The following is a 143172-nucleotide window of genomic DNA, read 5'->3' on the forward strand; positions in this document are numbered from 1 at the left end:
GACCCTAAAGCTATTTGGTCCTTTAGGGGCTGCTGTATATAAAAGCCCAAAGAAAATTAGAGGCTGTAAATAAGGAATCTCTGTTAGTCACAGACACAGATCATCTTAAAACTATATAGTTAGACAATTTTTAGAATTGATGGACATTGCTGCACTCTGAGGTGGGGAACCAGGCAAGGATGCTCCCTCTCTCCTCTGCTGTTTGCTATATTCATCGAACCTTTGGTATCAGCAAAACGTCAGAACGCCAATATCAAAGATATCTGAACAAATTCTATTTATATGCTCAAGATTGTTACAGGAAGCACATAACTGTAACTCAAACCGCTCAGCCCTCTCTGACTACTTCATTAACCAGTCAAAATCAACAATATTACCAATAACGGAGAATGTTTGGAATCCTGCAGACCAAAATCTCCAACTTTCCTTCTCCACAAGCAATATTAAAGATAAATTATCAGAGCTAGTCCCCCTGAACTTTGATCCACTGCTGGAGAAAAACTGTGATGACCTGGGGTGTTGGAACAATCTTCCCATCTCTCTCATGGGGTGATAAGTTACAGTTAAAATGAAATAAAACTATTTATTCTCCATGATCCCATTCAAACCCACAGCAAAGTTTTTCCAAAATTTTGATCCTGGCACAACCCAGACTTTGAAAGTAACAAAGTCCCTCTTCATCTTAGCAGCTGAAAGCAGAAAGGACTCGCCCTCCTCCATCACCTCTTCCAGGACAACAAATTTTTGAAACACACAGATTTATTTGAGACTTGTGGAATAAGAAATGGAAACTTTTTCCAATACCTACAGGTGATCAAGACAATCAAGAAGAAAATTCCACTACTCCAGAATACCGTAACAACCTCCAGTATTTGTCATTAACATCACAAAGGTCTCTCTGAAAAAGAAGAAAAAACTCCCTAAAATATATAAATTACTCTCAAGCACCCATTCTAAGCATCTACCAAATTCGAAATAGGAAGCAAATCTGACTCTGTCCGCTGACTTCAACTTTGAATTAAAATGACAAAAAACTCTAATTTACAGCTGATCCAGTTCAAAGTACTTCACAGATCACACACAACTCAATACAGGATGCATAGAATGGGTTTCTCTCACTTCAATATATGCACAAAATGCACTCAGAACACGTCAGACACCTATTTCAACACTTGCTGGCTCTCTCCACCTGTGCAGAACTTCTGGTCAATGGTAACACAGAAACTCTCCTCCATTTTGGACTGCAAAATCCCATTAACCCTTAACTTTTGCCTAATCTGTGACCAACCAACTTACCTAACCATCTATCCCAATCTGTTCTCGTAGCTCTAGCCATTGAAAAGAAAACTTTCCTAGTTAACTGGAAAAATAAACAGTCTCTTAATCTCTCCTGATTGAACCTTCTTGCAGAATATATATCATTGGAGAAAATATCTGCTACTCATTTGGGACAGAGACGGGACCTCCACAGAGACTAGTCCAGACCAGAAATCGGACCCCTGCAGAGAGTAGAGAGTGGACCAGATCAGCCCAGACTAGATGAGACACCAGACCCCCTCTCCAGAGTCAGCCCCCCCATGCCACCCCTCTTTTTTTGGGAAAATTCTCAGAGGGGGTCACTAATAATGCACGTCCCCCACCAGTGAAGCGGACGCCTGAGTGCTAAGTGCTAAGTTACTCACTGAGCTCAACACAAAGAGGTTGACTATCATGTACAATGAAGATGCCAGTAATCAGCATGGGGATAGAAGAAAAAAGTTTCCACTGGATTTGGTATTTCCACCAAAGCTGTGGGACGTATTTTTCATTGTTTCATTGTTATGTTTTTGCTTAAAGTTTTCAGTTATAACTGAAGAAATTGTCTGTATTTCATTACTTAAAATACTGTCTCTATTTTAAATTTGTGTAAAATGCTGAAAACATAATTCTCAAAAATTAAAAATAAAAAAAAAAACAAATATGGGAAAAATTAGAATGGAATTTGTGGGGGGGGGGGGGGAAACAGATTTTATAGGGCTCTAGGTAAAAACCAAAATGAGTCCTCATCTTTGCTTTCAATGAGGGTGGGGCCGGTTGAATCTCTTTCCTCCATTATTGTAGTTTCCTCCTTGTTTTGGCGCTTACCGCACATGCGTATGTTTCAGAATCAGCTTTGTGGTGATGCCAGGACGTCCTGCATACAAAATGAATCATAGTGAATGAGAATCGCGATTCTATTATCAATTGATTTTTTTGGCACACCCCAAGTTTCTATGTACCCCATCTTTGACTTGGTTCCCCTGTTGGGACACCTTCACCTATCTGGATTCTCATCTCTCCTCAGATCTACACAGAAACCCTCTGGACTCTGTGAGGTGACAGGAAAAGCACAGGAATCTTCGCTCCACTAGTTCCTACCAGCACCACCTGCTTCCCTTCCCCTGTCCATCCTTCTGCATCTTCTCTGTCCCTTGTCCTAACCCTAACCCCTTGTCCCCCCCCCCCCCCCCCCAACCCTAACCCTAACCCAACCTTGTGGTGCTAAACTATGAGGACAAATGCAGACCAAAAACAAAAAAAGAATTGATGAACAGAAGAATACAGAATGGCAAGCAAGCAGTGAGAACATGACAGGACACTTCATCATAGAACAGCAAATGAGTAGCTAATATGCACATAAAAACGTTTTAAGGGAATTTTCGATTGAACCCATAAAATATTACTACACTAACACTGACACACATGCACTTATGTCTACAATGACACAATATTGTAAATATAAATTGCAAGTTGTGTGGATTTATATGAAGAGTAAAATTTAACTGATGGTTTTGACTAGAACAACAACTCACACAATGTAAAATTGAGCAAATTGCTGCTTTTTTTGCAAAACAAGCCAAAGAGGTTTTATGGGAACTGCCCACACTTTTTGTCTTCAGCCATACAATTTTGTAAGTCCTGGGTAATTGTATGAGTCCTGCAAAATAAGGTGCTGTAGCATCACAAGCAATGGGAAACCCAGGACACACATTTCTAAGTGTGTAAGGTAGCACATCTCTTTAAAAGGAGCATAGACAAAAAAAAATTAGTTGGGAAAACAGGCCCATAATATGTCAAGACACAATCCCAATTAGGCAGGCAATCCTCAAATTCAGTCTGCCCTGTTTTACGTCACAAGACACCCAGATAATCTGTCGTGTGTTGTAATCGCAGCTTTAATAACAAGTTCTCTGTCCCTTCATTGTTTCTCAGAAACTAGATCAAAGACGATATCATGGAAAAAAAAATACAGCCTTTCCACCACATTAGTGACATCTTTAGCAGTGCTGTGGAGGGGAGACCATTATTAGAGGCATGAGTGGCTGCTGAGCCAGCAGATGCTTAGAGGGCACCTCTGGCCCTTCTCTCCTCATAAGCCTCCTTACAACCTACACAGAAACATACTTCTCTGTCTCACCTGCAGCTATCAGTTTGATGTGCCAAACACAAATTCACTCCCCTTTATTTGGAAGAAAGGTTGTAGCAGTGCTTTACGATGCAAATTCCCCTGTGTCCCTTTTATGTTGAACCTTGCTAACATGCCTGTCATGTCATGCTTTCCAACAGGGTCTGCTTTAAATGCTGCACTTTCAAAGCCGTGGTCAGGATCAATAGTTCTGCTTGCTCTCAACCTGAAGTTAATATTTCATAAGTGGAGATACTCTGAGTCAAACTGTGTGCTCCCTCAGCAACCTGTTCTCGCTCAGGTGAACTCTTGATAGAGAATTATTTAAATGTGAATAGAAAGGAATGTCAGTGATCCTGTAAAGCAGGGAGAAACTGAGATGGTACCGCTGGTCCTTCTTGATACTATCGCCAAGCTATATTCAGATATTGCATAATGTATTTTCTTTGGAGCATAATCTTTTTACAAAAGCTGGTGTTAGTGGAAGAAAGTTAAGCTTTTGGCCTATTTTGTCACACATGTTTCTCCATCCTGTTTTTCCCCCAGCAACGGAAAGCAGACCAGGTCATGGACAATCAGGCCCCTTTCTAATTATTTATGATGAGACAAGCAGCTTGTTTTGGTAGATGGTGGAAATTTCGCAACTACTTCACTCTGTTAGAAAGAAGCACGGCGGGATGATAAGGCTTGCAAGAGTAAGCTGATGTCCTCTGATGTCCTCCATGTTCCTCCAGCTCTCCCAGAGCACAAGCACATCCCCTTATCACATGCAATTAGCACACAGCCCCAATGTAAGCACAGGAACATTAGCTCATACTCACACACTCTCGCAGACACAAACACAGAGACACATGCATACCAAACACTGTTCCCATATCAGATCAGCATGCCCGTCAAATGATGATTAACAGCACATTTCTGCCTGGTTGGTTATTTTTACTCTGTTTTTATGTTACTTTCTTGTCAACACAGGCCTCACTCATTTTCATGAAAAGTCCTTTCTGCTTGCCATATGCTGTTCGGATTTGCAGATGTATGAGTATCATATTGAGGATGTCACCTCAGGAGAAATGTGAGCTGTCCAGCATAATGAATTGAGAATTTGTTTCAGCTTTCAAGTCTCATCTGCTTTGTGGTTTCAGAGATGCATATGAATATGATTCTAAGCTATTTGCATTTTAGATATTTTTCCATGCTGACAGGAATGAGATAATTTTTTCAATCTCTCTCTCACAGGAACCTCAGTTAGCCTACACTGTAACATCATAACCTTGTTTTTACATATATATATCAAACCAGGTACACATGTAGGAACAGAATATTGAAAATTTATTGTGTCTATGACATGAGAGATGAAAGGATATGTAAAAACCCTGTGTGAAGTTGTTTTATTATGGTTTGGGGCTGCCAGCAATGAGTTATGGCAATCCAAAACAGTATTTGCCCTCTTATGATATTTTTGAGTTTTACTTATCACATCTAGTCAGGTTTGGAGTATTCTGGTTATATTCTGGGACTATCAGCAACATATACTTATCATATACATATATTTAACAGTTAGCTCAGGGAAGTCATGAGGAACAACCAATCCTAAGCGAAGTGTGTCCTCCAGGCATGACGTTTAAGATTGAGGCCAAGCACTGCAATTCTGGTTTCATCAGACCAAAGAATCTTGTTTCACTCTTGTTCACAGTCTGAGAGTCCTTTAGGGGCTTTTTTGCAAACTTTCACTGAGGAGAGGTTTCCGTCTGAGCACTGTAGCAAATAATCATAATGAATCAAGATCATGGAGCTTTATGGCACTTGGCTGTGATGTTGCTGTCTCACAGGTATCAAAACAAAAAACACAAATCATCAGTCTTTAGGGAGATCATTTTTGATGAATTTGCACAAATGCAAAAATGTGCACAATTCATGACAAGCAAACACTTTTTTACCAAAACGTTTCTCGTGTCAACCAGTCTCTCTTCTATCCACGCCATGTGGACAGAACAGTAAAATCTAAGTGAAAACATCTCACTGTATTATTTTAATATTGCGTATAACTTTGATACACGCTGAATTAAGCCACTCAATGCTTCAAACTACTGTCCAGCATCAAGTACACAGCCACAAGGTATTTTTGTTTTATATGGATCATTACGTGGAAAAATAATTTGTGTTAGAATATCTGACTTTTTTTTTTTCTTTTTGTAGTAGTAGTAAAAAGACTGATAGAGAGAAAAAGGAATGAAATATTGGCTAGTCTGTATCTTATTTCACCATAGACATTAGGTTAAGATGGCAATTTCTACCACTCAAGACTAACCACCTTCTTTTGAGAAAAACACTCACACACTGACATCCTTTCCTTTTCCTCATCCCTCTTTTTAAAAACCTACTTTTTTTAACCGTAGACAGTAGGATGATTATAGCCTACTTCTCTCAGCGCACCTTGGTGCAACTACTAATAAGTGAGCGCAACAGGACTGAACCATTTCATGCAGATGGGGTAGTCAATGTGGATGACTACTTGTCTACTTTTTGGTCAGTGGGGGTATTTAACTTCTACTGCTAAAACTATTTAAGTCAAACAGATAATTCATTTCATTAATTTGTTTTATTTGGATAAATATTGATGACATTCAGGGGCCCTTGATAATAAGTAATTGTCATAACTTATCTGCCCCAAATGGCGTTGCTAATGTTATAATGAATTGTATAGTAAATTCAACTCAAGGTTGTTTTTCTCGGCAGGGTGCTGGAATATTTTAAGCCCTGCAGTTTATTTTGTCACAACACTTTTTCTCAATTATTAGACTGAAATATTTAACTGGACCATCATTCTCCCCCTCAGCCCTTCTTAGGGAACATGGGTTCCCATGTTCCCTAAGTTGAGTTAGTCAATTTTAACTTCAACCTTTTAACCAAATTTCCAAAACCATAGAGGACAAACTTCAGCATTGAACAAATTTAGCAGTATTTGTCGTAGGCCACATTTTCACATTGAAAATGACCACATTCCATATTGTGTTTTGCGTGTGTGTACGTACGGAGTGACATGTTTTCATGCAACTGTGTTAACTTGAGAATACTCCGTCTTCCCTTTTTCCTGAAGTATGTAGTAGAACAGAATGTGAAATAAATCTTTAATTTTTAGCTCCAGTAGTTTGTCTTGTCATGCCACTGTGAGAGATAATGAATCAGAGACAAACTGATCAGATATTCATTAATTTCGTGTCCTTGAGTCCTCTGCAGATGGTAAATGGCACACAAATTTTCCTTGCAGTGTGTGTCACTGATTCCTTGCAAGAGCTGATAGGTACCCGGATTCTACTCCCAGCTAATACATTTAGCCAAAGCAGACCTGTAGAAGTTTTCCTTGACAGAGGTGTTGCTAAAATAAGTAGCTGTACTGATCATTTTGATTGTGAAAAATGAGAGCTGTGCCAAAAAGATTTTCATATTTATGATAATTCAAATAACTGTGCAATGTGAAAGGGATGTTGGCCTTCAGTATTTAGCCATAAATGGAAAGATTACTAAAATATGTTCCATTTTATTTTAACCCTCTCGGGTGAGAATAGCTACTTACGTAGGTCAGTTTACAAAAATGTAAACTCTATTATCTTTTTAAATAAGGTAGCAAATTAATAAAACAATCAAATAATACAATATGCATTATGTCAACATAATTACCTGTGGAAAAATCCACAAATCACCCCATCATTGTGTGTAACTTGCGACAATAAGCCATAATGTGTAACAATAAATTACTTCTAATGATCTAGCAAGAAAATACAAATAATTATCGGCTACAAAAAAGAAATAAAACTTAGACAATTAAATAGGAATGATGAACATTAATTATGGGCTCCACAGTACAAGTAATATTAGTCTACATAATTTAAATGATCTGCCACTTTAACAGCAGCCGGAGCCTACAAACACTCGTTAAAACTCAATGTTGTCAATACTGCTACGCTCTCTTCTGAAGAAAGTGTTACATTAATCAGTGAATTTTGTTGAACTGACCTGTCTAACCGTCATCCTGACATCCTTGTGTGAAAATGCTTCTCAGATTGAAAAGCTCATTCATTCTCTATGTACAACAGATCGTGGTCCCCTCTCCCATTAAGCATGACCATCCTTGCTTCCACCTCTGTGTTTTAGTCCATTGTTTTGTTTCCTCTCTCAGACTGAACAGTTGAGTTTCCCAGTGCTCAGAAGCAATGTTTTATGACCTGTCACAGAAGAATTCAGTTTAAAGCAGGATTTCAGACATAGCCTGACCAGCCTTTAAGAGAAAGAATACTTTCCTGCTGTAACGTTAGCTTGATTGATGTGCACCTTAGAGTAACCTGGATGTGCCAGTCTCAGTCTGCCTTAAAAGGACCAGTATCAGTCCTCCTAACAACGTCAATGAACTGATTCATCAGTTTGAGCAATATGTTGGCATTTATTTAGTAATGCAGGCTAACCATAACAGCTCAGTAATACAAATATGTGGCTGGTCTGGTTATCACAGTTCCCTTTGGGTTTTTTTCCCCCCATCAGATCAGTTAATGTAGGCTTATTAAGAATTTTAAGCAATCAAAAAAACTGAATAGCAGTACTATCAAACCCTCACCCTGCAATTCCTTGCTGAGAATATGTAAAAGATGCTACCTTGCTATCTTGTTAAGGTTTTTGGTTTTTTTTGTTTTTTTTGCTTCAAAGTATAATTTAAATCTATGCTTGTTCCTTGGTCGAACTCAATTATTTCAGTCAGATAGAGATAGAGAAATCCTTTGTAAAAGTTTTTCAATAAAAGTTTTATGATGAAAGATGAGTCCAATAAAAAGTAATAAGACCAGCACACCCTCATTAAAAAGTGCTTTGTCATATTTCAACTCCAAAGGCAACATAGGACCAGGAGATTTTTATTAACTCATTAGCATGCTACTTACGCCATACGAAAAAACAACACTTTGAAAGATGGGTGCTCAACCCCACAAGGTAGTTTTTGTGGCCAATAATGTCTTTCAAATAGTTGAGATGTGTTTTCATGGTGCATTTCTCATTTAGACTAATTGTGAGAAAAGTGTTCAAGTTGCTGCTGAAAAATTGTGTTGTCAGTGTAATGAGAGAGCCACATTAAGCAATCCTGCCTTAATGTTTGCAAACAAGCATCATTCATGATCAATATCCAAAGCTATGAAAGGTGATCCTCTGAGCTTTTCTTAGAAGCACAATTGATTTTGACTTTTATTTTTGTCTGAGGTTTATGAGTTTGAGCTGCAGACTGCAAAGAACTCAATCTTAAAAACGTTTCATTGTGTTTAGCTTGGTTTTTTTAAACACATCCTTGGCAGGTTTGTTTGATTTGACCTACAATAGCCTCAAATAGCTGGAGGCCGTTCCTTTTTGTGCTGCATTATTGGATACGGTTTAAATAAATTGTTTGTTGGGGTGCTTATGAGAAAGAAAAATGGGCTGCGGAAAGAGCAATAAGGATAAATTCTATTTCATCCAGATAATAGGCATGGCTTTTGGTCATGTACAAAAAGAGTCCCGCATGGACTTGTATGTGTGTTTGTTTAAGCTAGAGAGACAGAAAGACAAAGAGGGGGAGTTTAATGAAGTGTCCCAGGGCAAGGCTCCGTTGTTCCCCCTGATCAAGCACGCCGGCAGTGCTTTAGCCCCATAATGGCTACCGGGTGCCCTGAGCCACTACATGCTCCACAGTTTCCTCTCACTCATTGCTCATTCTTATAGGCCAGGTGCATACTGGGGGCAGGAGGTTGAGAGGATGCACTACATTAAGGAGGGAAGAGGCAAATGGGTGTTGTGATAGGCTCTAGAAAAGAGATGATGGGGACCAAAAGGGACAGAAAGAGGAGGAGGTGAGGAGTGGAATTGTTCATGAAGAGATTGTGGAAGTAATCACATAACAGCACAATCTAATAAGGGGTATAAACTGCTTGCAGTATCTGAGATAGTAATGCTTAGTCTTAAAATATCCCACATGGATCAAGTCAGATGCTCTGTCAAGCAGGCATGCAGTGATCCACAGTCTATTATGTGTGCACAGTCATTGTAAACACTCTGCAGAACATATCTGACAGCAGTCATTTAGTGAAGAAGGGTAATTTTTGGCCCAATTGAAGAACAGGCTGGGGAAGCCGAATATGTCCTTCATAAATCACCAGCAGAAACCATTACAGGCAGTTATAACCTGTCACTCAATGCACAAGATGAGGGCATAAGACCAAATCTGAATGGGCAGCAATGCTGTTTTGTTTCTGTACACTGTTTCATTTTCTCCATTTTGTGCTCTGCATAACTATTCTAACAAGTTAAGCTCAGTGGTGGAGTGAAACACTAAATGCTGTTATTACCTCTGCTGATGATTAAATGCTCTTCAGAAATACCAAGTAATAGAATTATTAGTCAGCCTTACAATGGCACTTCCTCTAACTGACACATAAGCCTTTTTTCCTGGTCTCTACTACCACCTAATGTTGCAAAGGGATATACTTTGTGTACATGCAATATGAAAGCTAAACACAGAACGGGATATTATTTATTTACATTTCCAGTTTTAAAAGTAAGTTGAAGATAATAATGCCATTGATAATGTCACGTATACATGTGACAAACCTGAGTCATCCAGATGACAACACATCCACCACTGAGTGCCCTGATTTCATATGAGCCCCTCTCAGAGAGAATGATGTGATTACGCATCATGTTTTCAACTGATCAGTCAACAAATACCAAAGTGCCATGAAAACGTAATAGAAAGATAACGAGGGATGACAGAACTTTTTTTAGCCAATATTATTTTCTGTAATGTCTGGTATTTATAAGTCCTGCAAGTTACACTCAAAATGTTATCAATACTCATCCACATATTGTTCAATTTGCATTACTAAGATGCATTTTCATTATTAAAGGAATACATATATTAGCAAAACATCAGTGATTTCACGGTCTTATGAGCCAGCTCTGGTGTGTGTGTCTATGTGTAAGTGAAATTCAAATGAGGACATGACTTTTCAAGCTTTTTTTGGTGATGGATGTTTGCTATTGCAAATGAATATTTGACATCAATGTCCCACTGGCAGGAAAGATATTTGGAGCTTGTAACTCAAGAAAATTATGAATAAACTCATAATTAAATAAAAAATATGAACACAAGAAACATTTTAAAAAGGTAAAAATAAATCTCTGTATCTCTCGCTGTGTTTGTGAGTGAATCTCATCACACCAGGTTTTTCTCCTCTCCCTGCCGGTGCCTATTATTGGCTCTTCTTTGAACAGGTATGGAATCACCGTCATCAGTTCCCACCTGGCTGATCCTTTCTCTTTGTTTTGTTCCCCTGCTTGAAAGGCTTCATTGTCTCCTCAGGTCAGATAAGAAGTGTATTATGACCTTCCTTTAAAATTTTGCGAGTAATGCAGCGTAACCATCATCAAACTCAAAGTCTTAAAAAGTGCTATGGCTTCACACACTTTGTTTCTCTCTCTTGCACACTCATCAGTCTGAGAGTGATCCTCCTGTAACGTCTCTCCTAACCTCTTATCAGCCCCGATAGTTCAGATTAATGATCAGCCAGAGTAAAAAGAGACACACAGACAGAATCATTTACAACAGCTCACTTTTAAATAAGGCACTATTCAAAAGCACCATTTATTATTGAAGGCCTTTTTCTCTCATATCTAATCTCCATTAGAAAGAACTCCTTTACAAATCAGGACACATTTCCTTACTCTAAAGCAGTTCCAATTTCACACTGTCTTTCACTCAATGCAAGCTTTTATACAACAGCTATTAAAGGACCCAATCAGTGTCTTCTTGCCAACTATTGGACCTGGATGTTTGGATCTATGAAGCAGTAATTACTCAGCCATCTCTGGCGATTCCAGAGAAAATAACATAGCTCAAGTGTATTTATGACCTTTCTTGATATTACACTACAGCTTACAGCCAGTGAGAGAACATGTCTCTTTGCAGAGTTGCTTTCCTAATCGTATTGTCTGTCTGTCTGTTCATCATACTGCCTTGTGCCATGATATAATCCTGATAATCCTGCTGTAGGCTGTGGAGCCAATAGAACCGTGTGTGAACTGGGGGAAGTAGGGGGGGGTTCAGGCTGCCCAGAAGCAGTAGCAACTCTGTGTGGTATAATCATTTCTTCCTGCTCTGCTACATTCCCGGGATTCACCCGTCTGCCAAAGCCAGACACACAGAAGGAGGCACATACATAGAGCATCATGCAGTTAGCATGTGTCGTGCACACAAGCAGACGTGACAGACACTAACACCTACAGTACATACACTTGTACACAACACAGGTAGCACAGTATACTTTTGCACTAATTGGACACGTCAGAATGCACACACAAATCTGTCTGATTTATTATTGTAGATATGAAATATTGCCAGAACTTATAAACCAAACTACTGATATTCTCCACGTTGATTGTTCAGACATGAAAACAACACAAAGGAAGTCACTGAACGACCACAACTGCATTTTATTTTCCTGGCATCAGTGCTAAATAAGGCCTGTAAATCCCAGTCCCACTGGTCAACAGCACCCTCCTCTGGTGATTATGTTCAATTATCACCAGACCATTTTCTGTTGATGACTCGTAACACACTTTGTATATTCATAGAAATCAGATAGCCGGAATCTCAATGATTTGTTGATCATTTTGAAATAATGTATGATGGTTATCTGTGAAATATATAGTCCATTTTAAAAATAAAGAGCTGATGAAGATATTCCTGTCTAGATTTTGTGGGCCTAGAGTAAATAATCCATATTTGCTTGACTTGAGTAAACAGCAGGGAAGCAAAATTACTGCAAATGAGATGATGTTAGACATGACGCGATACATCCATCCATCCTGTAAACCAACACAATCCTCTGCAAGTGCTCCAAAGGGTAAAAAATGGACAAAGGTCCCCAGTCCAAATGGGAATACTGCAGCTGATTTTTACCTTAGACCTTCTGGCTACAACAAGTTGCCCCACGGGAGACGTTTTGAGTCCCAGAAACAAAGAGGATAGTCTTTGTAGTCTAGAGACGTTTTGATAGTCTAGAGACGTTTTGAGTCCCAGAAACAAAGAGGATAGTCTTTGCAGTGTAAAAAGTAAATGTGGAAAAGTTAGAAGAAAGCATGATCCCAGTTTATGAACACTGTGTGACTGACCCCTTCCATCTGACGCTCCTCTGACCTCTGGCGGTTATTTGCAGAACAGCTCCATTGCCTCAAAAAAGAACTGTGATTCAGCCAAAACAAAGCCAATCTCTCTTGCAAAAATACAGTCAATATTGATTAAGAGGATTTCCACAGGAGTGGTTTCCTGATCTTTCCTGATCGTTTTGATGGTGTATTCATGCAGTACGTGTTCTGTGGCGTCTCTAGCCTGACTCCACCTACCCCAGCCTTTGACCCTACTATGCAAACTCAGTAGCAATGACTGATCTCACAGTCACCTTTCTGCATGTCCACTTCTTGCAAAACACAAAGGAGCAGCTCAAAATATAGCTTAACCACCAAGCTTTGAGCAAAGTATATAATACTAATACAGTAATCCCACTGGTAGTCTTCACTGGAGAATGTGGGCTAAGAACAACGCAGTGAGAAACTGCTTAAGCTTTGTGATGCAGACTTAAATATCAGATGTTTAAAACTGAAATGTCTTAAAAACCTGAAACGGTAGAGAAGATTTTATCACATTTTTATACATCTATACAAATATAATGACAAATAGCTTTTTGTGTTTTTCAGAAGCCCATCACTTTCTGCTACAATGATTCAGTAGCCTGTTGCCACTTAGCTGTGATTATAAGCTTTGGTAGTGTCTCTCTCTGTTAATGAGCATGAAGGTGTGTGTGTGCACATACGCATGAGTGGACACATGAGTGTTTAAATGCTAAGCCCTTGATCTTCTCTTTACACCTCAGAAATCTGCCCACACACACCATCTGGTCATGTAGTGCAAATTGTGTAGAAGATTCTCATATTTGTATTTGGCAAATCATGCACCGCAGTATATCTGTCATGTGCACAGGTACTCGACAGTAGATGCACACATGCACACACATCGTGAACAGAGGTATTGGTTTAAAATGGAATGGATTGGCAGCAGGTCCATATGTGAATGAAAAAGAATATATATATATATATATAGATAATAACAAAGATGAATAAAGATGAAGGAAAAAGCAGCAATACTCTTAGGTCACAAAAGGGACAGAGGAAAGTTCACTACACAAATATGAATTCACTCATGTGGGTTCATCCACCAAACATGCACAAAATTAAATTCCATTATTGAGCACAGACCTGAATAAGGTTTCTGAACCCTGAATAGGAAATGAAATAATTCATACCCTCCCTCTGTTGCACTCACACACAAACAATGGCAGTTAATCATTAGGAAAGAACCACATGTGTGAGATATTTATCAGTTAGCCCAAGGCTGGCTGGACAGGGAAGAAGAAGAGACAGATGGTGTAGTTTAACCACAGTAAGAGAGGCTGACCTTCTTCAGTGAGTGAGGAGCAGGGGTAAGCGACAAGAGTGTAGAGAGAGGGAAAAGAAGGAACGGTGTCACAGACAGAGATGATACTGTGGAATAGCTGTCATTAATCTTCGGTATCTCCGCAGACACAGAAATCCCTGAGATTCTGAGCAGGGCTGCAGTGTGCATGAGACAAAGAGAAGGAAGAGGAAATAGTAAGTGAGAACTGATGAGATTTACTGTAAAGCAGGTGTCAAAGAAAATCCAGAACGAAAATCAAATAATCAGGTGGAAGATACTCCTGGGGCGGATAGGGAAGGAGTGATATTTAAAAACTGCAAGAAAACACACTGATTCCAAAAAAAAAAAAACAAAAACAAAACGAAAACTAATCAACATATTGTGAAAATTGCAGAATTTCAAGTCATCATCCTTCCAGAGGCCTTGGCTGCCTATTTATAGCAGTTACTTGTTGCCAAATACCAGAGGAAGATGATACAAACAGGCTTTTCAACCTGTATTAAGTTTTAAATAACTGTGACCATTACAACTAAAATAAAAAGTAGATGTTACACTACCAGGCAGTTCTGATAAAAGGGGGGCAGCATTAGTTGCAGCACTTATGAGAAGATCTTCCACATTTGCTGAATTTTTTTCCTTCAACAAAGGCAACGAAGGTCCCTTGAGCCATTGATGTTATTCATATATGGTGCAATATGACAGCAACCCAGGCCCATATTTAAATGTCAATTAAAAAAAAAAAAAAGCTGCTCAGAGGATGCTAATCATAACTAAACCAAACTCCACCCTTGCAGTGCTGTACTGTAGATTTGAACTTCTTTTTTTTTTTTCCCCCAAATCTGTTCTCAGTGGGTAAGCAATGGAAGGTGGCAACCTCCGGAGCTTAGTGTATCATATACGATGCTTCAGTTAAATATTTTTACAGCATTTTCCTAGGGAGAGATTGAATTTTATTTTTATGTTTGCTGGTGTCTCTTTTTGCAGTTAGAACTTAGACTTTTTAACATTTTTGAAGGAATTATTTGCAATCAATTCATGACTGAAGTACCTAACATTACCACAATTTGTAATTCTTGTGTACAATCAGCTAGAGAATGTTAGCCTTTATGCAGCATGTTTGAAACCAGAGACATGTACCACACATCTGCTCAGGAAAAGGCCGGATGGATGAACACTTGAGAGGCCTGATCTGAGCCTCCTTCTAAAATCCCTCACAGCTTCTGTAACTCAACATAACACAAGCGTCTGGATGCGGATCACTGCCAACCTATCTCAATCACCCCCCCCCAGTGTTTTATTCTCCACATATTCTTTCTTTCTTCCTTTTCTTTTGTCCTTGGGTCTCTGCTCATCATGGGTTGTTTCTTTTGAATCAGTAACAAGGAAATGTAATAAATAAAGCTATAATCACTGAAACTAGGACATGCAGAAAGCCAGGCTGTCCTTTGCACTTACGAGTGAACCCAGCTTCTTGAGAAAGCCAGTTTCATAAGGGCTTAATTACTGTCATGCAGTCTGTCATATAAGCCTGTAAGTCATACTCAGAGTCATATAGGACTGAACTCAGTCTTTTAGCTATGATAGTATAATCTTAGTTACATGATACATATCATTTATATTTTGCATCAGTAATAGTAATAATTATAGCTAGTGGTTACATGACCTCAGAAAATTAGAAACTGTATGTAAACATACCATCCTCACTGTTAACTACATGTGGCCTGTCAGAACAAATAAAAGTTCACCTCGCATTTTCAGTTCACAAAATGAAGCACGGCCGAATGAAAGCAACCACTGCACAACAAACAGAAAACAATCCAAACTCGTCCACCATTGGTCCGTGCTGGCATCGCCCTTTAGTATGGCACAGCGCCACTGGAAAGAAGTTAACTAAAGATAGCAACATTTGCTGAACGTATTCATGAAGTAACACAACATTTGCGAAAGTTGGCAGACACAAAAATTTAAAAATACACATGTAATGAGACTTGGAGGAGAGGAAGAGCAGTTGGACAGCTTCAGCTGCTACCAGGGTCTATGTTGGTGGGTCAGGATGGAATTTGCTGCTGATCTGTGATCACTGTGAACAGGTAAAAACAACAACTGGGAGCTCAACTGTTAGTCCCTTCGTCCTCCAGTCTTATCTCCTCATCTGTCTGAGGCCTTTTCACCTGAAAATGTTATTTCTTCCCTGGAGGTGATTTTTACCTAAATCATAAAGCTCATGCCTCATGTGGGTGCTCAGTGTTTGTTTCATTGTTTGTTTTATTTGGTCGTGGGGCCTCTCTGTGCAGAGTTTGCATGTTCTCCCCGTGTCTGTGTGGGTTTCCTCCCACCACCAAAAAGACATCATGTTTGGGTTAACTGGTGGCTGTAAGTTGTCTGTAGGTGTTAGTGTGAGTGGTTGTTGGCCCGGTGATGGACTGCTGACCTGTCCAGGGTGTACCCTGCCTTCACCCAGTGTGAGCTGGGATTGACCTCAGCAGCCTCAGCAGCTCGGAAACGGATAAGTGGTTGAATATGAATGAATGAATGAATAAATATGTATATATATGAAGACAACCAACAGTGACAGGGGCAGATACACTAATGAATGGATTAATATTCACATACCAAAAATAAAGTTTAGATCAAAAGTTTATTCGCTGCTCAGAATTTAATTATTTTATCATATCTTCACATAGGAAGTAATGGTTTGCAGCCATAGTTTCTTTAAAATCAAAAACATTTTCCTCAGGCTTTTATTTCTGCTATTGTGTTAATTTTGACCCAGAAATAAAGTCTCAATTACTGAAAATATTGTCGTCATGATCCATGTATTTCAGCAATACGTAGTGATTTATTCACTTAGAATTGTGAGGATGGCTCCATCATATCTTTGTCGTGGGCTGAGGAATGTTTTGCACCTCAGGGTTACACTGAGTTTCCTCCAGCTAGCAGCCATCCATGAAATGAAAAAATCTATAATGCATTTAATTCTGTTCTCTGTAGATCGTGGCACCCTCTCCCAATGGAGCTTCTACAACAACCACACATACAGCATTATATACAGTGCCCAGGACTTCTCTCTCTTACACACACACCTGCAGTGCTAACACTTGCATTTTTCTCTCTGTAATTACAGCATTGTCTCTATTGGTTTGGAATACAAAAGCATTGAAGTAGCCTTACAGTATACTTTATTGGCTGGTCAGTTGTACATTGCCAAAAAATGTGGACATCTCTTTTCTTAATTAAAAAAAAAAGAATCTAAGTATGCATGATTGAATCTGCATGAACATCTCCTTCTGTTTAACTTTGGGTTGATGAAAGGGATCACCAGCAGTACAGTCCTGAAAATATTGCTATACACTCAGGTTGTCTTCCACAAATCAGTCTGCCCTTTAAAATTAACCAAAGAGAAAAGGAGCTGAAAGAGACAGATTTCTGGCATGATGTTACTGACTTTCAGTTTTCTGGATGGTTATCTTAGTCACACTGTGTTGCATCTTCATTCACAGCTCATTTATAATGGTTACAATGGGCTGTCAATTACTGGTTGCGCTTTGTTTTATTTTTTTTTAATCATTCGGTGTGGCCAGTCTATGATTTCAGAGCTGCTGTAAACTCAAACACTCCCAGAAACAGTTGTCAGTAAATGCTAAATGGACAGACACAATATTAAACATGCTACATGATGGGCCATTGTTGTTGGCACTCTTTGTGACTATGTGTCACATTGTCTCTGGGCTGCTGCCTCACAATTTTCTTTTCTGTTATCTTGTGTCATGTTGGCCTGCAGGCAGGCCTGGCCTGATCATGATGTGAGTGTGCCTTAAATAACTAGGCCAATGCCATGATGGTTGGTTGGTATCACCACCATGGATCCCCAATCAGACTTCTCATCAATTATCTCGAAACAATGGAGGAGGGAGTGTGAGTCGTTGTGTAAGCCGGGGTATGAAAGGGAAAAAGGGCTCAACATTATTTTGGTGATTTACTCTGTTAAATCTCATCAGTGAGATGAATAAGAATAGATAAGGAGATGAGAGGGTCACAATGAACCTTGGTCTGGTTTTTCTGCACTCACTCACCATTCCATACCATGCCACAACAGTAATGGGCAGTTCTATATCAGTATATCACATTTTATTGTATCTCATCATCCCATGAGGCGTACGCAACAGGACACAATGACTCATGCCCACTGACATTTTAAAAGATTAATAATTTATTTTAAAAAGCTCTTCTGAAATGACATTGCCCAATTGATAGTTTAAAAAATATATCAAAACAGACAAAAACAGTTAAATTTTTTTATACCATTCATTTTTATTCATTGTCGAAATATTACTCCTTGCAATATTAAGCCCCAACCAGTGCTTCATAAATAAATGAAAAAAAAAAAAAAAACATTCGGGCTGCAACTAATAAGTGTTATGAATGATTTAACCTGCTATTACTTCTGTTTTGGTTTTCACAGACTACAAAACAGAAGAACAAACTGCAAAGGTGCTAAGTATTGTTTGCCGTTTGCTTTTTCCCCATTCAAAGCTAAAAATAATCAATTTACTGAAATGTCGCATCAGGGAATACTTGCAGTTTTCACATTTGACAGATACAACATTTGCTTACATTCTGAGCAGACAACTCTTATTGAATTTGAAACGTGCAAAGGGGGGTGGGGGGGGTTCACTGCTGCAACACTATGAACCAACACTATAAACCACTGTAAAAGACTGTTTTACTGCTATTTAATGAAATGCTTTCTTTGTACAGCTTTCTCTCCTCAGTTTGATACAAGTTTTGGCTCACCATGTCTGCTTCTACTTCTGACCCAACAGTGTGATCAATGAACTCCATTCGTCCACAGAGGGGTGCTGGCTTTACAAGCTGGCGCGCCTCAAACACAGAAAAGCACAACTAGATCTGCTACACAGTGTCCCTGAAAGCAGCGCGGCCAGTCACTCACATTGACTTTGAATTACCTTTTACCTTTTATAACAGATGATCTGAAGTCCTTTCAATCGTGATTCAGCCCACTTAAGGACCGCGTGAGTTGGAGGAATTGGCATCTGTCCGATCTAGATCACTAAAATCTGCAACGATTCGGTCGTGCCTGGGCAACGTCGTGAACGCGCATGTCAGGTTCGCTGCAGAGATCCTGCTTCCTCGGCTTTCACGATTAATCGTGGGGATGGTGCTGACAGTGAGAGGCGACGGATGGCCAGTTTTACATGTCTAAGTAGATGACAGGGCCGGCAGTAATCACACTCAGACCGGGGTCGAGCACAAATCTCCGCAGCCCCTCCGTCCGTGGAAGAAGAGGACGCTGGCAGGCCGAGGACGACGTTAATGTTCCTGATGGAATCCCCGGTCGTTGCTAAACGGAGAAACCGAAAGGGTGGACTCGTTATAAATAATTAAAAAGAAAGAAAGAAACACACAAACACACACGCACACTTCTGCGGCTACAATATAAGGAAAATGCATCTGCACCAGGTGCTGACGGGAGCTGTGAACCCTGGAGATTGCTGCTATTCGGTGGGAAGCGTGAATGACATTCCCTTCACGGTGAGATTTTATTTAGATTTTATTTAACTCAAGATGACACCCATTGCAGCTAATGTCTGACTAGCTAGCCGCGCGGCTATCTAGCTAGCTTAACCCTACATTGGCAGTAATCGGGCTAGCTGCGGAGCTACAGCACGGACTAGCCGGGTAGTGTGCTAGCTGAAACTGCCGCACAGACACATTCACAAAACAGCGAGTCCAGACTACTCAGGGCATCCTTACCCCCACCACCACCACCCCCCCCCCCCCCCTCACCCCCTCACCCCCTCATCCCACAGTTTCGTTTACTATGACAGTCAGCATGACATCGAGCAGAGAGTAGATGCTCAGCTGTAATGTCTGCATCTTCTCTGTTACGGCAGCGTTACATTATGCATTCCCAACAGTGATCGCTAGCCGCTCAAATGACCTTTAGCTGCATCTTGGTAAAGTTAGGATTACTGCAAGGGAATCCCTCTGCGCAGCCACAACATAATCGCCTGATATTTCCAAGAGGACACGCTCTGACTATTTTATTAGTATTTTATTTTTATTTTTTATTTTTGCAGAGCACGCTGCGTTTGGTAGTGTGCATTGTAAATATGGGACAAGCGGTGCGTTTTTTGTTGTTGTTGTTGTTTGTTTGTTTTTTGCGATTGTTCAACTAGCTAAGCTTGCTACCGTTTGTCGTTAAATCCTTCGCATGGAAATTTAACTCGCTGTCATCCCAGCATCAGCTGCGCCAGCCATGACGTACAGGGCCATATATGGATACATGAGCTAGAGGGCTGGATGTTTGTGTGTGTGTGCGCGCGCGCGTGTATGTGTGTGTGGGTGTGTGCAATATAGGGTAAAGTTAGATTTTTGTCCATCACGCATGTGGATTGCATGTATTTGTACACATTCTGACATATTATCAGACATTTGAAGCAAATTCTCTATCTGTTATATGCTTTGTCTGCTGGTGTCTGGTTTGGCATCTTCCCAACATTTTCTGTGTTTCCACTGTGCCTCTAATTCACAGTACGCACAGTCCCAGTCAATATTCCATTAAGTGCAGCGAGACATGAGAAGAACCTGTAATATTTCATCATCTGTTGTGTTGGCAAGTAGGAAAAAGTGCTCAGTATTTTTAACCCCAGCTCATGGTACAGCTCTTTGTGTAAAACAGATAGGTGTGAATTAGCTCTTTTGTTAAGAACAGATGGCCAATGATGAGGATGACTGTGTGTGGAGTGTAATCTTTCACAACAACCTGAGTCATTTAACATTGACTTCACTTGCTGTTGATAAAAACACAGTTCCTCTACGGTGACCTTTGATGGAAGTCAGAGGGAGTGGTCTTTAACCTAGTTCACAACAAAAGCAATTCCACAACATTACTTAGGCCTCTTGGCAGCCAACCTTGTGCAATTTCTGAAATTCATCTTCTGTTTTGTCATCATGCAGCATTGAAGGTAATTGGATGAGGGGAAAACTGAAATGACACATCCTCCTTTTTAAATAGGAGGGTATGTCACCCACTCCCCGGCCACTGACCCCAGATCTGGGTTTGATCAGTGGTTTCAATGTAAATAGGGAGGCTTTTTCACCATGGTCATATCTGTTAGCAGATATGACAATATAGGGCAGAGCTAGTTGTGAAGCTAAAGGCATGCATGTTGCCAGAGGGTTTTAGTTTTTGTGCCTGGTGTTTTCTTTCTGTGTCTGAGAGGGTATTTGAAGAACACTAGTCATCATGTCCCAAGCAGTTACATTCACACTGACACCTAGGGCTCAGAGGCCAAACACTGACACACAAACATGCAGACACACACTTAGTACACAGCTAACTCACAGCACCCACGAGTGCACCAGTTCAAATGAGCAAGCATCAAGCAACAGCTGCATTGGTTATGGAATCATTCCTCTGCACATTTATTACATTTACAACCTTATGTGAAAAGATCATTTATATAATTTTTTCCTAAAATTATTTTTGTACCAATATAATTGGTCATGACGCTACAGTGTGTTGCTTCCCTTCAAAATCTATCAGGCATTTTCAGTTCCCACCACTAATATTTAGTTGAGTTCAACTTAGGGCAGTGATCAGGCCACACAAAAACACTCACCTCTCCAGACAGGTGTCAGTAGATTTACCGTATGTACACTCTCATTAAGGTGTAGCATCTCATGAGAAGTGGGAGCTGCCAAAGCTAAATTCTCTTTTTTCATAACAAGGTTTATCAACCTACACTATTTTGACAATTTTGACAAATCACTTTTGGGATCTTATTGATTGGATTCACAAGGTAAACCCTTTTTAAATATCAGAAGGCAAAGGTCTCACAGCTGACAATGCATAGCTGAGATAACAAGAGTAGCCTAAGAACAGCTCTGTGCAATTTCTAAAATTTTGTTCTCACTTTGACATTATGGGGTATTGAGTGATTTTGGGATAAGGCTCCGATGTTTTTTTTTTTTTTTTTTAAAGGTAACGGGTGTTCATTGTCCTCTCAAACAACCTCATTTTATGTGCAAAACTGCAGATGTGTGCTCTGCTAATAATAGAACACATGTGTCAACTTGAAAGCACAAAGAGAGTGAGTACATGCACACCCATTCCCGAGGCTGCAGCTTAGTACTTTAAATTTAGTTTATTTAACGTTTTTTTAACGGTTTTAATTCATCTGAATATTCTGATTGTTGTTAGAATACTCATAATGTCATACAGTGATGCCAACTGGGCTGAGGAAGGATATGAGAATATGGGAAGACTTTAACCATCTCAGACTCGTGATCGTTCAGTCATACTGTCGACCGCATACTGTCAGATTTTGTGAGATTGCTAAAAGCAAGTATTTGCCATGGGACAGTGGACAGAGTTGCAAAACACATTGACTTATGGAGCCATGGCAGTACACATCATAAGGCCACACACAGGAATTTGGCCACCAGATACCAAACAATATTGTGGCATATGAAAACACATATAACCAACCTTGTTCATGCTTATTTATTATGTCAGACCACTGTAAGAACTTGAAGGCATTGGTGCAGTCTACACTAATCTAAACAACTGAGAAAAAGTGAATTGCTTGTATGTGTTAGATGTCAGGAATTAATGTCAAAATTATTTTATATATGATGGTATCATCATTTGCTCCAGATTAATGCAAAAACCGTGAAGTAATTTTTATTTATTTGCAAACAGAAAATGAAGTAGTACAGGCCAATCAGCCTCCTTTATTTATGTTTCAAGCTCCATTAAGTTACTTCAAATGCAGCCAGTCTAACTGACTTCACTGATTAAGTTGGATGCATTATGACCAACAGACAAATGGAGACATCGAAGCAGAACCTGGTGTAATTCAAATGTTATTGCCTGCTGTTTCGCTGCAGTCATGCTGCAGAGAATAACAAGATTCGTATATTATAACTACCGACTCTGGAATCAAAGTACATGTCTGTGCTATAGACTTTTCCAAGGATACATTTTTACTGGTTGACATTAAAACCAGTTTACTACAGATCACAACTCATCAATTCACATTTTAAGATATTTGCAGCTAAGCTGTTATGCGACAGCTCGAAGCCAGCTAACTAGGATTTACGTGAAAGTGTTGTTGTACCATCTTTGAATGTGGAACACGGTTTACGTGATAGGCATGATAAGAAAGAGGCTTCTAATGGAGGGAATGCAGAAGTGATCTTTCCCTCCTTCTCTTTCACTTCTGATTCTGCTTTCATTACCACAACATCTGACCACAGTCAATCCTTCCTACTGAAATATACTTATCCAGAAAGGCTACACCTCTGCCCCATAGACAACACCATTAGGCAAATAGCACTTCAGATGCTCAGCAATCGGTGAGTTGGTTTATGTAACTCCCATTAGATTATTCTAGGAATGGAGGTTGTCGCCTGACCGTTTTGAAGAAAGACAGAGTGTTTCCACAGTTGGGTAATAATAGTCATATCCCCTTTCACACACACGCAATGCTGGAGTAGAAAGTAATTTCAACAAAATTCAAAGCATGTCTCCAGGAGACAGTACTTCAATAGATATGGTTCACTTTTTACATAACAATGCATTTACAATGCTGTGCTAACTTTAAGTGCAGCTCTGTAGTTATGTTATTGTTATATGTTACTGTTAATCTGTTACAGAGGAGGTCATATTTGTTCAAAGACAGCATAATAATTAATGTAAGCAGCTTGCATGTCTAACAGGAGGGAAACCTTAAATCAGCAAATTTATAAGATATGCTTTGGTATATATCCAAGTGCATTTATGGAAAGAATCACTGGATTCTTATTGATATATTTAGCTGAAACAAATGAACAGCCTCAGAGCAAGCTGAACAGTAAAGCTAAATAGTAAAGATAGTCATAAGGTGTGTGATGTCTTGAATTATTTGAAAGATCTGTACTCCACCCAAATTGTAGCTTTTCAATAATTTCCAATAATTTGACCATTAGTGACATGCAGTAGAGTAAATTATGTATTTTTCTAGTGATGAAAGGAAGAAAATCGAACTGAAAACCAAAAAGAAGGCAACATAAACACTGATTACTTTATTTTTCCAGCTCTCTGTATCTTCAGTGTGTGTGTGTGTGATTGTGTGTGTGTGTACGTACTGGATACACACACACATAATGTGTGTATGGATAATGAAAGAAATGCATGACACTGGCAAACTGAATATAGAGGGACTAAACAATAATGATCATTCAGTGTAAGGCATATATACTCAAGCTTATCGACATGGCTCAAGTTCCGATCCAGCACAAATGACAAAGAGATGAGAGAGGGAGAGAGATGCAGTCCTAGATGGTGCATGATGGTGACTGCTTTTAATTCCAGCCGTAGTGTGCTGGAGCAAACGTCGTAGTAAAGCACAGACTGAATCTTCTACCCCGATTCTCCTCATACTCTGCATTTCCCAACACAGTCTTCACTACGTCACCTGTCACTTTACGTAGTACAACTGGCTGCACTGTCGTCCTGTTGTGTGACTCAGTGGTTCCCAACCTCACCTCCTATTCTCCTGAATAATGAAAGACACGAGGCTTCATCCTGACTGTGCTGTTGCTTTGAGGCCAGCTTGCCTGTCTCCCAGGTGCTGCTGCTTACTGCTGCTACTCTGCACTTGGTTGCCAAATGCCAGCAACCACCAATGTATCAACTTACTTTCATTGACTTTATCCAAATCTTACCGCCTGCCTGTTAAGTGTGGAAAGTAAACACATGCTGTGTATTTTTTCTTATTGCACGTGTAGGTTTATTTATTTTTTTCTTCATGCAATGGAGCTGTAAAACAGCATTTGAATTAGAGCTGTTGTATGCTATTTTTAGTGCCACAAGCTTCCTGCGCTTGTCCTGTTGTATTATCTCACCCGGCTAATGCAATATTCATATCACTGCCATTTAGTGATATGATGGACTGCTTTCAGTCAGTTTTATGGCATTGCATTTTGTAACCAGTTTAAATCTATCCATGTGGCATAGGGATGTGCAATTCTGAAAATGCTGTTCGATTGCCGGAAATCATTTTACTTTTGATAACTGATCGAAGAAGGCCTAATAAAACTCTATTCCAAAAACAGCAGTGAACACAAAGTTTAAAAAAGAATATGTGAAAGTAAGGCACAGATATGGAAAATTAAAGCTTTATTTCTCACCTTAAGTAAGAACATGAAATTTCCAGGTGTCACTGAGGGCAAGGGAAATAACAAGAGATGACTTTGTAAAAACAAAACGATTGTCCCATGAACTATTATTATTATTGAAAAATCATTGCCTAGCCCTAGTATGGGAATTCAAACACATAGGAAGCACACTGAACAGGTTTTTAAAGCCGCAAGTAATATATAAAATCTGAAGTTATGGGGACTTGAAATGTATTGATTTAATTTGTTGATTTGCTTTCTCCTTATGTGTTCATTGTATTTACTTATTTTTACTCTCTCTTTTTTAGGCATATGGCTCTGGTTGTGATGTGGTGATCTTGGCCAGTGATTTTGAGTGTGTGCAGATTATCCCTGGAGCTCAGAATGGGAACATACAAGTGGGATGTGTGGAGTGCTCCCACCAGCTTGGCAGGGTGAGTCCCTCCCCTCCAATCATGTTCATTTTCCTGAGTGACTGCACAACATTATCAATTACACTTCACCCTAAAGAAGAACATTTAGGCCTATGTTTGCTCCTATCATGTACAGTCATGCTCTCCTCTTGGTGTCCCCCTTTCCTAAACCTTATGCTCCCCACCATGGGGACGACTGTGCAGATGCATTGATGGACTGAGTAGTGTTGTGATGATGACCACAGCTATTTATTTTTAGATCGCTGCATCTTATGGAAACACTGTCTGCATCTTTGAACCTCTTTCCACCAACCCAAACAAACGCCATAAGGTGAGCATGAAACTCAGTGTCTTAGACATGCTGTATGAAGTGTTTTGTATCACTGTCCAGGGACTGTAATCATACTTACTTGACATTCCATGGTTTGTGTTGCCACTGTGCCACCAACAGCAGCTTAACTATCAGTGGCAAAAGACGGGACAGTTCTTTCTTGATGCCATCACCTACAACCTGGCCTGGGACCCACAAGGTACCTGCCTGCCTTTTCCATGTTTAACTGATCCGCTCACTAAATGAATCACACTACGCTACAGCTCCTACTCACAGCCTTTTGGTTTGTCTGAATTGACGTGCGTTATTCAAGCCACTTTGTGCATTTGGCTCCCTGCACTGTAGTAGTCAATGTGGGATGTGAGGTGTGTAACATCATGCTTGTGTGTCCTCAGGGAACCGTATCCTTGCAGCGACTGAGCGGCTCCAGCTGTGGGCACCTCCACTGGCAGATGCCTTGATAGAGGAGGAGGATGGGCAGATGAGTGAGGACAAGCCCCACCCTGTCCTCAACGACTGGAACTGCATATGGCAGTGCAAGTATGTTGATGCCTTTGTGAAAACTGTAGAAAAATAAAAAAAAAATTAGGCAGTGTTATCTATTATTGAAGACAATATCCTGGCAACTGGCTAGATAACGCTTGTTCTATTGTCTTTTTTTTCTTTCAATCTTAGTAACTAGAAGCAGAATAGGAGCAAAATGTTCTTTTCTCTTTTTTTCCAGGACACACAACAAAAAACTACTACTACATACTCTTTGGTGTATGTAGTGTATGCTTTAAGCTGTGTAAACAGACGTAGTCATACAATATCCTATAACTAATTGTCAACTGATGAAACGTAATGCGAAAGCAAGCCACTAGAACAGGGAAGTGCGATTTCTAAAATGAAAGGTTTACACAAAGGATCCATACAAACATCTGACAGGAGCGGCATGTTTGTGATTTTTCCCGTGTAGAGTTTCCCAGGGGAGATGAATATAGCTGATATGGTTGTTTATGCTTGTGTTTATCTCAGGACAGCTGCATCTGTTCACATTGCCAAGTGGTCTCCTGATGGGGAGTACTTTGCAACAGTTGGGAAGGTAAATGAGTCAACATGTTGCAAAACAACAAATTCTTTGAGGTTTTTCCTCTTTTTCTCTCATGATAAGGCCAGTGACAATGTATATGATTTAAGTTTGTGTATGTGTCTATCAATGCAGGATGACTGTTTACTTAAAGTATGGTATCCCACCACGGGCTGGCGTTCGGCAGTGGTGGTTCAGGACCCCTCAGATAAAAAGCCCCTCCCTGTTCACTTCTCCTTTGTTTACCTGGCTCATCCTCGCTCGGTCACTGGTATGTCCTGGAGGAAGACCAGCAAGTTCATGCCCAAGTAAGTAAGCACATGCACACTCAAATGTTTGGACAGGCAGTAAGAAATTCATTTTATATCTTTTAGCGTGTGCTTGGTATTCAATGACGCATGACAGATTTATTAAATCTTTTTACTTATATCAGCCTTTTCTTTTTTCAACACATCCCCAGTTTGTATTCAGTGAAATATGTAGGACTGTATGTATCAGTCCATCTTGCTATATCCTGTCATGCAGTTAAATTTTATCCCTTCCACTAATAATAATGCTTCTTCCCTTTTCTCTCTATGCATTTTAACAAAATGTTTTTAGAGCAAACACGCTGATGAGATGAATGGTAAATGAAATTAATGTGTCTGTAAGATTATTCCTACCACCTGCTGTTTTTCAGGGGTTCCGTGTGCAATGTGTTGCTGACATCCTGTGAGGATGGTGTGTGTAGGTTGTGGTCAGAGACCTTGCTGCCAGAAGACAGCCTGCTTGGGGGGCAGATCTCTGAGAACACACACTCCTTCAGCTCCAGCCTGCCAGGCCTGGCAGGCAATAAGGACAAGATCCAGCATGCTTTGGAGGTACACATTCTTATTTGACCAGAAATAAATCATAAAAGAAAATGCATCATAAACCAGCGATTTCTCATAAGAAATAACAAAAACCTGTTCTCTGATTTATTCTTGTGCTTTACTTGATTAGTCAATCCACCACCTGAAGCATCTGCGTCGGGGCCGGCGGCGGTCCTCTGCTTTGGTGGCCCACAGTGAGCTGCTTCCCTCTCAGCTTGGCGCACAGGACACACACACTCACCGCCACATTGCTCATCATGCTAATGCCCTGTGTCACTTCCATATCTCAGCCAGTATTAACCCCAACACAGGTAGGATGTGTTCATCATCGACTCATATATGGTTGGCATATTGACTATAAAAGGGTTTTTCAATTACTTGCAAAGATCATGTAATTTGGTCATTACAAGCTTTACATGATGATGACTTATCATCATCATTTAATATTTTTGAGTTAAATTTTCTGATATGTAATTAATTTCAAAATATGCAGAATTTGTCAATGAAATGGCTTCTGTTACATGAGCGACTCATGAGCTTGAAACACATTCAGTCTAACTGTGAAACTAGTCTAAGCTTGATTATCACCTTTTTAACCCATTTCTTATTACTGTCACCCTTTTGCTTCTCCTCCATGCCTCATCTTTCCATCCCTCAGATATCCCATCGGTACTGGCTGATTCGGCCATTTTTAACCCAGACGATGGCACTGGTGGTGGAGGCTTTGTGGTTCATTGGCTCAACAATAAGGACCTTAGCTTCACTTCCTCCATGGACCTATTTATGCTGCAGCTCCGTAAGCTCACTGAACAGCAGTTGGACCACACTACTGAGGACCTCGTGGATCCAGAGGGTTCCCCAATGAAGTTTGACTTTGGTATGACCCACAACCAGGCCAATACTCAATAATTAAAGCACATTACCTTAAGACGACATTTGGTTGTAAAAACACATTATTTCCTGTCTTTCTAGATCTGGATGACATATCTGACAAAGCCTCCTCAGAGCATGGTGAAGAGGGTGAATTAGGGGAGCAGGGAAGCACTAAGGCATCCTCCCCAGGATCAAGCTCCAGCATGCCTTTGCCCTCCATGTTGTTGGAGAGGAAGATGGAGACTCTAACAACTGAGTGGAACAAGAGCCCAGACATGCTGTTTACGATTCACCCAACTGATGGTTCTTTCCTGGTGTGGCACCTGAAGTATTTGGACGAATTCAACCAGGGCATCTTCAGACAGGTTCAGGTAAGCGCAGAAATTAAAGGTCTGAAAAAAAAAAAAAAAAAAAAAACCCACACAAATCCTGCTTGTAATTTCCACAAGCAAGAAAGTACTTCCTACTTCTTATGTAAGACTAATAGAAAAGTTTAACTGGTGCCGAAGTTCATTTGATGCAATCAGCTTTAAATGTTGACAGTTTTTGGAATAATAATATTTTGATTTATTATTTAATAAGTCTGTGTATATACTCACTCATCCAGGTCATAGTCATATCCAGCTCTTATCCAAGGGGCTTCATTAGTTCTCAAAGCAAAGTCCTCACTAGTCTTAGACAAATCTAAGACGGGTTGTTTTCAATTCAATTTTTGGCCAGATATGATATTTTCAAAGGCACTAATGATTAATCATGATTTATAACTTGCCTCCAAAAGGCACTATATTTAACCTGAACATCATCCTTAAATTGCAATTGCAAGAAAAGCTATGTGAAACTTCCAACAGCTTCACAGAGAAAGGGTCCTTGTTCCCCTAATGGTTTTTATTTCCCTTCAACTGTCCCTCCAGGTTTCCTTCTCTTCCCGTATTCCAGTGGCATTTCCTACAGGTGATGCCAACTCATTGAGTAAAAATATCCTGATGTATGCCTGCACTTTGAATGAAGGTGAGAGTACCGGGGCAGCGGATCAGGCGAGAATGGTCCAACATGTCTCCCACTCTGCTTCAGCCTCAGTCAGCCTTGGTTCTCCCGCTCTGGCTCCTTCTTCCAACTCTCGCCCCGGTACCAGCCCTGCTGTCATGATGGTCTCAAAGCATGTTGATGGATCCCTTAACCAGGTAAAACATTGTAAAAATGTGGGATCAGCATTCATCAACACTATAATTTCACATCATCACCAGAGTAATGAATTGTGTTCTAATTGCATGTTTGTGAAACTGCTCTATTTTTGGTTCCCTCTGTCTGCAGTGGGCTGTGACATTTGCCGAGTGCTCTGCCTTCTCCAACGTACTGACCGTATCTCACAAGTTCCGGTACTGTGGCCACCGCTTCCATCTGAATGACCAAGCCTGCCACACAGTGCTGCCGCTGCTGCTGACCTCCTCTCACCATAATGCCCTGCTCACCCCTCCCTCAGCGCCTAGCAGCCTAGAAGGAGAGCAGCCTCCTACCGTTCCCCTCCCAAAAGGACTTCCCAGGTATATAACCGAGGGGGACAGTGACAAACATGCTGCTCACACATATTGGCACCGTCATAGGTTGTGTAAAAATAAACGTTTCTGTCATGATGTTTGTACATTTGTATCTGTTATCCGCTGAAACTGCAGAGGTTATGCTGAACTTCATGCAAATGCAAATGTCTTCTGACACAATGTGAATGGCAGCTAGGAAAGAGCCAGTCATTCTCATTTTAGTTCCCACAAAAACACCCGATTGTTAACTACTTTCTTCCTGTAGAGATACAGGAATGTAATACTAATCTGTCGTGCCAATGTCCCTTCCTTTTTTACTTAAACAACTTTAACCTTTAAAAAAATAGTATAATAAAGCTCTTATGTGCTTAGAGGAAATGAACTTCACAACAAGAGATTAAGTGCATCCTCATATTCAGAACATCAGCTGTGTCAGAAGCCAGTTGGTGAAATTACACGCTCTAATAAAACACAGACACAAACACATAGCTTCAGCTCTATGAGTGGACGTAGACTGTCTGCTACTTGGTTAAGATCTGTATGTGTTAATGCCACGTAGGAAAGAGATGAGAGGAGGAACAAATAGGCTAAGAGCATATGGATGATGGCACAGATGTGTTATGACTGTGTGTGACTTGTGCATCAGCAGAAAGCAGCTTCGTAATGCAGCTACCAGGACCTTCCATGACCCCAACGCCATCTACAGTGAGCTGATATTGTGGAGGGTGGATCACATTGGACCCCTGTCCTGCACTGGAGGGGTCTCTGAACTGGCCCGTATCAACTCTCTGCACACTTCTGCTTTCAGCAATGTCGCTTGGCTGCCTACACTAGTACCCAGCTCTGTACTTGGTAAACACACCATGAATTTTAATATGGAAGGGAATTTTATCAATGACTGACAGTGGAGAAATTTTTTTCTAATGAGTGACTGATCATTTTTGCCGAGTTACCTGGGTCTCTGCAATATGCAATATGATATGTGGTGCATTTCTTTCAAAGTCCTGCATTATTGCAGTGCAATTATTGCATTGAGGCTACTAGAGCACACACTGTGTAGCCACAAGTGTTGCACATGTCAGTTTTACCCTAAAAAAAAGTTGTTTATTGTATGCCTTGTTATTGCCTACTAAAATCTATACGCATTTCAAGAATGCTCCCCAAAAGCAACAATATAACTTTTCCATCTAAGTACCAGCCTGGACCTAATGATTCTCTGGGGTCTCAGAAAGCACCATCATGATTTAAGTTACTCTTTTTGAGTTGTAAAATGTCTCTAATGAGCACGGTAAATTCAAGGATTATTCAAGTATATGCTGAAACTATCACATTTTTCAATGACATTTTTTAAAATAATTTCCTTTGAATCAATTTATGTTGTAGCCCATTAAAAGTAATGAATATATTCTTTTGCACAGCATGACTCTCCAAACATTATGTTGTGGCCCTCAGGAACTTACTGTAACAGCGCCAGTGCCTGCTTTGTAGCATCAGATGGTAAAAACCTGCGTCTCTATCAAGCTGTGGTGGATGCCAGAAAACTACTGGATGAGCTGTCAGATCCTGAAACGTCTGTGGGTGGACACTCACTCTTGCCACACACACACGCACACAACAAGATTTTATCGCTCACTGGGAGGTGTCTGTTTTGAGTGTGTTTACTGAATTTTATGTATGACTCAGGAGATGCTGCATTTTCCAGTGAGTACACATCAATGTCTGTAACATCACAGATCCAACATAATCACATCTCCTGTGACATTTAATATTTTTATTTAGGTTGGTTTTACATCTGTGAGATCTTTAATAATTTTCTTTTTTTGCCACTTTTTTTGCCACTTTTATCTATTGATGTTACCAGTACACAAAAACACACTGTTGTACATGATGTCACAAATTTACTTATTCGATGTGGTGATTATCTTCATAGAGCTATTCTTCACCAGTCACTACATTTATTTATTTTCACTGGACTGGTGGTTTGAAGTACAGAATGCCACATTGATATGTTGCTATGTCTATTCTCTGTTTAGAAACTGGTGGGTGAAGTGTTCAACATTGTCAGCCAGCAGTCCACTGCCAGACCTGGATGTATCATAGAGTTGGACATCATCACAAGCCAGGTTAGTACTGCTCTGTTGTTTTTGTTTATTTCTTTTTACACTCATGGAATTTTGAAAGCCTCTTAATAATAGGTAGTAATCTGCTCGATGTTATGTTCATGTGCATTCAGTGTGGCGCCAACACACAGCTGCTGCATGTCTTCCAAGAAGACTTCATTCTAGGTTACAAACCTCAGAAAGAACCAGAAACACACACAGCCATCTTTCCATCTGGTGAAGGTAAAGCACACTGTTAATTTTCAACCTTGCTTTTTCCAAATACATTTTAAAACCAGACTGTCTGAGAAGAAAAAAAGGCAATAATTACATTTTTGTATGTCCAGATTATCAACCTGCCCCATTCTCTGAGAAGTTCTTCCTGGTGGTCATAGAAAAGGATCTCAACAAGAACTCAGTCTTGCAGATGTGGCACCTGCACCTCAAGTCTGTCCAGGCCTGTGTTGGTAAGTGTAGGGTACCTATAACTGAGCACCTGTTGTTTGAATATAATTGTATAATTGAGTATAACAGCCATGTGTTCTGTGGTAAAGCAGATATAATAATCCTGTGTCTCGTTGTCCAGATGAGCCAAGCCCAGATTATAGCTTCCACAGCCAGCTGATTGTACCCAATCAAGTTGTGAATCCCGACTCATCTCCCGAGACCTCTCCTATCAGACCCCTGCCACGTTCAGCCTCGACTGCCAACTTGCAATCAGCCAGCAAGCTCATCCTCAGCTCAAAGTTGGTGTACAGCAAGCGGCTTGATCTGCCTCATGGGGTGGAGGTGACCAGGGCCACCCCCTCAGCAGGTTAGCATGGATATACAGTCATTGCACATATGACTTGTATGTCATATTCAACCTGCCAATCTTGTCATTGGCAGGTTGAAAGGAATGTATAATACCCCCTTTTTCCATGATCACAAAAGATCTATGTGTATTTTAGAGGACAGATATGTGGTTTAGCAGTGAAATAATAATCATGACACTGAACATTTTTTTTGGTTTGCATGCTTAAATTTAGTCAGACAGATTAAAAGAAATACTTCAATCATAAATTGGCCACACGTTCAGTCGCTACCAAGAAATCAGGTTAATGAAATGAAGCATAGAAGTTGACATTTTGGTTTTTTGTTGTGTCCTCTTCCTGCTAGGTCATCTAAGTTCCTCCTCTATCTACCCTGTGTGCCTGGCTCCGTATCTGATTGTTACTACCTGCTCTGACTCACGTGTACGGTTCTGGCGCTGCACTGTGGAAGGTGACGAGGGGTATAGTGAGAATGAACATGATAACCGGACATACCGTTGGGAGAACTGGGCACTGATGAATGAAGAGGAAGACAACAACAGTGCTTTGAGTGTGCCGGGCCGGCCTGTCGCTGTGTCCTGCTCTTACATCGGAAGACTGGCCGTAGCCTTTAAACAGCCACGACAGGGACAGGTAGGGTATTGGTTTTGAGATACCATTTTCTGAAACTTCTGGAAATGGTCTTTTTTTTTTTTTTTTGATCTTGGAATTGTCTGCCAGTCACATTGAAGAGGGGGATGGCAATGAAAATGTCAATGCAGTGAATTAATACTATTTAGCTGTAGAGCCTTGACCCCTGGAAGTAGGTAACAATTCCACATATCTGTATGTTAATGGATATTTATGTAAAGAGAGAGTAGTTAGGGAAAAACCTGGATTACATAAACCTATGCATGATGCACATTGCTGTGTGTTTGGAAATGTCATTAGCTATTAGTGAAAAGGAAGTAATGAAACTTGACCATTTGAGGATATAATTCCATTTGATGTAGTTATTCTATATTTGTATCAGGTGGAGCTGGATATCTTTGGACTGTGCAGAGATTTATATATATGCTTTTTAAGTAAGCAGCCCTCTTGTCTTCAGCTGCAGGGTTCAGGAGAGGACTTCTCTATGCATGTGTCCATCTATGAGTGCGAGTCTACCGGGGGCTCTGAGTGGGTTTTAGAGCAAACTCTCCATCTGGATGATTTTGCCAGACCCTCATCAACCCTGGATCCAAGAGTCAGTGTTGACTCCAACCTCTTTGTCTATAGCAGGTCAGGCTGCTGCTTTAAGACACTATGTTTGCATCTTATTCTGTCTACCATTTTCACTGCTCAGGGAGTCTCATAAGTTAATATAACTTTTCTTGTCAGGTCTGACCTGTACATGACCAGAGACCACTGCTCTCCCAACATTAAACACTATGTGCATCTTGACTGGCTGTCAAAGGAGGATGGATCCCACATCCTCACTGTGGGGGTTGGATCCAACATTCTCATGTATGGCCGTATCTCGGGTATGGTCAATGAGCAGACTAGCAGCAAAGAGGGGGTGGCTGTCATCACCCTTCCACTAGGGGGCAGTATCAAACAGGGCACCCGCTCACGCTGGATCCTGCTTCGGTATGTGGACCTCGTGTCATCTGTGGACGGCACACCATCACTGCCCGTCTCCCTGTCCTGGGTGAGGGATGGCATCCTGGTGGTGGGCATGGACTGTGAAATGCATGTGTATGCCCAGTGGCATCAGGACAAGAAACTCTGTGAGGGGGAAGAGGGCAACTTGTCATCTACAGACATTGCTGCAGGTCTAATCACAGGTGCCCCCTCAGTCTTTGAAGGGAGAGCCCGATCTAAGAGTGTGTTTGAAGGGAGTCCTGCAGTGGATGAGGCCCTTCGTGCCCCAGCAGGACTCCAAGAAGGGGGATTGTTTGAGGCAGCTCACTCCCTGTCCCCAACTCTACCCCAGTACCATCCAACTCAGCTGCTGGAACTCATGGACCTGGGCAAGGTCCGCCGTGCCAAGGTGGGTTTAAGTCTACCATATGTAGTGATTCCAAAATAAAAAGAATGGTTATTCTTTATTTAGTAAATTATTAATGCTAGTGGAAACAAACAATGCCTGTTCTGGAATGGACAAATAATTAAAGACAGTCAAGTAAATCTATTGGGACATAGTGATCTGGCTCATATAATCCACACAATTGTATCCATTATATAACCTGTTGCTTTTCTATATATCAGGCCATCCTTGCTCATCTGGTAAAGTGTATTGCCGGAGAAGTTGCTGTGGTGAGGGATGTTGAGGCAGGTGAGGGGGGAGCCAGGAGGCATCTGTCTCGAACCATCAGTGTGACCGGCAGCACAGCAAAAGACACCATTGTGGCCGGTCGTGATGGGGGCAGGGACTACACAGAAATCAATTCCATCCCTCCCCTGCCTCTTTACGCACTGATGTTGGCCGACCTGGACACCTCGTACAAAGCAGCAGAAGAGACTGCCAAGGGAACCAAGGTGGCAGATGGTGAGGGAACACAGAAGTCCACAGAGGACCAGTATGCTGACCTTTTCCAGGTAGGTAGTTAAAGAGATGATGTTAAAGTTATAGTCCACCATTACCTATTAACTCGTTTGCTCTTTTTTTTTTTCTTTCTATTTAACAGGTTCCGACAGTAACCACAGATGACTTTGTGAACTTTGCCACTGACAAACCAGAGAAGAAGTCTCGAGTTATCAACCTCTCTCAATATGGACCTACTTACTTTGGACCAGAGCATGCACAGGTATATAGTCCCATTTTACATTTATCAAAGGAAAAACTGCACTGTCAACTTGGGCTACTTATAAACATTTCTTCTTCCTCGCTTATATTGGAATGAAATGGTTATTAAAGATAAGTTAATTTTATGACAGTAACATGGCAATAATAAAGTAATAAATAGTACTTACGACACATTTATAACTATGTAGTATCTATTTAACAACAACAACAATACTTAATTGGTTGTGGCTATAGCATTTTTGGAAGGGTAATAACATATTGGAAAAATATTCTCCAATATAATTATACAATATATGTAATATAATGTATTAAATCAAGGTAATATTAGGTTAATATTGCCGTACAACACTGAGAAAATATACAGCAATGGGTCACATTCTGAAAATCCTTTAGTGCATCATCACTGCATTTCAGTCTGTTTCTCATAGATTGTTGTTTCTCTTCTGTATTCTCTGTATTCTGTATGCTCAGGTATTATCCAGTCACCTCATGCACTCCAGCCTGCCTGGGCTGACCAGGCTAGAGCAAATGTTTTTGGTGGCTTTGGCTGATACCGTTGCGACCACCAGCGCTGAGGTCACCAGTTCCACTGACCAGCAGTACACAGGTCAGTGTGTATGTGTCAATCAGATTTGAAATCTGTACAGCAGATGATGTAATATAGAGCAAATCTAAGATATTGCACCATGTAATAAAATCTTACTTCAAACCACAGTCAACACCGAAATAAGCTTAATGATCCACATCCGCTTTCGGCTACATCTGATTCTCCCCACAGTTCTATCCATACTATGCACCTACCAATGTATCCCTGCATATTTTATTTGATGACCAAAGAAGGATTTTTCTCTGGCTTCTTCTCCCACACAGTACTGGGAGAATGGTGGGTTTCATTTCAACATTTAAACTTTAGCTGTTTTGCTATTTTTAAGCGTTAATTTTTATGTACACTCAAAGCTGTTTTAAATTTATTCCTTGATTTATTCAAGTTTTTCAATTAACTTGAATCCTTCAAAGTATACCCTTTTAGCCTGACACTTCTATTGTGCAGATGGTCATAGAGATATTTAATAGGTAAAATACATCATACAACCCTATGTGCAGAATTACCTTTTGTTTGCATGTTTACCCGCCCTAATGTCTGCCATTAACTGGTACCCTTGGTAAAACTTGACTAAAGGTTATAGACATTAAATTAATTGTGTGCTCTAGGATATATTTCATCTCCAGCCATCTAATCTTTATTAAGATAAACAACAGCGCTGATGCTGTACTTTTCATTTGTATATAAACACAGCAGTTTTCTACTATCTTTGTCTTTTTTCTCCAATTTTCCATCTTATTTATTTAGTCTTTTGAGAGGAAGACATCAGCAGGTTGTTCCAGGGCTAAGTAAGCACAGAGAGGGTTAGTTTCAGGGACAGTCTGAGAGGGTTTCCATGAACTTAAGTGATATCAAAGCCTAAGAGTTGGTGTGTGTTCTGGCTGTGGTCTGCGGAGTAACAGCGAAAAAGCTGACAACTCCCTGGTGTTATGTTTTTATAGGAGGAGAGGCTCTCGATGAATGTGGGCTGAGGTACCTGCTGGCCATGCGTCTTCATACCTGCCTCCTCACCTCTCTCCCCCCCCTCTACCGCATGCAACTGGTCCATCAGGGTAAAATGCATTGCTCAATATACAGATTTTGTGGCAATTACATATATACATACGCAAAATAGATTTATTTCTTTTTTGGCTATTAAAAGTAGCCCCCCCTTTGTTCTGTCTCTCTCTGTCTGCTGCTGCAACAGGCTTATCAACATGCCACTTTGCATGGGCCTTCCACTCAGAAGCTGAAGAAGAGCTACTGAACATGATCCCAGCCATGCAGAGAGGTGACCCACAGTGGTCTGAACTCAGAGCTGTTGGAGTGGGATGGTGGATACGCAATATCAACACTCTACGCAAAATGGTAGAAAAGGTACAGGGACAGATTCGTAAATGAATACGTTAAGAAGAATAACAAATAAAGTACACGACCTGCTGATGCAAGCGTATCAGTATTCTATGATTTGACAATAGAATACTGATGTAAATGGAAGATAACTAGAAAAGGGAATTAAGACTAGACCCCACAACATAGCTAAATGTGATATCTTAAGCCAATTGCAGGAAGTTCTGCTCTGTGGTTAAGTTGATCAAATAACACATACAAATGAAAGTATGAGACAATCCAAATGCCCATTTAATTGATACCAAATGTGTTAAGCGAAGTAAGTCTTTTTGTTTGTTTGTTTGTTTGTTCGTTTTTTATAATACTGTTTTACCAAATTCAAAAAACCTGCAAGTCTCAACAAAACGTTAAATTTCAAGATACTACATTTAGATCAAGTGTTCCCTTCATTTGTTGCCCAACCTTTACTGACTGAAACCCTGGTATTTTTTTGTATCTGGAATAGATCATAGTAAAATTGTAAAATAAAATGTTAGGTAAACATTAATAAGCTGAACAGTACAAAAAAACCCCAAGCTCATTTATGCATACAGATCTTTTACAGAAGCTAAATGAGCGTGGCATTCATTTTGCATATGTAAAGATTTGCATTTAGTGTCTGGTTATGGCGTTCATCATTACAGCCATTAAGTGACAATAAATTACTGTAGATGGATTTATTTCCTGTAATTTGTTTGCGTAATCAGTTAGGTAAAGCAGCTTTCCAGAGACATAACGACCCTTTGGATGCTGCTCTCTTCTACTTGGCGATGAAGAAGAAAGCTGTTCTGTGGGGTCTCTTCAGGTAGTACAGCCTTCCTTAATACATAATTAATCTGGATTGAGTTATAGTTTTAATTTCATCGGGGCCTGAGCTATGTGTGTGTTTTCTTCTCTCAGGTCTCAGCATGACGAGAAGATGACTCAATTTTTCAAAAACAACTTCAGTGAAGACCGCTGGCGGAAGGCAGCTCTGAAAAATGCTTTCTCACTGCTGGGAAAGCAGCGATTTGAACAGTCTGCTGCCTTCTTCCTACTGGCTGGATCACTTAAAGATGCCATAGAGGTGTGCACAGTACACACACACACACACACATGCAGGATGCATTGACATAATGACTTATCGTTGGGTGTGCTCAGACGCTCCATTTTTATTTCAGTCACTATGGGCACAAGCTCAAATACTGTGAGTATGTGTCTGGATGAGCATCGAATCACTCTATCACTAATGCAGATATGTTTTGGTGAGACAGCTGAAAACTTTGTAGCCTTTAGATCACAGGGGGAAGTCTAAATTACGCTGATAAGTACCAGCATAGTTTTCCTTGGCCTGGGTTTTCCATGCACACAGTCAAAATATACAGATAGAAGTACTCGTCTTGTATGCTTCAACTCCGTGTATTAGTAACATTAACTAATATTGTCTATACCTTCATGCCTGCTTATGTGCATTTCTTGTTTAAACTGTATCTTTAAACTCTCCTGTCTTTCCATGTCATATAGGTGTTAATGGAAAAGATGGAGGATCTCCAATTAGCCATGATAGTAGCAAGGTTGTATGAGGCTGACTTTGAGAATTCATCCACATGCCAAGGCCTACTTCATGAGAAAGTCCTGGGTTGCAACAGGGATGGAAGTGGTTACCACTGCTCCAGACTGCATCCTGACCCATTCCTCCGCAGCATAGCCTACTGGATCATGAAGGATTACACCCAAGCCCTGGACACATTGTTGGAGCGAATACCTAAAGAGGACGATGAGAACCCTGGTCCGTTTGTATTACAAGATTGGAAGAAGTTCTGCTTTAACCTGTTTTGCTCTGCTCATTATTTGTATTATGTGCTATGGCTGAAGGCCTCCTTTTCCTCCCCCTGTGTTAGATGTGATGGTGAAATCCTGTAACCCTGTGGTGTTTAGTTTCTATAACTACCTGAGGACACACCCTTTGATTATTCGTCGCCACTTTGCAAATCCAGAGGGCACAGCAACAACTGTGGGTTTCACTGCTGAGAAGAGCAGCGCAGATGAGATCAACCTAATCGAGCGCAAACTGTTCTTCACTACGGCCAATGCTCATTTCAAGGTGGGCTCCACTGTAATATGACCCCAATCCAATTCTGATAAAATTTGGGCCTTTATATCTACTTCTCTCTAATTAAAGTAATTTTGTCTTTTAAAATATCCTTGCAAATCAAACGTTTGTCAAATTTAATCAAATCTATATTTTTTGTAGGTGGGCTGCCCAGTTCTGGCTCTTGAAGTGCTATCCAAGATTCCTAGAGTTACCAAGAAATATGGCTTGTCCCCTCTCAGCAAAGCTTCATCTAAGGCCAACCTGAGCACAACACAACCCCTTGAAAATGGCACGCAGGGAAGTGGGGATTGGGGTTTTCCAGCAGCACCTGCCTGTGGAAGAAACGATAGCATTGGTGGTTTGGACTGGAGCCAGCCAATGATCAAGGTTGAGGAGGATGAGCTGAAGCTGGACTGGGGAGATGACAAAGATGAGGATGAGGATGAGGATGATGATGATGGTCTAACTATGAAGAAACCAGAGCCTGAGACGAAAGCAGACAAAGGGGAGAGTGGCGGACTCAAACTGCAGCAAGCAGACTCACAGGTTGGAAAAATCTCTCTAACACATCCACTGACGCTTGTGAATACTTGAATGATTAATGGATATGATGATTACACCTATGCAAATACATATATTATAATAAATAAATGTTAGACATAAAGTGCATATACATATAACATTGCAAATACATATTTAATAAAATGAAAAAGGAATCTTGCTTAACTTCTGCAAAGGTTCACCTTTGATTTATGAATTTTGAAACTGTCATCCAGTGTTATGTCAGGAGGAATCTTTGACCAGGAAAGTTCCTGCTATGAGTTATCTGGATATCATAGGAGGATCTTTCACACCTAAAGGCATTTTCAAATGAAACTCATTTGGATTTAATTTTTCAGGCTGTACTGAACTGACATGACACTGGTTCATGAAGGTTCAATGATGTGAGATTTGCTGTAAAACTCCAACCACTGATAGGACTTGTGTTGATGTCTTGGCCCTGTAATCTTTCTGAAAGGTTCTTAATGGAATTTGCATTCGCAATTTGCTGGATAAAACTATATTATGTTAAAAGTTTTCCTCTCTGTGCTCTGAAGCTCAATATGCCTTGGCTGTCTCGTGGACTTGTAATGTGGATTTGGACAGCCCAAAACACTTTCCTTTAACTCATTCTCATGTATTTCAGGGTGAATCAGAGGTTGATGTGATAGCGGAGCAGCTGAAGTTTCGTGCTTGTCTGAAAATCCTAATGACAGAGCTGCGTACATTGGCCACAGGCTTTGAGGTTGATGGCGGGAAGCTCCGGTTTCAGCTCTACAGTTGGCTGGAGAAGGAAATTGCAGGCATGCATAAGATCTGCAACTACAAGGTGCACTTCTAAATTAAGTGTACTCTATGCAATCTCATATTCCATTCTACAATATGATGTATTGGCAAAAGTATTTTTGTCCTCCCGCTAGCTAATTCACTAAAAATATTGTCAACACCAAGGTGGAGGGGAAAGAAGAAGATTCAGAGGTGGAGCGTTGGGTGGACATATCAGCATCAGTGGACATATCAGACGAAGCCCTGGAACAGACAGAGGCTGGGGCTTATGAGCGTCACCAGATGGAGCGTCGTCGTCTTCAGGCCAAGCAGCAGCACTCTGAGAGGCGCAAGGCATGGCTGAGGAAGAACCAGGCCCTGTTGAGAGTGTTTCTGTCCTACTGCAGCCTTCATGGAGCCAAAGGAGGCGGAGTCACCTCTGTTCGCATGGAGCTTCTTTTTCTTCTGCAAGAGAGCCAGCAGGTAAACATGCACACACATGCAAATCTCTCGTACTCATGCAACAAACTTTCTAATGTGCAAAAAGCAAAAATCTGTGTCTTCCTATCTCACCCTTAAGGAGACCACAGTGAAACAGTTGCAGTCTCCTCTGCCTCTGCCGACTACACTGCCTCTGCTGTCAGCCTGCATCGCCCCCAACAAGACAGTCATCGCCAACCCTGTTCTCCACCTCAGCAACCACATTCACGACATCCTTCACACCATCACTCTCATGGAGGCACCGCCGCATCCTGACACCTTGGATGATCGGGTCAGAAACAAAATAAGAATCCAACTCTTGAGTATATATATTTTACAGCATTTCCCACAGCCACTCGAAGCTGTTGTTCATTTTGATGTTGAATATTAAAATTTATGTTTTTCACCCTCAGGTGAATGCATTACACACACTTGCAGCGTCTCTATCTGCTTGTGTCTACCAAGCGTTGTGTGACAGCCACAGCTACAGGTAAGTGTACCTCCCATTTTATTTCCCAACCTTAAAACAAATAAGATTTGACAGCACCAGAAGTGTACTTTTGTGGGTGTGTTGGTCAATTTAGTACCCAAAGTAAAATCATCCTGCTGTCTTTTTTTATTGGAGGCATTGCAATTTGAGCAGATAAATGTTTTGTGAAATTTTTTTATCTTAACCACATCCTACATATGTATGTCAGGTGTGGTTTGAACTCTTGGATAGCCTTTCTGTTATCATGTTTGCAGCAGCCAGACGGAGGCAAACCAGTTCACAGGGATGGTGTACCAGGGCCTGTTACTCAGTGAGAGGAAACGACTCCGCACAGAAAGCATTGAAGAACATATAACACCCAACTCTGCACCTGCACAGTGGCCAGGTAGTTACCCTGCCGCTTTCTCTCAAAAGCAGTTTGAAAGAGATTGAAGTTCAGTAAGTCTTGACAGAATACATACAAGTTTGTGGGAACACGAAAGATATGATTGAGAGAGAGAGTGTGAGAAGTGGAGGGTGAAGATGTGCCGAGCAAAGCAGGCAGTCTGTGCTTTTGCAGAGAGGCAGATGGTGTTCTATAATGGGATCTTCATGGCTTCTGGGAAGGAAGCAGACAGACAGAGAAGGATCACACCATTGCTTAAAACTTGAATAAATGACTTCTCTGTTTTACAGAGATTACAGAGAGAACTTATTTTGCTATCACAGCTTGGTATCTGACATAAATGCTGTTTTTTCTTTTTTTTGTCTGTCTGTGTGTCTGTGTGTCTGTGTGTCCCTGTGTGTGTGTGTGTGTGTGTGTGTGTGTGTGTTTGTGCCCCGTTTCTGCAGGTGTGTCCTCCCTGATTTCTCTGTTGACATCTGCCAGGGAGGAGGAGCAGCCAAGGCTCAATGTGATGCTGTGTGAAGCTGTTGTGGCTGTTTATCTTGCACTGCTCATACATGGCCTGGGCACCCACAGCAGCAATGAACTCTTCCGTCTGGCCGCGCATCCCCTCAACAACCGCATGTGGGCCGCTGTCTTTGGAGGTGGAGCCAAAGTCATTATTAAGCCGAAAAGACCTGAGGCTCCACCAGGTAAAAAGATTATCTTGTAATTAATTAATGATTCCTTTATTTCCATCACGCCCCTTTATTTTGCTCTTCCTGTCGTCTTCTTCTACTTCCATTTGTTTGCTTTGTCCATCCTGAGTTATCTGTGATCAGATGCATCTCAGGAAACCCTTCCATCAAACTGGCTCTATCAATATAATTACACAGATATTAACCTAGTCCTGTCCTGTAAATGCTCCTGAGATGCTGCTGCTGTGTAGTGTCTTGTGTTAGTGTGCCCTCTGCCCTGTGTCCCAGTGCCAGCTGATTTTGAGGCAGCCAGGCCAGAGGAGTCTCAAGACGAGACAGGAAGACCTGAGCAGAGCAGCCTCACCCCAAACCCCACTCCCATCCCCACTGAATCCCAGTGCCCTAAACGACCCCCTCGTCCCTTTGAAAGGGGAGAGGGGCTGGGGGCTGTGGCACCAGCAACTAAGGCCAGCTGTGAGTAACTGGGCTGGTGGATTGCAGTGCTGGTTTGCAGGATTGCCGTGCATGGTAATTGTACAAGTTTGCATTGTTGCAAATGCTTGACTTACCCCTCTCTCTTACGTGCGGCCACAACTGAATGCCCATTACAAACAACAAAGCAAACTCATCAAGATAGTCGTCTTTGTTAAGTGTTATAACAAGCCAATAGCTGTGTGCGCGTGCGTGCGTGTGTGTGTGTGTGTGTGTGTTACTGCATTGCATGTATATGTTATAATGTCCTCTCCACTCATCTCATTGTGTCATTTCTGCTGTACCACTGAAGCTACTGCTGGGCCTAGCCAGGATTGTTCAGAGGCCAAGGCTGAGCAGCCCGCTCAGACTAAATCTGAATCTGAGACTAAAGCAGGTACACCTTGAGAAATTATTACACTAATGAAATATCACTGCAGAGCTGGAGCAAAGTAACTGGTCATGTTTTGTCCAGTTTGTAGCATTAAATATTTAAATGGTATGTGAATGGACCACTTACTGTGTAGTTTGGTAAGCCATTTTCTGTAGCTTTGTTGTATAAGTCCAAGTGCTGTTTGTTGACTGAACTTAACACTATTCATCCATATTCATTAGGCCAAAGTAATCTGTGCTCACTAAACTTGTGGGGGAGGAAGGTATGAGCTGGCATTTAGACTATATCGCTGTAGTGTCAGAGATAGCTCTCAGCAGAGCTAAGAGCCTTCTGAAGTGCTGCCTGAGAGGAAACCAGGAGGAAGAAGAAGAAGCGGAGGGTCTTAAATGCCATCCTGATGATAGTTGTCACCAATTGTTAAAATTCTGCCCTTTTTGAACATGTGTGCATGTCACAGACACACAGCCGCAGAAAAATGTTACATGTTGATGCCTCCTTTGTCATATACTAATGCCCACCCATTTTTAAACAAAATAATCATATTGTATTCACCAATCACTCATCATGTTTGCCTCCTTCAAAGGCTGTGGATACAAAAAAAAAAAAAATTGTTTGCCATTGTTTGATGTGTTCTTCTGTGTGTATTTTGTGCCACACACAACATCAAATATTTGCTGATTAAACCGTGTAATTGTCTGTGGAGTATCTGTGTCTAACTGCATTGTCTACTCTTGCTTGTGTCTTGTCTTGTTTTGTCTGGTGCGGTGCCAGAGATAGTCATCCAGGATTATGGTGCAGGTTTGTGCACAGCCCAGTGTGTCTTGCCCTGTGCCTCCATCCTAAATGTTTGTTTGTGTTTTTGCATATCCTATTTTCCACGTGTATTGATTGATTCCTGCTTTGTGTGCTATGACTCATCAAAGTCATAGAGCTCAAAGTTATGGATCTGACAGGAGCCACATTTTAGACATGAATAAGGTTATTTTTCTATGTTCCCAATTTCAGCTGTGTCATGGAGGCATAGTATTGTGCTCCATGTACTGTAGGTTGTGGATGCAGTTCACTTCCCCTTGACTTATTTCATGAGCTTCCTTTGGCTCACAAAGGTGACACAGAGACTCAACTCATCCTCGACATTTGTCTACTGCAAACTGACCTCACCTCAACCTCTTTCTATCCCCAGTGGCTCCCCCACAACCCCCAGCAGAGGATGTGGACCGATACAGGCGTAGGTTCAACATGCGCATGCTTGTTCCCGGACGCCCAGTAAAGGAGACGCCAGCTAACCCGCCTCCTGTACCTTCAGAAAGACCCACCTACAGGGAGAAATTCATTCCCCCAGAGCTGAGCATGTGGGACTACTTTGTGGCCAAAGTAAGGCAGTGGAGTTGATTGATGAGGCTTATGGTTCATTGCCTCTCTGCTGTTTCTCTCTCCAGACCTGCCTTTTTCATTTGCCTCTATCATTATTTGCTCCCTCTCAGCCCTTCCTGCCGCTGTCAGACAGCAACGCTCTGTATGACTCAGATGAAAGCGGTGCAGAGGATGATGAAGATGACGACGATGCCTTCCTTTCTGACACACAGATAACGGAGCACTCTGACCCCAACTCCTACAGGTTGGCCCTAGCTTTTTCTTGTCTTTTTCATGCCATCTATAAATGTGCTCAGCTTTGAATCCTTTGTCTGCCTACCTGTGTGCTCCACAGCTGGGCTCTGATCCGCCTGGTTATGGTGAAACTGGCTCATCACAATGTCAAGAACTTCCTCCCCCTCACTGGCCTTGACTTCACAGGTACTCACTTGCCTCATTATTGATCCCACTCATTGGAGCTGCTTGTGTCCAGAGCAGTATCTGTTATGTAGCAATATGTGTATGTGATTGTGTCGCAGACCTGCCAGTCACGTCTCCTCTCAGCAATGCTGTGCTGAAGACTTTAGAGAACTGGGAGCAGCTTCTGCTGGAACGAATGAACAAGTTTGATGGTCCACCTCCCAACTACATTAACACCTACCCAACTGACCTCAGTGCGGGAGGTGGCCCTGCCATACTCCGACACAAGGCCATGCTGGAGCCAGACAACACACCCTTCAAGTCAGTATAAAATTATATACAGTTCATAAAACTATAGACAAACACACATTATCTAAGTGTAACTTTATATGAATGAATTATTACAAACATTAGTAATTAATGTATCACCTTACAGTAAGTAAGAAGGCAGGTATATGTTATATATTAAGCGTCTGTGAACCAACAGTGGCAAATTTAATTCAGAAAGAGAAGAGACGCAACAATAACCACATATTGTATATACAAATTGTATATAATCTCTTTGACAAAGTCAAATTGTTTAGTTTAGTTACATTTGTTAAAATACTTCACAACCAATGTAAGTACTAAACAGCCAATAGTCAGTAGTCAGATGTTAGGTTTATTTTCACAGCAAAGTACACAAGGCTGTGTCAGATCATATAACATTCAGTAATAATGAAAATATGCCATAATATTAGAGCATTTTAGTGAATGTGATGTGATCAACTTGTTTTTCTCTGTATTTTATCCTTCAGGACGAAAAACCACCAGTCCTTTCCAGTCCGACGTCTTTGGCATTTCCTAGTCAAACAGGAAGTTCTTCAGGAGACTTTGATCCGTTACATCTTTACGAAGAAAAGGAAGCAAAGTGAGGTCAGTGGCCCACATGCAAATTAAAGTCCCGGGTTTTTTTTTATGTTTTTTGTTTGTTTCCTTTTTCCTCAGTCCAGTGTTCATTATCCATAATGAAAGCTACTTAAAGCATTAGTTCATATTTACACCATAATGTTTGCATTTTTCTTTTATTCATTCATCTCTTTATTTAACTCATTACCATATATATATATATATATATATATATATATATATAAAACAGTGTTGTGAACCCACTTCCTGATTTCTTACTTTTTTGCATGTGTCAGCCTCAACTGTTTCAGATCATCAAACAAATTTAAATATTAAACAAAGATAGCCCAAGTAAACAACTGTAAAAAAACTGTGGTGATTTTATTTGTTAAGAGAAAAATACTGTCCAAACCTGCATGATCCTGTGTGAAAAAGTAATTGCCCCCCTGATGATGAGGTAACTGTGATTAATCATATTATTGTGGAAAGCTGAGTTAAATTTCATAGCCACCCTGGCCTGGTTGCTGCCAGACCTTTCAAATCAAGAGGTCACTTTAATAGAACCTGTCTGACAAGGTGGCCATATTGAACCCAAGACATCATGCTGCGATCCAAAGAAATTCAGGAGCACATAAAAAGGAAAGTAATTGACATGTCTCAGTCTGGAAAAGGTTACAAAGCCATTTCTAAATCTTTGGGCCTCCAGCGAACCACGGTGAGAGCCATTATCCACAAGTGGAGAAAGCATGGTACAGTGGTGAACCTTCTGAGGAGTGGCAGGCCTACAAAAAGTACCCCAAGAGCACAGCGACGATTGATCCAAGAGGTCACAAAGGAACCCTCACTTTCTCAGTAAAGGTCAATGTTCATGACTTAACCATGAGAAAGAGACTAGGCAAAAATGGCATGCATGACAGAGTTCCAAAGCGAAAGCCACTGCTGACAAAAATATAACATAAAGGCTTGTCTCACTTTTGCCAAAAAAATCTTCATGATCCCCAAAGCTTTTGGAAAAATATTCTGTGGACTAATGAAACAAAAGTTGAACTTTTTGGAAGGAGTGCATTCCGTTACATCTGACGTAAAATGAACACAGCAGTTGATAAAAAGAATATCATGCGGTGGTAGTGTTATGGTTTGGGGCTGCTTTGCTGCTTCAAGACCTGGAAGCAGGTCTTCAGTTCGGCCATCAGTTGGTGACCTCAAGCTGAAGGGCACTTGGGTTGTGCAGCAGGGCAATCATCCAAAGCACACCAGCAAGTCCACTTCTGAATGGCTTAAAAAAAAAAAGAGGATTTTGGAGTGGCCAAGTCAAAGTCGAGACTTGAACCCAATCGAGATGCTGTGGCATGACCTTAAAAAGGTGGTTCATGCTTGGAAATCCTCCAATGTGGCTGATTTAAAACAATTCTGCAAATAAGAGTGGGCCAGAATTTGTGCACAGTGATGTGAAAGACTCATTATCACAAACGCTTGTTGCTGCTAAGGGTGGTTCAACCAGTTATTAGGTTTAGGGGGCAATTACTTTTTCACATGGGCCTTGTAGGTTCAGATAGCTTTTTTCCCTTAATAAATAAAATCAGCACTTAAAACTGCATTTTGTGTTTACTTGTGAGTTATCTTATAAACTTATATTTAAGTTTGCTTGATCTGAACTGGCTAAGAGTGACAAAGGTGCAAAAAAAGTAAGAAATTGGTAAGGGGGCAAATACTTTTTCACAGCACTATATATATATATAGAGAGAGAGAGAGAGAGGGAGATACAACTTATTACATTATTAAAATGTAACTATTCATTAACAAAGGTTGGAAAATCATTTGTAAAGCAAAATGATTTTGATTGATTTTGTATTTGATTGTATATTTTGTTCTGCAGTGGGAGGAGCAACCAATGAAAAGACAGAATTGGTGGGAAAATCATAGTGGGACACAGTAACCAGGGTTAGGGTCCAATAATGATGGGTGACAAATAAGGTAGTGTAGTCATGTAATGGTAGAAGATAATAAAAACTTTAAACCTTTAAAAAAAAAAAAAAAAAGCAATCAAAGAAAATCTATCTACTTGACAAAAAATTTTATTTTTGGGCCAATTCAGTATCTATTTTAATTTGTGTTGCACAGCATGTCTGCAGTTTACCTCCTAAGTGTATTTTAAAATGGCCATTTGTCTTAATTGACTGTCCAACATATAAATGCTGTGGCTCAAACCCAGGTATACTCATTTACCTACGTACATCACATTGTAACACAGAGAATTTCTCACTACTCGTTTATCTCTGTTGTTGATATTTTGCTATCATCATTATCTTTGCTTTGACTCATCATACACTTGTAATCAAGACCAAGCCAGTCCAGTTCACTGCCATCTCTGATGTCTGGAGCAATGAATTTGTGCTCTTGACAGACTGCGGCTGTGGCATTCATTTCAGTGTTTGCTAAGTGGAATAGCCATATTATCGTAAATTCAGCAGCAGTTCACACCCCTGTCCACGATGCTACTGTGCACATCTCTTTGCTAATGAGAAGGAATATGTGTGATTATATACATTTTATCCCTGTGTATACATTGATTCCTGTCAGCCTTTTTTTTTTATTTTATTATTATTTTTTTTATTTCATTCCATGTTTATTTTTCTGTGTTTGTGCATGTGTTTTGTGTTGTGCTGTGCTGGTGTGTTCCTGTGTCTATACTGCCTCTGTGTGTGTTGTGTAGTCTGTAGAGAACCATATGGACCGTTTAAGCCCAAACTGCATAGCAGGAGCTAGCAGTCCCAATAAGGTAGTATCATTTCCTGTACCGGCCCAGGCCCTGGCTCTGTCTGTCCATCTCTCTGTCTAGAGGAGTCACTGCCAAGTCCAAGCTCGAAGTAGCACAAGCAATGTAATAAAGTTTAGAATAATCACTGTTTGTCAGCTGCATGTTATGGTTAGAGAAAGCACCAAACTGGGTGAAACTCTTAGTGTCTCCTCTCCAGCTTGGACCGAAAGTGACTGCTCTGGCAAATTCTTCTGGCTCTACTCAAGGCTCTTACGCTTAGATCTAACGTCTGATCTTTCCCTGTCACTGGGACACCAATGGCATCCACTCACATGACCTCATATCAGATCCCTACCAATAACACGTCTCCCTGTGTTTCTCACTCCTTTTTCCCCCTCTAGCTGGACTGTTTTCTGCTGGATCAAAAGCAAAAAAAAAAAAAAAAAAGGGTGGGGGGGGGGGGCTCCCCTTTGAGAGAGTTGGCACCAACAATAGATTTACTAACTTGCATGCTCACTGTTAGGGCTGTGTGAGGCTTGCTAATCTAGTAGTGTTTTCTCACTGGAGAAACCCAAATCAACAGTATTTGTGACAATAAGTTGTCTGTATTTATTACCTATACCTCTACATAAAACATTCTTCTATGATTGCTCCTCACCCTTTGTGAATGTGGATGTACTTTATGCTACCTTCATGTGAAGTGGTGCTTTTTTAATAGAACAACTTGATAACCCAAAAGAATTGTTTTACAAATATTTTACTTTCTGCCTTACTTCTAAGAGATGGAAATTAAACTGAAGAAAGAGTGCAGCAGTTTTACTGTGTCTTGAGCCTTGATGTATCAGGTTTGTCTGCTTTTCCAGGTGGAGGCAGATCTGGGATACCCAGGCAGCAAGGCTAAAATCATCCACAAGGAGTCTGATATAATCATGGCGTTTGCAATCAATAAGGTTAGCTTTATTTGTTACAAATATTTATGTCCTGATAATGACTGTGTAACTTGGTACTTATTAAGGGCAAATGGAACACCATAATTCACCAGCAAATGATATAATCTTTTCCGAAACCTTATTCTGAATGTACAAATACTTCCTTTCTAGGCAATCAGAAGGAACAGGTACCAACTCCGACTTTAATATTGATTTTCCCTCCCTGTTTCTCTCCTCCTTGCTCACATCCTCCCCCAGGCTAACTCCAACGAGATAGTGTTGGCCTCCACTCATGATGTCCAAGAAGTGGATGTGTCTACTCTAGTGGCTGTCCAACCCTTCACCTGGATAGGGGAGGACTTTGATAAGGAGTCTCGCAGGTCAGATTCAGGGCAGATCACAAAAGCCTTTTTCCTTGCTCCTAAGGAAACTAGTATAATCCTCAATACCCCCATATTGAACACCATTAATATCTCTGAAAATCACATCTAAATGAGGCCTTATGTTCATGTTTTGTTTTTCAGCTCTGATGATATAGACCATCGCTCTTCTCACACCAACATTGCCCAGGCCAGCTCTGTCCCATTTGCACCACCGCAAATGCCAGTCTCTGCATCCATGCCATGGCTTGGCAGTGGACAGACCACCATGGGAGCAAGTGTGGTACGACCATATCCACTATAAACATCATGATACATTAACACACAATGAAACCAAGCGGTAATGCATGGGTATGCAGTTATTAGTAGTTGCCACCAGGGGCAAACTAAGCTCTCTTTTGTTCTGTGTGCGACCCAGGAGCTGTGATATGATCGTGAATGTAAAGATTGTTGCCACTTCAGATTCAGAAAGGCATCAACCCCCTTGGCTTTCACACTTTACTCAGTGTCCCCTGCACATTTTGGAAAAAGTGTGTATTTATCATTTTTATTGTTGTTGCACGAAACTGAGCCATCACGACTAAACAGCTGGCCTGCTGAGTCTGAGGCTGATAAAAAGAGCTGGTGTGTTTCCATGGCAGAGATGGACACATCTAAACACCGATAGCAGCAGCTCTCACAGCCGACTACCCAAGGTACACTTTTGCGTCACAATTTACTTGGAGCCAGGGTTCTCCATGTCCCAGCCACAGTGATAAATGCTGGGTGTGATACAGTTAGCAAGACAGGACAGTGGGAGTCATACAGGTTCAGTGTTTTATGGAAGGTGGTTTCCAAAGTGTGCAGTCAGGGGTCTGGTTAGTTACGATCTAAGCTTTTGACATGACATGACTGAAAGCCACTGGATGAAAATGACACACAAGGGGAAGGGTCAATTTTACCACCTGCTTTGTTTTATGCTTGGTGTTGAACTGTAACTACCTGCTATTTTTGAAATTTTTATATGCCAGAAGATTTAAGACCTAAGTTTACTTAGAGATCCATTCGTTATCTGTACTGCTTATCCATGCAGCAGCAAGGACAGGTTGTCATTACATCTACAAATATAGAGAGATAGAATGACTCGCACAATTTTAGAGTCAACAATGAACTATCAATTACTGCTCCTTTGGACTGGGAGAGAAAGGCAGAGTACCCAGAGAGAACTCATGCAGGTATGGGCAAAACATGGAAGCTCCCCATTCAAGTCCCCACGCAGAACACAGAACCTGGCTGCTGGCTGTGAGGAAACAATGCTAACCCCTGCACCATCATTCCACCTGATTCTTTAGTGTGTTTCTGTTTATGAGAAAACATGCTTGAACTTCAGCTCCCAGTGAAGGCAAATTTTGTAATAAATCACTAATAAATTGTACGGGACCAAAGGTTTTGAGAAGCTTATATATCATAAGAGCAGACAAGTTTACCTTATAGAGCATGAAAAGGTAAAAACGGGAGCACATCTTTATGTCAAACTTTTCTGAATTGTGTTTTGTTTTTGTTTTTTTTGTTTTTTTTTTTTGTTTGTTTGTTTGTTTCTTCAGATAATGAAGCGGAATCTAAATAATGTGAAGAGAATGACATCCCACCCCATATACCAATATTGTAAGTGCCTACATAGAAGTCTGTATAAATGAGTTTTTGTCTTATGCTTATTTAATATATTTCCATCAATGTCTGTCTCTTTGTTTTCTCTCTGTTTGTGTGTGTGTGTGTGTGTGTGTTAGACATGACTGGGGCTCAGGACGGTAGTGTGAGAATGTTTGAGTGGAACAGACCTCAGCAACTGATTTGCTTTAGACAAGCAGGAAACGCCAGAGTCACTCGGCTCTATTTCAACTCCCAGGGCAATAAGGTACATACACACATACCAACATGTGCTCATTCACACCCACATTGCAGCACCTTTGTTATGTCTGTTCGGTTTGATCGTTCTGGTCCCTCTGTGTTCTACTTGCAGTGCGGAGTCGCTGATGGAGAGGGTTTCCTCAGTCTCTGGCAGGTCAACCAGACATCCTCCAATCCCAAACCCTATCTGGTGAGGTTCCCCCCACCTCCCTCACGCTTTTATTCTCCACCCCAGCACACACATGTACATCTTCAGACATAAAACTTAATACAATTCATTGAAATGCATTTGAACTACTCTGAATATGTTTTTCTTCTTCCTGCTGACAGAGTTGGCAGTGCCACACCAAGACCTGCTGTGATTTTGCCTTTATCACATCTTCCAGCCTCATTGCCACAGCCGGACAGTCCAATGATAACAGGTCGGGATCTGTGTTGAGAAACAAGGCTGTTAAAACCAACACTGGTCTGTTTCTGTTGCTATCAACTGGATAATATTATCTTTGGTTGATTTTCCCACAGAAATGTTTGTCTGTGGGATACTCTGATTTCACCTAGCAATACCATGGTCCATGGTAAGAAACCCCAAAAGCCTTTATGAACGATTTTCCTCATATATGGAGTTAATTTGTGTTTCAAATTCTCATTTCCTCCTTCCCCACACTTCAGCATTCCCCTGCCATGAGAATGGGGCCACTGTGCTGCAATATGCTCCTAAACAGCAGCTGCTGATCACCGGAGGCAGAAAGGGCTTTGTGTGTGTGTTTGACATCCGCCAGAGGCAGCTGCTGCACACTTTCCAGGCCCATGACTCAGCCATCAAGGCCCTTGCACTGGATGCCTTCGAGGACTTCTTCGTCACTGGCTCTGCGGAGGGCAACATGAAGGTGACTCAGACTCTGTCACTCCATCACTGACCTGATGGAGGACAAAAGTCATAGACACAAATTGAATTGCATATTCTTTTTCTATTATCACTAAATCTACTGATGATATTCTCATTTAAAAGTAAATATATCAATGTTGTCTTCTTATGTCTTCAGAGCTCTTTACAACAACACACCAAGAAATAGTCATGGACAGATTTTCCACTTTCATTTTTCTATGAAACATGTTAATAAGTGAAGAAGTAGTAGAAGGTAGTAGGCAGATGTCATTACCTCTGGACAGAGCCAGGTCAGCTGTTTCTCCCTGTGTCTAGTCTTTGTGCTAGGCTAGTTATCTGGATTTTGGCTGTGGCAAAGATGGGAGAAGTATCAATTTAGCTATCAAACTCTCCAACATCAGATCCTTTAGTCCATGAGTGTTATCATTTAATGTAAAAGCATCCTGAAAAAATTACCTACCACCTTCAGCGTAACCAGTTATGCTCATCATAGAGTAAAAGAAATTATTACTCCGCTTAAAAAAATTATATAATACTCAGCTGGGTTCTCATCAGATTTTTTTTATTATAATTTTTTTTTTTTTTTTTTTTTTTAAAGGAAGAAAATGTAACCAATTATCTTTCATACATCTTACATTCTGACATATGTTCTTTTTCATACTTCATTTTATCTCCAGGTCTGGAAGCTAGCCGGCCACGGGCTCATGCACTCTTTTAGTAACGAGCACGCCAAGCAGTCCATCTTCCGTAACATTGGAGCCGGCGTCATGCAGGTGGAGACACGCCCCGGCAACCGCATCTTCACCTGCGGAGCAGACGGCACCTTGAAGATGAGGGTCCTCCCTGATCGCTACAATATCCCCAGCAGCTTGGTTGACGTCCTGTAACATCTAATTCCACTTCTGAGGGTGTAATGAGACAAAGAAAAACCACAAAAGCTTTTGTAACACTCACTCATTAATAGTGTAACTGGTGGGGAGGAGTTAGTCAAAAGATCTCCAAGTTTTTGGCGTCTTTCAGAGTGTGCAGTGTTCATGGGTTTACTGTTGATGTAAATCATGTCCAGAACGACTTAAACGGAGCTGCAAATATTTTTTTCCCAAAGGCTGAAAGCAAAGTTACAAGCAAAAGTTATCATACTTGATTTTAAAGCTAGAGTTATTGTAATTTATTGAAGAATCTCTACTCTTAGAGTGTGTCCATAGGGAAGCTATGCATGTCCTGTTCTCGTTACGCGGTGCAATCACAGGTCTATTGATAGTGCTCTGTAAAAGTGCTCAAGCAAAAATTTTAAGTGTGTAACTGTCGTCATTTTGTGCCCACAGCTGAATTCTCTTAGCATCTACTGTAACCAGCAGTGTGGTTTGTTATTAAGTCAGTGGTTTCCAGTGTGAATTGAGTTGTTGGAATCTGCATTTGTTTTTGTTTTTGTTTTTTTTGTCCCCCCCCCCCCCCCCCCCCCCCACAATGGTTTCTCCCACCCTACCTGTCTTTTTGCCCAGCTTTTCTCAGCCCTTATGGGAGAGTTGATGGTGCATTGCTCCTATAGTGACACCCTTCTCCCTCTAACCCCTGTTTCACTGGCTGCTCATCACCCACTCTGGCCTCCCCTGGTTTGGGCAAATCCTCGCCCTGGTCAGTTATGTAGTGTGTGTCCACTCTGCTGTTTCTGCCATCTTGACGCCTGCCCGCTCACGTGCCCTCAAATGCCTGTTTGTGTGGCAAATTCAATGCTAGAACATTCCTGTTTGGAAGATGACGTGTTTTATTCTCGTGACTGTGATTTCAATGTTTCCATCTGTCTAGTCCTGACCCAAATACCTACTCACCCTGAGCAGAAACACAAAGGTTCACAAAGGTTGGTTTTGCACAAGATCGTCTTGAGTTTGTTTTTTTTTGTTTTTTTTAATCACTATTTTATTATTTAAATTATTTATATGTTTGTGTTTGGTTGATTGGCCATTCCTTTTTAAGATATTTAACTTATTGCCTTTTAATTTAGGAATGTAAGGGGTTTTACAGTATCTGATTGGGAACAGTGCAACAGTCTACTGTATGTAAGTGTGTGTTACCTTGCTAGTTGTTTTTACTGTTTCATCCATAAGGAATAGATATTTGCACTCAAATTCTGGAGACACTAAAACGTTTATTTCAAATAAATAGGTTATTGAAGAAGAAACTTATATACAAATGAATGTCTGGCTTTCTTTGGCCTAGTAGTGAAACATTTCAAATAGTTTTAATATATAAATGATATAAATATATATATGAAATACCACAACAGCTTGTACAAACATGAAAGCATTTCTTTATTTTTTTGGTTTGTATCATACCAGCTGGATTAGTTGTAACTTTTGTTAAGTGTATGTATGGTATTTATTAAAGAGATTTGTGTTTCTCTCCCTCTTTCTGCCCCACTATGTGTACTGTATGTATCTTTTTGTGTTTTACCACTGGTCCCACTGGTGTTGTGTGTGTGTGTGTGTGCATGCGAGCGTGAATGTGCATAATAATGCTGAAGAAGCCAATATCATGGGTAAACATTTCATTGGTGCACTTGAGCCTGAAGGTATGTGAGAGAACAGGTCATGGTCAGAGTTTTATCTTTGTAAAGTGAATAAATTCTCTTTATTTCATCAGGCTGATTTGGCACTGTTGTTTTGATTTTCTGTCCAGAAGTGTAAGTGACCAGGGACTGTGCTGCTTCACAACAAAATCAGGTGAACTGTCTACGTGTACAAGATATATAGGAGGGAGGGGGTACATCTGTATAAAAATACATAAAAGATCATTGTCATGCAGATAAATACAATAATGTAACAACTTACAACGCACACACAAGTCGACTTCAGTTTGTATAACAACTATCTGATACAAAATGATGAAGAGTTTTCAATCAGTTAGTAACTCCAAAATCTCACATGTACACTTAGAGTAGGATACGAATACAGCAGTATATCTTTTTGGCAATATCACAATAATAATAACGCAAGCATTGATTTCCTCGAATGAAACTGAACACTTCTTTTTCTCACAACTGATTACGACACCCAACAGGAGGATAAATCTGAGAATGTGTGATGTCAGTTATAAAAGATGGGGTGAGTTAACCTCTGGTCCTCGCAGGTGGTCTGTCGTCCCCAGGCCGTCGTTCTTCACTCATCGGAGATGAAGTGGACCACGTAGAGCCTGATGTAATTGTTGTCCCACATATACAGGTGCCTGTCCTTCGGGCTGTAGGAGAGCATAGCCAGGACTCCACCTGGAGACCTCAGGTCAAAGGTCATATTGACTGGTTTACCCTTCAGCAAGTCAAAAGCAAAAGTGACTCTGGTGTCCTTGGTGTCTGTGACATACAGGACACCACAGGCGATGAAAGCATTGCCAGCTTTGGCGCAGGGGTAGCTGGTGTTTATGTAGGATGTGATGGAGAAAGTCGTCTGGTCTAGTTGGGCCACCATGATGTTTTCATCTATGCTGGAGGCAAAGATAAGCCATAAGCCGTTTTCATCTGCTGCAACTTTGAAATAGGTCTTAGAGTTGTGGAGCAGGTAGGAGAGGCTGTGGTGCAAGGCGTTTTCTACGATGAGAGTATGGAGCTTCATTGTTTCGAAATTAAATCTGTTAACAAACAAACAAAGCAGCACATTGTTAGGCTGAATCAAACCAATAATAGAATGCTGGTGTCACACTGTCTCAGCTTACCTGCCGATGCTGGAGGTACCAGCTATATGATAGTAGAAGGAGCCATTGTGGACAGTGTGGCCGCAGCCATAAAAGAACTTTCTAACATCCACAAGGTCACTGCTGTTGTTATGAAAAGCAGCAAAGCTTTTATATTCCTTCACCAAACGTCCTGGAGGAGAGCAAGCAAAATTCAAAATTAGGTGAATGGAAAACACCTACAAATAATAATAATAATAATAATAGAAGATGTGCCTATTAGACAAATTTTTCTGTTTGATGTCCTCGGACCTACCAGAAAAGTGTTCTGCTACCCATATTTGCTCATTGTCTATCTGAGCAGTGTCTTTCATCCATGTGCCAAATGTGCTTTCCATCTTTGTCACGTTCCTGGGGTTGATCAGTGACTTGATCAGGCACTCTAAGGAAACAAAGAACAATGCTGAGATGCTCGTTTCTCTGCCACACAACACATTGCATATGCAGACACTCGCGTCTGAAAACGCACCATTCTTCTTTGCAGGCTGCTCATGTAGTTTTAAAGCCTCCTTCATGTATGAAGTTTCATCATTTGGAATTGCATGTAAAGTCCCTGTTTGAGACAATTTCACCTCATGTTATTCATCATTCTCACACAGAGGAAAAGAGCTTTCAAGAGCACTGCTGCCACTGCTCACCCAGAGTCTGAACAGCCTGGAGGTGGGCTCTGTGATGCCTTGATCTGGGGGGCCCTTGAGGCCCAGGTGGTCCAGGAGGACCCATAGGTCCAGGCGGTCCTTGGGGTCCAGCAGGGCCTGAATAAAAAGGGAGGAGGAAACATATATCCTGTCTGTGTACAAAATGTGGGCATTTCAGACATGCTTTTTACTCTTTTATCACTTTAATTCAGCTAGGGCTGCAAAATTGTTCGCCTTGCCTTCAATAATGACATCGTTGGATGGTTGTCCCTTCTCTCCAGGCGGACCAGGCTCTCCTGGTTCTCCTTTCTCCCCAGGTTCTCCTTTGTCACCTGATGGTCCCAATCAGGACATCAAACAAAACAGCTACAACAACAGTTATTGTCCTTATTCCCTAATTTGTTGAAAACATTAATTAATCCAGTGACTTGCTGGGAATGAATTGTGACCATCCTCTGTGGAGGACAGAACAAAGTGAAGTGGGTGAAAACAAAGAGTTTTCCGCTTCATTCAGCTGAGGCCCAAAACCGCAGACATGAATAATATTAGTAGAGAACGAGCGCAACAAAGCAGCTGCAGTCATTCATAACTTAGACAGCTCTGTTGGTCAAATCTAATACCACTGTGATTCACTGATCAGGAAATGATGTATGCTGTGAGTTGGTGTCTTCCTGACATTCTTGTGCTTTTTTGATTTGTAGTGACTGTGTTCTTTTTGTATACCCCCCCCCCCCCAAACCATTTCACTTTCAACCCTTTTATTGTTATATTGTACCAGTGGTCCTTCACTTAAATGGCCTGCATTGCCTGAGGCATTAATAAAAATTAAATGGTGAATAGAGCCCAACTCTTTACTTACCTTTTTTTCCTCTTTTCCCATCAGCCCCCGGCAGTCCATTCAGTCCTGGGATGCCATCAGTCCCATTGTGCCCAGGCAAACCATCAGCACCAGGCAAACCTACAGTAACAAGAAACCTTCACTTGGGGCTGAATGAGCAGCAGATTCAGCCAGGACATGGGTCACTAACCTGCTGAGGAGACATTTAGTTCAGTATGGCTGGATCCATAAGCAAAGATTCACTTACCAGGAGGTCCCGGGGGTCCTGCAACAGAGAGATTAAAAAGATTAAGAATGTTAAAAGAACTGAAAAATGATATTTTGGACATGATTAGCTAGTTTAAATGATTTGAGCAAGATGTACCGGCTATGCAGACTCCTTTGGTACTGTTGCAAATGTCAATCAACAATTTGATCTGAAGAGGAGAAGAAAATATTGTAATGTACTGTAATTAAAAGGCAGTGATGCACAAAATGTCTCAGTTCAGCTGAGATAACCAGAATAACTCTGGCTCCCCATTGACACCACCTGCGAAAAATATTTATTCAGGTCCTTTGGAAAAAAATACACTGAAAAGATGAGTGTAGTATTTTACCATCGTAGCTAATCGATCTGTTTGAAAGTTCTGCACAGTACAGCATTTAATTTATGTCATTACTTTTCAAAATTGAATTCCACTAACACTCTGAAGGACCCTGGATGTGGAGCCATCAGGCCTCTGACAGTCATTGGGCATATTGTCCATTTCAACCATTTGGTGACCCAGCATTGATCATCAATGGAAAAAACACGATTCAATAATATTATATTTATAAATCTTGTTGTCTGCTCTCCCTCTTTCCATGATATTTTTTCTCTTATTTACAGTCTCATCTCACCGGGACCATAGAGTAAGTCATCATCGTCATCATGTCATCCTTCACATGTGCCTTGTGGTAACTGTGGCTGTGTCGGTGCTTGTGCTTCAGCTCTTGCTTCATCTTCTTTTCTGTGTCCTCTCCCACCTCCTGGCTGACCTCCTGCTGGTAGGACTCCTCTGCCTCCTCCCGGTGAAGCTCTTGTTGTTGCTCCTTCTCCAGGTTCTCCTCGCTCCTCTTGTTCCTGGAGGACTGGTATTGGTACTGGTATTGCGGCCGCTGTTCCCCAACATTTGCTTGCATCGCCGCAGCTTCCCTGGGCACCTCCTGGAGGAGCTCCACCACTGAGCTCTGCTCTAACTCTGTCAGTCTCACCTCCGTCTGCTCCAGCCGGGCGTGTTGCTGATTCTGCTGCACCAAGAGCACCAGAAGGCCCACAGAGTTCATCAACGCCACAACACATGTCCCATACAGCACCATCCGCTGAGGGAGAGTCATGCTGGGTGTTGGGATCCACATGGTCACCACCTCAGCCCCTCTCTTCTTAGGTTCAGTCACCAACCTCTGCATTCACAGCCAAGTACAGTTACAGCACAGCAGTCAATGTAAGAGCGTATAAGTCAAACAGGAGAGAGAGAAAGTCCAAGATTTATCAGTTCAGGGTCCAAGACGCTGCCACCAAAAGTCAAATCAAACCATCTAAAGCCAAATGAATCCAACAAGAAGGAAGTCCTTTGATCAAATTCAAAGTCCTGCCCAGATTACATGAAAGCCAGTCAGCGTCAGTGTCTGTCCTCCCCTTGGGTCGTCTATCTGAAAGCAGGCTGGTAAATGCAGTGCTTGTTGTGTTGTTTGCCAAGTGGGGAAGGGGTTGTGGGTATGTGGGTATGTGTCTATGTGTAAATGCAAACCAGTAATGTAGGAGTGGGCATTACACAATCTTCTGAGCTCGTCTGGGAAGAAACCCCCGCCTGTTCAGTCACCTGATTTATATTCAGCACAGCCCATTCTACAGCACCGCCGTGGGCAGACTGACATCACAAACACACACACACACACACATACACACGGCCATGCACATATATATGATGCATCCATGGAAGTATGCATTACTCCAGACAAACTAACTTACACATACACAGACATATTACTACCATTATTACTACCAAAAATAATAATAAATAATAATAGAAATAATAATAAGAGCCAAAGCAGTCTCAAATGAAAAGAAAATACACAACCTCAAAATGCATTCACACCATATCTGTTCATGCCAAAGCTCTCATCCCCAGCTCCCAACTCCTCCTTCCATTGCTTGCCTTGTCGTATCGACACAACTTCCATTCACCAACTCCAAAAATGACCCATTTCCATTGCTTTGATTTGGGCCACTATAGTGACATTTGTCACAGAAATGACAGTTCAGCATGACAAAAAATAAGCTCCAGGCATTCACCGTGAATGGTGGTGCCTTTTATTTTCACCTCAGTGTAGATGTAGCTGGTTGGTTTTCAGGAAAAAAAAAAAAAAAAACACCAAGTAATGATGCCAATTAAAAAACAAACAAAAAAAAAAAAACAGTGTTCTACTAAGTTGCTGACATTGAGTAGTGATGGATTCATTTAGCTGACCTACATGCTCTTGCAGCATTTCTGTTCCTCCCCTTCAATCACACACACACACACACATCAAAGACACACATGGACAGACAGGAAAAATGTAAACATGCAACATTACCGGGCCTGGGGAGTGTGGGTTCCCGCCTGAGGCTGTAGGTCACTGGCTGACAGGCAGCTGGGCAGCTTGACCTGCTCCAGCAGATGTGTAGCTGAGTACGTACATCTTGACAACATTGAGGTCACGCTCCTTTGTTGTCTCTTATTCACTGATTTGTCTAAGTGTTTCAGTTTGAGACTGACAGCTGAAAACACAGTGAAGGAATCGCTCCGCTAAAATGTCACCGTAACAATGACATTTTAATGTTTGCAAAGCTGCTAATGAATGATTTGGATGAGGTGAAGATCCATTAAATTGAACCATGTAATATGAGTATGTTCACATCTGCTCTCTTGTTGATATTTTCCCATTCTAGCTCCCACTTCCAAAGGTGCAGCTGCTTGGAGAGCAGCCTTATCTCTCTTATTTTCGCAGGGCTCAGAGGTCCACGTCCAAGTCCCTGCACCAGGCCAAGGACAGCCAGATGACCTGATGCGTTTTCTTTCGTTCTCCTCCCGCTCACATTCCCTGTCTGTGGAAGAAGCTGGGAGTTTTCCCTCACAGTTAGCTGCAAAGTCACAGAAGTTTAAGCTCTTAGAAATTAAAGTGCCACAGTAAAGAAAGTCAATACACAAAATAACACATAAAAAAATGATATTTATTGCATCTATTGAACATCTGAGAACCCCATGAATTTAAAATAACACTCAAAGTTTGTTAACAAAAGTCTCAGATCTATTTAAACCAGGTATGTTATGAAAGTAAAATTGATTGCATAAGAGTAGAAATGGCAGTGGTAAAACTCCACTCATTCTTTTTGGCATCTAACTCCCTAACTATCTAACATTTTGTTCTAGAGAGGTGCTATGGAAGCTAAGTTATATGTTACTGACATCTCTTTCAGCCTGAGTTCATATCAAACCTCTATGGCTGCACACCATTTGTCTGTCATCTGTTAAGTCTTTCTGTATTAATGCTTGAACTAAAATAATATGTAAACACATAGAATCTGAATACGTGCAGCATAAATAAATTCTCATACTTGACATTGAACTTCTGTTTTGTTCACTGATGAACAACTCCCTACACATTTTAGGGAAACAAAGATGTGGTTGACCACAATGCTGAGCTTGGAAACAAGGTTACATTAACTTTTTACTTAAACGTTTTTTTGTTTGGATTTTCTTTTTTTTTTTTTTTTTTTTGGGTGGAGGGGGACGGGGGCAAAACAGGGGGCTTGTCTCCACTTAATCATGCAGAACAATCTGAGCCATCATACAGGGCATCTTTATCAAGGGTCTCAGCAACAGTCGGCCACTTGAACGCTTCACATTCTTGGACTGGAGTGTGGGTGGTGAGTGAATTCACAGAGACCTTTATGCAGAGGGAGCAAACAAAACAACGACAGAGACGAAGCCGAACAGCGTAATATTTGTCACAAACTGAAAAATCAAATGAAATCCAATGAAATACTTGAATGTGAGATTAATAGAAATCAATAGGCTACACAACAAAGGGCGAGTTTATAAAAGAATAAAGTAAAACATTTTACGAAAATGTTAAAGAACGCATACATATGTGTGAATATGTGACCAGAACACACAGTAGCTATAGTACAGCAGATGACTACGTGTACAAATGCAAATAAGATTTGATGAAAGAAGTATATGTTATATAAATACTGAGGTCATAAGTCTGCACCTGAAAATTCACCACAGGCTTTAATATTGTATCCAACTTTTCTGCCCATTTCCATTGATTGATCTGAAGCTGATCTCTTACCTTGTTCCACTTCACTCCATTCTCAAACCTGGTGACATAAGTTCTGCCTCAGCGAACAGGAGGTATGCCTTTATGTAGTTCTTACTTAGATTTTGGGTACCAGGTTCAACTCAGGTTTGTTCAGGTTTGAACGATGTCAATGACTCACAAAAAGCCAAAAACAGACATGTATTCTCCTCATTAAATTTGTAATAGTGTGCATGACTTTGTTTTCATAACTTAATTAGTGAATCTGAAGAGTTTGACAGATCACAGCTCTGCTTCTCCATTGTGGTCAATGGAGGAATGTGGGAGAAATCATAAATGCTATCAATTCCAAATAATCAAACACCAAGCGAACTTCAGAGCAAATTGAAGTTAAAGTTAATATGCTGTAAAATAAAAACACAGCCGTGAACATTTTAAATGTGCCGTTTGTTACTAGTTCTTTTTTCTTTCTTCCTTCCTTAAAAAAATGACAGACCTGAACAGATGTTCAGATGTTTCTGAAAAAAACATGCAATTTTAATTTTGCAAGAAAGATAAAGCAATAATAATAAAAATACGAACACTCTTTCATCTTATTCTTACGGGCCAGCTGCGGTTTTGATGTTAAAAGAAGGAGCAAAACCTGTTTTTCATCATCAAAATTTAAAATATGCTCGATTATCGAACTCCTTCTCCTATTGCTTCCACTAAACTAAGTCCTGTTCACTCAAGGACATTGGAACAAATCCAACTCCACAAGGTTAGCAGTGTATTGTTTTTAATTTTCCTCCCCTGTTTTGGCTTTTGCATTACCCTGACCTGGCTTGGAACCAGCTGCGACTGCTTATAAAGGGAAAGCCCCTTTCACTGAGGCAGCTCCCATCGTTTGGGCTGCTCGTTGGGTCTGTGCAGCCATTTGAAATCGGCCTTCCCATGGCTCTGATACCTGCTTGTGATCTGACAATGAAATTTGTGGGTTTGGACGGCATTCTGGTAGACCTGCTCTCCGTGTCTCCAAATGTCACTGCGGTGCAATCTCCGTGCTTCTCTGTGGCAACCAGGACGCTCATCCTGCTTGTATGTCTGCTGCTGGCCGCCTGGAGTCACACAGACAAGAAAACCATACCTGGTAGGTTCATACTTCGTACCTACCATACCGTATCAGTGAAACACTGTGCGGTTTCCTTATTGGTCCTGAAATCTGTTTTACTTGTTATATACCACAACAGGTCCATCTTTCTGTTTGGGGTTGGGGCCACTTCTCTCGTACATGAGATTCATCTGGACAGGAATAGGCACATCCTGCAACTACTACAACCAGAAGTATGGAGACATTGTCAGAGTCTGGATTAATGGAGAGGAGACCATCATTATCAGCAGGTTGATTTTAGTTGTCGAACAGTTGATCCAAGTGTAGATCTATAACCTGTAGTTTATACATTTGTTATTTTTTTCACCGTAAGGGCATCAGCAGTGCACCACGTACTGAAGAATGGACACTACACTTCACGTTTTGGGAGTCAGCCAGGACTCAGCTGCATTGGCATGAATGAGAGAGGCATCATATTCAACAACAATGTAACTCTGTGGAAAAAGATGCGCACCTTCTTCACAAAAGGTAACATGTTAACACATTCAGGCTTGCAGATATAGTGACCGATTGTGTTGTTAATATTTCACATGAAACAGAAAACAGAACAACAAAACAAAACAAATACACTTTTTCCGTCAGCTCTGACGGGGCCCAGTTTGCAGAAGACAGTGGAGGTCTGTGTCTCCTCCACACAGACTCACCTGGATGACCTGGACAGTCTGGCTCACGTGGATGTGCTCAGTTTGCTGCGGTGCACCGTCGTCGACATCTCCAACAGACTCTTCCTTGGGGTACCGATCAATGGTGTGTAGACACAAGTTTTAAGCTTGGATCAGTAAATACTGTGTCCTTTTGCTTATGCTCCTGATGCATTTATTTACCCTGCGTGTAGAGAAAGAGCTGCTGGTGAAGATTCATAAGTATTTTGATACTTGGCAGAGTGTGTTGATCAAACCAGACATCTACTTCAAGTTTGACTGGATTCACCAGCGGCACAAGACAGCCGCGTGAGTCTGCTTTATCCCTTTAGTATCCATGATTCTTTTCTTCTTTTTTTTAAAGACTAAAAAATGGTTTAATCGATCTGTAATCTGACAGCTGGGAACTGCAAGATGCCATAAAGAGTCTGGTAGAGCAGAAGAGGAGGGAAGTGCATGAGGCAGATAAACTGGATAATATCAACTTCACCACGGAGCTCATATTTGCACAGGTCAGTCAGAAAATGGGTTTGCTGCTTTTTCTTCCAGCGCATAAATCCTTTTTTACGTCAGCTTTTAATTCCTCAACCACTTTCAGCATGTCCTCTGTCACATATGAGACATGGTGAAGTGCCGCCAATGTAAAGACAGCTTTCTGATTCATATTGGGGCGTGTTTTCAGAGCCATGGTGAGCTGTCTGCCGAGAATGTGATACAGAGTGTATTGGAAATGGTAATTGCAGCGCCGGACACTCTGTCCATCAGTCTCTTCTTCATGCTTTTGCTCCTCAAAGAGAATCCAGATGTGGAGCTGCAGCTGCTCCAGGAAATAGATACTGTTGTAGGTAAGGAGCTACAAGAACCAAGACTGAAGGATGCTGCCTACAAATTCTAGATATAAAGGTAGATTTAAGCATTTTAGAAGAGTAATATACAATTTTAACTGACCTACCTGACCTACCTGACCTTTTAAAAAACGCAGTGTTGTAATATCGCACAGAAATAAAATTAAATGACAAATAATTTTTGGTTATTGGACGGCAGTACTAATGATAAATAATCTCCTTCAGCCTTCATTAAGGTTATATTGCTGTGAATGAAATTGTGCTATAGCTGAAACTGTATCAACAAAACTGAGCTTTGAATTTTTGATGAAGGTAGAATTTATTGCAGCGCTCTTTTATGAGACTACACTGCATGTGACTACATGAATATATGACTATATCTCACTGCTTCGTTCTTCCTGCAGGGGAGCGACAGCTTGAGAACGGGGACCTTGTGAAGTTGCAGGTACTCGAGAGCTTCATCAATGAATGTCTGCGCTTCCACCCTGTGGTGGACTTCACCATGCGTCGTGCCCTCGCCGATGACATCATAGATGGCTACAGGGTACCAAAGGGCACAAATATCATCCTCAACACCGGCCGCATGCATCGGACAGAGTTTTTCTGCAAGCCAAATGAATTCAATCTGGAAAACTTTGAAAAAAATGTAATTAATTTTAAACTTATAGCATTAATAAGTTAACTCTTGAAGACATTTAGCTTCTTACAATGACACCAGCATGAGCCCACCATTTTAATGCAGTCGTACAAAGGAAGTTCATGAGTTTTCATTTTTGCTCGTGTCACAGGTTTGAGGCGGACAAGGTTCAGCTGATAAAGCTCACGTTACATATTTCCATGCACCAAGAAACATTTGAATCAAAATGTGGTGTCAATCAAATGTGATCAAACAAACGCAGCCCACACAGCCATTAAATAAACATTCTACAGTTTATGGAAGGCGTGTTACAGTATACCTCAGACAACAATGCATCTAACCACCTGCCTCATGTGTCTTCCACCTTGTCCTCCTCCAGGCTCCTCGCCGTTATTTCCAGCCGTTCGGTTCAGGCCCTCGATCCTGCGTGGGCAAGCACATCGCCATGGTAATGATGAAATCCATCCTGGTGACACTGCTTTCTCAGTACTCCGTTTGTCTCCATAAAGGCCTGACCCTGGACTGCCTCCCACAGACCAACAACCTCTCCCAGCAGCCTGTAGAGCACCACAAGGAGGCTGAACATCTTGGCATGAGGTTCTTAAGCAGGCAGAGGGGCAGCTGGCAAACACTCAATGATGCATGAGCTGCATCATCTCATTTCTATTATTTCATGTACAGAGTTTAGGTTTTATATTCTGAATTGTATGTATTTTCTATTGGCACTAATATGCACGGTGTGAAAAATTAAACAGAAGCATGGCGTTTATGGAGTTTTGTTGTTTTTTCTGGGAATGTAGTCATACATGTAGTTTTATACACTGAAATTTAAAGTGCTATTTTCATCTTCATTTTTTGTGCATTTGTGCAAAACAGAGTGTGTTGTTATTAGTAGCAGTGGTATCATTTTTATTTTTACTAGATTTCTAGATACATTTTATGCATTAAGAACAAATTTAAACTATGAAAAGCCACAGATAAAAGGGCAGGCATGTCACTGGATCATAGCAGGTGGAGAAGCTTTTGTATTTGCACATAAATTCCAGGAGGGGGCAATGAAACACATAACATACTGACGTTGCTTTTATCTCCAGCACAGCCTAAGTAAAGCAACTAAACTGATAATTACATTCAAAAGTGCTGCCTTCGACCAACACAGAGATGCTTTAATTTGTTTTGTTTCCACATCCTAAACACCAGGACCACTTAAAGCATTATGTAGAAGAGGAACAGGAACACAGCTTACAAACATTTGTTCATTTAGATATGGGAGACAGAGATGGAAGTAGAGAGGAGGAAACAAAGAGATAAAGGTTTTCAGCCATGCCATACAGTTCCATCTGCATCTGTCAACCATCAGCTCTCTGGCAGTGATCCAAGAAGGGGAAATAAAATAAAACATCCATCCATCCATCTTCATCCGCTTATCCAGGGTTGGGTTGCAGGGATAGCAGCTTCAACAGGGAGCCCCAGACTTCCCTTTCCCTGGCCACACCAACCAGCTCTAACTGGGGGATGCCAAGGCATTCCTGGGAAAGAGGAATCTCACGTTCCAAATTTTCCCCACTCATCAACAAGACCCTGAGGAATTTGAACTTGAAATTTGAACTATTTCCTGCTGAGAACCATGGCCTCCAATTTAGAGATGCTGCTCTTCACCCTGGACGCTTCACACTCGGCTACAAACCTGTCCAGTGAGAGGTGAAGGCCACAGACCGATGGTGCCAATAGCACCACATCGTCCACAAAAAGCAGCAATGCAAGCTTTAGCCCCCCAAACTGAAACCTCTCTTCTCCATGACTACGCCTAAAAATCCTGTATGAAGATCACGAACAGGATCTGTGACATGGCACAGCCCTTGGGGAGGATAACCCTCACTTGGAACAAGTCTGATTTACTGCTGAATACCCGAACACAGCTTGCCACTCCTTCAGTGCTGCCCCAGACCCCCACTCAATGTTAAAGAGACATGTCCCCTCAACACCCAGAGCCTTCAACGTTTCAGGATGGATCTCGTCAATTCCTGGGGCTTTGCCACCGTGGTATTGCTTGACTACCTCAGTGACTTCCGCCAGGGAAGGATCAGCCTTCATCCTCCAGCTCTGTCTCTGCCCCAGATGGTGGTTAAGTCGGGTTCAGGAGTTCCTGAAAGTGCTCCTTCCATCGTCCAACAATCTCCTCATTTGAGGTCAGCGACATTGCACCCTTGCTGGATGGTTTCCTGTTTTCCCCTCTTGAGGAGCCAGACAGTCTTCCAGAACAACAAGTCCTTTTCCATGTCCTCTCCAAGCTTCTCCCACAACCACTGCGTTGCCTCCACCACCATCCAGGACACAGCCCTTCGGGTCCGTTGGTACCCTGCAAATGCCTCCGGAGTCCCCCAAGATAACAGGATTTGAACATTGACCATTGAAGCTCATTGTCCCCAGCCTCCACAGGGATGCTGGAAAGGCATCCCTGAGGTGGGAGTTGAAGGCCTCCCAGACAGGGGCCTCCTCCAGATGTTCCCATTCGTTGACCCAACTGACCACCAGTTGTGATCAGTTGATAGCTCAGCCCCTCTCTTCACCCGAGTGTCTAACCTAGGCGACCTAGGATCAGATGACACGATAATAAGATCAAATATCGACCTTGAGCCCTAGCTGCTCTGGTGCCAGGTACACTTATGAGCCTTCTTATGCTCAAACAGGGTCTTTGTTAGCACAAAAGTCCAACAACAAAGCAACACTGGGGTTCAGATTAGGGAGGCCATTCCTCCCAATCACACCTTTCCACGCTACTCCATCATTGCCCACACTGATGTCAGCCAGTAGGCTGGAGTCCCCTACCAGAGCCCCATACAGGACCCCGTTCAGGTTCTCCAAGATGGCCGAATACTCCAAACTGGTGACAACAGACAGTGTCAGTCTGATTACAATAAGATGAAGAAACTCTTTCAGGGAAACATACACAATGCAGACACACTAAATCAATATCTCAATACCTTGGCAACAAGTTTATGCAAAGTGTGTTGTATTGATAATGAGACGGAATGAGGCTATGTGCTTTTTCTTAAAAAAAAAAAAAAAATCCAGTATTATTAGTATGCTTTTGGCTGTAAATGGCATTGTGTGTGCGTGTGGGTGTGTTTCATAGGCTGTTCCTTGCAGGTTTTCTGGGATATGAATCACTATATCTCATTAACTTCAGTCTCATTCCTGTCCTCCATCCAGATGGAAATCATCTCACGGCAAACTGCAATAACTCCAACTGCACTTTGTTAGTTGTATCATGTTTATTTACACAATACATAATTCCTTTTCAAAATAATTCCTATCAACCCTATAAAGCTTGACGCCGCTGAGTTAAGAGAAAAACGAGACATTAAAAATGTATGCAGATTAAGGAATACATTTGGCTGAGTTATTTTGTTGATGCATCAAATAGTTTTTGCACAACTAGTAAAACATTTGCCAACTTTTTTCCTGCTCACTCCTCTACAGAGGTTAATTAAAGGTTTAAAAGCCGGTAATAACACCAGAAATGTAGATCAACAGAGATGACGATGTCTGTCTTTCCATCTGTGTATAAGTTGGAAATGTCTCTAACCACAGCAGTGGACTGAGCAGCCAGAAAGACAGACAGCATGAAGCCCTCTGGTGTACAGAGTAGCCTACACACTGAGTTAATAAGATTCCTTTGGCTCCAAACTTGCTGGATATCAGGCGTCTGCAAAAGAGATCGGTGGTAACCCGCTTCAAGTCTACTACTGGGGACTGTGGCTTGTGTGGGCATGTGTGTGAGTGTGTGAGATTAGGAAATATTTTTAACGGAGAATTGAATAATACGTTTGGTTTTGAGTTGTTTCAGTCTTGCCTGCCTTTGGGCCAAAGATTGCCTGTGTGTCTGATTTCAGTCGTATCCTCTAAAGTTTGACTTTTCACGCTATGAAGGACAGAAAAGGGGAAATATATAGCAGAGAGGTTCAATTTAATAGTAAAGGTTTTATATTATATGCAGGATCTGATGGTCTGTCTGTTCTTTTTCTAAAGTAAAGGTTCGTCATATGTGTTTTTTTTTTGTTAGTCACATGATGTATATTTTCCCTCGCATTTCATTTATTTCGATTGCTGCGTGACAGATTTATAGAGGCAGGATGCCAGACAGCTTTTAAAATAACTCAGACGTAAGAGCCTCGCAGCAAAAAGTTTATCGTCCGGCCTTGTGCTATGATTAACGATCTGATTGATTACATGCTGTTTACCAGCAATCACAGACACACACATTGCATGCACATATTATGTGTTGCTAAAATTCTCAAATGCCACTGGCCATATGCCGTCTCTCTGTTTCAGTCCCCTGCTGGATTATTGCTCCATTAAAAAGAGAGCCTTGGTTGCCATGGAAACATCTACCAGAAAAGGTCAACTGGCGATGTATTCATCTCTCTACACCATCAGTACAGTGTCAACCTGAAATGCACCTCCTACATTTACCAGTGACACTGGTTTCCACAGCCTTTTTGGATGCCGAGACGAGGAGGTTTTCTGCCAGCGAAGGCACCGGATCAAAGGCGAACTATAACTTCACAGCCGTTTCATGCGGTTCTCTTAGCAAAGTCAGCTCATTTGTTTCTCATTGAACATCAGAGGAGAGTGGTGGCGTACATCATTTCAGGAGCTCTTCTTTTTTTAGTCTCCCTTTCTTTGATTCAATATAAGGCAGTCATGCTGGGAGAGGCTTCAGAATTCAGCACAGGAGTTATTCCACACATCAGTGGTGCTTTTTTTCCTTTAAAGTACATCCATTTGTCTTTAACAGCTGGAATTTCAAACATTTTCATCCTATACTGTGCAGTCTAGCTGAAGACAAAACCAGGCAGGAAAAGTATGAAACTTAACACTTGGTATGCCACTACATTTCGAAAGGACACATGGTGTGTTTATCAAGTTATCTGGAAACAGATGTATATTTGATGACGAAAATAGTCAGCAGATTTATTTAATGAGTTATGAATTATATAAAAAAAACCCAACAACTATGAAATAGTGATAGAGGTACAGATTCTTTGGTATCCATACATCGATACCCACACACAACTCATTTGAGTATTGACTACTTTAATAAAGAATTGATGCTAATCATTAATCCATTCACTAATCTTCTACCATGGCAGCTGACATTGAGCAAGGGCAGGGTACACCCTGGACAGGTCACCAGTGCATCACAGGGCCAACACACAGAGACAGACAGAGACCAACAACCACTCACACTCAGACCTACAGACAGTTTAGCGTCACCAGTTAACCCAAACATGATGTCTTTGGATGGTGGGAGGAAACCAACACAGTCACAGAGAGAACACGTAAACTCTACACAGAAAGGCCCCAGGATGGGAGCCGAAGCTGCAACCTTCTTATTGTGGGGCAACAGCGCCGTGCTGTACTGATACTAATTCATTAAAGTGAAATAAAAGCGCATGTGTCACTTCTGAATCTTTAGGGCAACTTACTCCAGGGTTTTATGCCGAAATGCCCCCCGCAGCATAAAGTTGACCAAGTCCATCCATGTCAGGTGTGTCTGTTTGTGGCCTGCTAGCAACAACTTAGCACGAGCAAACATGAATGAAGATAGTGTAGCAATGGCTGAGAGAAAAAGGAGTGTGTGGTATGGGCGTCCTTTTCACCCGTGGAAAGAACCGTGGCAAGGTTTAGTTTGTGTGGTCAGAATTGTCACGTGATTTGTCTGATTTAACAACAGCTTATACAAGCAAAGGATCTCAGAAAGTAAATGGCCCCACTAATGCTGAGGGAGCATTTCCAGAGACTCAGATGATGAGGATGATCCTATCAGAAACTGAATTACTGAGGCTAAGCCAAAATGCAAGAGCTCACATGCAAAGGCCAAAGGTACTGCGCTGAGCTCTAAATTAATATTCTGTTTCAATTTCATCTTTGGGTTCTCATAACTTTTGACTTTATACAAAATAAAAAAAAAATGGAAACACTAGAAGACCAATGTAGTGTAAACTTGCATTTATGGCACTATGTTTCAGGGCAGATATGTTTTCTTTTTAAAACCTTACTGTATCAAAGTAGCTCAGCTTGTTGCAATTTCTGGCATATCCTCCTTGTAACTGCAATGCTGAAGAATGAGAACACATGCACACACACAAACGCACAAACACGCATATTCAATGTCAAAGATAAATCCCCTTCGGGTGGTGGGCAGACAAGCTAATGCCATCTGGTGCCCAGCGTTCATGCTGGGCAACAGTCATCTCCACACCTGGGAGACTGTATAGCCTGCAACTGTTGTCAGACCACCAACTGCACACCCAGCTGCCCCCTCCAACCTGAGCCCAAACTCCACACTGCAGACAAAACACCAGTTAATGCCATTAAAAGAGAAAGCCACCCTGAGAGGGCATTTTATACCCCTCCAGTCTGTCATGTTCAGTATCGTGGAGCTATTTCATAAGAGTTTTTCAATCTGTGACTTCCTTCATACTGTGGTCTATCGCCCAGATTTGCTCAATTTGTTTCTAATTTTCAGCTCAGCAAAACATTGAGATGAGAAGTGCAACTTCCAGCAAAGCTCAAACGCCTGGAAGAATTGTTACAAGTTCAGCATCAACTCTTTTAATCACTAAAAGACATCTCCAGCAGTGGGAGAAACAATCTTGGTTTGCTTAAATTTATATATATATATATGTTTGTGTGTGTGTGTGTGTGTGTGTGTGTGTGTGTGTGTGTGTGTGTGTGTGAAATTAGCATGCTAACCAGCTTGATGTGGTCCAGACAGACTGTGCTGTTGCTGAGAGGGAGTTTTATAACCTGTTGCCTTGTAAATGCAAAAATGGCTGAAGTTCTTGGCAAGATTGAAAAATAAACAGCTTTGAGTTCTAATGGTGGCAATGCAGCAATAACAAAAATGAAAAGTAGCCCCGTTACGTGGGTGGCGAAATTGTTTTTCTGATTTCTTGTCTCCATGTCTCCAATTTGTTCATGTTATCAACTTGTAAAGCCAACATGTTAGCAAACATTTAGCTTTTGGAGGTTTACTTTTTTTTTTTGTGAAAACTTCCTAAATGCTCCACCACTAAATGATCATGACGTTTTAGAGCATGCGACGGGTTTATCAGAAATTTTATCAGCTGTTGTGTTCTGCTGAAAACAAAGTTGATAAGAGCAGCGAGAGGGAACACTGTATGGAACACTAATGCGCTGATCTGCACTTCAGAGTGAAACAATATTTTAATTTTTTTAATTTTTCTTCTTTCCTAGTTTTCCAAGGTTTCTAGATCAGACTGCAACCTTTCAGGCAGCCACTGTATAAACATCTATCCAGTGACAGACAAATGTTCCCTTCCATGTTGGCTGAATGCAGGACGGTTATGCATTTTAAAGCCAGAGTGCTCTTAAAATTTCCTCCAGTGGTGCAATTGAGGACACACTGACATAGTGAATTTGGCCCTCTTGTGCTCAGTGGTGATCAGAAAATCAAAGAAGATATAAAGCAAATAAAACAGTAACCTGGCTGAACTTAATGTGGCCACGACAGATAGAAACTGACTGGTTCTTTAACAGGCAGTAACAAGTCGTTATGGGAGTTTTACTGTAGGTAATGAGTTTCAAGTTACCATGAATGACTCTCTCCCATTGCTCTGCTAAAACACAAGCAGCACTCTTACCCAGAGACAGAGAGAGGGAGGGAGAGAGGGAGGGAGAGAGGAAGAGAGAGAGGAAGAGACGGCACTTACAGCATACAGAAAGAGGTAGAGAAAGAGTTTGAGTGGAGAGAGTGTGAAGAGGCTGACTGTGACAGCACCGAATGAGAGGAGGAGGAGGAGGAGGAGGGACTGAGTGTAAGCGGCAAGGGAGGGAGAAAAAGAGGGGGATGGACTGAGAGTGAGCAGGGGGAGGGAGCATCAGAAACGGGGAAAGTAGATGAGAGGGAGAGGAAAACTGAGAGTCAGGAGAAGAGAGGAGAGCAAAGGGAAAGGAGAGCAAAAAAAGAAAAAGGAAATTTGGGAGGACAGCTCAGCAAATCAGCCCAGTAGCATTCCTCTCACAGCTGCAGTGATCTTGGCTGGGAGGGGAAGTTTAGCTCACCAGGAGAAAAAGAAAAAATACAACAAATTGTATTTTCATTTTTCTTCTGTGGGTGAACAAATCAGAAGACTTCCTGGAGGGGAAAGGGAACAAGAAGAAAGAGGAATCAGAGAGCTTCTGCAGCCTCCGTGTGTCCTGCAGGGGAAGATGGATTCAGACTCCGGAGAGCAGAGTGACGGAGACCTCTCTCCAGGTAAGCCTCAGTGAGCCCCAAGACCATTGTGCTTATCAGACTTTAAGCAAAAATCCAACCTACATCGTAGTGTTTTCATTATCCAGAGGGTCAGTTGGTTTTTTCCTCCTGTTTTCCAGCACCTTTTCACCGTTTTTATGTGCCTTCACCCACTCTCCCAGTTTCCTCACAGTACACCCTCCTTCAGAGGTTCAACACATATGAATACTTCTTCAATGGCCCCAAAATTTTAGAATCACACTATTTTCAGCTACAAGAGACTCTCACAATTTTTCCAATATCTGTAGCTCATAGCTGCTGCTGTGACTCTGATGCGTGGACACTGACGCAAGTGACTGGCAGCGCTTCATTGAGAGTGGGGGTGAAAGCCGGCTCAGTCACCAGGAACAGACAAGCTCCAACACGTGCAACCAGTTTGTTCATCAACACATCTAGCCACAGAGAGAGCATCACCTCCCTCTCGCCTAAAATTACTCTCCTTACTGTAGTGCACTCAGGGATAATGAAAGTGGCCATTTCTATAAAAAACTAATCTGTAAATTTTCTACAGCATCAGAGGACAGGGCGCAGATTTTTTTTTACAACCGTACAGCCAAACTTGCATATTAAATATGCAGATACACACACAAACTAGGTTACAAGTCTCTTGGTATATTTTCCAGCATTCCAAGCATGGGCAAACTTTCTGAACAGTGATTCTGTGGAAAATTCTGTCAGAAGATGAAACTGCCTCGAGGAGATAAGTTTGAGTTCAAAGATCACGAATCAGGTGTTTCTCCAGGAGGTTTTCATTACTAAGCGCAGTAAAACCCAGCGCCCAGTCACATTCTTGCACATTCTTGTTTCCTTCTTACTTATTCATCAAATCTCTGGAAGGCATATGTATGTACCGTGTATGGACACTATTAGCAGATGCCAGAGGTGTCAGCTGATGAACATATCATCTCTCAGGGCTTGCTGTTGCCCCAGGTAATGATTGCTTAATAAAGTTGATGATGGTGTGCATGGCTGTTTGCCTGTTTATTTACCAGCATAGAGCTTTTGAATGTGAATGATGCTCTGTTGAACTGTGACCATCTGTCTGTCCATCTGGCCCACTATCTGTCCGTCTTTTGGTCCTTTTGAAAAAGCAGCATGAATTTAATATTAGATTCAGACACATGCAGACACATGTATATATATACATATGCTGTATTTATAGATGGATGGATGGATAGATGTATAAGTTACATCATCAGGGTTGGGGTTAACAGTATCAGGGCTGTCATATTTGTGCAGCATGGGCATGACAACCTTTAGACACATACGCTTTATCCATTTGACTTTCTCATGAAGTGATGTACGCTGTTTTCCAGACACTGGGCCAGAGGTAAATCATGGAAAGATTTTTCCTCTTTCTACACATGCCGTGATGTGTAAAAGCTTCCAGCATGTAAAGCGGCCAATTCTTTGTAGTGTAAAAGTAATTTCTCTTCTGGTTATCTACAGCTATCTGGCCTGCGAAAATCCCGTTGTACTCAGTGAAACGGTGAGGTTGACATGATAGCAAAAGCAGAATGACATTTCATTGGGGAGAAAGCTAGAGGCTGAATCATACTCAACATGAATGGGGCTTTAGGGTTGTGCTGCAGTTTCGGTTCTTCTGTCTCTTGTTAGCGACAAGGATTTTTACTTTTTATAAGGTCAGATGACCTCGCAAAGCCAGAGAAAATGTATTTTGAAAACATACTTAGAAAACCCTGATATACACAAACATGACCCTTTCCTCTGGATATGTGGATGAGGGATGTACGATTGATCCTAACCTTTCAGTATTTATTCTGGCACAGTGTAAATATTGAGCTATTCAGTTTCAGGCGTCTCTTAACCTTTAGCCTTCATTTCCACCCTTGAGCTGTTAGTGGTTGTTGTGAGAGAACACATGCTTTATTATTATCCTTATTGACGATGCTTGTTACATTCCTGGCAGTTAAACTATTGTCTCCCCTCAGCCTTTCTTCCATTTTTTGTTTTGTTCCCCCAATGCTTCTGGAAAGCCCGCGGAGGGCACACCTGACCATGGTTCATGGACCACAGGTTGTCCTGTGAAGCTCATGAGAATGTGTTCAACATAGAAAAAGCCCAAAAAAAAAGCAAAGAAAAAAAACAAAACAAAACCACACGTTATGGCTCGAGTTTTGAGTGGTCGAAGTCATGAGAATATTGTTGCTAGGTGACTGGCAATAAATCATAGATAAATCCTTATCAGGGATTTATCTTTGACAATAAGTACATCAATTTGAAATAGATAATAGCGTGCCTGGAGTAGATTCTGCTGGTGAAAACTTCCTTGTGGACTTCTCTCTGTTCTCTCTGAATGTAGGCTGTTTTCTGAAATGTTCAAATTGCGTAAAAGGGCGCGTGCTTTAAATAACTAGTGCTGACGATGAGCTGTTCCTTGTTGGTGACAAGCCTGCACCAACAGCTTCTTTTAACACTAAGCTTTTTAGCCACAGTGGAAATTATTGAGCGTGACATCACAATGTACGCGCATCCAAAGTCACAAAAAGCATATGAAAACCGTTTAAGAGGACACTACCGCTTTATAGTTTTGTTTAGTTTTTTTTTTTTTTTTGATGGCAGGTGATCATGTGAGAGTCAGGATTTGGACTTTGGAGTGAGCATTCTTCTTTTTTTTCTGTCTGTGGCCTCTGCATTGCGTTAAAGCACAGAGACCAGCCACACCATCCTGAATTGTGCTGTGCAATAATTACTCAGTTTAGATCCAACATAGCCACACTCACTCAGTCACACAAAAGTTCATATTTTTGCCAATAATCATCCAATCACCCAGTCATGCCGTGACCAAGCCGCTCGCCATTCAAATACCCGCAGACTGATTCATGCAGAAGTCATGCGCTCCCTTCCTGTGGCGAAGTGCAGATGACCACGCCTAATTTATGAGTCAAAGTGGGGCAAACCGTTCACACACCTGCTCTGATGAAGGCCTGCTGGAGTACACTGAGTGTGTTGCAGAAGTTAGACACTTGCATCTAACTACACACAGCTTCTCAGGGAGTGTGATGTCCACATACTCCTGAGTTCTGGTTGGAGTTTTTTTTTTTTTTTTTTTTTTTTTAGATACTTTCTTTGCTTTCAGTCTGCTTTTGGGTGATTCCTCATAGCGACAGGACTCATTATAGCACTGTGACCAAATGCAGAGCCGATGTGTTTGCATTTTAGTGCAAAGTAGATCTGTTCAAAAGAAGCTGCTTGGCGGTTATAATAACAGTTGTGAGATTCAGAAGGGCACGAGGGCTTTTGCTGTGGTTGAACTCTAAACAAAAAGAAACTGCAGATGTTGTTTGATGATACAACTGGCGTTTAATCCTCAGCCAGGTCATGTTATTTGCTTTGTGAGACACTGAAATACTAACATAATCCACAGCTCCACTGTAATAGCCACACTTCCACAAACACATGAAAGTTTTCCGGAAAAAAAGAAAGCTGCTCAATTAGAGAGGAGAGGGAGTATTGTTCAATCAGAGGAGAGCTTCTGCGAAATGATTGCCATGTTGGCAGACTGGTCACATACTTTACACATAAGAGATGGGCACAGCAGGCCAGCAAACACTAAAACACTCCCATACAACAACAAATGCACACAGACTGAAGAAGTGCCCACACATTTCTTACTCATTCACTTGGTCCTGTGCTGTCACAACACATGCATCTGCGAGTTTTTGTTTTTTTTTTTCCCCCTCCGTCTTTAATCTGGCCAGCAGATGGAGAATGCTCATTGCACCCCAGCCCTCTACAAACACGCACACACACACACACACACACACACACACACACATATACACAAACGCGGCACTAGGAGCTGGTTCTGGAAAATTGAAAGACGAATTGAGAAAACAAAGAAGAAAAGGAAAAGAGAAGTGAAGCTGTAAGTGGAAAAGGCGACTCAGAAGAAAGTGGTTTTTCCTCTCACTGCTGTGAAAGACAAATTCTAAAACTCCTCGTCCAGGTCCGTGACTGGTGTGTGAGTGTGCTTTCCCTTGGACGCACATGCATGAGCTGATAAAAAAAATACTGTGGCATTTCATGGTGTTTGTGGGCCATTTGGAGAGAGGACTGTTTCCCCACGACCGAGCCATTAACTGAAACATGGACTTACACCGCAAAGAGATTTTGACAAGGCCTCATAGACACTGGCTGAGGAGGAGGAGGAGGAGTAGAAGGCTGCGGTTTCACTGGAGGGCCAGCTGAAGCAAAGCAAACAGTTGCTAGTGGCGTCTGGTGTGTTTGGGGCAGGGGGAAGTTGTATTCAGGGTAGGCTGGATTGGTGTGAAAGAGTATTTAGCCTGTACAGCTATCTAAAGCAAGGAATGTTGGCTATATGGACAGGCGAGTGTATAAGCGTTGTATTACATCACTTGTGTAGTCTTAAATTGCTAGACATTTTTGATGGTAGTGTGCACTTTCATTATTCAGTTGTGGTATCTGGTACCTATATTCAACTTTGGAATCTAGCGTTCACACAAGTTTTTGCCATTAGTTCCTGACGGGTTTGTGGAAACCACTGCAGTCTGGTTTCTTCTTACTTACCATCTCCTGACATAAACTCACCATGTAAAAAATTTCAAGTAGAATGGAGCCTTTTCCTTCTGCCACTTAAATATAATGAAAAGGAACAGAAAATGAGTCAAAGTGGGAGGCGATTACACACACAGCTTTTCACACTAACCCTGCACAACTGAAATAGCTGTGCTGATCATAGTAGCATAAGATTGCAGTAAAAAAAACAACAGTAACAACAACAACAAAAAAATGTAGTGTACCTGTTTGGCATAATTTAGTGGAGCAGTGTGTCGGGTTTAACTGTCATTACTTTTACACCATTTTTTTCGGCAACCCGGGGCCTGCAGGGCATTTGGAAGTAGCAAATATGGTAATTATCACTGTGGTTTTATAAATTTAATTTGCCTTAATGGTTTTAAGTGGGGCTTAGATTAATTAATGGAATGATTGAGTTTGGAGCTGGTGGCGGAGAGGGTTAAAATGAAAGTCAGAAACAAATCCAGAGAAGTGAGTGTGCGTCTGTTTATATGAGTGTGTGTGTGTGCACCACAGTTATTTCCTGGTCATTAGTTAGTGGTGGGTTGGCAGCAAAGGGAGCAGCAGTGCTTTGGATTTACACTTAAGCATGTCATGCACAGTTAGGGCCTTCATGGCCAAGGTTTAAAGTACATACAGGTTTATCACTACAATCAGAGCAGGAGCAACTTTTTAATTGGAGCAGCTTAGACGGCCTTTCCTGGACAGCCTTTGCTCCCCTAATCTTTATAACGGCAAGTTGTTTTCTCATCATGGGTTTATTTTATCTGTCTTTAACATCTACCACTGTGCTGCCTTGAAGAATTCAAACACACGGTCTTTTGAGAGCTATGATGCTATGATTACCTCACCCACTGGAGCTGTGGTTGTCAAAGGAGCTATTTGTAAGTTTCGCTTTTGCTACATAGCCATCATTAGCATAAAAAACTGCTTACTTACCAGTCAAGAGAAAACATTGTGAGTCCAGAATCAAACTTCATTCTTTCACTTTCCAAGAGCTGTGATTGACAGAAACACAATCACAGTTTTTAAAGTTAGTACTCTATCTGACAAGCCTGGTTTATTTTCTTACGTTCTCAAAACTCTTGTATTATAAAGACATTAATGGCCAAAAAGTTTGTTCAGCACCAACCACCACCATCCACTTCCAAACCAAGAACACAATAATGGCCAAACTAACAAAATCTCAATGTTGAATAGCTGAAGTCATGAAGAACCTTGCCACAGTTGCACTAGTTATTGTAACTCTCTCATGCAGCACTTCTGTCTGCAGCCTTCTTGAAATTGAGATGAGATTCACATTTGAAATACAAGAAAAAACAGCAATGTCTAACAGCACTGAACAGCATGGCCCGGATGCAGAAAGTAATGTTGGCTGTACTTGCTGTAATTAGCATTATTCCAAATGCCACTGTGATCCTTTGAGCATCCCATCGGCCACTGGCATGCCTTCAAAGCTTTATGGGAGCTGTAGTTTTGGATGGCAAATTAAATCTTTCTGCCATAATTTCCAGGTAATTCCTGCTTGTTTAGCATTCAGATGTGACTTTATATTTTAGTGAATGAAGTACTTCAGTTTGGGATGGTGGACATTCAGACAAAATTCGGTTTTACCAGAGCCCAAAAATAATTATACATTCATTAATCACTTATTCTTTAAACACTACCAATACAATCTATAATGCAGAAGTTGATACTATACTGGAAGACCAGTTATCTGGCCATGAAAAACCTTTTGTTATTTATTGGTATGTTCAGGAACATGAACGTATTTGCAACTTGAAAGTTGTCAAATCCATAGGTGCTATCAAAATGTTCATAAAAATCTTTTAATTACGTTTACCTCAATGTTTAAAGAAATGAGGCAAGGACCACAAAGTCTACTTAGATGTGAATGCCAGAGATGGAGAGGACAGCTCGTGCAGGGAGAGGGGCTGCGGCTCTATATAAGGTCAATGTCTGGCTGAGCTTTGTGGTCCGAAGCTTCCCAGCGACTCATTTTTACGTAAACCCCAGTTAGAGTGAGTAAACAAACAGGGACGCGGGAGTTATGGGAAAACCTGGCAAGCCAGGACGATCGTGCATGGGAGGATTTGAGAGTGTGTGTTTGTGTGGGTGAGTGGGTGCCTACACGCATGTGTGTCTTTGTAAATGATGCCACTGCGTGCTGAGACTTGGCTGAGGTCTATGAGAGGAGCAACTCACCCGGGGCCTGCAAACACTTACTTCCTTGCCACTCATGTTCAGCTCAGTGTTGTAAATCTGGTGAGAAATGGACAGAGAGGAAGAGACGGTCCAAAAGGGACGAGGGCTTCAACAAAATGTAAGACAAAGACACGCGCTGCAGTTAATACTGCTGCGGAGGGAAGGGAAGGAGGATGAGAAGATGTCTCTGATGCTGTGTGGGTCTGCGCCTGATGTGAAGGAACTCTGACAGGAGCAACACAATCACAATGCGGACATAAGATTTCATCTCTCTTCCTTTAACACCTCCATCTCCTCCATCCTTTTCTCCGTCACTCCTCCACGCTCTTTTTGAATGAAGTGACAAATCTGCCGACATTCAGAACAGATTGATTATTTTCATCCATCTTTATTCAGAGCATTTCTATAAGCAAACATGTCCACTTTTTCTGCTTTCGTCGATTCACGTTTATTAATCTTGACTGAATGGTGCTGAATGAAAACCTACGTGTTGCCAGCTCTTCCCACTCCCATCACTCTCTCTTTCTTGCCTACTTTCTCTCTCTGTAAACAGCTTAGTTTCTTGATTTCAGATGGAAAATGTTCAGCAAACTTTCTGTCTGGGTCCTGAGCCAGATAAAGTAGGGAAAGCCCCAGTATTTTATCTCTTGTGTTTTTTATTAGGCTTCACCCTCACAGTCTGTCATTACAGTTCACACACAGACACACATGCCCACACATTTGCACACACTTTCTATAAATAGAGCACCAGAGTTTTAATAAATCACTGTATTTTGAAGTGATCACATGTCAATCAAACTGCATGTCATATTTTCAGAACTGAAAACTAGTTAGTGTTTCTATTTTTGTTAATGTTCAAAATGGTTATTCATCCTGTTCGCTGTATCCAAAGCACACTGATGTTGTAGAAAGCATCACTTCCTGTGTACCAGGACTGCCCTGGTACTGAATTTTCACAATGCCTGGCCACAGCTAACAACAGCTGGTAGAGACGTTAGCTTTACAACAGAGGAGAGGTCAAAGGCCACGGAGCTCACAGGGCCCTGTAGTCTGTGCTCTGACCCAACAGGATGTCCTGTATACCACTTTTCATCCTCTGTGGACCAACAAGCTTCTCTGGTTTTCATAACAGGGGTAGTGACTGTGATGCACACCAAGAGCAGAGCTCAAGGTGGAGGTCAAATCATTGATCTGTCTCTCTCTTTCGCTCTCTCTCTCTCCACCCACTCTGCCCCATTCTTGTGACAAGCGATCAAGCCAGCGGCACATCAGTCAATCAGACATTTCCTGCCACTGCCTCATTTTGCTCCATCCTCTGGGTTTGACTCCAGAGGGACGTGACCATTAAAACTCAGATGCAGAGAGACAAAGAAAGAGATGAGGGATGGAGCATTAAATTAGCCCGTGCAGTAGCTAAAGGCAGTGTGTTCCTGTGTCCCTCCTGACTCTTAAGTGCTTTTTCCTGGACTGTTAGTCATTGGAGAGACACTTTGTCTACTCTGACGATCAACACACTCAGTAGTTTCAAACACTATTCATGAGATGTCTTCATCACGTCCTATTACTTTTGCACAGTTTCCCGAAAGCTTTGCTTGTCTGTTTGTATTCCTGGATTTGCCAGAAAAGCTGCGTCAAACCTTCTTTAGCCCATATATTCAAATAATGCGTGTGTTAAGGTTGTACTCTGTCTTCATTTAGGCACCTTGTTGTGCTCCTGCATTTACTGCCTCACCCATCTCACATTTGACTTACTCTTAAGAGCAAGAGTGAAAATATCAGAAATGTTTTTTGTTTTTTTTTTGGTGATTTATGAGGTTCCCTTTGTTTGTTTGTTTGTTTTTAGGTTTGTTGTTTTTTGTTTTTTTTTTTCAGTTAGAAAAATGCCAGGAAAAATCTGTATGTCCTGCTATTAAACTGCTGTTCTAGCAAGAATGAACTAGTTGTAACTTGTACAATCCCCTTTCAGCCAGCTACATCAAATTATCCATATCTCCACAAAAGAATGAACTTTAACCTTTGCACAAATGAAAGTCATTAAGGTATTAAAAGGGAGTTATTTATTAACCCTAGAGGTCTGAATGCCACTCTACATCCCGAGCAGCTGTTAATGGCACTGTGAATAACTCTGACTGCCCTTTGGAAACTGGCACAGACTCAGATTTTACATGTCATGAATAATGCACATCAACGTAGTACACTGTACCTCTCTCAGTGAAAACCACTTTTTTTATTTTGTTCTTATTATCCTCAGTTACCTTCTTCTAGATATAAAAGCACACATGCATTGCATCAGACAGAGGCTGTGTAGGGGTTGTATGTTTGAGTCATCATCTCATTTGAGCAGTGGGAGTCGTGAATACGCCACTGTGGAGCCTTTGCATGTCCAGAATGAGAGGAAGAGAGACATGAAATATCAAAAAAGAAGCGAGAGTGGGGCACTGGTGAGTGTGAACCCCATGCACAGAAGACTATCAGGTTTTAATTTCCCCATATTGTTTCCCACTCTCTCTGTTTCCAAAAAATAAATCTTTTAAACAGAAGAGAAAGTGAAAATATATTTCATCTACAGGATACCTGGCCAGTTCTCTGCTTGTGTATGAAGAGATGCATCCTGTTGCATCTTCAGACACTCTGTTTACTATTTTTCTGTTTGCATGGGTGTCGAGGTGTAATCACAGGAAAGAACTGACAAAACTGTAAATCAACAAGTCAGATGTCGGCAGCTTGTAGTATTCATTGAATCATTCATACTCTACTGCTTATCCATTTCTGGGTTGCAGGGGTTTCTGGAGCTCACTCTGGGTGAGGGTGGGGTCACCCTGGACAGGTCGCCAGTCCATCACAGGGCCAACACACAGAGACAGACAGAGACCAACAACCACTCACACTCACCAGTTAACCCAAACACGCATTTCTTTGGAGGGTGGGAGGAAACCCACACAAGCACAGGGAGAACATACAAACTGGAACCAAGCCGGGAACCAAACCCACAACCTTCTTGTTGTGAGGCAACCACACTAACCACTGCGCCGCCGTGCTGCCTAATCTTGTAGAGTGACATGTAAAAATAAACACATCTGTCCTCCAGCTCCACTACTCCCTGACATCAGCTGTCACCACATACCATCCTCTGCTCCCCACTCCAGTCCGGTGGCCTCTCAGGCTTACTTAACCCTGCAGGCTATTAAAACCCCCTTTACTCCGGCTGAACGACCCACTTCATTGTTTTTCTCCGGTATTCTCCAGTCCACGCAAATTCCTTTCTGCAAAGCTAAAGAAAATGTCAAGGCAAAAGAGAAGGAAGTCAACCTGCCATGGATGGATAACATACTTTATTACTGAGTACTTTTCCTGGACATCTTACTGCAGCATGAGCACACAAGTTGGCAGACTTTAAAGTCTGCCTCTTCTATGTGAGATGTGAATGCAACTAATGCAGAAGCCTACCTTAACACATGAAACAAATGGGGATTAGCTGCAAAGGAAAAGGACTGGAAAATTATTGCTATATTAGCATTTACATGTTGAATAGAACGGCTCATGGCCTACTCATTTAGCAGTCCATGTCTTGACTCTTGAATTATCCAATGCATTTCAGCCTGTTAATGGAAAGCAAACATACAGTCAGGAATTTACAACGTACAGGATAGCTTTGTAGATTTTGTCTTGCACAAAAAACAACCTTCCTGCCCTCTGCATTTTGATTGGGGCTTTCTGTCAGCAAACGTAATCATTTGGCAGTTTGAGTTATTAATGGTTATGGTACGGCTGACTGGTACACAGCTTTGGATGGATGCTTCTACTGAACCTGACTGTGTATTAGCACCTTGTCTGTCGTGGGATCACAGACAAGGAAACACAAACAAAAAAAAAAAAAAATCCAACAAAAATCTCATTCACTGACTGGCCTCATTTTACCCAATACTAAACATGAGCATGTTGTTATTAGCAACATGAACAGGGAAGCACTTATTTGTTATGTGTGTGTGTGTGAGAGAGAGAGAGAGAGAGAGCTACCTGATAAGGTGAACAGAGCAGAAGTACATTAATTCATGGCAGCCAGGAGAGGATTGTTTTAGGAAAGACTAGTTATTTCAGTTGTTGTGGTTTTTTACTTTAATTTGTGATTATTTGGATGTTACTGGGGCATTAATGGTGGCGTATTGGTTAGCGCTGTGGTGCTGGTTCCCATCCTGGGGTCCTTTCTGTGTGGGTTTCCTCCAGGTACTCTGGTTTCCTCCAACCATCCAAAGACATCATATTTGGGTTAACTGGTGACTCTAAATTGTCCATAGGTCTGAGTGTGAGTGTGAGTGGTTGTTCATCTCTGTGTGTCTTTGTGTGTTAGCATTGTGATGGACTGGCGACCACTTCATTATAGATGTCAGATGTACAATATCCATCGCACATACCGAACACGTGTTTGTCCTCTATTAGTCTAACACTGATGCACTTGAGCCAATAAATATCACTATTGACTGAACTGATTTCGTAGGATTTTCTCAGGCTTGGTTTTGATCCAATTTAATACCTAGAACAGTTAGTGTCACAACAAATAACTATTCTTTCCTCAAAATTATGATGATCAATGACTGTATGAGTTATGATGGTTTGTTTTGTTTTGCTTTGTTTTTTTAGAGAGAAATCCGACAATTCAAAAATATCTACTGAACCACAGACAGGTTCAGACACACATTCACACAGTTGCCTCAGTCAGACATATATGACTGCCTCCAGCATTGACTTGGTAAAGGCCATTTGGCCACTGTCAGCTGTTGATCCTGCTAATAGCTCATTCCTCTGGTTACTCTGGAACAAGGCCAACACAAGCCTCAGGACTCATCTCACAGCCCAGCTGCACAGCACACTGGAGAAAATATCTACATTAGCAAGTCATTTCATCGAGTGTTGAGTTTTATCAGTAGCCACTTGTCTATTGGTGGGCCACGACATGCTCACCCAACTTTTAGATTTAATGTGCAGTGCAGTGGGTGATTATGAATGCAAAACTTTTTCTGCTTTGTACTAGATGCCTTTTCACTTTCTGGAGGAGATGAAGATCAATAGCACTCTCCTATATTTTCATAATACGCAAGGATACATTCAGCAGTCAGTTAACTTGGCCTTGACCAAAGACTAGAAACCAGGTGAAATCTCACCTACCTCCATTAAAAGTTAACCATTTCATTTTGCAGTAAAAATCACACAGAATGCTCCCCCGCCAGAAAGATAATAAGCATAATAACCACATAATCCATAAGAGAGGGGTATTTTCTCTAAAATCCTTGATATTGCGGTTCCTTTTCATTGATTTATTATCTTGTATATCCATTTGCTGCAATTGGTCTGCATAGATATCAAGGTTTTTAGCTGAAAAGACCATAAATCAGTCAAGCTGGTCTTTTTTTTTTTTTTTTGGAGTGCAATGCCTTTAGCCGAGCAGGTTTGGCTGGTGTCCATGATCCACACTGGATGTATGTTCTGATGCAGCGCAGCAGAAACTGTTGACTCAGCGCTCTAAAAACATCAGGCGGAACAAAGAGAGCCTGTCTAGTCAACAGCGACGGCCAGAGAGCAGCGAGCACTTTACTAATCCTGATGTTAAAAGTAAACTTTACCAACTCCCAAAATACTCTTATGTAACCACTCTGATGGGCTGATGGCTTCTCTGACCAGCCCTGCAGTGGAGGACAGCCCTGCACACAGTAACCCACTTTATTCAGTGAAAATGCCACACTTAAGCACAAGTGATGTGTAGAAACCAACGTGCAAGCAGGAGGGCAAAGTGTGTGAGAGCAGGTGAAGGATAAGTAACAGAATGGACAGATGTCTGGTCGTCTCTGCCCTGACAGCACGGACTTGTCTCTGACTCGTCCTGACACATTGGTTTATACATGTCACTCATCTCAGCCTCTGGGTGACGCTTGATATGTGAATATGTGTGAGAGCTTGGACTTCACATCTAACCTCACTCGCTGTATGTGCTAAAATCTCCAACCAGACTGTGAATCACCCACCAGCACTCTGACTCACACCTCAAGCAGCCTCATGTCCGTTCCTCACAGCATCCCCCCTCCACACTCCTGCATTTTTGCTTGCATTCTTCATCATCTCTGGGATGTACATCCAAACTTGAAATAGTGGTCAAGGATACCGAACAGATAGTCACCTGCTGGCCGTGAGAAAAAGGCTCCAGGCTGCGTGGTCGTGGAGGGTGGCAGAAGAATAATTACGGCAGTCTAAAAACGGAAACGATCTAATCAGTTCTTTTCATGCAGCACTCTTTTCAGATAGTAATTAAACTCATCTTCACTCTGATAATCACACATCTCGGTGATTTCATTGCACAGAGGAGATTTTCATTTAGAGAGTGAGTGCTCACACGTACTGGTTGGATCCAAGACCACAACCATTGGTCTGACAAGGCCGGCTTTATGGAGCGAGCTGTCACCTTCATCAGTGTGCCAGGGTTTCAGAAATCTATCCAGTTGGGTTCCTGAATATCAGAGGCTCCCTGGAACAAAGAGCTGCTTCAGAGAAACAGGAAATGAAAGTGACAAAGAGAGCCTGTTGATGAGAGGCACAGATCTGCCTAATGAAAACCACAGTTACATATCCTGGTGTTGCTATTCAAATCATCATCAAGGCTCCTAATGTATGAATTTATATGAATTCATACATTTAGTATCATCTTATCACCACCACGTAGTTTACATCTGCAGACTGCAGACTGCATGCGTGAGGCACTAACTCATCCCTCCCTGAGTGCATCGGTTGTGGTAATTGTCTATTGCAGGCGAGCATTTATTTGAAGGATGAATATCCTTATTTAACCTTCCGCATATGCATGCAGAGCATGCAGATTGAAATTAACCGCACATAACTCTCACCAGTTCTCACCAGTTGTTTTTTCAATCTACCTTCGTTTGTCGTTTGTTTCTGAGATCAGATTGTAAATAACTTTAAAGGTGCACAAATTGTTTGTATCACAGATTGATCAAATGGCCATGCATGGAAGGAGCGGTGAATAATGAAGACACAGATAATTATTGTCTAACTCTGTAATTTCCCTCAGCTCTGTGGAAACTTGTTCCTTCTTTCCGCTTATTGTTTTTATTTTATGGCCTGCAACTTTAAGGGTTTGGTTGAGTCGCCCCTCTGTCATGAACTTTGTTTCCATCCAGTGCAGACCAGTATTTTTAAAGAGGAAAGATTTGGTTAAGCCCACCTTTCACTATTTTCCTGGCAGACAGACAGATGTAGCATGTAGCTGGTGAAAGAAGTGAAGAGCCAGATATTTCCCTTTGGAGTTACAAACAGGGCTGCAAAGAGAGTAAATGCGTCAGCCGCATCTTCCAGAGGAATGACTTCAAATTGTATGGTAACATTGCTCTCTGTCTGTTAATCTTTATGAATTGGCAAGGCAGGACAGGATTCCTTGTGCTTTCTCTTTGGAAATGTGATGATTACTTTAAAGGGCATAATGGGATTGGCAAAGAGTTCGTAGGCGATTGTATTTATGGGGATTACTTTCAGGATGCCCCACTGTTGCTTTAGAGGCTGATATGTGAATGACTATTAGTCTCACAGAGTTATCACTATTTTACTCCTAATAAATAACGTGACGTTACTTTTCTTCACAGGCATATTATTCAGTACTGAAACCTATAAAGAGCTATAGACTGTTATTAACGTTGGCGATAAGCTTCTCAAACCAGAACAGCTCCTCTCTCCGTTCATCACATCACATCAACACAAGGAAATCCATCCTTTTGACCCCTAACCGTGTTTACACAGCAGATTTAAAACATATCCGTACTGTAAATTGTGATTTAGTTAAACAAGCCTGGTATTTTCCTTGCACAGGTTTGGCATATCCATTCCTACCCATCCACTCACACCACTTTTGTCTACCACACAAAGGGTCTCACCCACACTCGTCTGAAGTTGTACAAAGGAGCAGTAAAAAAAAAGCAGAACATTCAATCTTTTGTACTGGGAAATTACTGTAGATACAGAAATTTGTCTTATTAGCCATTGAATGTCATGATGGGATAATTATAAGCACGTGAAATGCCATTTAGCTTCAGACCAATGCAGGAAATGTCACCTTTGTACGTTCGCATGAAATGCCACAGATTGGGTTTCTCCCAGTTGTTGTGCATCATCCAGCCTCTTTTCTATTTGTGTATTTGAATAACACACAGACACAGGGATGATGTGACAATACTGTGAACTGTTTGGTCACTGTTTTTGTTTTTTTTTTTTTGTTTTTTTTTATGAAATTACAATGACAACAAAGCAGGTGTTCCTCTTTGAATTTGGACTCATCTGCTGTTATGTGCTGAGCCCACTGGGCAATGACGCCTCCATGCACCCTCTCTCTCTCTCTCTCTCTCTGACTCTTTCTCTTGCTCTCTCTTTCTCTTTCTGTCTCTCTCGAGCTGTACATGTGGAGGAGGAAGAGGATGACAATGTGCCCAGGGAACAAGAGAAAAAAGTGACGACCCATTGCCTGGCTTTAAGCATAATAGCAGTTATCTGCTGTGTATAATAAAACCCAATTCGGTCCTCCCACTTCTCGCATTCACACAGACACATGTTAGGCTGCTGGTACCACTATTTAAGGATACACAACCTTGATGTTGCCCTCTATGATAGACTGCAGTGGGTTTGGCATAAAACTGTGATCAACCTGGGCTTGTAAAGAAACACTATACAAAGAGTTTCTTATCTTTATATAGCACTTGATGTTATCCAGAGCAGATAGTTATTCCTCCCAGAGTTAGCCTGCCACATCACTGCCAACTCCAGGAAGGACGCCGCCCTGTTGTAGAATGTGGCCGCTCCTCAGCTTCCACTTGTTCAGTCTGTGCTCTGTACTGAGATGAGATTGAACACAGCCACCAACTTTTTTGTTGTGAAAGCGGAAAAAGTAATGTCAGTGAAAACAGGGAAAAGGATCCTGATTATTATTGCAGAGGGTCAAGAGAGTTTCAGATGACTCTTTATCCAGATGGATGCCATGAGTTACATGTCAGTAAATTTGAATTTAAGGGCAGTGTTTTAAAATAATAGCATGTACAGAGCTGTACTGAACCTTATACTGAAAATGGCTTGGTGCTCCTTTGGGAGCATATTCATCCACAAAAGATCCCAACCAGACTCCATTTACAATATTTAAACGACTGGATATAAGTTTTAAAAGAAAAAACCCTGATCTTATTAATTCTCTGGCTCTCCTAATGTTCAGATTCTTTCAGGTTGCATTTGTATGTACAAAAAGCTAATAAATGTAAGCCCCTTTCCCACCGGTCAAAAAAACTGCTATTATCCGGCTTTTGTCAGTAATTGAGGATACAATCTGCATTTACAGCCGGGTCACATGACTCTGCAGTAGACACAGGTATTCATTCTCTGATCAGTTTTGATCTAAACATAACATCCAAGTGAACAAGCCGGGTTTTGCTGCTGCACAAACACTGTGAACAGGCCCCCCACCTCAGGCAGACGAAGCTGCAGCCCTTATATTTCAAAGACACATTAAAATACCCCGCACAGGCTCCAACACTGTCTCATCGGTTGGCACGACGGCTGGCAACTCACTCTACAGCTCCTCCGTGGGATTTAACTACATGTGATAACATCTCAAGTCATAGTTTCACCCGATGAATTTTAATAAAAAAAAAAACAACTAACTTTATACCCACAAATTTTCACGTGTACAGAAACACAACTTCTGAAAGCACATTCACTCTATGTCTTTTATGTTGTGATAGTGTGTCAGTATTTCCCTTCCATCTTCTTCTGCTGTCTCAATATATTAATACTGCATTTAAGTATCAAAGCAAGAAAATCAATTCCTCATTACTGCACTGTTGTGTTCGACTCACCAATTAATTATATAATTTTACAGTCTTTTTTTTAAACTTACAACCAACCTCACACACGTTGTCTTTCTCTGCTGTTCTCTTTCCTCTCCTTACAGGGCAGGAGAGTTTTAACTCTCGCTCCCTGGCCCTACAGGCCCAGAAGAAGATCCTGAGTAAGATGGCAACCATGGTGGTGGCCAACATGTTGACGGATGACACTAGCAGCGAGATCTTGGATGAACTCTACAAGGCAAGCCGAGAATTCACCAAGAGCAAGAAGGAGGCCCACAAGATTATCAAGGATGTCATCAAGATCGCCCTGAAGATTGGGATCCTTTACCGGAACCACCAATTCAGCCCAGATGAGCTGGACACGGTGGAGCGCTTCAAGAAGAAGATGAACCAGGCGGCCATGACAGCGGTGTCGTTCTATGAGGTGGAGTACACATTTGACAGGAATATTCTGTCAGAGCTCCTTCTGGAGTGCAGGGACCTGCTCCACACCCTGGTTGAGCAGCACCTGACCGCACGCTCACATGCACGCATCAACCACGTTTTCAACCATTTTGCCCACGGGGAGTTCCTGGCTGAGCTCTACGGGGACGGAGAGGAGTACAGACTCTCTCTGAGGAAGATCTGCAATGGCATCAACAAACTGCTGGATGAAGGAACACTTTAACCTCCTACTCCTGACCTCTTTCACCTCTAGCTCTTTCTCCTTCTCCTGCTGCTTTCCCTTCCTCCATCTTTTTCTCTTTCATCCACGCACCACTGGCCACTCCCATCCTGCACTTTTTTGCTCTCATCTTCCTGATTCCACATCTGTGGAGCTATTTGTAACATCCTGATGCTGTGGTTCAGTGGGGGAATTTTTTTTTAAGACTATCTTTCCACTCAGTGGATCATTGCTGTGCACTGGGATGGCCCGTTTGACATTGTATGCATTAAAGTGATCACCTTTGTCTGCAAAAGTGTACTGTACCAAAAACAACATACATTAAGTATATTTGGATATGGAAGATAGTCAGAAGTAGTGATCTGTCCCTCTCTCTTTATGTTTGTGTGTGTGTGTGTGTGTGTGTGTGTGTGCATGTGTGCACATGTGTTTGAGATTAACTTGAATAATGTGTTTGTACATAAGACCAACTATGACATGGTGTGTGTATCATGTATGTGTCAATCTTCTCTACAAGGGTGTAACACTTGTCTTTTATTAAAGATTTCTTGTAAACAATAATTTGCAGTTCTTCTGACAACTATACCTCTGTGCGAGCAGGGAAACATTATTGGGGTGCATTCTTCTGGATAACATTCATGCTACAAATAAGGAAAACATAATATAAACATAATCTAACCAGTTACTCTGGGAGTAATGTCTCAGCTTTACTGAACCCCAAATACCCAAATATTTTACTGCTGCTTTTTTGAGGGGAAATGGGCACAATGATAGGAAATGCACAGATGGGCCAAGTTTGGGAAATAAGCCACAAATGGTGCATTAAGCTGTGAGGTTCCCATTCATTTGAGCTGCATGCATTCCAAGCATAATTATGCCAATACAAAAATTGGAAAGAGCAGAAAAATCAGCGACTTGTCATTTCTGGTGCATTAGATGCCCTCTGGTCTTTTCTGCTCCCAACTCCAGGAAAACATATTACTCGTGGCTTGGTGGAACTCCAGCTGAATGATTTAGAAGCCAGTTGAGACGAAGACCAGTTGCGTGTCTTTGTCTCCTCTTTGAAACACAAAACAGAAAGACCACCCAACCACTTGTAGCTACATACTTGTGTCAGACAGACGTACACACATCAGGTTAGTTATGTAGTCAGTCTATTAAATTCTAAAGGACAGAAAGGTGGCATTCATTCACTTCAGACAAACTGGACACATGCGCACATACACACACTGCTAGCTTTGCACCACCCTATTTGTTCAGACTCAGCACAATATCAACCATACACAAATATTTGATATTTAATATAATATTTCTTTTATTGTCATTTCATGTATTATACTGAAGTAGTATAGCTGTGTGTTAGGATTAAAAATACCTGGGCCAGCACCTCTAAACCTCACAAATGAATATGTGTCCTCATTAATATATTGTTTCTTGGAGTCTTCTGCGTTAGGCTTCATGTGTAATGAGAGCGATATTAATCCTACCATTTATCACTCAATCAGGCAGAAAATACAAAAACTTAATATTATTTTGAAATGAATCTTGCAGGGGAAGGGACTTGGGATTGCAATAAGTTAGATGACGTCAAAGGGAATGATTTAAAAAGTGGTCAAAACTGGAACAAACTTTGTGTCAACTTTTATATTGTGGATCAAGCTCTGAAGATATTGGACACCACAATTACTTTAGACCAAAACTCCCTGCAAATCTTTCAGTCTCCCCACTCACAGTCTTCAGCAGACATCCACAGTCCAAGCAATGTCCTCCAGAGTCACAGGAAACACAATACACCCATTATAGTCAAAATCTGAGAAATTCCAATTTAACCGGAAAAAAAAAAAAAAAAAAAAAAACAGAAATTAAATATTTTCTCAGAAATGCAGTTAAAACAGTGCTTACACATACATACAGACACTACTCACTAAGAATACACAAAAAGTACATATCCAACGTAGTTTTGGTGGAGTAATCCTCAGCCTATGGCTCCCAGGGATCCCATCCAAAGGACTCAGGAGATGAGGAGTAATTCAACAGCATCATCGGTTAATGTCCTCTGGTGAATGAGAGGCCTAAATGTTGAAAACACTGACGCGTGGTCATATGTTTTATCCCTGCTGCAGGACATGTGACCATACGAAATGTCCATGAGGAACACAGAGATATTCTGGCTCGTTTGCTGTCAGTGCCTCGAGGTGGTAAAAATAGCACAGTTAGTAAAACCAAAAAAGGCTAAATCTGAACCAAGGATTTGGTCCTGTGACAAATCTGACTGATTTCGATTAAACCAATTGGCATGAAAATTTATTAACAAATAAATAAATAGAATCAGAATATTTCATATTATGTCTTTATTGTGCATTTTTCAGCCGTGTTGGTCTTTTATGTAACATTTCTTTCCCCTTGCTGTTCTCTGGTGTTTTCAAGAGGAAAGTATAGCCCTCTAGTGGTAAAGTTACATCCAACACATCAAAATTTCACTGAGACTGATGCTCTTATTCACTGTTAGTTACAAAAACCAATGTAATGCAACTTCTTATCAAGCTGCATGACATAGCTGTCAACTTTGTTATACCTGTTTTCTTTCTGTAGTCAAGACTGATGTTCAAGATAATGATGAGAATGAATCCACGCATACACACAAAGGGCTGTTTGTCCCAATAAACCAGAAGGTTCCTGAGAAAACTGAAACAAATGAAATGCCTTGAGCATACTGTTTGAAAAGGGCTGTAAATAGATGTCATATCAAAAGCTTGAAGTCCTCTGAACTTAGTCCTTAAGTCACCGCTGCAGTCTTTGAAGTCCTACAAACAGTTTTCCTCTGGGTTTCATATGAAGACAAAATATATGTTCCTCCATGTCTGCCTGATTATCTGGGGACTTCCTCTGTTTAGACCTTCCCAAATGAAAGTCAAAGGGCATTTCAGACATCAGAAAAAAAACAAAACAAAAACAAATAATTACCATCCCAGCCACCTCTTGTCCACTCAAACATACATCGCAGCTAGCACCAATGATTTCTGCGTGATCTTGCCCCAGTTTAAAACAACTACAGCTATAGTATGACAGGTCAGGTGCATGTAAGAGCCTCGGAAACCTCATTGTTCAGTCAATGTTCTTCCAAAAACTGTTAGTGTTTTAAGTATCATGATCAAAGAATTCCAAAGGAAACTCCCCCAATTTAACACATCACACTCAATTTACTTGTTGTGGGAATGTGTCTGTACGTGTGATGAACTCACCTTACGGATTTCTCTTGAGAGAGCTTCAGTAGAGGCTGGAGAAGTTTTAAAACGAAGACATTCAAGAGTGTGGGTGTTAAAATGCACTCAGTACTTTTGTACTCACGCGTACTATGTGAGCTGATGTGACTGAACATTTACAGGACAGCAAAGACGGTGCCAGGGCCATTAAGCCATGCATAGCCATACAGTATAATAAAAAACATGTTGACACCAAAACATCACTGTTTTATGTGACTCTCGAATATGTCATTTAAAAAAAAAATACACTTATGATGCCAATTGTGGTGATTTGATATTTGATTCCATTCATATAAGTTGATGTTGCAGGCCCCTGTAAAGCCAGCTAAAAGCCTAAACTGTGGTACTGTATTTTCACATAATGGCAATCTATTCATAGTGCAGAATTGCTTAGCGGATAAGCCACAATAGACCACACTGGAAATTTGGTCTGCACAGTTTACACGAATTACCGTGGCTGTCAGAGTACTACATTTATTTGGAACAGTCTCCCAAACACATCATTTATGGCATAATAGGACTATGCTAAAATATATTTACCATGAAGGGCTATCAACTGCTGTGTAAGCTTTGACAAAGTCATCATGTTAATAAAGATTTTAATAAAATTGTTTCATTGAAATCAGAAGTTCTATCCTCCATGTAAGACTTTGAATAATCAAAAGAATAAAATGTGAACAGAAACTTCTGTGTCCTGCTTCAACTTTTTTATAAATGCCACACGAAGAAACATCTGTGAGAAACTGTATTATAGACAAGTAGATTGGCCTGGATGCTTTTACAGTTAAGAACAATTTGTGGTCAAAGAAGAATGAACGGGGCCATCATTAGTTAAGGAAAAGTACATGAATATGCTGAGAGTATAATTAGACCAAAACCATGTGTTTACATAACATTTTGTTTCCGTATAAAAGGTCATAAAGTGCTTGTGAATGTTCTTTTTCTCAGGGATGGAAACAGATAGATAAGCAATACAATAACCAAAGGGATGAAGTGTAAAGGATATAATTACAGCTGTTGTACACATGATGTCACTAGTGTCCTACATGTTGGCAAGTATTGACACAGAACAGAAATAAGGAGCAAATTTCTGTAAAGCTGTGAAAAATCAGCATATCTTTAAATTCTCCAACAGATGATGCATGAGTTTATTTTTGAATGATGATATATGATATTCTTCTGTGTCCTTGTTCTCACAGGACACACTAGACTATCGGGAAGGCCAGCTCTTGGCAGTGCTCCTCTTCTTATTTGCTGAGGGAGGCAGAGGAAGGGAAGTGCAGTCATGCCCCAGAAGGTGGCAAACCTCCCATCCTGCACAACACAAGGCACCATGATAATGCAGAAGCAATCCCACGAGCTAAAAATGTGAACCATGTTTAAAAATCAGTTCAGTGTTGATGGTGATAATGATCATGACAGAGTCTTAATATTAAAATTAAATGTCACAATGACATTTCTTTTTGACTGATAAAGCCCTGACAATGAATGATCATCTTCTTGACTGCTAAATGTATTACACCAGGAAAATTCAAGGAGCACTACAACAAGTTTGTGCAAAATGATAATATAGTCTACAGCATTTGATATAGCGAAGATTGTTCTTTCATCTACCCCCCCTCATAAGACTTTATGTACCACTCATACCCTGTCACTGTTCTCCATATGCTGGCCCCCTCATTAACAACGCTGCCTACACTTCCCAGTTATTTGTTCCCTCTCTGATTAACGCTGCCAAAGTCATTATGCTGCTTACTGTTTGAAAAATGATGTGTTAGTACAACACTTAATATCCCTGTCCTGATGCAATGAAGCCTTCTTTCAACGCTAATATTACATAATATGATATCATAGCAAATTTGAATTTACACCTTTTAAAGCTGCTACACGCCCACACAAAATTGGGTACGATTAGACCTCTTCTCAAGTCTATACAACTAAGCTGATTTGTTGTCTTCCTGTTAGCTATGTTGGATACAGCACAAGCTGAAGCTCACTGGGCGATTAGCATGTCAGAGTCTTTAAGAAGGCCTGTGTGGGTGTGTTTTTCCTATAATTATAGTAAAATCAAAGCTGTAAAAAAAAAAGAACAACAAATAACAACAAACTCTGTGTAAAAGTAGCTGCCTTGGTTTCAGGTTACCAGGACTATGCAGCACACCTGTGCTTTTCCTACCATGACAAATGCACTTCTGTTCAAAAGGGTTATTGCATCATGATAGAAGTGACTCTATCCATGTTGCTCTGTAATATGTTGCATCGAATGTACCTAACTGGGCTGAAATAGACCCGAGGCAGTCATGCACACAGCCAACCCAGTGATGGCACACAGCCAGCCTACAATAATACAAAATCTTAATCGTGAGAGAGCGAGCAAAACTTAACTCCTACACATTGTGTGGGGAAGCCGACGCTGAACAGTGGTAGATCACTTACCCTGCTAACATGAGGAAATGCACTGAAGTGAAGAGATCATCTCTGATCATCCCTTTGCCATTATAACAAATAGAAACTGACCAGGATGCAAACAGCAATAAACACATAAACAATTAACCTTACATCCAGAGGGTCTGCTGTGAATGAGTCTTATACTCACTAACAGCCTCTTCCTTTCAACCTGTGACAAATCTAATATGTGGATCCTTAATGACAATTCATTTGGATTTTGAAGAATTTTTATAAAAGTACTTTAGGGGTGTTAGGTGAAAACATTCTGTCAAACAAATTGCACTGCATTTTTCGTGAAGTTGTTACCATAAGTGAGAAGGTAAAGCCTTCATGCTGTCAGGAGCCAGAAGGCCTTGTGAACCAATAACCTGCAGGCTCTTCCAGATGACATATCTCAGGAAAACCATGCGGTCATAAAACCCTAACATATGCCCTCTTTGTTTATGCCCCTAATTGTTTGTCGTTTTAATAATGGTTGCTATTGACCGTGAAAGATCTACAACCGTGACGCAGGTCATGTGTGACGCACGGGATGGGTGGACCTTCTGCTCCAACGCTGCAAAAAACAAAACTAAAAACAACAACAAAAAAAGGCAAATTGGCAAATTGTTCTTTCTACGCACACTCGGCAATTCGTTTACAATAAGTAAGTGACTGCGGTGAAATTTCACATGAAGTTTCTTTATTTGTCTGAAAAGGAATCCCAGTTTGACTTTGATATAACCCATTTTTTCATTTGTCCTCAATTTTTGATTTTCTATGCACACACACATATATATATATATATATATATGCATATATATGGTATACGGTGTTATCTTGGTTGTCTTCGGACCGAAGATCAAACCTCTGTCTTAGTTTGTTAGTGAGACGGACACTTTTTGCAGTGTGCCCCCCCCCTGTTGGGGCAGAGGGGCAGGTCTTGTGTAGAGGGCTCTATTACTGTCTTGGCAGGTGATGCTTCAGCTCACACGGAGCTTGAAGAGCCTCCCACCTGCTTATCCGGTTAGAATTAGAGACGGCTGACCTGCTTTCAGCACCGCGGCTGGTCAACAGCTCCAGAGCACGGCGGAGATTTGTCCTGCCCCCTCCCCGCCCGGCGCGCCTCACAGAGCGGCTACCTTCGAAGCACTGTCCCGGCGTCCTGCTGGAGAGGAGCGGAGCTGTCCACACATTCAGGAGGACTCCTGTCCCGCAAGAGACGAGCAGAGAGACAGACAGAGGACATCGTCCATCCTCCGGGACACTCCGAGGCAGCTGATTTTAAGGATGGCGTCGAAATACGTCGGCCTGTTGGTCCTTTTCCAGCTCCTGGCTCTGAGTGTAGTGAGCCAGATCTCTGCCTTCCCCACACCGACAGCTTCAGCGGATGGTGAGTTGGCCATCTGATCTCCTCATTTCAGCCAGAATAATGTAGAAACTGTCAGTTATTAAAAGTGAGATTTTACAAACGATGATAAGATCTAAAAAAAAAAAAACAAAAAAACAAAAAAAACAAGCAAACAAACAACAAATCTATTCAGCGCACATGTCAGCCCACCTGAAAAAAAGAAACGCTACTCATCACCATTATATGTTGTACAATACTTTACATAGTACATTTATGAGCATTTAAATGATTTCTTTTAGTTTTTTTGTTTTTTTTTTATGAATTGTAAACTGATTTATGAGCCACAATTTCTATTCAGTTCAAAAACCGAAAACAACCAAAAGCAGCGCCTTCAAAGTTGAGCTCCAGCTCAGCTCACTAACTGCTCTGGACGCCTCTTAGGCCGCTTGTGATCTATTTTCGACACAATTTAATCTTTTGTTTGATAATCAGATTAAGCTCTACCTTTGCTGTGGAGCAGGGAGAGCAGAGACTGTGACATGAAAACCTAAAAGGTAGCCTACACAAGAATGAAATGGCAGTAAAGAAGAAACGACACTTTTTAATCTTTAATTTACTTGATTAAGGAAGCCTGTTGTTTGTTTCTCTGAAGGTTTGTTGAAAATCCAATTTGTCCAATTCGTAATTTGTAACATCTGGGTCTGCTTGTTCGTGATAAAATCTGTTTTGAGGCACTGGTTTAGTAATTGCAAGTATCTTTTCTGCTGCAGATAAAGCTGTGTACAATAGACAGTTGACAGAAGAGAGACCATTACAAGAGCAGGTAAGCCTGTCTTTTACATTTTTCATCCAATATCCGGCCAAATGGCCTTTATGGTCACTTGTCATACAACCTAGGTATTAGCCCAGCAAACATTATTAATATGAGTTTATATCCGGGGTGGAAATGATTTGTTTAATGTTTGTAATTTCCCCAGATTGCTGAGGCGGACAGCGTGAAGGATGCAGTGCAGTCAGCTGGTAAGTGCAAACTTATTTCTAATCAATTAATGACTTTACTTTTGCCTGCAGAGTGGATTCATGTTACAGCACTTCCAGTAACACAGAATTCATCTGTATTGAGAATGCACAAAAAAACCACGTTCACGTGAGAGGATATTATCCCAAGCAGTTGTGTTTCATTCTCTTCCTGCTGTCTTTCAGAGAACAGACATCCAATCACTTCCAAGGACGCAGAGCCAGAGCAGGACTACAATGACTTGACTGTGCTCAAGTCTATGGCTGAGGGCCAGAAATCAAAGGGGGATGCTGAGGTTCCAGTCACGAAGGAGGATCAGTATGTCCCCGATGAATCAGATTCCACCAAGAGCCGACGTCTGGTCGAGGACTACGACTCCACTAAGAATGGGATGAACGAAGGCAAGTACCAAGGTACGCACACCCAACGGGCCCTGTCCTAGCATTTTGGGTCTATTGGTGCAGTGAGTTGGCTACTGACCTCTGTAGTGGACCTTTGGCCCTCTGCTTCAATGACCCTTCCTCTCAGCAATGGCAGGGTTCATGTCTATCAGTGGCAGACATTTTAAGAAAGCGCAGGCAGAGTGAACACGTGCACATGATGGGGATAAGTGGAGACAGATAGAAAGTGTCAAAGGCAGAACACGTGCATGCGAGGGAGAAAGATTATCATTCCCTCAGACGCTGCAGTAGTGAAAGCATATGCTGATCACTGGATTCATTTTCAGTAGACACAAATATGGCCTCCATCTCACACAAATATTTATACAGTACAAATACATGTATGAAAAATAATATTTAGTAACTCTGCTCTTACCTTTGATTCAATATTTTGCTGCCACTCAGTCAGCTTTTGTTTGGTGAGCTAATTTTTTGGACCTTTGAGTTAATTTTTACCTGCAAGACATTTCATCAGCACAGATTTCACTGCACACGCATGTAATTGGATAACCATCAGCATGGGGCGGAGTCTCTGATCTGAGTTGACTCAGACACAAAGAGCTGAGTGCTACACTTCATTGATTCAAGCGGTCAGGCAAGCAAAGACAAGCAGCTAGTCAAGTTACACTACATCTAAATTTGGCAAGCACAGTCTGGGCGTCATGTCCCTGTATTTCCTGTGAGCGAGGAAGCTAAAGGCCCTGAGATTGAAGGTAAAGAGCATCACTGATGAGTCAATCTGGCCGAACAGGCAAGAGAATGTACTTTTATTATGTGTGTGCAGTCCATGTGAAGCAGCAGGGTGATAGTGGTGGAGCATTATGTAAGAGCTGAAACAATTGCCTTCTTCATCCTTCGTAATGTAGATAGGGATGTGTAAAGAGGTATTTCACTGTTAGATTGATGGAAATAAAGGAAAGCGAAATAAAAATACTGAGGCATATTTGATTTTCACATTTTTATGTAAATTGAAAATGAGATTTAGTCAGGATCATGGCCACGTTACAAATGATGACGTGCATCTCTGGTTCTCTTAGATGACCCTGAGAGCTTCCGTCAGGTCGACGGCACTCTGCTCACAGCAGAGGACATCGTTGAGAAGATTGCAAATGAGATCTATGAGGAAGATGATAGAGGGGTGTTTGACAGGATCGTTTCCAAACTGCTCAAACTGGGGCTGGTAGGTTGTAAATTTGTTTTCTGCCATTCAATGGACTCAGCACACAGCATAACACTTTCCCACTGCACGCTCACTGGTTCTTCACTGGGAGGGGCAGAGATGTGTAAATTGTGCTATGGGCCAGGACTTTGGTTGTAAATGACTTTTTTGACACCCATTAGGAGGTTCAGTAGAGCCTAAATTAAACCTTGAGGTGACTGTGATGCATGCAGTTTTGCAACCAATGTATTTCCCTTACGTCCTATGGATTGGTTTGCTGCACGCTGTGTGGTTTTCACCCTTCTTTTTGTCACCCGATAGATCACAGACAGCCAGGCAGATACTCTGGAGTACCAGGTGGCAAAGGCCCTCCAGGACCTCATCACCAAAAACGCCAAGAACAACGAGATTGCGGATACTGAGAGCAACAACCAGGACACCAAGGGAGAGCAGGAGGACCAGGTTTCAGACGTGTTAAATTCCTGCAAACAAGTGATTGTAAATAATGCCAATAACAATGATAAAAATAAAACCAAAACATAAACTCTGGTATTTCCAGGACACCTGGGAACCACCGAGGCACCGCTACAATGAAGACGAGGAGGACGAGGAAGACGACAACGATGAGATTGAGGACGAAGTAGAGCGGGACGTAGAAGAAGATGGAGGTGATATCACCTGGGACAAAGATACAGAGGGGGGCAATGAGGTGAGCCCCGAAGACGGGCTCCAGGACCTGCAGTACTTCCCCAACTTCTACCGTCTTCTCAGGAGCCTCAACTCAGGTAAAATCCCCAACACACCCTGGGACTGGTGTGATATTTGAGACCAGAGCTACCGAAATCATTAGTTCACTCTATCTAAAGACAGACATTGTCGGTGAAGAGCAGGACCAGATAGCTGCTGTTGTCATGGTAATGTTGTTTTCACAAGAATCAATGCGTCTTTTGTCCTCTTTTGTTTCTCATCACCATATCTTCCTATGAAATACACACACACACAATTCATTGTGTGTAACCATGTCATCATGAAACCAAAGTGAAACTCCACGTGGTAACAAATACTAACCATTAACCAATAACGAAACAATGTCGGTTTGAATCTGTCCTCTGTTGCAGACCAAGACGCTCAGGAGAGGGAGACACTGATCACCATCATGAAGACGCTGATTGACTTTGTAAAAATGATGGTGAAATATGGCACCATCACGCCGGAAGAGGGGGTCTCCTATCTTGGTAAGACATAACACATTACCAGCACTGTTTATTTATAGTTGAGGACATTCAGTGGCAGAGCACAAGGCAGTGAATCGTGTAATAGAGGCCACAGTATTCTCTGGAGTTGTGCTAATGTTATATAGGACAAGCTGACGATATTGCATATTCTTAGCATGACAATAGATTTCTTGAAATAGTAGTTTGACAAACAAATCCAACTCAATCTTTAGTTTTGTTTTTTTTTTCCAACTCCCTCAATTGCATCTTACAGTCCCGATGTGGTCATAAAAAAATCGCCTTCAGATTTAATTTCTATATTTACTCGATGTTGCTATAAGTCATGATCACATTATGTTATTGCTGCAAATCGTAACCTCATCTGAATAAAGAGGTCATTGAGTTTTTTGCTGTACATGTATAATAAAGGTAAGCAGAACATATCCGGTTGCTTTCAACACTAGTCTCTATCTTAATTTGCTTTGTTTACATATATTTACTGTATTATGTCATAAAATAGGGCATATAGTAACATTGTGATTTTAAATCATGTTGTGTCTTATGTGTTCAGTCCAATAAATTTTTGCTTTAGTCAGTGCCGACTGACGTAGCCAGGCTGGTTTTTATGGCCAACCATCACATCAGCAGTCAGAAGAAAGGTCACAAACCTGTAAGGGACAGCTTTTATCACCAACGTCTCTCTCTCTCTCTGTGCTCAAATGACATTCATTCCCAGACAGAGCATCAGGAAATTAGATGTATCTGTACTATTTAAAAGGATGGAACTATACCTAGAATTAATGTTTCAATTATATTTTAAGGAGTCCTAACTGGAAAAGTAGTCACTTAACAACTGACTAGTTCAATCTCAGCCTTATAACAGGTCAAAAATACAGTGAGAGTTACAATCCCCCAATAAAGTCAAGTATTAGCTGTACATGCTGTAAAAGGATTCATCAATACTGCTTCAGATAACCTCTAGCAGCATCTGTCCACTGTCGTTCCCATTGCAGCCGAGTAAATGACTACTGCGGACATCACACACGGGGACAAAACCAGCATATAACATTACACAGGGTGTGAGTTTCCTAGGCAACCTTTGGACTTGTTTAGGTTGTGAGGAGATAATAGGATGGACAGAACGTCCCCTTAGCAACATGTTAATGCCCCCTACCCTCCCCGTGCTGCCTCCATCCCCAGCTGACTATAAAGCTCCGATGAGTCACCCAAGTACACAGCCGAATACACACAGCTGTCAATTGATAATAATCTGCCTGAGGGTGATGGAAGGCTCAAGATGGCTAGATAAAGACAGAGGGACATAAAGTGAGAGGAGGAAAATTAGCATGAGAAGATAAAACACTGAGCACACAGAGAAAGCAACAGGGCTAATAATAAGAAATGAAGATGAAATTATAAGACTCCTCAGCGCTCAGTTACAACACCGCATTGTGCCCTCTCATTTTCCTTCTTCTTTTGTTGTGCTTGTTTTCAAATGTCAAGATATCTATAACAGTCATGGACATCTCTCTTAAGATCTGGCGTCAAATGAGAAGAAACAGTTTCTCTGCTCAAAATCGTCATCATATTTTCCACACTTTACTGTTTTTTGCTTTTTACAGAGGCATTCTTGTTCCATCAATACTTGAAGTAAACGGCGACAACTTTTAACTTGGTAGATGCTTCAGGAAATTACATACATGCTAGACATGCTATTGATACTACAGCTGTAATTACACAAAATGTGTCTTAATAGGAAAAATTATGATAAATTTATTTATGATAAATTCTGTACATTAATGGACACTTGAAGATGTCCCGTCGAGTGTTATAAATCAGGTATTAAATGTTAAAGAGGATGAAAATACAGCTGATCTCTGGGATGTGTGCATCCCCAGAACATCTGCTCTTCACCTCGTGGTTAACCCTTTGATAATCCAGAGACTGCAAATTTGTGATTTAACTCCCTTTGAGCCATGTGATCTGTTTGTGTTTTCCCCTGACTGATTTAGAGTCTCTCATATTTTTTAATAAACAAAAGAATGGCCTGGCTGATGTACCATTTCAGGTTACTTCAAACACTTGATACATTGATTTAAATTTTTTTCTGATTAAAGGTAACTCCTGTGTGTGCTGTTCACCATGTGTGCCTATGGCAAGAAAAATGCCAGACTGCTTTGTTAACTGTGATTAGGATGCATTATTGCTGTGATTATTTAGCTGTATATTTTTCATTAATCCCTTTAGAATGCATGAATACATTTGACAAAATTATAGTGGGAAGAACAAGGCTGTATTCATCATTGTTGTCATGCTCTTAAACCTACAATTCATTCATTTGTTGAAACTCTTTTTGTTATGATAATCACCCGCTGAGTCAGACAGAAACAGGGACTAGAGTTTTTCATTCCTTGTCATCAGAGTGGAGTGACGACACAAATCTAAATTTAATTGTCTCATTCACCTGCAGAGAACCTGGATGCCATGATAGCCATGCAGACAAAGAACAAGCTGGGCAAGCCTCTCGGGCCACCTGACTCCACTGGACCCAACGGTAAACAGCTCCAAACGATCAAACACCTCAAATATCAGTGAAATATATATATTTGAATATATATTTGAATATATTCCTATTTATGGAAATAATAATACTGTTTAACAATCAGACAGACAGCGTGTATGTATTGACCAGATAAGTGTTTCTTAAAATGCTGAGCCCCAGCAAAAAGTATCTGAGAAACATGATGTTGCTGTTGTTGTTGTTTAGGGAAAAGCTTAGATGAGGATGATAACACCAAGTCAGAGGCTGCCAAGATGCAGAAGGAATATGAAAACCTGAAAGACTCGACCAAGGAGCAACCATCAACTGAGACCAGTCAGTCCGCTCCCCAATCCTGATGAACAGAGGAAGCATGAACACTACTTTGTTTTGTGATCTGATCTGTTTTCTAAAATAGGATGACACAGTTTAACCATTTGGCCCTTCCAAAATGACGAACCATGTGCCTTGTCAGTTACCTTACCTTTTTTGGGGGGGCTCCTCAAATAGTGTGTGTGTGTGTGTGTGTGTGTGTGTGTGTGTGTGTGTGTGTGAAATGTCACAAATAAATCCATAAATATCAAATGCAGAGAGTTCTCACCACATCAGTCTTCATTTCACCTTAGTGAACACAGTGTTAGCACGAAATAAACAACAGCACAAAGTCCAGGCCAATCCTAGTTAATCCCCTGTTTGTCACTGAACTAGGCCATTCCTGTAAAACAGGAAAGCTTGCTACCATTTTCTCTCAATCCTGTCAAATACAGACACACATAAAAAGAAAGGAAAAATGAAACACAGAGCAGCATTTCCACTGTTCCAACTGAACAGTTGTATCTGTATGTTAACAGGCTGCACAGAGTTGCGTAATATAATATTGGGGGAAAAAAATAGGACATATGGTATAATCCAAATGCAATCTTTGGTTAAGTAACTGTGTAAATCTGGGTTGGTGGTAATATTAATTTGTATCAAACTATATGTAGTGGCACTGTATCCTCACAGATTTTCACATATACACTTGGTTTAATATGTTAGTACCAAAAAAATATGTGTCTAAGTTCTACTGTAAGAAACTTTCGATGATTCTCATTTCTTCCTTGTTTCCCTTAAGATCAGCCTGGCAAGTCAGAGACTTATCTGGAGGCAATCAGGAAGAACATCGAGTGGTTGAAGAAGCACAACAAAGAAGAAGGCCAAGATGGTGAGACATATACCCTTATTAGAAAAAGAAAAAGATGAGAGGGATCAAACATGGACCAGAGTGTTGCGCTTCTGCTAAATGATCACTCCAAACCCACAGCATGAATTTAAGATGAGTTTTAAAATGAGCCAGCACAAAACAACATCCTAATTTACAAAGCCTCGCCCCTTCACTGAACAGCTTTAATGGTAACATTCGTCATGGACAAGCCCAACAGGACACACTCAAGAACAGAAAATTTGAAGACTCTTTTGTTACCTCAATTTGCAATTAAAACAAGTGTGGGGCACCAGAATAGAAGCTTCACTTCAGATCTCATGAATATGGATCATTCTTGTTGAGTCCTGTCCTAATCACTTGTGATTCAGCGGCCTTGTTAAAATAATAAGGCCTGTTATTTTATTCTCTCCTATCTGTTCCTCAACATTTATGGTTTGCGTGCGTGTATCTGTGTGTCCAACCTTTGTGTGTGGCTTTGTGTGAAAAGAAGATGTCATCATGGATATTCAGTCTGGTTCAAAATCTGTATATTTAATACACAAAAAAGTCATGACAGAGTCGCCATGACTTTGTCATTAATGTCTGCTCATTGTCTTAAAATTGATTGGATTTGTTACTGTGCATTTATATGAAGAGTTCACACTGCAGATGTGCTTAGTTAGTGACCCATAAACTGCCCATGTACAGTCTGCAGCTATGAAAACTGTGGCAGTGTCACACACAACAGTGTGTCCGTGCTTCAGGAGAAGCCTGCTGTTTGGCCTTTCAGTGTAAAATCAATTCCCAATGGTGCTTAATTAAACAGTGCAGAATAAAATGTTAATGAGTTCTCACTATCCAGGTCACCCGTCCACTGGTGATCATCACTGTGGGACACTGAAGTGGGAAAAAAAAAAAAAAAAAGAATTTAAACTCAATTGGATTTATTCTTTCTTGTCTATGTTCACTGGCCTGATCGAATCTGAGCCGATAGATGGATGAATCAGCCTCAATTGTGTCAGAAAAAAAAAAATTAAACTGATGAAGCATTACAGGTAAAAAACAAAGTTTGACCTAGAGTCTTGTGTGCGCCTTAAATACAGACGAAAGAGACAGAAAAGCATCACTGAGTTTATAGTGCAGCAGCGTGAAGGCGAGAGGGGCCAGAGCAGCAGGGAAGCTTTGTGTGCCATTCATTTCCGTCCGGCCTTTATATAGGACACCTCATTAGCATTCAAGTGTGTTGTAGTGGTTGTCTGGGACAACTGGAGCCTCCCCGCCTGCCTGTCAGTCATCCGAGCAGAGGAGACCAAATACGCTATCTACCCCATAAAATGGCAATTTTCCTGAAGCGGCTCTCAGTAAATAACCAAAACAGGTCCATCAGGACCTGCCCTCTTCGAACACACCTTGTACCAGATTAGACAGCTTTCTAAATTTCTCTTCACTTTTGTTCTTTCTATATTGTATTGTTGTCTCTCTTCAGAAAACGACCAGGTGGAGGAAAATAACATCCTTTCAGCAAAAAAACTGTCATAGCAACAGAGTAGTCAATGGGCCATTTATTGTGTTTACTCTACCAGAAGCACCCATTAGGACAGTCTCAGAGGACTCTGTGTGCTTGTTTAAATGTGTGCAGATGCATTTGTGTGCGTGTTAACGCCTACACACCACACAGATTAGCCAGAGGAGCAGATGGATGTAGAGGCAACATCCTGGTTTTGGCTCTTGGCCGTCACAGCCAAGACCAAGAGAAGCAGTGCTGTCTCTAATCACATCCTCTTAATCCCTCACACACGTCATGTTTGTCATCAACAAAAGCAACTGTACTTCCAAGCAATGCAATAAAAAATAGAAAATGTCATTCGGAAAATGGAGATTATGTTGTGTGACTTTTCCTCTATCCCCTGTCCCTCTGTCCTCCTTCATTCGGTCAGTTAGACTGGTGGTGCATCAGCTGTTTGACTGAACACTCAAACTCATTTGTTACCATGATGGGAAGTTGAGAATTATATAATGTCTATTTTTAAATATAGTCACTTCCCACTCTTGTCTTTTGGTACTGGTACTGGAGGAAGATGATCACAAATGGTGCGCCAAATAAAGGTTACGCTGTATTTAAAGGTGAATCATGTTCTTTTACTATATGAACTGACCTGATTGGATGTTGAAAATCACTATATGAAAATAATAATGCCAAAACTGAATCAAGTGCAAGGAATTATCTCACTGTCTTTTTATTTCATGCACACATGTGGTATCTTCTTAACCCATGACAAACATGGAAACCCTGACCTTAATCCTGTGTCATAATCAATGGCCATACCAGATTACAGTTTGTTTGGGTTACTTGTCTTAAGAAGCCGTTGCTCTAAGATTGTGATGTCTGACCTCTCCACTGTGATCTAGTGATCTCCCTCCTTTCCCATTTTATAAGCTATTCATCCATTGTCTCATTTTTCAGATTATGACCTGTCCAAACTGAAGGACTTCATGGACCAGCAGGTTGACTCCTACATTGAGAAGGGCATCATCGCCAAGGTCGAGGGGGACACCATCAAGCGGATCTACAGCAGCCTGTAACGCTATAACCCACTCTCCCACCCACATCCGGCCTAAATCACAGAACTGAATTTGACAATAAACTCTCCAACAAAACCTTGATTACTTTAAGTTGTTTCCAAAGGCATGGTAAAGTATATACTGTGTATTGCTTATTGGCACTTTTTATCCTCCCAGACATTCCCAACAGGTATATAGAAAAGGGATTTTGGAAGTTCTTTTTTCTTACAGCTCCATAAATAATTGTATTTGCGCAGAGTAATAATCTCCAGAATTATTGAGCGAAATCAAAGCATTTAATGTAACAAACTCATACACTAGCATTTACTCCAACCCATCTCCTGTGAGAAGTTAATGTTATGTGAGTATGATTTGGTAGCTTTGCCATCAACTACTGTTTCCAAAACTTTTTTTTTTTTTTTTTGCAAAATACACATATATCCAATTATACTCATTATGTGTAACCCGTTTTAGCATTTATTATTTAACCTTTATTATTTTGCCATATATAAGTAATATTTAATGTCTTCTGGCTTTTTATTTACCAAAAATATATCTGCTGTGCATCATGTCAGTGCCCTACGAACTTCCATGTTCTGTTCCGCTGTAATTCTTGAGGCCCACTAGGGGGGGGCATCTGTACCATCTGCTCTGCATGTCTCTGACTTCAGTATTTCCATCACTAGAGACACAAGATGAAGTATTTTTAAATGTAAATATTTGTGATTTTTTCCTAAAATGTAAAACCAATTAAAACATTGCCTTTTCTTTACTTGTGTACTCAACAATGATAGTGACGCAGCACTGACACGACACAAAATGGAGGCATGTTGAAGAAGAAGAAACTGCATTGTCACAAAAAACTTGACATCGTCGAGTCCAGTTTAAATGTTTTTTATTTTTTCCAAATAAAACCAAACTGAATCTAAATGCACAATAAAACAGCCATTACTCACAGAACTCCACACACACATAAATAATGCATTCACACCTCAAAAACAGAGCAGTCCCTTCAGTCCCCCCTGGCCACACCAAAAAAAGCTTCTATGAGGCGAATGGAGCAAAGGCTTGAGTACATCCACCACCTCGATTGTGTGCGGTGTGCTCATTCAGGGTAAACACTGATGAGTAGGTCAGAATATCTTCTACTTCCTATTGCAGGAGCAGATTGAGAACATCAGAAGCAGTTAGCAAGTCTAACAAGATAATCCTTTTGGAATTGCTTAGCGCTCTGTGTGTGTATGTCTGTGTGAACATAGGCAGCAGGTTGGGTCTGTACAGCAGCTTCAGAAGCTTTGGATAAGTGGATGGGTACATGTGTTCTGGTAGTATTAATATTGCTGGTAGTATTAAGTTGCCCCTCTGAATTGCTAAATCTCCCAGTAAAACTGTACAAAATGAAAAACAACAATATACATCATAATAATTGTATATCAATAAATAAAAAGGCATACATGACACTTTTGTTCAAAATGTTTTGGTAAAAGGAAAACGGTAACAAAAGAAATAGCAAGGACATTGTAGGGGAGTTGTGTGTGTGTGTGTGTGTGTGTGTGTGTGTGTGTGTGTGTCCAACGCCGGGCTTCAGTTAAAAGAACTGGTCTTTTATATATCCTGGTACGATGTTGTGGGGGCTGTGTAGTCCTTTTCAGTGCTCCTGCAGATGAGAAAAAGATTTACAACTTTTAATTTTTTAGATATTTTCCACAGCCAAAAAGCAAATATAATTGCACACACACAGCATTAGAGGAGTGTGGAATAATGGATGAAGTTAATCAGCCAGTCATGTTGTTCTCAGCCACAGCTGTGGGCTCATCTGAACTGAGTCTCTCATGACAACAAACAATGATGGTCTTGGGCCTCATCAAAAAGTTGAAGAATCTCTCTTTTTTTTTTTCCATATTTATTCAGAGAGGCAAGCCTTCACAGGAGCTACTCTACGTCTAAATTATTCAGTTTCACACTGAGTGTAACTGCCGAGAAATATTATTGAGATGAAGTTTGGACTCAATAACGCTAAATGACCCAATTGATTTCCAAAGTTATTGATTACTTTTTGAATGCAGTGTCTAGTCCCTGTCTAGTTCCTCATGACTTATCTTGCCTCCTAGTTAGTCTGTTGGCAAGATAGCCCTATCTGTATCTTTACAGAGAGACACAGTCAGTATTAGAAATGTAGAAATAATTCCAATAAATGGAATTGTGACAATTCCAAAATTGGCAAGAAAGTATTGACTGGGCTTATGGAAGAAGGTGGCTATGCTTACAGGCATGAATGTAAATGTAATATGTAAATCCATATTGATATCGAACCATGAGCTAAACAAAGATTCTGGGATCATCTGGAAAAATGAGCTGTCACATTAAACTAAATGTTGAGATTGCTATGGTTTGTTTCATCCTCTTGAGAAAGCCTAGCAGACATGCAGTCTGTGTTTGCTCTAGGATTTTGTGGAAACAATCAAGTAAGCCTCTGTTTGTCTAAACACACAGCAGTGCCACAGGGCCGCCTTAGAAGTGATTCTAGTCAGACTGTGGCCTTAACATACAGCTTCATGGGTAAACAGTTAAGGGAAATTAAAAGCTTTGTGTTGCACATTTATTTATCCAAGGCACGCGGCTCTCTCAAACAAAGCACACAGGAAATGTTAAACAGTCAATGGCCATATAGTAAATTGCTGATTGCTGATTGCTGATAGTCACTGTATAAAGCAGCATTTTAAACATGGGCCAAGTATCACCTGCTTATTAAATGAGGCTTACACAGAGAGTCCTTTACGGTCATTTAGTTTGTTCATTCATTCATGCTGGAGCCAATCCCAGCTCACTCTGGTGAGGGCAGGGTACACCCTGGACAGGTCACCAGTCCATCACAGAACCAACACACAGAGACAGACAGAGACCAACAACCACTCACACTCACACCTACGGACAATTTAGAGTCACCAGTTAACCCAAACATGATGTCTTTGGACGGAGGGAGGAAACCGGAGTACCCAGAGAAAACCCACGCAGGCACGGGGAGAACTCTCGGAAACCACGACCAGGAACTGAACCCGTGACCTTATTATTGTAGGGCAACAGTGCTAACTCCAATGCTGCCCGTCATTTAGTTCAGTCATGGCATTTTAAACATGGCTGTTAAATGACTTTTCACAAAAAAGAAGTCAAATACTAGAAGAGAGTATTACACCGCATATTAAAAAAAAGGAAAGTGGTACAAAGTGTTATGGTCACCTATAATATCATGTTAATGAGGAGAGAGAGAGAGAGAGTGACGCTATATTTCCTCATGAGAAGTTTTAACAAGGTTTCAGACCACCAGTGACAATAGAAATGATACATGATGGGAAAGTGATAGTGACGTTGGTGCCAGAATAATCAGGTGGTGTTGTCCTGAGACCAACAAGACGGATGTAAACATAAGAGCTGCTCTTGTGTCTGCTCTGAAAACAAATCAGTGTGAATAAAATAGAGACTGAAGTGGAAAAACAGTGGCTGACTCTGTAATGGCAACTGATGCAGTGTGGCTCATTCTGAATTAACTGATAGTATCAACATCTATTTCTCTATGAATAAGTGAATGCCAGATACTTATTACTGTCCCGCTACCCAGCAACCGTGAAAGAGCTCCTTGCTCCAACATGCAGCATCGGGAAGACATGCTCAGTCCTTAGTCAGCAAGCCAGAGCCTCTGCTTAAAAATCTGACTACGTTAGGTCTGAAAAAATCCTGATGTGTTCCTGCTGACTGGAACGTCTAACAGTCTAACAGTTACCCTGTGAGCTCAGGGACCAGAGTCACGGCCTAAAGTATTACAAGCTTCTTCCACCATAGATTGATGTTAGCCCCATTGGGTCTATGAGCTGAGGTCATCTGCATTTGTGGAAAATAACATTACCAGAATATGCTGAACTTCATCATAGCAAATATGTGAATGTGACTAAACCCAAAACTTTTGGTTAACAATTTTGCTAACCAAATGGCTCAGCACTTAAAATCTGTAAGTGGACAAGACTAAGCCAAGAGGCCACTATTGATGACTGTGTGACAGGACCATGAGGGCAGGTCTGATCCAGACACACTGGCCGTTAGTGTACTCGTCAGCACACAGAGAAGAGGTAGCAGTTGGTTTTACACCTCACCTTACTTCCTCTTCTTTCAGCCTTCGTGCAGCCTGCTTTGACTGTTTGATTTGCAAGTCCAGTCTGTGTAAGAAGTCTTTGGCTGACAGCTCCTCTGGCTGGGGTGGGGTCGGTTTGGAGTCCTCGGGGGGCGGGGAAGGGGCTGGTGAAGGTCCCTCAATATCCTGTGTCATAATACAAGGAGCATCCACCTCCTGGCATGCTGCTTCACCGTCCCCATCAGGGGACTCCAGAGACAGTCCATTAAATATGGAGCGCTTCTCTGACACCACGGGGATGTTGAGGCTGTTCCTCAAGAAGATGCAGTCATTGCTGAACAGCTTGTTGGCTCTCTTGATTTGCTCCATCTACCATATCAGGGTGACAGCCAAAAGGATACTGTTAAAGGTGCTTCTGTGGAACTAGCACCACTATCATTTCTGTTATCTGTGTTCATTTTGAGCCCTTTACATAGGAAGTTAACACAAAATGACAGAATGCATTCTAATATAAAGTCTGTGAAATATATATATAATGTTACAAATAGTGCATCTATTTTACAGACAGTCTTTAATTTTTTCCCTGTAAGGGCCAAATATGTCCATTCCTAACTAAGGAGATACGGTCCCAAAACTGCTGGAACCAGAAAATCAAGTAATAATGCTTTTAATAAAATAATAACCAATAGATGCACAGTGGAAAGTTTTGAGAACTGACAGTCTGGGAAGTCCAGGCTCTGGTGTTTGCCCAGTTGGTAAAGGAGAGTCTACATTTAAACTAAATATATGTGTCAACTGTCTGGACATGCTTGACTGGAAAACTGCAAACTGGAAATTTTGAGTCATCTATGGGAACAATGTCTGTCCAGATCAGCAAGGGGGTGGTGACCCTGGTGCTTTTATGGTGAAGTCTTACACCTGCTGCCCCTTTCATTTCAATAGCCTGGTGCATGCTGTGAAAATGAGAGTAAAATCAGGAAGCCTGCCACTGTTCCCACTATGTGATTTGAAAGTGAGAAATGAAGTGAATGGGTTGGTTCCTTATAATTTCCAGAATGCTGCAACAGTAAAGCACTCCAGATGTTACAACATGAGCATAACACTTAGTATAATATGCTTTAAAGGGGCTTAGTGAACGCATAAGTGCACTTATGGCTGTAAATGACATTAGGGAACAAATAGGGGTGATGTTGTGGGGGTTCCTCCTGTCACTGAGCGGGTCATCCCTGATTTCACAGTCACTCACAAGCTCTGAGCATCCAGTGCATCCAGCAGGGCGGTGTGTGTGTGTGTGTGTGTGTGTGTGTGTGTGTGTGTGTGTGTGTGTGTGTGTGTGTGTGTGTGTGTGTGTGTGTGTGTGTGTCGACCTTACCGTCACACCGTATTTGAGAGCGATCCCTTGCAGGGTGTCAGTGTCTGTAACCCGATGCTCGATGAACTTCTCCCCCAGGGAGGCTGTGACACTGGCCGTGCTGCCGTACGAGCGGATCTTGGTCCGGGCCAGGCTCTGAGACAGTTCACTTTCCGACTCAGAACCGGACCTTGACCGCGGGAAGATGGGCTGGCCAAATCGTCCCCCTCCATCCCGCATCGGCAGGACTGGCGAGAACTCCGCCATCTTCTCTTGAATGAATAAAGAGGCCGATGGCCAGTGATTGTTTTAACGCTCCGCGTGCGTCGCTGCGGGGGAGGAGACGGCGGATTTAGGCGGCAGGGAGATTCCCATCCCGGGTCTTGCTCGGCACACCCAGCCGGGATACAGCAGGCTAGTTTCGGGGACCACCACCCTGCGGATCGCCACAGGCTCAGATGCTTTACGTTGACGTAAACCCGTACGGAGAGTCACGACGCCCAGGAAGAGCGCACATCGTTTCCGGTTGAGCTTTCAAAATAATGTAGAGCTTCACAGATGAGCGGTGTTGTATGTTACATTATTTTAGGATGCAATGTAGTACAATCATGGGACAGGGTGGAAAGATTATAAAGCTGTCATAGGTGTGTAACAGTAGTAAAATTCCTAGATGTTCCAATGAAAGGCCGCTACGGCCATGTCGGGTTTTCTTGTGTAACCGGTGATTAAGCAGTGTTGGAGAGACTTTCTTTCACATCGAGTGTAAAAATTCTGCAAGTCCCTATAACCAACTAAACCCTGCATGTGACATCTGGGGCCAAAGCTGCGATACCTTGGTCACTGTTCCATGACCATAACTGTGCGGGGAAATAACGTGTTTCAGTTTGTCATCACATGGGAAAAAGATAAATATATATATATATATATATATATATACATGGGACTTTTACAAGATGGGATACAGCTGAGAAACTGTTTATTCACTAAACTGAATATTTCCATATTTCCTGGAATAATTAGTTGTCATTTAAAATGACGTTTCAACTTTTATAATGTGTTTTTAGAAGATAAAATAAATGTGGAAATCTTAAAAAAAAAATAAAGACATGGCTTTCCATTAGGGTTGTGCTGTTTATCAAACTTTCTTTATATTTTATTTGTTTACGTAAAACAATAATTTCATTGTGAATGTTAATTTTCAGGATATAAAGGATTTCGTTCAGTGGTACTGCAAATAGCTTGAGCAGTAAATAGCTTGAGCACATAAATGAATATTTATATAGTTTAACATTTCAATAAAAATCTCCTTGACGTAATTGTCTTTTTATTGCATGACGAAAACCTGTTTCTTATCATTGTCAGATAGAAGCCTGCGTGAGAGGCCAGTTAATCATTATAGAAGGATAAATGAAAGGCCATAATCAAATGACAAGGTAAATCCTAGTTCAATAACCAGGTAATGCGATAACCATTCTTGGAACCCGCTGTGAAGACCTCCTCTCACCGGGTATTCATTACTGGTTGGTAGCTGATGGAAATATTTCATACCACAGTCACAATCGTTCACACAATTGCTTGTTTGTGATTATTCAGAACCCAAAATGACAATGAATTCTCTGAGGAAGTTTTTTTTTTATTACTGTTTTAGAAAGCTTAAACAATGTGATTACTCTCATAAAATAAAGGGCTGGCGGTGGAACAACTAATGATCCAAGTTCTTAGCGTTGGTGTTGGTCGGAAGTAGCAAACAAAGACTGCAGGTGCTACTTTAGCATGCACACGTTGTACCTTCATGAAATCTAATTTGCTGAGGAACAAATAGTGGGGAGCAACAAGTGCATTCGGGATCACTGAATGATTCATTTATTTAATTAGGCCCTTGCTTATAGATGATCCTACTCTAATCTCACTGTTTGGCATTTTCTGATGGAAATCAGGCCATTAAAATTATGTAATAGTACAAAGAAGGACCAGGAGGAGGACGTTCAACACATTAATTTTACATGAAGTTCTCAATATGAGATGACACTGTTTGAGATTGAACTGCAAATCAGTCTATTATTCATTCATGTTATATTTGCCCCACGTCGTTGATTTTGACTTATCCAGTGCACTTAGACACAGGTCTGCTAAAGTGAAGAGTAAGAGAGGCCACAAACACTCTTTCATTCGTGATTTTTTTGAAGTCAATGACAAACACTGATACAACTTCCCCAAAAAATGTTTGTTGTTTAGTCAGTTTGTATACATAGTGAGTCACTGTAATGCCTACTCTATACAGCAAACTGTATACAGCAGGAATCAATTTAAACTTCAACTTTATTCTTATCCCAAAGGACATTTGGTTTCAGTTTAGTTGAGTTCACATTCATCATCTTACCTTCACGTCCAGTTATTATCAGCAAAAAAAATGCTAATAATCATAAAAAACAAGATCAAATAACAAAGTCCAGATAAATAGAGGCCCTCTTGGTCATTTGTCATGACATTACCATGGCTGCCTCCTGATCCAACTGTGCCCCCAGGTTTTTATATCATCATTAGTTTAAAGCTGGGATAAGGTCACCTACAGGTTCATTTTACCTCAACGTATGAGTGCTTTTTTTAAAGTCTGCCCCTTCTGGACATTTTTGTTATTGCATTTATATCAACCACAAGATGGTGTCAGTTAATCACAAATCAGATTTGCAAATTTCTGGAGCACATTAATGCAGAGAAAAGTGTCCAGTTTGATCATTTACAGCTTTAGGAAACTTGTATGTCCACAGTAATGTTCGTTTTTCCTCGTATTGTTAGCTTAACACGTTGGAAAAATGGCAGGTTATTTGGAATAAGGGAATTAGTTTGGTTTGATTTGGTTTATACACTGACTTGGTTAATACTCATCCAGAGGCATTACGACAGACTGAGTAATTATAATTCAGCATGCCTTCACCTACTAATTGCGGAAGGGCTCCAGTCCTTCATTTAATGAAATCATAATGATTTGGACATCCAAGCAATCATATGAGGAGTGAACCTTTCTCTTTTAGGCCCACTGAGATAAAGCTGGCAGTTTCACTTGGAAGAATGTGTTTGACATTACAAAGCAAATATGACTTACACAAGAGGAAGGGAAATGAATAGGAACAACATTACTTCAACTGTCATGTAATGGAGATTGCTGTTATTCCTACTAAAGCTGACATTGTGCTAAGTTATGTTCAATAGGGATAGTCAGATTTTATTATTACCTCAACTCCCTGATTTTTAGAGCAATAACTTCACTATCACTTTCATATACACAATCTGCTTTCGCTAATAAGAAGACCAATGGTACATTTCCAGTGACAACTTAGGCTACTTCATTCATTTAATGATTGACTGTCTGTAAAAATGTACTTTACAGTGCCCTTCCCCATCAGTCCCCTTCCATAATCTGCAATGCTTTGTTTACCAAATGCATGAGGTCATGATAGAGACAGAGAACAGCAAGCTTTGCTCAGGACTGCCAGAGCTGATTCATGCCTCTGTTAGTCTGGTGGGAAATCAACTGCAGCTCTTCAGGTGAACCTACCTGTTTTCAGACATGTTCCCACATGGTGGAGGGAGAGGGGCAGTGGGGGGCCAGACTTTATCAGCACAGACATCTTCAGAGGGAATGAGGAGACACAAGCTCACATTTGTAAATGATCTGCTTTTTTGCATGTGGAGGCAGGTTGACTCTGTTGTTGGAGTTCGGCAGTGTTAAAAGCCAAACATTTGCTGAAGAGAATATCATCTATTTAAAATTCAGTTGCTGATGGGTTTTTTTTTGTTTGTTTGTTTGTTTTCATCATCAGCTGGTTCGTCTGTGCTACCCAGCTTTGGTAAAATGCAACTAGTAAGAAATCTAGATTTTAAATGAAGTGAGAAAATCTTGATCGCTCCATCTTAAAGGAAATCCCTTTTACTGAAAACTAAACATGACATCTGACTTAGGGCTCCCTGGACCTCAACCTCAAAGGACTCTACTTGTTACTGTCTATTTTTTGAACATGTTGAGGTGGCGCTGATTACTTGTCATGGCCCAGTGGAACAGTTGTACTGTACTTGCATAAGCTCATGACTGTATATTTTAGTGTTGAAATCTAATTTTAGATTTGGAGTTTTCCTTTGAAGTGATACCGTCTGGTTTGTGTAACAGAAAACACACAATCCTTCTGTTCTTGCTCTCCCTGTTCTCATAGAGTGGAAACTCTGAAATCAGCCCCTGACAGCAGCTCACCACAGCACTCTGGAACAGGAAACCCAGAGAGGGATGGAGTCATATACATTACATCATCTCTCAAGCATGTGGAAACAATCATAAAAACTGGCTTTGATTAAAGGGTGAATATGAACACCACCTAGAGTGCCTCCCAAATCGAAAGGCCCTCTATCAGTCATCAAAAATACTATTTGGCAGCCAGCTTTAATTATGCACTTCAGTACTTGGCAGACTGACAGTTGGTGGACCACGTTGGTGCAGACTGATATATTTCAGTGTCTGGAAAAGACATTCACTGTACCCAAGGGATGGATCCTACTAACCTTGATAATCCATTGACTTTCCTCTAGATGTACTTGTATTCTTGGTTTTCAGTCACATGTCTCATTAATGGCTGGGCTTTTACATTTATGGTCCCCAGAGGATAAAGCATGCTGACTGTGGTGATCCTCTGACTTCTTTCATGACTTCATTTAGCCTCAAAGTTTTACCTGACATATACTTGATAAATTTGTGACCAAATACCTGCACTGAAAACACCTCTGTTAGCCTCCCCAGTTCTTCATCTCTATTGCTGAATGCCTGCACTTGGCTCACAGTGGCTTTAGACTCATTCCAAGCTTTCAACTCTCTATTTGTACTGAATCCTTTGCAGAACCATCAATATGTATGTTATGTGCCGTAACTGCTGTATACAGAGTCAATTTTGGACAAAAGATTTTCATGAGCAAGATATTAGACAGTATTGTGATTATATACACCTAAATAAAAATTATGACCCCTTAATTTTTTGCTAGACTTGGTGAAAGTGAAAGTGACAAATGCAACTGGATTTGGTTTCATTCATTTGTTTCAGTTAAAATCCAAGAGAATATTGGATCAATATTTTTCGTCAATAGTGTTTAAAAATTCATTAAAAAAAAAAAATCACGCAAAAATGACAGCTAGATCATGTACATAAAAACATTTATTGTTGAGGATGTCTTATATTCAGCAGTGCATTTTACCAGACTTGTGGTTTTATAACATTACATATTCCTTATGTTCCTGGCTTTTTATTTAAGGTAAAAAAAATCTCAGCAGTGAGTTGTGTGGATTTATGTGGTACACATTTAAAAGTGTCTCTGTGTGTGTGTGAACTTGAGATGGCATTTTACAATTAATATACACACAATATAATGAATCACAGAATATTATTAACAAGCCCAAGCAAAGAAGCATTTTTCCACTTTAGCTGACTGTCCACCAGCAAAGCACAGTGATGTAAAAACAAAAAGGTTTGACAAGAGATACTCGCAGATATGGTCATGGATAAGTACACAGATATAAAACATACTACTCTTGTCCCAGGAATGTGAGGTTATTAAGATAACATTTTTGGTCAATAGAAGCATAATGTTTGCACAGGTGATGAGTTCATGCCAGCATATTGTTCCTACACAGTATATGCAAGTTTCAAGTAGCTCCTGAATTAGTCCTGTTATTCCCATCTCAAACTGATTCCTGCTCAAAGGAAGTTCAGTTTGAGGCACACACAGCATGTTACCACCTGTTACATAATAAAATAGCATGCTACTGCTCAGATGCTGCTCAAAACCAAGACAAAAGTGTTTGTGTCAGGGAGTAGAAGTAAAAAATGTGAAGTCTGCGGAGATGTGCTGCTCACAGAAACAGTTCACAAGTAGCTGCAACCTGAGAAGTTTCACACAAACAGTTTGCCAACCTTTCTCCACATCTCTTTGAACCACCGCCTGAATATTCATCTACAAACGCCCCCCCAAAAGAAAAAAGTTAAATGTAATGACATGGTAAAATCTCATCGACAGTCTCCTGTTCCACATCTGTACTGTGTGGAAGTGACTGTAGCTAACAAAACCAGTAACCATTGAGTCTAACACTGCATGTGTTAGTCTTTGGCATTCGTATTCATCAGAGAAACCTAGTGTGTTGAGCTGGCATGTACAACAGTATTTATGACAATAGCTCAAAGTCTCTCCCGCCTACTATGGAGTTGGTAGACTTATTTTTTTACATTACAATCCTACATTTATGTGAACGGAAAGACCAAAACTTTCTTTGAATTTCCAGTTAAGACATACAAGTGTTCAGAATAACCAAAATCAGAGTTTGAACCATGTCAAAACAAGATCTTCATTGAGAAAGAAATTTTAAAGCAGCATCAAACAGTATGCACTGATACTTACAGTATTATATGAGGGGATAAGCAGACAGTACTGTATGTTACCTTGAGCGCGTTTAAATCAAGCCTCATCTCTTAGGCTGACTATGGTACAAGACCAAGAGTAACGGAGAAACTCGTCCTCACACCGACCCCTACTAACACCAGCCACACTGGCTTTACAAGACAACGCCAATAAACGCCTGCAAACCACACTGCTCATGAAATGTACTACTGTGATCTCATTATTACTGACCAATGCTGCTAGTTATTATTACATGGTAACAGACAGACAGGTACAGTCAGACAGGGTTTGCAGACGTGTGGTTGAGGCTTCAGTGCTATTATCATCATGCTAATGACAACTGCTGCTTCAATAGAGGAACTCCATGGGAAGCTTAAACTTCAACAGCAAAATATCATGATCCAGGATTTTTCTTAATTTGCTGTTGTTTTTACAAAGCTGTTATTGTTCTGTTACTTGGTAATGTTCATGTTTGTGTTACATGATTATAGAATTGTATAAAAGAAAAAAAAAGCAAGTAGAAAGTCTGGACAGTTCATATGAAGGCTCAAAAAAAAAAAAAAAAGGAACAGCTGAAATGAAATGGCTAAAAACTAATCATATATACCTCTTCAATAACAACATAATAAACAAAAGTATGAACATGTGTATGGGAGAGGGCAATTCCAGTTATTTCCCTTCTTCTCAGATGTTTATTCGGTTTGAGCGTGCCTTGCCCCACAGTTTGGCACAAGACTTAAGTTTCCGCACAGTGAGATGAGACCAGGGCATTGGCTGAAATTATTCCACATAGTGAGATGAAAAACAAGCAGGATTGGCTGGGAGTCAGCATAGGCTCCGTTCCTACAGGTCCCCTTCCACTCGCTTCCTGCGGACTACAGAGGAAAAGCTGAGTTAAAGAGAGAAAAGAACGAATCCCCGCCCCCCTCCCAAAACAATCCAGTTACTGGTGGAAAATGAAAAAAAAAATAAATAAATAAAAAAAATCACAATGAACAACTGCAGACATGCAACACAACCCTCTGCAGGCCTGTTAGTTCAATCGTGAAAACACTGAGTGAGTCATCAGGAGATATGTGGTCAAAGTTTACAGCTATTTCTGCAGCATGTGTCAGCATGTACAGGAACCAAGAAGTGAGATGTCGTCACTCTCAAAGCTCCAAGATCATACTGTGTCAGTCTATCAATGCTGTGAAAACTCCAGTCAAACACTGAAAGAAAGTCACTGTTATCACCGATGCTTCAACACACTTTGTCACAACACTCATGCATCAGACCTGTGTGACTCCAGCTCTGACGTGAGAAGGGGCTAAAATGAGAATAGAGGTCTTCACTGTGGACTGACAGACACTTTGTCAAGCAAGAATACCTGCTCAGATGTTTCACCACAATTTGCTAGAATTCCATCTCTTATATAAACGCATACCTGGAGGACAGTAACCTCATGGACAACAACTCATCCAACTTTTACAATTTTGAAGAAATCTAAGCTAGTGGGTATACAGTGAGCATCGTACCCAGGTCGTTGTTCTTGGTGATAGCTGCAGCAGCCCTGGAACGAGGTCCTTGTTGGGTGAAGTGGTAGCCAAACTTAACTATGCTGTTGTTCTCCTCCAACATTTTAGCGATCTCCATCTCTATAGTCGTACCCAGCTGCTGCCTCTGAAATCCACACAAATATACAGGTCAAGACCTTAACACCACAGTCAGAGGTACATTTCAGACCACAGGGCTATAGTTTAACTTCTGTTCCACAGTGGTTTGTTTTGGTTGGCATTTTCTTCGACTGTACAGTGCAACAAACATCTACTACTACTTTAGACTGAGTGAAAACCACTCTCTTTAAAAGGGTACTTCCTCACTCATAAGCTTCCTGTAATGACCAACAATGGGCGTGAAATATGACAGGGGGGGGGGAATAAATAAATAAAAACAATGCACACACAAATGTACAAGGAGGAATAAATAGAAGACTCTTCCACGTGATAATCTTAAATTTGACATGAATTTTGTACATTTCCTAAAAGATCTTAAGATCCTGGTAAGCTGCTGCAAGTATGCATGTCACTTCCGGTACCTGGTTGTCTATCTTGATCTCTGTGAGCGTGTCATTGTCTCGCAGAGAATCCACCAAAGCCTGCACCCCTGCCCCAGTGATGAAGTTGGACTCCAAGTTCAAACTTCTCAAGGTCTTGTTCTCCCGCAGCATGTCACTGAACGCCTGGGATAAGGAAAAGGGCATGGAGCAAAGACATTAATATGGACTTTGTTGGGTGTCACTGAGGCGATTAATGGCCCACAAATCACTTGCTCTCACCACAGCGATTGGATCATTACTCCGTGTTGCTGCCAGGCTGAACTTCTTCACATGTGTGTTCCTCTCCATGGCTTTGGCGAAGTCCTTTAGGGTGGGTATGGGAATGTTCTGGGGGGTAAAAAAAAAAGAGAGAGTGTGAGAAACCTTAACACATTGCTGTTGGTTCTGGCAAAGAAAAGCAAATCAACAATCTTAAAAACTTGTGTTTCTGTGTACCTTAATGTTGTTGAGGTTGACCTCCGTTAAAGAGCTGTCATTGCTTTTTATCCTCTGCAGGGTGTCTTCTACATTAGTGGGATTGGGAGGCTCATCAAACACCGGATTCATCTTCTCCCCTTTGATCACATCTAGACGAGACACACGCAGGTAGGCCTTAAGATAATGATCATTTTGCATATACAATCAAACTCTATAGTTGTACTTACTGTTGTAACCCTCCTCAGCTCCAGTGCCATCATATGTCTGACTACTTGTGACCAGCGTGTGAACACCCAAGATTGCTGAAAATAGAAGCAAATCCCAGGGTCAGTAGGTCTTTAGAGGATTCAGTGTGTATGTGTGTGTTTGAAAACGCACCAGTAGGTGATTGAATAGTGACCAAATTTGGGGGTCATAGCAGACACATGGTGTTATTTTGCTCAGTAAATCCTTTTTATTGCTCCAGCAACACGCACAGTACAGGATGGAGCCATGGGAAACACGGTCAGAGTGAAAGGAGCTTGTGTTTTACAGTCTGAGCAGAGTCTAGGCTCAGGCAGACTGAAAGTCACACAACATTGTGTACAGCTTTTGTCCTACCCCGCCTAATGAAATACTTGTGTGGAGCTATGCTTTTAAAGTCTTGAAAACAATGACTTCTTAGTTTTCCTAGAGATGTTTCATTCATTCTTACCTGCTAGATCGCACAGTTCTGTATCTGTGGCACTGGACAAGGCTTCCTCTAATTCTGGATCAAGGGTTGTGACTTCTTCTTGCCGTGTTTCTATTGGTTTCTGCTTAGGAACAAATATTTTACCTAGAAAGAAAGAAATCACATACTTCAAATTCAAAATTCAAAGGAGCCGATTTTGGGCCTTCTGCTATTTTACACAACCTTTCCTGACCATCAGCAGTTCAGAATAGCAAAACAGCGTCAATGGCAACTATGGTAACGCCATGTAACCTATCTGCATGAAGAAACGGAAAGAGCAAAGGAAGTGTTGGAACAATGACATGAGTCTAATCTAAAATACTGCTGGGACAACAAACAGTTGCACTACACGATGTGACTATACAGACTCTCTATATGCCATTGTCCTTAAACAAAAACTCCTTCAAGGAACCTCCATCTCTTGCTATTTCTAAGTTAGTCAAGCAAGTCAAATTGCTCAAACTGGTCCCAAGTGGGGGCCCTGGCACTTCCTGAAAACAAGTAAACAGTATATACAGTCATCAGGCAGCATCCTGTGCCAACCCCTCTGGAGCGACATTTAGCCCATCAGAAGCCAGAGCCAAAAAACTGTCAGACCAAAAGTCTTATCTTTCTGCAGGATCCATGTATCATGAACTAAGTGAGGAAAAAACCCACATGACTAAAGCAATGCACACACATGGAGTGAAAGCAGGCTCATCAGCACAGCAAAAGAGAGTAAGGACTACACAGAGGCAGAAAATCCTGGAAGGCCTTTGACTTGACACTTGCAATCTCAGGAAAAACCTGACAACGTTGCATCAAAAAACTTTTATTATTAAAAAAAAAACAAAAAACAAGTTAACTTTGTCTGAACCCGTTCCTAGCCTAAGACCATAAATATTAAGGATCTGCCCCATCTGATAAACAAAAAATAGTGCAATTAGAAATGCAGTCTTAGTGTTACGCTCACTTTTGCAAGGAGGGAACAAATAAAAGACTTCCTGTGTGGCAAAGTTTAGTGACTTAACAAATTTAGACATTCTCTGTGTCTGAATAAAGAGCTAGATATTCACATTTTTACTCATGTAGCTATTTTGATTCAACTAATTTCAGCCACGGCCAATCCATTAAATTTGTTTAAAAGACATTTAATTGTCTTGATCCACCCTGAAACTGATCCTTCAGACTTTCAACATTAGCAGTTCGAATGTTGAAGTCCAGGATCACATCAACATCACTACAAGAAGGTTGTGCAAGGTAAAAACCATAGCATCCGTAGTTGCACAAAATTACTGTGCCCATACAATTGCAGCTCAGTTGACCTCCAATGGATGTTGAACTGTTGGCATTTTTTCCCACTTCCAAATATGTAATCCATTTAACTATTGACTAATAAGGCAACAACTGAACTGTGCAGAGTTTGCATGTTCTCCCCGTGCCTGTGTGGGTTTCCTCCAGGTGCTCCAGTTTCCTCCCACCATCCAAAGACATCATGTTGAGGTTAACTGGTGACTCTAAATTGTCCATAGGTGTTAGTGTGAGTGGTTGTTGGTCTCTGTCTGTCTCTGTGTGTTGGCCCTGTGATGGGCTGGTGACCTGTCCAGGGTGTATCCCTCCCTCACCCAATGTGAGGTGGGACTGGCTCCAGCAGCTCTCGCAACCCGGAAACGAATAAGCAGTTGAAGAGGAATGAATGAATGAATGAACTATATAGATTAATTTTTGCTATTTCTGTTTAAATTGAGGACTAATATGAATTATCTTTTTTTGATTTTCAATGATCAAACTAATAGTAGCAAAGAATTCCTTTCTTAATATTGCACTTGTCTTTGTAGTACCAGCACGCTGTCGCAAATGGCTGCTTATTGAAAAAGGAATGCTTTTTCCAATGTCAAACTGACTACTGGAGGCATGTGGTACAGAGTTGATGTTTTCACTGGTGTAGCAACCACGCCCTCCACTGTAATCTCAACAAACATGATGTTTATCTGACTTCAATGGAAGTAAGCCTTGAATACTTGTATAATTGTGACAAGATACTCGGCCAAACCCCACTGAAAAAGCCACAAATCTAATCAAATCTGATTTATTTGTATAGCACCAAAATAATCAAATCTGATTTATTTGTATAGCACCAATTCATAACAAAGTTACATCAAGGTACTTTACATATAGAGCAGGTCTAGACCAAACTCTTTATAAAGTGATTTAAAAAGACCCAACAGATCCCCCAATGAGCAAGCACTCAGTGACAATGGCAAGGAAAAACTTCCTTTAAGAGCTAGAAACCTCGGACAGAACCAGGCTCGGGGGGGGCGGCCATCTGCCTCGACCGGTTGGGTTGAGAGTGGGGGGGGGGGGGGGGGGGGGGGGGGTGTTCGTATGCTTTAAATAGCATACGAACAGCATGTGTTTCCACATTTAATAAACAACAACATCGAGTCCAGCCAGAACATACCCATGTTAATAATGTTGACAAACCCTGAAGGAAATGAAGGAAAAACAGGAATGGACAATAAGGAAAAGTGGAGAGAAAATAACAAAAGCTGAAACAGTTGCCATGGTTTTTCAACATGTGTTTTCTAACACTATGAATGTTACTGAAGGGAGACAAGCACAGCCACCACATTATTCATCAGCAGGGGGTGTGCGTAATAAGGGGAAGAGAACCAGTTGCATTCCACAGAACCACCAGAGTGATTTGAGTTTTCCATGTAGTCATTGGGCGTGCACGCATACATGCACACTCCCAGGGTATTATTTCAATCAAGCCAGGGTTGGGTCAGGGGGGATTGTCAATTCTGTGTCTCCTCTCCAGCGAGGGAGCCCTTTTCAGATCTCTGGGGATTCTAACATAAGGACTTCCTCTGGAAAGTCATTTCTATCCAAAAATGTTTGTACTCACTTTCCTGTTTCTTTCATCTGCCAAGCTGTAACACAAAACCCTAACCCTTTTCTTTTCTCTCTCTAAAACCTTTTGGAACAAAACTGGATCCTCTCAAGTGAAGCAGCCTTTTTCAGTTTTAACTGCAAGATTAATACTTTCTGGATTAGGTTTAGATAAAGATGAAGAAAACATCACACCAGAATATTCCCCTTACGGTTAACCATTCTGTGCAGTCACAGACTATTGAAATAATGATACATCTGACATTCAATCCAGACTCCAGAGGTTCAGTTGCCAACTCATGTCCTGATTACATAACTCACATGTCCCATTAACCACTTCCAAAAACATCTGTCAACTTCTTGTTGACAGGAATCACTCCCATCCAAATAAGGCTTTGGGCCCATATTTGCATAACATATTTTCAAAGTACACACCCTGAGGCTCGGCACGTGGCACATCAAGTCAAGTTTAACTGATGTCTTAAACAAAAATTGGTTAAAACAAACAAACTAATGTCAAGATATCAAATCCTAACTTTGCCTCCTCTTTCAATGCTCCTTACCTCCTGTCTCCTCTTACAAACACACCTCCCCCACATTGCTGTATGTTGCATAAGAGCAGACATGCATTAACAATTTCTGTGAAGACAGCAGAACAGTAATTACTGTTCAGTCTGTGCTGCTGATACAGAGACAATCACACACTACATGGTACTCCACTCCCTCAGAAATACACAACTAACGTTTTTCAACAGCACACTACCCATGCTGTTCATAAAAGTTAGACCAAGTGTGCCAAATAAATGGCATCAACTGAGTGTTTTGCGATTAAAGTTGTGACTTAAAAAAAAATTCTCAGTGTTGATCAGACCTCTAACTATAAATTCACTTCACACTAAACTGCAGTACATCAATTCAAGTAAATAATTTATGTCAAATCTTTAAAATTTATTATTTATTATTATTTAACTGCGAGGAAAAGTCCCAAATACTCACATGTAAGGTTCACAATACACACAGTTTTTGCCTGATATTATGCTCACTAGAGTTGTAATTTCTTGCCATAACAGATTTGATAGGACAGCAAGTTGCGTCTCAGCTAAGCATATTGTGCCATCTTCCATTACAGTGTGATGTCATTGAAAAGAGGTTACAGTGACCAATTTCCGGGAATAAGAATGTAAACACAGAATGGTGTTCGAAGCAGCATGTGGCATACTGACTGCTTTGTGTCTCGAGGGCATGAGTCCCAACACTGTTCCCTGAACAATGCCGTGTGCTTCTACTGGTCAACAACAATGTCAAACTATCCCACTTTCCGATGAGTTGTATTCAACTATGACAGACCAAAGAAGATGCGATTAGCATCTTTTCTTACACCCTCTCACCCAACATATGTCAAATTGAAAGGGAGAGAAAACACACCTTTTTTCTCTCCAGTGAAGGGAACTACATCCTCTCTGTCTTTGTACTCCATGGCTTCCTTCTCAAGGTATTTGAGCAGACGATCCCTGTCAAATGGCCCTGTAGCGTTCTTGGTCGTCTGGTCTTTCTGACGTAAGCCTGCTGGGAGAAGAGCATTCTGGGGAGAAGAAACAAAGAGACACGTTAGACCAGCCCACTTCAGCGCACTGACTACAGACATTAACTTTTCAATCCAAAAACTGGCAAATGGTAAACTGTTTTGAAGCTCTAAATGTTTTTGTCTGCCTTCATAAATATGTTCCTTCAAGTTTCTGGGAATTTCTGTAACCAAGTTAAAATTAATTAAAAGTTCCTGAAAACAGGAAATGTACACACTCTGCACTTGATGCATGTCAACCAAACATTTATGACTATTAAGGCAGAAAGAAAAAAAATTGCAAACAATTATGGACTATTAACTATAGGTGAGTGAAAGCCTCAGGGAGGAGAAGGAAGATGAAATCTTGTCTAGTCAGTCCATGCATGCATGCTGCTATTTTAACCAAAGAATTTATTTTCACATGCACACCAAATTTTACTTTGGCTGTGATAATGAGAGAAATTAATATTTTCCCACTTGTCACTGACTGTTTCCCATGGGCTCTGTGTGGACATCATGCATTACAATGGTTCTTTCACTCTGTACTTTAAAAAAAAAACAAAAAAAAAAAAAACATCCAGGGGCCTGGAAGAGATTTAGTTATACTCTCCAGCTCTACTCATAAATAAACACACAAACACTTGGCAGCCTGCTAACAGACTTGATACAGCCCAGACGCACCCTTTAAATTATTCTCTTAACCATAAAGGAAAGAGGCTAGAAGGTGTTGTCAGAGAACACAAAGGAGAAATCCACCCTTAGCCTTAAATTTGGATGGATTTTAAGTTCAACACATTCCAGGACATTTAACTGTGACAACATGGTCTAATATATGCTATATAGTCCACTTTAGACATAGTCACATACTGTAACAGGAGTGACTCACTGCAAAAATGACAAGTGGCAGAAACTTGTTGGAACTGGACAAAACTTGACACAATTTTTGAAATATTTTGAAAACAATGTAGTTGTGTCAGTTTTTTAAGAGAAAGAACTATGGCAGCAAAGATTTTATGAGCATTCTGTGTGTGAGATGCACAAAGTGCTTTCATTGTTTAAATGGATAATTTCCCACTAAATCCATTTGCCACAGGAACTCCCTCCCACTAAACAGCCCTGGAATTCCTCCAACCCTAACTGAGCCCTGACCTCAGGATCCATCTCCTCGAGGGCTGACTCCAGCTGTTTGAGCTCCTCTGCTGAAAGCTTTGTGAGGATTTCATCTTCATCAAGATCCTTGTACTTGTCCAGATCCTTCTTGTATGACAGCGCCATGGTGCCGGCTAGAGTTTGCTAAGCAACACTGAGCAGCAGACCACAGCCACACTGTTCCTTCTAAGGCTCACTGCTCCAGGCCAGGGGGGAGGTACCTGAGGTAGAAGACACACAGATATAGACAGTCATGGTCATTTGTGCTTGGCTCATTAGAACATTGCAATGTAGTTATATCTCACAAACTGAGAGAAACATTGTGAAATAATAGTTGGTCACAGCTGGGCTGGATGATGAGGCCTTGCAATGATGCAACACACACACAGCTGGAACAATGGCAGAATTTTCTCAGGCTCAGGCAAAATCATCTGACCACTCCCATGAGAATACCCTCTTTTGTGTCCACCAAATTCATGCTAGTTTAGAAAACATTATCAACTGCAAAGACAAAACAAAGAAACACATTTGTATGGATATGGGAAGACGTGAATGTGTTTTTCTTCTTAGCAGCAAAGTTTACTTCTTTGAAGTATGATTTATAAGCTCATAACACCAGAGTTCAGGTTAAATAATGCACTGATAGGATCATTATTTAATCTAAGAATTAGGAAACCAGTATGCATCATGTCAAACAAAATAATGAGGCTTCAGCTTTTTAGTTCCCTCTCCCACGCCACAGTCCGAACACACAATGACCTCATGATGTCCCTACAGCACACCACAGATAGTCTCAGTCCTGATCAGTCACACACAGACTGTACATTTACCGAAATTTAAATGCATTTTTTTCCCTAAAGACTTGGCATTGCAGTTACAGTCAAATAAATTTATTTCCTTTTCACAGTGTGTAAAATATGGCCCTTTATCTAATCTCTGTGGCAGCAGGAGGAAAAAAAACCAACAAAAAAACCATCAAAAACACCCCGTGCATCGACTCAGTGGTTTGGCTAAGGATTCTGTTAGTGCCATTTCTCTGGAATTACCTGAGTGAATTGTCTGGTTCAGAGAAATTCTGTGAGTCCAACGTACTGTTTGTGTCTTTGTCTCCACAAAGCAGGCTCTGTCTTGGGCTTTTTCTTTTCCTGACCTCACCTCATCCATTTCACTTTGTGTGAAATGATTATGAGGGTTATGTCAGGGACATATGCAGCCCTTCGCTCCAGCAGCTGAAGCTGGGCGAGAAGGTCAATGCTGACCACTTTAATTAAAGCATATGAATATAATGATCTGCAATAATAATGTAACCCTCATGTTCCATTGCAAAGTAGTTTAATCAGATCCAGTGGGGCAGAGTCTGTAGAATGATGCCTTGTAAGCTGCTACTGCTAGATATCATTAGTAGCTACTATAAATGTAATCAGCAACTGAAGCTAAGACAATGGTCACAGGCAGGTAAGGTGCAACAATATGAATCTGGCTAAAGTGAGAATGGCTCTCGAAATAAAGTAAACTTAAATTTCTGCAGACATCTTGAGAGAAAATCTTTGAAATTAAGTGAAGGTGAAATCATTTCAGATAAACATTCACAAAACCAACTAGAGAACTGACATGCATCCAACTGAGTCTGAACGTCTGACCTATCTATCCACGTTTTGTGTAAACTGTCCAAAAACTGTCCAAATAAAACATGTAAATTGCTTTACAAAAATGTGTAAAGTCCAGACCTAATACTTACAATTTTCTCTCATACAATTTAAATCTTCATCCAGACAAATTGTGGGATGTCCAGGAAACAACGGTGTGATGAAATTTCTGTCCAGGGTGTGGAAAAAGCAGAGACACCAGAGTTGGTGATAAACAGGCTGCACATGTGTGCACACATACACACGTATAATGCTCTTATGACAAGATCAGCTCAAAATAACCCCAGTTACCATATTATCCTACTTTGTCAAAAACACTTTCCACTTGGCCGAGTTATAATTTGGGACATTTTAAAAAGTAACCACCATTTACTGTGAGGCCCAGTACTTTTGTGCAGACAAAAGAGCAATGGAACTTGCAGACAGGGATAATGATGGCAATGGGTGGGCTCAAGCTACAATCACAACGCTGAGAGGATCCATTAGTCCAATCTAACTTATTCCTTTCTCCTCTCTCCTAATCCCCCAAGACCACAACAGATGGCTCAAAGCCAGTAATACTGCAAACTGTCTGCACTCAACACTCATCTTGACCTTTCCTTTAGCGACCTGTACACTTTGGCTACTGTAGGGCACCTACACATGTAGAGGTTTTGTAGAGGCTAGGCTATAAAATTTAATACCATACTGTACCTAATCACTTGTGTACTATAAGAGGTGTGGGACATGTGTCATGTCAATTGTCTAGGATTTGCCCTTCAAATAAGTGAGGTTGACTCACTTTGCATAAAGCCATTAAGAATGCAATATCAGATGCTATCTCAGATATCTCTGCCTTATACGGGGTGCTCATAAAGTCTCTTAACAACTTCAAAAACTTATCACAAAAGCAAACGAACAGCCAAATATGTGGAAATGATTACAAAATGAGGAGTAGATATTGAAGTTTGTTTGCCTCAATAAACCTCTACGTGGGCATCATTAGTTGCAAGAAGCACATCAAGACCGTACTCGATTTCTTGCCATGTTCACTGTAGCGTCACCTCAACAAGTGATGCAATGGCATCAGTGATGTTTTGCTTTAGGTCAGTGATGTCCTGTATCTTTGTTGGATACATGATAACTTTAACATAACCCCACAGAAAGAAGTCCAAGGGAGTAATATCTGGTGAACGAGGTGGCCAGGGAATCGGGCCATCCCTTCCAAGGGTTAGGGCATTTACCACTACCTATTTCATCAACAACCTGAAATACACAAATGCAATGTGATTAAAAACTTTGATAACCACTGAGTACAGACGACTAATGTGATTAAGATATCTCATCAGTTGCATTTGTAACAATTCTTTTAAATTCTAAATAGACTTCATGGGCACCCTGTATCTGAATATTACCAGCAAAAGATCATCAGATTTTATGCTGTGAAGTTTAATTTTCGCAATTCGTATCTAGGTTGCTGTGCTACATTCATTCTCATGATGCAGAAGCTGGATGAACAGGAAGCAATGACTGGTTATTCCAGGATTATAGAACACCTCCCTATCAACACACAAAAAGACTATAGTTAGAACAACCCAGCTCTATTCCCCCTGGGACTAAAGTCTGAAACTCCTCCACCCACCTACTCTCTTTTAGTTTTAATATCTTTCTGTCTGTTTCCCCACCCTGTTGTTACTCTAACCCTCTTTTTTTTTTTTTTTTTTTAAATCAGACTCCCAAGGCGTCTGCAAACATCAAAAATCAAAAGAAACACATGAAGAAGCAATGTGTTGAAGCAGATGGTCTGGTAATGCTGCCATTAAGATATGGTCACTGTAACCAATAAGTGATAATACTAACATATAGAAGCCCCCATAATGAAAAAGTGTTTATATAGGTATATTACAACTGTTTGGCCACAAACCAGTCTTTTCTTTATTAGATCTATAGCCATTGTTATCTTTTACTAATTGACAGTCATTAAAGGCAGGGAAAGAAACCAATCAGCATTCTTGTTGTTCATTCCCTTTTCCTTCTCTTACACAGCGTTTCTAGCAGCACATGATGTGTACTCCCCTGTTCTTGCTTCGCAACCCAGACACACACTCCATTATTATGTAATGAGAATAAAATTCAGGGAGTGTCCAGCCTCTCAGTTTAACAAGGGCATATACGCAAGTGTGTGAATAACACAGGTCCTAGAGAGACTAATTCACACACACCTATGACAAAACAACCACTATTTACTGCAGTTGCTGCGATTGCAGCAAGGGTGAAACTAACCACTAAGGGCCAGGCTTCACTCTTCATTGAAAGGCATGCTGGTTGATAAAATCCTGTGACCTGCTCATCAGAAACACCGTACTGCAGGAGGTGGCACAACAACCATCCGCGAATGTGCCTCACCAGCAGTCGCAGTGATTTCCCACAGTTTTACTTTAAACTGCCACCTGCCCTCAGGCTTAAAAGTAAAACCACACTTCCCTCAGCAGACGTCCTCCTTAAGACCCGGGGGCCACACCCTTCATTCAACACTGAGCCCTGCTGGTCAGGCTTCCTCTGACTGACACACACAGAAAGCCAGTCATTTACACATAATGTCCCACGACACTTTCTGACCCCCCTCATCACTGACAAACAGTTCTGCGGCTGAGGTGACAGTCATAACCATATCCTGTCCTTAAAAAAAAAAAAAAAAAAAACACCGACACCTACAGACACATGCCAGACTCTTTAGATGACACTTGGTGCTCCCATACACTGTCATCGCTTTACCAAACCTATATACAGGGAACAATCTGCTGGTGGGGACTTGACTGCTCCATCCCCGTCCTGTACAGAAGGCGGCCAACGGGACGCTGTTAGCTAACATGTTCTTGACATGTTTATGATCATCACGGTGACTGTTGACAAGTTCATGCTGTTTTTTTATTATTTATATTATTATTATTATTTAATTGCGGATTAAAAGTCGCCTCGTCTTCGTTTGCTAAAACGCATTTAGAGCCACATCGAGCCGTCTATGTGACGCTTCCTCCGGTGACTTAGCCACATTTGTTTGATGCAGCGAGACCACACGAAGTACCCAGAAGGGATGTGGCTAAGTGCTAGCTCGCTAGCCTGGAGTTGAGACAAGTTGCTAGCCGTTTGGCTAAAACAACTAGAGCAAATACACAAATTGCAGGGTGTAAACCAACAAACTGACTGAATCCTCAACCCCTTCCCCCCAGCTATCGTATTCCTTACCAGAGGCTGATGGGACCTAGATGCGGGATCTCACAGTAAGACCAGTCTCCCCAGTATGTAATGTCTCCAGCGATTGATTTCTCACTCAACTCAAGGGCGGTAACACAGGAAGAGAGTGACGGAGCATCCTGTGAGTGACGTCTTACTCAGCCAATGGGAGGACAGAATTCTATCCGACAACCAATGGCGTAAATTCACCCGCCACCTTTACCGAGGAGAACCAATGATAACCAAGATGAGGGAAAAAAGGAAATACAATAAAATAAAAAGAAGAGAAATATTCACGACCTATTGCAAAACGAGTGATAAAGTCGGGGAAGCCTTCAAACACATTTTTAAACCACCCAGCATTTTCTGGTCCTGATTTAGGAATTTAGGATGTTTTACATGCTTTTTCTTGCAACTACAACTGGTTCAAATCTAACCACACATTTTTTGTTATGTTATGGCCAGGGGACCATACATATGATATTGATGTATGCTTTGGATCATTGTTCTGTTGGAAACCATCTTCTGTTTCATTTTCATGACTGACTGCAGAAAAGCAGAATATTTCCCATGCCAACAGATGTGTAACAGTTAGTAAATCGAGGTCAGCTACTGTCTACAGAGACTGCATTTACTTTTTCTCACTTAATTTACAAAATAAATCCTTTCGGGGATGCCTGAATCTTTGTATAGCACTATAACTATACAGGATGTCTCCGTGATAATTAGCTAAAACCTATCTTCTGCTGAACTGAAACAGCAGATGTTGGAGGTACTCCGGTTTCCTCCCACAGTCCAAACAAATGCATGTTTAGGTTAACTGGTGACTCTAAATTGTCCGTAGGTCTGAGTGTGACTGTGAGTGTTTGTGTCTGTCTTTCTCTGTGTGTTGGCCCTGTGGTGGTCTGGTGACCTGTCCAGGGTGTACTCCACCCGCACCCAATGTGAGCTGGGATTAGCTCCAGCACCTGTCCCAGAAACTGAAAAGCAATGGCAGATGAGTGATTGAATGGTTTTTGATTTGTTTTAGTCAAACAACTTACTATCAAATTATTCCATAGTCCATCCATCTACTGGCACCTTTCCATTTCTGGGTCATGGGGAGTGCTGGAGCCAATCCCAGCTCACTCTGGGCGAGGGTAGGGTATCAAAAGTATTAATTAAATTAAACTCTTTCAAATGGGTTGGCTTTGAGCAAAAGCAAATACTACAGAGAACACACAAAATTCAGCAGTAATTCAAATTACGTCATTACTCCACATATGTTTAGACATACACACTTTTTGGGTCATTAGGCTACATAGACATGCATTATCCTGCACTGTCCCAAACTTAACCAGTGACCCAAAGATTTTTTTATCCTCACTGTTATTAGCGAACCAAATAAGTGACAGTTCATAACAGAAACTCCCACATATATGCACTATAACCCTTCAGAAAATGTGAAAAAATGGTGTAGTTGCTGTAGTCTGTTGAGAGTAATTCCTGATCTCACTTTCACATTTAAGATAAACATGTTTTATTACTTCCTACTTCTTTCAATGTCTCACCCAGTAAAACAGTGAGACCCACAGTGATGGCCTGTGTCTCACACAAAGAAAAGGCTCAGCACACCGAAGAACTTACCTTGACTGTTAAGATCAAGAAAAGCCCATGCCCCTCTGTTACATAATAGTAGAGAGATAGAATTTCATGCACCCTGTTGGTTCACACATTATGGGCACTGTAACAAGATGCCTCCTGTGTGACACAGAAACTTTGGAAAGAGATGTGGGTGCTGAAAAGTGCATCACCAAAGCAAATGAATGATGGCAATTATTTAAAAAGGTTGCAATGAGAGCAAGGAGCGCCATTTCATGTATTTAAGCAAAGGTATATGTATGGTAGATCTGTTTTAATATAATTAATATATCGAAACCACTTTATTCTTAGTTGTAGTTATCTTTGTATCCACACTGTCTTGGACAATGTCTCCCAGCCATTCCCTGATGGGAAGCCACAGACTCATCCCTCCGAGATGCATCACAGAGTGTCACAAAAAGTAATCCCTGGATCAAAGATTTTATATTATTATTATTATTATTATTATTACAAAAAACCTGCCATTTATAACGCCTCTTCAGTAAGTCTATGTTTCTGGTAATGTTTTTTTTTATTTGTATTCTGGAGCACCTACCACATTTCCTTGGTGTGCAGTGTTTCTGACTGGGATGGTGGTGTCTGGCGCCCCCCTGTGTCTGGTGGACGCCACCACAGTCTGAGGTCTGACCTCGGAAACAAAACCTTCCCTCACAGCCCGGACACCGTCTGCTTCCTGCAGGTCAGATTTTACTGCCGCTTACGGTTTGGAAGAAATGGCGGACATGGATGAATTGTTCGGCAGTGATGGGGACAGCGACAATGACCAGCGAGGTAATATTGCTTTATACTTTGAAGCCGGTTCATGAAGTTAACTCGAGAATGGCGTCGAGTTTTTCCCCGTGCGAACATCGGAAGTAGATTTGGGTCAAAAAGAAAACAAAGAAATGGATCCCGGACATGATGAGCACGAACTCCGTGAATGTTAACTTCATGTTTCCAGACATCCTTCTTGGAAACTCTTCTGTCTCTGTGTGTTTTTCTAGCCTGAAAATGTCTTTTTAGCCACCGTCCTGTTCACTTAAGCTCCACTGTTCTGCGTTTGGTAAGGAAAGGAAGTCGCTGCACTGGAACAAAATGGAATAATAAATAATCCTTTATTTGTTTTTACACAGTTAAAAAGCTTTCTAAAGACATCCTGTCGGTGCATTTATCGAATTTATTCTTATGAAATTTAGGAGTTCATTATATATTATTATGTGCAGGTAACAAATCCAATGGGAAGCATTTCAACAACTCAGACGTATACTGAACTAATGGAGAAATAATAATACTTTGGACTCGTGTTTACTATTTAGGTGGTGGTTTGCATTGGGATTGTTAGTACAATACAATCCCTGCCAGCATCACTGCAAACTGCCACGTCTATAAGTATGTATTTACATTCATGTCGTCTTTGTAAAGGAGTCTGAGTATCTGTTTGATGAAAGCCATTCTCTAGAAAATAATTCCATATATGCATATGTTAATGCTTAAAGTAAATAGATGGCCAGGCGTGTTTTGGGCCGATCCACTAAATGAAAGACACCAAATGTTAAACCACAGATTTGTGTAAAGATACCACTCTGCTGTCCCATTATAATCTCTTACACCTGAGAGAGCGAGACTATCAGTCAACAAATAAATTTTTCATATACAGTGCTATGAATAGCGTTATAACGTATTCTGCTGCAACACTGTTATTAATTTACCAAATGAAAATGACACGTATTCCCTAGAAAAACGATAATCTGTTTTCATGTATATGAAATATAGAATAAATCCCTCCACAACTAACTCAGTGGCAATTTAAATCCTGCTTTCTTCATGTCCTTTATACTTGATATGAAAATGTCCCATTTGAGGTGTCATGGTATAACAGCTGGCTGCAATGTCTTGTAATGCAATAAAAAAAAACAAATACATATATTTTGGAGAAATTATTCATAATATCATAATTTTAATTACAAAAGCTCACACTATTTAAGAGTTTAAATCTCTCTGTACTGTCAGGAAAAACTGAGCAACCAGTGTGTATATATTGCGCTTTGAAACTTTCACCTGCTGTGGAATGATTAGATGATGAACCATGCAGTGGACACAAAATTGTCTTTTTTTTTTTTTTGGCATATCAGAGTCTGGCTCCGGATCCGGCTCCGGCTCAGACTCAGAACAGGAGAGACCTCGATCTGCCAGCAACGCCTCAGGTAGTGGCAGCGACAGTGAGAGGGAACAGGATGATGATGATGAAGACGAAGGCCAGGAGGCAGGAAAACCCAGCATGAATAAGGTGTGTACTTTTGGCAAGTGATTGTGCAGATTTCAGGTAGCAGATCACAGGCAGATATGCTTTACACTGTTCCCTCAATAAATGTTAACACTGGCACAGTTATTATTTCGTCCACTGTCCAAGAACATGTTAGTCAGATAGCAGCATTCCCCCAATTAACTCCATGATTTAATAGGGGTATAATGGAAAGAAGGCAGCCGCCTTAAATGTATATAAGTCACCCAAGATGAAGCAATCTTATAAAAAACACTCACAATGCCTAATATACTTAGGACGGTATTGGTTTTACAATCTCTGTAATTACACTAATGTGAAATTGCAATCATAATTACATGGCACATGTATGTAGGCCAATTTAAAACGGGTTGAAAAACAAATCCAGTGAGATTTCATTTCATAATGTGTCTGCTGTGCATTAAGTTAGACTGTGCTGACCACCAAAGTTGTTCTCACCCAGAATAAATTATGGTATTTTGATTTGCTTTTAAACGTTCTGCTTGAGAGAATGTGCAATGTGCAATGGTGCATGTTTGGTTGTGTGCGCGTGCACAACGAAAAAGGTAGGGCCAGACAGCATGCCTCAACAGTGGCTACCTGTATATCACCCCACGTTTTCCTCTACCTCATAGGAGCTGTTTGGAGATGACAGTGAGGATGAGCAGCACAGTCAACACAGTGGCAGCGACAATCAGTCTGAACGGTCAGGGAATCAGTCAGATGCTAGCATGCACTCAGACCAGGGAGACAACGATCACTCTGACACAGAGCAGCACAGCGGCTCAGAGCGCGGCCATCGAGATGAGGATGAGGACGATGAGGACAGGGGTCAGCGATCAGATGGAGGAAGCCCAGCTGGTAGTGGGATGTCTGGAGTCGGGAGCCCTCGTTCTGAGAGAGGCAGTGGCCATTCAGACAGAAGGTACAAAACCACAAACTTTTGTTTTGTTTTCCTTTTGTTGTTTATGTGTGTTAATTTTTTTTCTTTTATCAACTACATGTTCATGTCACAATAAAGTGCCTAAATCACAATTAAGGATGGCTAATAAAAGAAATGCAAATGTCTGTGAAAGAGAACATATATGTAGTGAATGGCAGCTGGGAAATGAAATACAAATGGGTTAATATAGAGTAAGGTCTCCTATGTCCTGTAAATATTCTCTTTTCAACGCAAAGAAGAGAGCAAGCTGTCAGTTTTATATTTTAGAATACATTAGACTCCTTATATTAGAATATAAACAGGGAAAAAAACAGATAGGGACATCAGTTACCACAAGAAAGTGTTTCTTCATCTTGAGAGACACCAAATCAAAAGCCTAGCCTGTCATTTTACAATGACCAAATTTACATAGCTTGATGTATTTTTTCTATGTTGTATGTGTGTTTACATCAGTGTGCACAGTGATCCTGGGACTCCACAGTCAGGGCCGGCCACACCTCACTCTGACGGAGAGGCTTCTGGCAGGGAGAACCAGTCAGATGACGACAAGTGGGATGGAGGGGCAAAGAGCGACCAGTCAGAGGATGAAGAGGATAAACGTCATTACTCTGATGAAGAAAGAGAAAACTCAGATGATGAGGGACCAAGGAGCAGGAAATTAGGTGCTCCTTGCATCTTGCGTTAAAGATGAAAGAAGTATTGTACATAAAGTGGATCCTGAATCAGCCTCCTGTGTTAATCTTGACACATTAGATTTTGTGGATGAAGATTAAGACTATATGAAAATTTTATCCTGAGCTCTGGGATAAACCTCAGAGCTCTGAGATTAATATGAGATTTATTTCTCCTCCACTTCTGCCATGTGTTCCTAATCCTGCTCTCTTACTGTATGTTTCTGGTAACATGTTCTGCACTTTCAGTTCATACAATGCTTTCATGTGAAAATGATGATTTTTTTATTTTCCAGAGTCTACAAAGGGCAGTGACAGTGAGGATGATTTCCTAAGACAGAAAAGCAATTCAAAAGCTGCCTCTGATTCAGATTCAGACAGCGATGTTGGAACAAAGAAAAGTGAGGAACTATTTTAACAAAGAAAACTTCCTGCAAATCTAATGTTGTTGGCTCATCAGTGTATCAACAGTTCAAATCTAAGCAGTCCCTCCTCCGTACTTTTCCACAGTAAAGAAAACTGCAGCAGATGACCTGTTTGGAGAGGCTGATGATATCTCTTCAGACAGTGATGCAGAGAAACCTCTGACCCCAGGACAGCCCCTGGTATCTCCCTCTCTTTCTTTTATGTTGTGATTATCAAGCCACTTTTAATTTGTGCAGTCTTTTTTTATATAAGAGTTCACAAATCTCCTTTTCTCAGAGCTTCTCATTAAGCCTTACTAAGCTGATCCCTATTTTCAAGGGTCATTGAATCATACAGTGTTTTTGAAATGTTCTCTCGGTGTGTGTGTGTGTGTGTGTGTGTGTGTGTCTCTGTCTCTGTCTCTGTCTCTGTGTGTGTGTCTGTGTGTCTGTCTGTCTATGTGTGTGTCTCTAGGATACAGAGGATGGCGTTGAAGGGGAGCAGGCAGAAGAGGAGCCAGCACCTGAGACTCGTATAGAAGTAGAGATTCCAAAGGTCAGCACAGACCTTGGATCTGACCTTTATTTTGTCAAGCTTCCCAACTTCCTGTCTGTGGAGCCCAGGTCAGAATATCAGCGCAGTCAATAAATATAATGCACACACATACTGTACTGGATGAACTTATGTAGATCTTCACTGAACTTGCTTTATAGACCATTTGATCCCCAGTACTATGAGGATGAATTTGAAGATGAAGAAATGCTGGATGAAGAGGGACGGACCAGGCTCAAATTGAAGGTGTGTAGTCCCCCATATCAATATGAATTCATACTTTCGTGGTTGTCAGATTCTTAAAAAAAGTCTGTATGATGGTCATCAGTACATTTGCAAAGTGAATTTGTTTGTGAAGTGGCAAAAATTTTGTTTCGTCCCCAACAGGTGGAGAACACTATTCGGTGGAGAGTCAAGAGAGACGAGGAGGGAAATGAAACACGAGAGAGCAACGCACGAATTGTCAAATGGTCTGATGGCAGGTGCGTTGTATGTCAGTCTGGGTGTAGTGGTCGGTATTCTGTGAAGACAATGTGCTCTGTACTTTCCAAGCTTTTAAATTCCCTGTCCTTATCACAGCATGTCCCTCCATCTTGGGAACGAAGTGTTTGATGTTTACAAGGCTCCACTCCAGGGAGACCACAACCACCTGTTCATCCGACAGGGCACTGGACTGCAGGGACAGGCTGTGTTCAAAACCAAACTTACGTTCAGGTAATAGATTAACATGCCAATGTCGTGAGACACCCAATCCACCTGTGGCAAAATCTACGCGTTGCTACGGATATTCCTGCTCTGTCTGACCATTTTTCAGTCGTGCCTGCACTAAATAGACTCATGGCAACAACAATAGCACCCTTCATGTAGAAATGTACTCTATGCTGTAAGTCCCTAGATCACCTTGTGCTAGCTGCCCAGGTTTCTCTCAATAAGAAGTGCATAATCTTCTTAGCGCCCCCAAGTCCACCTGGATATAGGACACTTGCCAAAGCTGCTTTAATGCACAATGGACTCCCAGGCAGGACATTGCTAATTGTTCTGATTCAGTATTATCATCACATTAGTTTTTTTATTAGGATTGAGGCTGAAGCTGTTCAGGATTAAGAAGGTCACGACACAATATTTGTTTGTTTGCTTATGTTGTTGTAGTTTTTTTTTTTTTTTTTTGTTGTTTTTTTTAAACTAAGAAGCTTGCTGCAGCTTCACTAACACAACAGCATTAAGACTGGAATGTTGCCATTGGTGGCTTTACTAATGAGGGATCAGTTTTACAACAGAGAAGAGGATACTATCATCCACTCCAGTCCACGGATAATGAATTAGCTCTGGGTTCACTCATGGCACTTTGTTTCAAAGATATTTGCAATGTTCCAGAGAATGACAAATCTGAGGCAGAAATGAGTTTTGGTATTTGTCGAGTCAGAAAGAAAATAAAATGCTGACACCACTGTTGTGCCAAAACATGAAACAGGTGACTTCATCCAAAATGCTGGCGAGGATATACTGGTTAAGTGTAGAAATATAAGGTGTATGATGCTTCAACTTGCCAAGTAGAGTGACTCACAGTTGTCCTAAATCTGTCATTGATGGTGTGTTTTCCCTGTATTTCCAGGCCCCATTCCACAGACAGCGCCACTCACAGGAAGATGACTCTGTCTCTGGCTGACCGCTGCTCTAAGACACAGAAGATCAGAATTCTTCCAATGGCCGGACGGGATCCAGAGTCACATCGCAACGAAATGATAAAGGTCACACACTCGCATTCTGTCAATCTCAGTTGATCTGTTTGTCTTTCCTCAGCCCTGTCTGTCAACACTTTTATTGCCACGGAGACCAAAACATTTTGTAATGAGACCATTTGTTGACAGGCATCATGTCAGGTTATGTAGGAGACATAACCTG

General features: G+C 41.1%; 8 protein-coding genes across 14 annotated transcripts in view; 5 read left to right on the forward strand and 3 right to left on the reverse strand.

Moving 5' to 3' along the window:
• Positions 1–19071: 19071 nt before the first annotated feature.
• dmxl2 (Dmx-like 2) lies at positions 19072–56274 on the forward strand. 4 transcript variants are annotated; one of them, XM_029497531.1, is made up of 54 exons: positions 19072–19499; positions 25442–25567; positions 25806–25877; positions 25998–26076; positions 26273–26417; positions 26895–26961; positions 27082–27254; positions 27626–27806; positions 27928–28108; positions 28456–28674; positions 28770–29041; positions 29582–29851; positions 29982–30211; positions 30852–31057; positions 31658–31779; positions 32239–32328; positions 32439–32547; positions 32652–32771; positions 32891–33118; positions 33463–33749; positions 34204–34376; positions 34476–35127; positions 35346–35675; positions 35765–35884; positions 36355–36490; positions 37429–37539; positions 37674–37843; positions 38563–38660; positions 38756–38921; positions 39359–39623; positions 39736–39938; positions 40089–40475; positions 41116–41298; positions 41421–41717; positions 41815–42006; positions 42128–42204; positions 42459–42589; positions 43036–43281; positions 45315–45505; positions 45616–45749; positions 45840–45925; positions 46024–46225; positions 46702–46819; positions 49506–49571; positions 50414–50500; positions 50738–50859; positions 51004–51142; positions 52443–52503; positions 52626–52753; positions 52859–52936; positions 53077–53168; positions 53269–53321; positions 53416–53633; positions 54310–56274. In XM_029497531.1, exons 1-54 carry the CDS (start codon positions 19413–19415, stop codon positions 54517–54519), a joined length of 9186 nt encoding a protein of 3061 aa, XP_029353391.1. In that variant the 5' UTR covers positions 19072–19412; the 3' UTR covers positions 54520–56274. The 4 variants fall into 4 exon arrangements, with proteins under 4 accessions (XP_029353391.1, XP_029353392.1, XP_029353393.1 ...); XM_029497532.1 differs by having other exon boundaries at positions 30855–31057; XM_029497533.1 differs by having other exon boundaries at positions 26001–26076.
• Positions 55808–60481, reverse strand: gldn (gliomedin). 2 transcript variants are annotated; one of them, XM_029497536.1, is made up of 10 exons: positions 59711–60481; positions 59196–59247; positions 59079–59096; positions 58853–58951; positions 58233–58325; positions 57994–58110; positions 57825–57908; positions 57612–57737; positions 57338–57488; positions 55812–57253 (listed from the first exon to the last, which is right to left on the reverse strand). In XM_029497536.1, exons 1-10 carry the CDS (start codon positions 60257–60259, stop codon positions 56788–56790), a joined length of 1755 nt encoding a protein of 584 aa, XP_029353396.1. In that variant the 5' UTR covers positions 60260–60481; the 3' UTR covers positions 55812–56787. The 2 variants fall into 2 exon arrangements, with proteins under 2 accessions (XP_029353397.1, XP_029353396.1); XM_029497537.1 differs by lacking the exon at positions 57825–57908 and having other exon boundaries at positions 55808–57253; positions 57994–58114; positions 58228–58336; positions 58855–58968; positions 59075–59096.
• A 3606-nt stretch (positions 60482–64087) lies between these two features.
• cyp19a1a (cytochrome P450, family 19, subfamily A, polypeptide 1a) lies at positions 64088–67073 on the forward strand. The gene is made up of 9 exons (XM_029497538.1): positions 64088–64283; positions 64384–64534; positions 64618–64772; positions 64887–65051; positions 65140–65254; positions 65346–65457; positions 65628–65790; positions 66195–66436; positions 66807–67073. Exons 1-9 carry the CDS (start codon positions 64088–64090, stop codon positions 67071–67073), a joined length of 1566 nt encoding a protein of 521 aa, XP_029353398.1.
• A 7321-nt stretch (positions 67074–74394) lies between these two features.
• On the forward strand, positions 74395–92618 carry tnfaip8l3 (tumor necrosis factor, alpha-induced protein 8-like 3). Its single transcript, XM_029498533.1, has 2 exons — positions 74395–74714; positions 91507–92618. The coding sequence occupies exons 1-2, from the start codon at positions 74669–74671 to the stop codon at positions 92067–92069; spliced, it is 609 nt and encodes a 202-aa protein (XP_029354393.1). The 5' UTR covers positions 74395–74668; the 3' UTR covers positions 92070–92618.
• Positions 92619–98760: 6142 nt separating this feature from the next.
• Positions 98761–109992, forward strand: scg3 (secretogranin III). 2 transcript variants are annotated; one of them, XM_029499071.1, is made up of 12 exons: positions 98761–99149; positions 99878–99930; positions 100085–100127; positions 100311–100538; positions 101603–101745; positions 102046–102186; positions 102284–102509; positions 102843–102959; positions 105409–105492; positions 105706–105813; positions 106592–106681; positions 109125–109992. In XM_029499071.1, exons 1-12 carry the CDS (start codon positions 99047–99049, stop codon positions 109241–109243), a joined length of 1455 nt encoding a protein of 484 aa, XP_029354931.1. In that variant the 5' UTR covers positions 98761–99046; the 3' UTR covers positions 109244–109992. The 2 variants fall into 2 exon arrangements, with proteins under 2 accessions (XP_029354931.1, XP_029354932.1); XM_029499072.1 differs by having other exon boundaries at positions 100311–100526.
• A 153-nt stretch (positions 109993–110145) lies between these two features.
• On the reverse strand, positions 110146–115163 carry lysmd2 (LysM, putative peptidoglycan-binding, domain containing 2). Its single transcript, XM_029499073.1, has 3 exons — positions 114718–115163; positions 113368–113714; positions 110146–110879 (listed from the first exon to the last, which is right to left on the reverse strand). Exons 1-3 carry the CDS (start codon positions 114961–114963, stop codon positions 110828–110830), a joined length of 645 nt encoding a protein of 214 aa, XP_029354933.1. The 5' UTR covers positions 114964–115163; the 3' UTR covers positions 110146–110827.
• A 4710-nt stretch (positions 115164–119873) lies between these two features.
• On the reverse strand, positions 119874–134912 carry tmod2 (tropomodulin 2). 2 transcript variants are annotated; one of them, XM_029499002.1, is made up of 11 exons: positions 134811–134903; positions 131678–131754; positions 129940–130160; positions 128652–128808; positions 124338–124460; positions 123871–123945; positions 123662–123792; positions 123446–123553; positions 123206–123349; positions 122646–122790; positions 119874–122003 (listed from the first exon to the last, which is right to left on the reverse strand). In XM_029499002.1, the coding sequence occupies exons 3-11, from the start codon at positions 130063–130065 to the stop codon at positions 121972–121974; spliced, it is 1041 nt and encodes a 346-aa protein (XP_029354862.1). In that variant the 5' UTR covers positions 130066–130160; positions 131678–131754; positions 134811–134903; the 3' UTR covers positions 119874–121971. The 2 variants fall into 2 exon arrangements, with proteins under 2 accessions (XP_029354862.1, XP_029354861.1); XM_029499001.1 differs by lacking the exon at positions 131678–131754 and having other exon boundaries at positions 134811–134912.
• A 2196-nt stretch (positions 134913–137108) lies between these two features.
• The window catches only part of leo1 (LEO1 homolog, Paf1/RNA polymerase II complex component), a 7362-nt gene continuing 1298 nt past the window's right edge, over positions 137109–143172 (forward strand). The window contains exons 1-11 of the mRNA XM_029498435.1: positions 137109–137210; positions 138551–138705; positions 139335–139624; positions 140096–140304; positions 140610–140714; positions 140824–140918; positions 141193–141341; positions 141432–141516; positions 141658–141752; positions 141850–141984; positions 142883–143018. Coding sequence (XP_029354295.1) covers positions 137153–137210; positions 138551–138705; positions 139335–139624; positions 140096–140304; positions 140610–140714; positions 140824–140918; positions 141193–141341; positions 141432–141516; positions 141658–141752; positions 141850–141984; positions 142883–143018 — 1512 coding nt within the window. The 5' untranslated portion in view covers positions 137109–137152. The remainder of the gene's footprint in view (positions 137211–138550; positions 138706–139334; positions 139625–140095; positions 140305–140609; positions 140715–140823; positions 140919–141192; positions 141342–141431; positions 141517–141657; positions 141753–141849; positions 141985–142882; positions 143019–143172) is intronic.

The sequence above is a fragment of the Echeneis naucrates genome, chromosome 3 (assembly GCF_900963305.1).
Source record: "Echeneis naucrates chromosome 3, fEcheNa1.1, whole genome shotgun sequence".
Classification (NCBI taxonomy): Eukaryota; Metazoa; Chordata; class Actinopteri; order Carangiformes; family Echeneidae; genus Echeneis; species Echeneis naucrates.

Bases quoted from the DNA above. Each gene is read 5' to 3' on its own strand.
- scg3 (XM_029499071.1), top strand. From the start codon at position 99,047: ATGGCGTCGAAATACGTCGGCCTGTTGGTCCTTTTCCAGCTCCTGGCT. The intron at 100,128-100,310 runs GTAAGTGCAAAC...GCTGTCTTTCAG, and splicing joins GGATGCAGTGCAGTCAGCTG to AGAACAGACATCCAATCACT. The intron at 105,493-105,705 runs GTAAACAGCTCC...GTTGTTGTTTAG, and splicing joins TGACTCCACTGGACCCAACG to GGAAAAGCTTAGATGAGGAT.
- cyp19a1a (XM_029497538.1), top strand. From the start codon at position 64,088: ATGGCTCTGATACCTGCTTGTGATCTGACAATGAAATTTGTGGGTTTG. The intron at 65,255-65,345 runs GTGAGTCTGCTT...GTAATCTGACAG, and splicing joins CAGCGGCACAAGACAGCCGC to CTGGGAACTGCAAGATGCCA. The intron at 65,458-65,627 runs GTCAGTCAGAAA...GCGTGTTTTCAG, and splicing joins CGGAGCTCATATTTGCACAG to AGCCATGGTGAGCTGTCTGC.
- tnfaip8l3 (XM_029498533.1), top strand. From the start codon at position 74,669: ATGGATTCAGACTCCGGAGAGCAGAGTGACGGAGACCTCTCTCCAG. The intron at 74,715-91,506 runs GTAAGCCTCAGT...CTCTCCTTACAG, and splicing joins TGACGGAGACCTCTCTCCAG to GGCAGGAGAGTTTTAACTCT.
- dmxl2 (XM_029497531.1), top strand. From the start codon at position 19,413: ATGCATCTGCACCAGGTGCTGACGGGAGCTGTGAACCCTGGAGATTGC. The intron at 28,109-28,455 runs GTAGGATGTGTT...TCCATCCCTCAG, and splicing joins CAGTATTAACCCCAACACAG to ATATCCCATCGGTACTGGCT. The intron at 33,750-34,203 runs GTAGGGTATTGG...TCTTGTCTTCAG, and splicing joins AACAGCCACGACAGGGACAG to CTGCAGGGTTCAGGAGAGGA.
- gldn (XM_029497536.1), bottom strand. From the start codon at position 60,259: ATGCAGAGGTTGGTGACTGAACCTAAGAAGAGAGGGGCTGAGGTGGTG. The intron at 58,111-58,232 runs GCAAGGCGAACA...CTTTTTATTCAG, and splicing joins CAACGATGTCATTATTGAAG to GCCCTGCTGGACCCCAAGGA. The intron at 57,254-57,337 runs GTAAGCTGAGAC...GTTTGTTAACAG, and splicing joins GGTACCTCCAGCATCGGCAG to ATTTAATTTCGAAACAATGA.
- tmod2 (XM_029499001.1), bottom strand. From the start codon at position 130,065: ATGGCGCTGTCATACAAGAAGGATCTGGACAAGTACAAGGATCTTGAT. The intron at 128,809-129,939 runs GTCAGGGCTCAG...TCTTCTCCCCAG, and splicing joins TCGAGGAGATGGATCCTGAG to AATGCTCTTCTCCCAGCAGG. The intron at 123,793-123,870 runs GTAAGTACAACT...TGTCTCGTCTAG, and splicing joins AGCTGAGGAGGGTTACAACA to ATGTGATCAAAGGGGAGAAG.
- lysmd2 (XM_029499073.1), bottom strand. From the start codon at position 114,963: ATGGCGGAGTTCTCGCCAGTCCTGCCGATGCGGGATGGAGGGGGACGA. The intron at 113,715-114,717 runs GTAAGGTCGACA...CTGATATGGTAG, and splicing joins CTCTCAAATACGGTGTGACG to ATGGAGCAAATCAAGAGAGC. The intron at 110,880-113,367 runs GTGAGGTGTAAA...TCTCATCTGCAG, and splicing joins CTGAAAGAAGAGGAAGTAAG to GAGCACTGAAAAGGACTACA.